The sequence below is a fragment of the Cyanistes caeruleus genome, chromosome 2 (genome assembly GCF_971803275.1).
Source record: "Cyanistes caeruleus chromosome 2, bCyaCae1.hap1.1, whole genome shotgun sequence".
Lineage (NCBI taxonomy): Eukaryota > Metazoa > Chordata > Aves > Passeriformes > Paridae > Cyanistes > Cyanistes caeruleus.
Genome location: NC_141702.1, coordinates 121,001,851 through 121,143,637, shown reverse-complemented (window position 1 = coordinate 121,143,637; position 141,787 = coordinate 121,001,851). Strand labels below are relative to the sequence as shown.

Sequence of the window (141,787 nt, the reverse complement as noted above, 5' to 3'; positions counted from 1 at the left end):
CATTTCAGCTCCCGTGTTACACTCCCATTATTTTGCCCCTATCCATCTTGTTCTCTTTTCAGTCACAGGACCCAGCCCCAACATCCATATCACAGGCCTACAGTGATTCCTGCACACAGATCCTACAGTGGCAATCCCATTAGCAGTCCCTATCCCAGCCCACAGTGATTTCAGCTCTTGCCCTGGAGAGCCCTTTCCCAGCCCCAGTGATTTCAGCTCTTGGCCCACAAGCTTTATTTCACTGCAAGCTCTTCTTCCGGCTCCAGATGCGTGTTTCTTCAGTGCTGCTGGCTGAAACTTCTCCAGGTACAAGGCGCAGGATGTTCCTCCTGTCTCCAGCTCGGCAACATTTCAGCTCCCACCCTAGGTCCTAGAAGCCCACCCCACAGTCAATGTCCCCGCCCCACTGTGAATTCAGCACCAGCGCTACAGTGGCTATCGAAGACGCAGGCAAAATCCCTAACCCGTTTCAGCTCCCCTGTTACGGTCCCATTATTTTGGCCCTACCCATCTTGTTCTCTTTTCAGTCACAAGACCCAGCCCCAACATCCATATCACAGGCCTACAGTGATTCCAGCACACAGATCCTACAGTGGCTTTGACATTGTCAGTCCCTATCCCAGCCCACAGTGATTTCAGCTCTTGCCCTCGAGAGCCCTTTCCCAGCCCCAGTGATTTCAGCTCTTGGCCCACAAGCTTTATTTCACTGCAAGCTCTTCTTCCGGCTCCAGATGCGTGTTTCTTCAATGCTGCTGGCAGAAACTTCTCCAGGTACAAGGCGCAGGATGTTCCTCCTGTCTCCAGCTCGGCAACATTTCAGCTCCCACCCTAGGGCCTAGAAGCCCACCCCACAGTCAATGTCCCCGCCCCATTGTGAATTCAGCGCCAGCGCTACAGTGGCTATCAAAGACGCAGGCAAAACCTTGGCACTGCCAGCATTTCAGCTCCCATGTTATGGTCCCATTATTTTGCCCCTACCCATCTTGTTCTATTTCCAATCACAGGACCCAGCACCAACACCCGTATCACAGGCCTACAGTGATTCCAGCACACAGATCCTACAGTGGCAATCCCATTAGCAGTCCCTATCCCAGCCCCACAGTGAATTCAGCACCAGCCCCACAGTGGCTATCAAAGACGCAGACAAAATCCCTAACCCGAACCCATTTCAGCTCCCGTGTTACACTACCATTATTTTGCCCCTACCCATCTTGTTGTCTTTTCAGTCACAGGACCCAGCCCCAACATCCATATCACAGGCCTACAGTGATTCCTGCACACAGATCCTACAGTGGCAATCCCATTAGCAGTCCCTATCCCAGCCCACAGTGATTTCAGCTCTTGCCCTGGAGAGCCCTTTCCCAGCCCCAGTGATTTCAGCTCTTGGCCCACAAGCTTTATTTCACTGCAAGCTCTTCTTCCGGCTCCAGATGCGTGTTTCTTCAATGCTGCTGGCAGAAAATTCTTCAGGTACAAGGCGCAGGATGTTCCTCCTGTCTCCGGCTCGGCAACATTTCAGCTCCCACCCTAGGGCCTAGAAGCCCACCCCACAGTCAATGTCCCCGCCCCACTGTGAATTCAGCACCAGCGCTACAGCGGCTATCAAAGACGCAGGCAAAATCCCTAACCCGTTTCAGCTCCCATGTTACGGTCCCATTATTTTGGCCCTACCCATCTTGTTCTATTTCCAGTCACAGGACCCAGCTCCAACATCCATATCACAGGCCTACAGTGATTCCTGCACACAGATCCTACAGTGGCTTTGACATTGTCAGTCCCTATCCCAGCCCACAGTGATTTCAGCTCTAGCCCTGGAGAGCCCTTTCCCAGCCCCAGTGATTTCAGCTCTTGGCCCACAAGCTTTATTTCACTGCAAGCTCTTCTTCCGGCTCCAGATGCGTGTTTCTTCAGTGCTGCTGGCTGAAACTTCTCCAGGTACAAGGCGCAGGACCTTCCTCCTGTCTCCAGCTCGGCAACATTTCCGCTCCCACCCTAGGGCCTAGAAGCCCACCCCACAGTCAATGTCCCCGCCCCATTGTGAATTCAGCGCAAGCGCTACAGTGGCTATCAAAGACGCAGGCAAAACCTTGGCACTGCCAGCATTTCAGCTCCCATGTTATGGTCCCATTATTTTGCCCCTACCCATCTTGTTCTATTTCCAGTCACAGGACCCAGCACCAACACCCGTATCATAGGCCTACAGTGATTCCAGCACACAGATCCTACAGTGGCAATCCCATTAGCAGTCCCTATCCCAGCCCCACAGTGAATTCAGCACCAGCCCCACAGTGGCTATCAAAGACGCAGACAAAATCCCTAACCCGAACCCATTTCAGCTCCCGTGTTACACTCCCATTATTTTGCCCCTACCCATCTTGTTCTATTTTCAGTCACAGGACCCAGCCCCAACATCCATATCACAGGCCTACAGTGATTCCTGCACACAGATCCTACAGTGGCTATGACATTGTCAGTCCCTATCCCAGCCCACAGTGATTTCAGCTCTTGCCCTGGAGAGCCCTTTCCCAGCCCCAGTGATTTCAGCTCTTGGCCCACAAGCTTTATTTCACTGCAAGCTCTTCTTCCAGCTCCAGATGCGTGTTTCTTCAGTGCTACTGGCTGAAACTTCTCCAGGTACAAGGCGCAGGATGTTCCTCCTGTCTCCAGCTCGGCAACATTTCAGCTCCCACCCTAGGGCCTAGAAGCCCACCCCAAAGTCAATGTCCCAGCCCCACAGTGAATTCAGCAGCAGCCCTACAGTGGCTATCAAAGACGCAGGCAAAACCTTGGCACTGTCAGCATTTCAGCTCCCATGTTATGGTCCCATTATTTTGCCCCTACCCATCTTGTTCTATTTCCAGTCACAGGACCCAGCACCAACACCCGTATCACAGGCCTACAGTGATTCCAGCACACAGATCCTACAGTGGCAATCCCATTAGCAGTCCCTATCCCAGCCCCACAGTGAATTCAGCACCAGCCCCACAGTGGCTATCAAAGACGCAGACAAAATCCTTAACCCGAACCCATTTCAGCTCCCGTGTTACACTCCCATTATTTTGCCCCTACCCATCTTGTTCTATTTCCAATCACAGGACCCAGCCCCAACATCCATATCACAGGCCTACAGTGATTCCTGCACAAAGATCCTACAGTGGCTTTGACATTGTCAGTCCCTATCCCAGCCCACAGTGATTTCAGCTCTTGCCCTGGAGAGCCCTTTCCCAGCCCCAGTGATTTCAGCTCTTGGCCCACAAGCTTTATTTCACTGCAAACTCTCTTCTTGCAGCTCCACATCTGCTTCTTTTTCCCCCCCTCTCTGCTAGGTGAAGCTGCTCCAGGTTGAGACAAAGGGTCTTTGTTCTTGGTTCCAGCTCTGAGGTTTCACCTCTAGGCTGAGAGATGCCACTCCAACCCCATAGTAATCTTTACTGTGTTTACAGCCTGCCCCGTTGTGTACCATTCTATGCTTGCTTCCCACATGTACAGTCACTATGCCCTCAGAACAGTGTTTGCAGCAGTCCCCATCCCAGCCCCAGTGATTTCAGCTTCAGTCCCACAAGCTTTATTTGACTGCCAGCTCTTGTGCTGCACTTCTGCCTCCTCATCTTCCCAGCATTGCCACATCATGCCGCTTTCTGGCTCTCCAGGCAGGCTTTCTGTTTTAGCTCTAGCTCTGTGGTTTGAGCTTAGCTCTTGAACCCACATTCCAACCCCAACCTGACCATCCTTACTGGAGGAACAGCTCTTAAAGGCCCTATCCCAGCCCTTACACTGATTTCAGCTCCAGCCACGCAGTTTGCATCCCAGCTCCATATTCCTTATCCCAGCCCCACAACAGTTTTACCCTAAACCCTACCATGTTTCTGTCTGCTCCAGCTCTGCTTCCTCACTTCCTGCTCTTCAGCTTCCCACTACTGGTGGCTCAAAGCTGCTCCTGCTTCTCACTGCAACCCAGGGCTGTTGATAAGGCCACAAGTCAGTTATTATTGTCACTTCAATGTCTCTAGATATTGCCCTACCCACCATAATGGGAGCCCAACTTTGGGGACACTTGAGGCCTCTAGCCCAACAGGTACCTTCCCCCTCCCTCTGGGTCTTAGCCCAGCACTTCCCCAAAGGCCCCCCCTCACCCCCCCCAGGCATTACCAGGGGCTGGGAATAGCCATTGGGCCCCTGCTCCCCCATCCCAAAAGGTGCCCTTGGGCTGGTTCTCAGGCCCTGGAGCCCTCCCAGCCCCCAGACCCTCAGACTCTCCTTGGTACCAGCAGACAGGGGCTGCTAATCCCCCAGGCACCTCCTGCAGGCCCTGAGCTGCAGCTCCATCCCCTTCTCCCATGGCATTTATCCAGCTCCAGCCTCAGTATTTCCATTGCCCCACATTGGTTTAGGCATGATTCCAGTGCCAAGGTCTTTATTCCACACCCTGGGGCTTTATGTCTCCACTGGTCCCACAATGGGTGTTTCAGCCCCAGCCCCACAATCTCTACTGAATTAACATCAGCTATCCAGCAAAAAAGCCCCTAAAGTAATTAATTCTAATAATTAATTAATAGCTAATTAACGTTTAATTAATAATAAGAAATAATAATGAACTAATAAATAATTACTCGATATTTAATTAATTAATAATTAACATATATTTAATTAATATTTAATTAATAATCAATTAATAAGAAATATTAGCTAACGAATAAATAATGTTTAATTAATTATTGATAGATAATATTTAATATTTAATAGTATTAAATAATAATTAGTAAATAATAAACTTATAAATAATGAATATTTAATTAAATAATGATTAACAAATAGTATTTAATAATAGTAGATAATATTTAATCATTATTTATTAATACTTAAACTAATACATATAAAGATAACAATATATCTTGCTAAAAGTAATTATAATAAATAATAATTTTATTATTTTAATAGAACGAGCAAAGCTAAGCAATGTAATAAAGAAAACCGTTATTATTTTAAATAAAATCAAACTAAAATAATAAAAACCAAAAAAACCCAGCTTTATTTCCGATATTTTAAACATTATCTTCAATCCAGAAACTACAAAACAGCTCCTCTCTGTTCCGTTGAAGCAGCAGCTCGTCTCCCTGTGCCACTCCAGACCCCGCACCCGCCTCCGGCCGCCCGAAAAGCCCAGGACGTGGCAGAAAGAATTGGCCACGACCGGCCCCGCCGGCCCCCAGATGCTGGCCCCGGCAGACGCGGGCATGGCGCCCGACCTCACCGGCGCAGGGCTTCCGTCCTGGCGCACCGGCGCTCCCTGGATCGCGCCCGCGCAGCTCCCGCTCCCGCCGCCGCCGCCGCCGCCGCATCCTCTCTGCCGCTTGCCGCCGCGCCGCCGAACTAACGCCCGCACCTCTCCAGCTCACGCTATTTATAGCCCACACCGGCCAGCCCAGCCAATCACAGCCCGAGGCAGCGCCGGGCCCGCCAATCCCAGCCCGCCCGTTCCCGCCGCGCTCGCCTCCGCGACCCCCCGCTGTCCCCTCAGGCTCCGCTCCCGCGATCCCGCCCGCTCCCCCCCTTCTCCCCGTTTCTTTGGGCGAAATTACGGCCGGGACCTGAACGGGGAGCCCCCGCGCACCCTTCCCGGGACCCAGCAGCACCTCTCGGGGCTGCGGCAGCTCGGCTCCGCCGGCTCCCAAAGCGACAGCGGCCGGAGCGGCACACCAGCAAAACGGGGGAGCGGGACCGGGCCGCGACTGAGCGGGCTGAGCTTGGCGGGACCGCGCCTGGATTCAAAGGGTGGCCGTGATTGGCCAGAGCGGAGCAAGGCGGGCCGGGATTGGCGGAAGCTTTGAGGCTGCGGCCCATGGGAGCTCGAGGCGCTCAGTTGGGCGGAGCCAGGGGTGCTCGCAGGGTCCGCGGACGCCCTGGGCCCCGCTCGCCAGACTCCCGTCCCCTTCTCCGGCCCTCGCTATTGCCCAGGTCCCGCCTAAAAGGCCCCCGCAGAGCCTCTATCGGAGCGCCCCAGCGGCACTCGGGGCAGGGGGCGGGGAGGGGCGTAGCCGCCAGCTCGCCCAGGTCTGGTGCCAGCTCGCAAAGCTGCGATGGCAGCGCGGAGCAGGGAGCGGCGGTGGGGAAGGCGTGCACAGCTCGCTGCGGGCTCTGAGCGCCTCTTCCCTCGCAGCGGTTCCTCTTCTGCGGGGACTTGGACTGCCCGATTAGGTGCTGGCCGAGGTAAACACCTTAGCAAAATACCTAAGTGCCCGCCCCTCGCCTGCTGCGGGTCTGCTGCTCACCGTCCTTCTCCCCGCAGTCCGTCTGTGAAGCTGAAACTGATCTGCCGCCCGCCACTGCTGTTATTCTTAGCCGCCGGCCTGCACGGCCGCCGCTCCTTTTAGCACAGTGTCCCTGCTCCCAGCCATGTCACTTTACACACTTAACGCTATTTCACCCCTCCCTGCTATTTACAGACACCGCCCCACTCACTCCCTCCCCAGGCTCGGCAGCCGCGGAACTGCCGTAGCTCCCGCTGCCGCCTCCCACCCGTCACCCAGCGGAGCGGGGCAGGGCCCCGCTCGGGGCACAGCGGCAGTACCGCTCTGTGCCCACAAGAGCTCAACATAACATAACTGACTCAAAGGCAGCTCACACAAGAAGGGAAAGAGGAAAGAATAAAACATCTGCGGAGCTCAAAAGCAGAAACTTTGTATCCGTGTGCACTAACATCCATGATTTTTTACATTTCCATTTTTTCTTTACATTTGACTTCATCCCCAACAGTTGTCTAAGAAATAATGTTATTAAATCTTTGTTTCTCTTGGTACACCGTGAGAACTTGGTGTTGCTCTGTATGTGTGGCTTTGGCCACGCTTGTGGACATGTAAAGTCAGTACTTGGAGTCTTCTGGACACATAATGGGCAAAGTGTGTCGGAGGGCCCCAGTGGATAAATTGCTGTTCTGTACATCTGTACTGGTGCTGAGTTTTGCTTTGGTTAAGGAGACCTTAACCACGTTCACTGTGGGGAAAGCTGATGGACTCCTGACTGCAGGGCTGGGGTGATGGTGCTGCCTTCTGCATGCCTTTCCTTTGTGGACACAAACCAGTGGAAAAGCAAGGCCCTGAAGAAACAAGGATCCTCCTGAGAGGGCCACTCCGTTCCAGCAGCAGTGCTGAACACACTCCCCCTCCTCTCCCAGTCCTGGCCAACGCTACAGCATGCAGGGGGAGCTGCCTGGGGAAAATGGAATCTTGGCCCTGCTCCACCAGGTACCAACCTCTTCTTCTGCTAGACAATGTGCCTTCACACAAAAGACGAGTCCCCAAAGGATGGGCCTTGCAGGCTCTTGCCTTGGAGTGGGAGCAGCTCCACCCTGCTTTTATTCTGCTGACTGTGTGAGTGTGCTGCCTCTCCCTGATGAATTAATCTTGATCTGTGGTGTCATAAAATACGCTCTTCTGATTTTATTATATTCATCTAAGGTTGTATTTCTTCTTAACTTTAGATTTCTCGTTAACGTGAGATGAAAGCGGAAATATCTGCTCTGTGTTTTCAGGATGCAGACGGACCCTGTACAGCTCAGTTTGGGTGTGTGGTTTGCCTCATCTTCTCACAAAAACATGTTGAAAGGGCAGGAATAGTGAATGAGTTATAATAAGCAAACTACTCCCTGCTGTGAGAGTAAATTAAAAACTTGCAGTATCTTTGTCTAAATTGCAAACTAACCAGCGAATCTTGTACTTTGGAGACTGGAATTAAGGGCTTTATTCCTCCTGTTATTTAAAATCTGATGATGATTCTGATTTCTCTGCTTTTTCATGTCTGTGAGGGACCAATAAGGCTACCGAGTCACAGACTGAGAAGTAGCTGTATTGATTTAAATGACCTAAACCTAAGGAGAGAGTACTGAAGTGTTCAAAAGAGAACCCAAACCTTTCCAGCTGATGAGCTCTGAGGAAATATTAGCTGATCGTTCCATTGTGGCTCATTTATTTAAATCAGATCCTGGTGTCTTCTGTAGTGTGGCCAGCACTTGTCAGCAGCCATTTAGTGTGATATATTGGTGGCAAACTTCTTGTCAGGATGTTGGTTGACAGCAGTAGTAAAAACTGTTGAACGCAGCAAAGAGATTTAAAAATGCTCAAGTGTTTTTTGTAATGCTTGTCAGGTACCTTTCTGTGGCTGTGTCACACCTAATGGGCTGTAAAGATGTCACTATAAATCAGTGCTGAAAATGGGACTGGGTACTAAATGCAGGGGTATAAGGAAGGGCAGAGAGAAGAGATCCTTGGAAGGTATTTTGGAAAACTGCTGTGAGGCCAGAAGGCCTTCAGTTCATCCCCAGTGATGCCACGGTTGGGTTAGTCCTGCCCAGCAGCGACAATCCAAGTGTTACATGGACAGTTTTTCTCCCAGCTTCTCTGCCCCAGGAGGCCCACTCCCAACAGGAGGAGATGAAAAGAAGCCTGGACTTCTTTTTGAGAAGGAAATTTTAGGAGGCTCTGTGCCAGCTAAATGCCTGGCTCAGCTGAGGGTTCACGGGGCAGCCTGACTTGGATCAGAACCAGCCAAAACCGAGTCCTCATGCCTAAATACGTCCTGCTTCCTGTAGTTTTTCCCTGCCTTGCTCTTTCTGCTGCACATTTCCTCCCTGTTGTTCATTTTCCAGGGACAAGAATTAGTTCCTTCAGCCAGGCAGACTTGGCCTCTGGCAGCATCCAGTACATCCACACCAGTGAGGAGGAAAAGCACACGGATGCCTTCACCTTTTCTGATGAAAAGAAAAGGTCTGATGTCCTGAAAAGTGAAAAAGAAAAAAGAAAAGTGAAAAAGAAAAGAAAAAAGAAAAAGATGAAAAGAAAAGTGTCTGATGGGACAAACGAGGTCAGTCCCAGCCTGACTTTTGCCTGAGTGGGCAGATGTGGCTGTTCCTCCTTCTCCTGCTGTGGGATTTCCCACATCCCTCAGGTCAGGAAGGCAGCAAGGCCTGTGCAGGGAACAGGAACAGGGAACACCTGCCCTGTGGGCTCACCAAGAGCTGAGTGCCTGGTTTTCAGCTGCTTGCCAACTGTTCCTGGAGCTCAGCTTTGATCCAGTGCACTGACAGCATACTGACGACATCCAGCCCCTGGAGAAATGCCTTTTTCCTGTTTTCTGAAAGAGAAGAAGTCTAGCTGCACATAGAGGGAGAGGGGCAAAACTGAGTGAGAGAGGGAGGGAAAGTGGATGTCCATAAATATCACAGAAAGAGGGAGAATTAATGAGTGGGGAGGGATAAAGAAGTGATCTGGGCTTAGCAGCTCAGACAAGGCTGAAATGAAGAGACCCAAACTGGGGATCGCTGTGCTCTTGCGGTGAAGTCACACTCTTGGAAGGCTGAATTCGGCAAGGGAAGCTTTTCTTCCTGTCCCAGGTGAGCCAGACATTTGACATCACCATAAACCCCGTGGATGACTCCTTGCCCATCGTGCAAATCTTTGGGATGACAGTTCAGGAAGGGGTGAGAAAAACCATCATGGAGTTTGAGCTCAAAGCGACAGATGCTGACACAGAGGTAAGGCAGGACCACCCCCAGCCTCCTTGCTCCCCTCTTGTGCTGCACACCTGGGCTTGTGTTTAAAGACTTAACGCTGAATTTACGCTCAGCATGGATGGAAATGGCACTTCCTCTTCTTCCTGGGTCTGGCCAGAGGCTGAGCTGTCTAACACTGGCTCTATCCCACTGCTGTTTCCCCTGCAGCAAGAGATCTGGCTGCCTGAGCCAAAATCCTGCCCCAAAGGTTTTTGCCCTGGCAGAAGTAGCAAGGGACACACTGCCCGGAATGGCTGCAGGACTGGGGGCTGCTCTTGTGTTCGTGGAGCAGGCACAGGGGTGGGTGGGAGCTGTCTCAGACCAGCTGAAGCAGGAATTCGGTGGGATGTGCCTTGTTTTATAGGGAGACACCTACAAAACAAAATCCCTTGGGAGAGGGACAAGGACAGGGCGGGGCTCAGGGGGAACCAGGAATGTTCTGTGCTAACCCTTGTGTTGGGAACACCAACGCAGTGGAGCTGCCTGGCCAGAATCCCTGTCCGGGCCTCCTGAGCTGGAAGGGCAGTGTCCTGAGGTCGTGTCCCCAGCTTTGCCCCTCCATGTCCGGGCACAGGTGGAGTCCCTGACGTTCGGGGCGGTGCAGCTGCCCCGGAACGGGCTGATGGAGCGCAGCGGCCGCGGGCAGCGTCCTCTGCAGGCCACCACCTTCACCACGGATGACATCTACCAGAAGCGCGGCAGCTACAGGCACCGCGGCGGCAGCGCGCTCAGGGACCGCTTCACCCTCACCGTCTCCGACGGCACCAGCCCCCTCTTCGTGGTGCAGGAGGGAGGGAAGAAGGTCAGGGAGGAGAAGGGATGGGAGGGGGCGTTGGGAGCTCACAGGGAGCTGCCTCCTCTCGGGGCAGGGGGGACTGAGATGCTGACTGAACGTTCTCGGTCACATCTTTGCTTCTTCCCCTCCCTGCAAACTCTGCCCTTGGTGCCAGCAGAGCCGAAGGGAGCTGAGCTGGTGACGTGGTGGCTGAGGCTCTGACTCGCACAGTAAGCCCCGTGTCTCTGAACTGTTGTCAGGTGTGGCCCACATCATGTTTAAGGTGGAGATCATGTCCAACGAAGACCGGGAGTGGCACGAGTCCTTTTCTCTGGTGCTGGGCCCAGATGATCCTGTGGAAGCAGGACCTAGGGACCTGCTGATTCAAGGCTGAAGTGAACCTTTAAGAAATGAGGAACAGGTTGAGTATGGAATTATCAGAGCGCAGCACAACTCGCTGCCTGTTGGGGAGGGTGAAACAGGGAAACCTTATGAATGTGATTGTTTGGCAGAACATTCTGAAAAAAGAAGGCTAGAATCGAAGTAGAAATGAAAGCCTGCTTTGAGTCATAAGATACAGAGTACTGGTTACTATATGACCAGAGAACAATAGCCTAGCCAGCTAAAAGAGAATCCCTGCTGATAAAACAATGCCCTTCTGCTGACAGAAAGCCCAAAGGCCAAGAAGCAAGGAAAGAACTTGTAAAGCTTGTAGAGCCTCAAATGCAACACTGTATGTAAAATCTTTAGTGGGTGTATCTCACAGTGATTGGATACTGGGAATTAGAATATTCACTATAGAAAAAGATACATTGGATTGTGACAAGAACTTTGCTCTCTTAGCTTTTCACTCTTAAACCTCTCTCTCTTAACCCCTCTCTTACCTCTTAACCTCTCTCGTACCTCTTGGCTCTTCTCTCTTACCCCTTTACTCCTCTCTCAGCTCCCCTCTCCCCCTCTCTTACTTCTTCCACTCTTGCCCTCTCTTACTCTTACCCTCTTGGTTTTTCCCCTCTTACCCCTTTCTTGTCTCCCCCCTCTCCTAAGCCTCCCTGGTTTCCCCCGCTCTCCCTCTGTTGCTCTTACTCCCTCGCTCCCCATTTCCAACCTCTCCTCCCCTGCTCTCCCTGCTCTCTCCCCTCCCCTGGACCATGTGGATGCCGAGGCTGGTGGTGGACAAAGGTCTCCCCTCTCTTTACCCTTATAATAAATTGCTTATACCTGAACAGCTTGACCCTAGAGAAGTGTCTCACCGCAAGTGAGCATTTTACACAGCAATATCTAAGCAATGATTTCTAAACATTTATCCAAGCTTAAACAGCTTATTCCTAATTATCACCACCTTTATAACCAGTGCTCGCCTGCCCCTGCAATACACAGGCACAGGGAGGGAGCTGCAGTTATTTACACAACAGAACAAGTAACATACCAAATTAAACACCCAGCACTATACCTCACTTTTGGAAACAAAACCTGGGCAGACACTTTAGTGTGCAAAACCCCTGTAAGAATAAAACCTGCTTTAAATATCTTAGGCATCAAGCCACAGACACGCCTATGAAATTCAGTGCAGCAGTGACAAAAAAAGGAATTATTTCCTTAACCTGTGAATAATCACCTCTAAGATTCTGTGATGCAGTTGCCGCTGCACACAGCCACAAGCCGCCTTTTTATTAACAGGCAAAAAAACAAAGACAATCCCAATTTCTCCCTTCTTGTCTGCAAAGAAACAGAGAAGGGAGAGATGCTTCTCAGAGGAGCATGGTAAAAAGACACATGGTGTAGAATATGGAACAGCTGGTGGTTCAGCATCTCTTCCGCTGCAAGATCTAGGGGATATCTGATGCTACCTTGGAGGCAGGAGTCACAAAAACTGCCGGAGAGGGAAGAGAAAGGAGCTCAACCCTATCTGCTCTTAGGTTTTAGCACTGTGACCTTTACCTTAACTTACAGTTATGTGTTTCTGACAGTGTAAATCCCTTTTGTTTTGATTTTAACAGAGTACAAGAATTCAGTGATGAAGTAACAGTGGCATACAGCCTTTAATTTCCCCTGGTCCTCTCACCCAGCAATGAGGTCTCACAACAACAATACAACAATAAATAGTTATAGAAGGTAACTCACTGTGCTGAAGAGTTCTTCAGAAGGATGGGAGCCACAATTGAGGCAGATCCTTGGACAGACAAGCCAGAGGTGTTTAGGCCTCGTGTTTCCTCCTTACCCCAGAACCAGCCTCTAAAGGGGAACACAAAGTTCACAGGCTTGTATTTGGAATTAACGCCATATAAAGAACAAAACATCCTAAAAAAGCTACATATCATACAAATAAACCAGCTACCTTCTTTATGCCGCTTTTCTGTGGAGCCACAACTTCACAGAAGTAGATCTTGTTCTATCAATACAATGTTTTATTATTGATGGGCTTGTTGAAATCAGAGGGAACTCCAAGCACCCAGATATTCACAGCAGGCAAACATCTCTCTGAATACAACTGAAAAGGCCAGAAGGGCTGCTCCATGTTACCTCTGATAGCCACGTTTGTCTCTAGAGTACATCAGATGAGCAATGCACGGCCTTGAAGCTATTTTTTTTCCCCCTGTGTTCCTCCTTTCCATCCTTCTGCGTAGCCTTGTAGCAGATAAATCTGTTCAATAAAGGGCCCAGCTGACTGTGAGCAGAAGGCAAAGCAGAGGATTTGTCAGCATGAAAACCCACACTGCAAAGATGAACGAGCATCAGGGGCAGTTAAAAATCTGCTAGAAATTAGTGCTAATGTCACACTACCCTCTCTTCCCTGTTTTCCATATCCAAAAGGAAAGGAAGTTGTGCGTGAGCCAGAAAAGCTAAAAGGGTCGGGCAATGTGCTCACCTGCCATCCCACACAGCTGGGTGTGACTTAATGCACCAAACACAAGGGAATCGTTTCCAGCTGGGCAATAGACACCACGAAGCACACAGGTTTTCAGTGCTGTCAGCAGCTGCAAGGGGAGGATTGCCTCCAAGAAACATACCAAAACAATGAAAATAAAAAAAAAAACAGATTAGCATCTATTTCCATCACACATGTTTAAATTTATATACTATATTCATTTATATATGACATGCAATATATAAAGTATCAAAATATATTATTTTAACATGTATATGTATGTTATTATATATTAAATATATTTTATACAATTTAATTATATATATTTATTATAAATATAATACATATATTAAAATCAATATATATAATATATATATTAAATACAAATCTGTTTGTATATATTGGCATTACTTATATATCTTTACTTTTCTGGTTGCACATATGTCTATATCTTTATATATTTAATATACATTTCTATGTTTTTTATTTTTGTTGTATTTATTTAAAAGCCCCGAAGCTAACCTAATAAAAACCAAACAGTCCCTTTATATTAAACGGTATTTAAAAATATTTAATACATATTTTTTATCATATTTATATACCTTGTTGATATACATAACACATAACATATCCTAAAATATATCATATTACCATCTATATATACAGAAATCATATTATAGATTATAAATCAATATATATGTATATATTTCTATTACTTATTTTTACGCCTACATATATATATGTCTATATATATATATTTCTCTATACCTTTATATATTCAGTCTTTAAATATTTTATTTATTTTTATTTTTTTTATTTATTTAAAAGCCCTGCCTCTAACTAAATAAAAACCAAGCATCCCCTTTATCTTCAATATTTTTTAATATCTATTTTGTTCATCTTTATACTTACAGGTATATACTCGGTTGATAACCTGCCCCCGCCCCGCCCGCCGCTCTCACCGTTCCGGCACACAGAGCAGCCGCCTCCTCGGGCTGCTTCGGTCCCAGGGCTGGGGAGCGACCATTCGGTCCCGATGCCATTGGGGTTTCCGCCATTTTCCCGGGCCGTGGGGGAGAGAACGGAGCGAGAGCAGCGGCGGCGAGGTACGGGTCGTCGCGAGTGCCAGAAGCCCCAGAACGCGGCCGCGGCAAGGACCCCGGCAGAGAGAGGCGTCTTCACCGCTGCCTGTCGGCGCCCGACCGGCTCGTGCCCGGCCCCGGCGCCGCCGAGCGCACAGCCCGTGTCTGCATGGCCGGAAAAGCCGCAGAAAATTGCGCCGGAGCGGCATCGGTGCCGGAGTGTTTGTCAGGCAGTCAATCGCACGCACCCACCGCCCGGGGTCCTTCCATTTTCCCGCCTTTTTGGCCACCATCCTTGGAAGGTCAAGCCGGCCATGACTGGGGAGCCATCTTGTGCGTGGCGTGACATCACTTCTGCCCTTCCTCGCTGCCATCTTTGTTGTGGCTGAAGCCACTTCCGGTCGAGTGGTCATCTTTGTTATGGCACAATTAAGGCCCCCGCTACTCTCAGCGCGTCTGTCTTACTTGCCTGAACGAAAAACCTGCCGACACCGACCGACTCCAAGCACTCCGCCCGATTTTCCGCCGCCTTTCCCGGGGCGAGGATGATGGTGGCGGGGCTCAGCGGCTCCGTAGCTGGGTGGCGGCTGTGCCTGTGACGGCAGGCATTGGAGTCAACGCCTCTGCCGGGGTCCTCCCGGCCGGCTCCTGCGGGGGTGGGGCGGTCCTGACACAGATCTGTTCGGCTCGGTTCTTTCCGGCCCGCTTCGGCTCAGCTCGGCCCCGTCCGGCCCCGCCCCACCCAGCTCGGAGCACAGCTGCAGTACCGCTCTGTGCCCACAAGGCGGCAGCACTGCTGCAGAGCTCAGCCCAGGGTGGGCGGGGGGTTCCCCTGCACGTGCAGAGAGGCGAGGCAAGAAACCACGTGTGCAACCCCCTTCCAAAAATTCTTCTCTGAGGAACGCCCCAAAAAACGCCCCCATCAAAACTTAGTAAGCCCTGCCTCTAACCAAATAAAAAACAAAATACCCCTTCATTTAAATGTATTTAATATTTATTTCTATCATATTTATCTATATTTATGCACATAGATATAATGCATAATCAATATAAAAATATATTAACATCTATCCATATATTTTTCATATTGAATATTAATCTACTTGTCTAGTTTTAGATTACTTGTATTTATTTGTTTTTATTTCAATTTATATATATATATCTCCCCATATTTATTTCTTTATTATAGATGTGTATATTTTCATTTCTATATTAATCATTTAAAAGCTCTGCCTCTAAGCCTCTAACCAAATAAAAAACAATTAAGCCCTTATTTTAAATGTTTTTAATATCTAGTTCTATAATAATGATCTTCCATATTTATACACACAGATATAATGCATAACAGATATTAAAGTGCATTACCATCTATCTGTATAGCTTTCATACTGATTATTAATTTACTTGTCCAGATTTGGATTACTGGTATTTATATTTTTTTATGGCTCTATCTATCTATCTATCTATCTATCTATCTATCTATCTATCTATCTATCTCCCTATATTTATTTCGTTATTATAGATGTGTATATTTTTATTTCTATAGTATTCGTTTAAATGCCCTGCCTCTAAGCCTCTAACCAAATAAAAAACAAAAAGTCCCTTCATTTAACTCTTTTTAATATCTATTTCTATCATATTGAACTTCTTTGTTTATACACATAGATATAATACGTAACAGATATTAAAATATATTATATTAGCATCTATCCATATAGTTTTCATACTTACTATTAATCTACTTGTCTAGACTTGGATTACTTGTATTTATTTTTTTTTATCTCTCTCTCTCTCTATATATAGATCTATCTAGCTTCCCTACATTTATTTTTACATGTATACATTTATATATTTCTCTTTCTAATGTTCTGCTTTCTGAAATTTGCATTTCTTTCTCTTGGAAACTCTCCCAATTCATTCAGCTAACACGTCAGAATGACAAAAATATAAATCCCTACTCAACCCCAAGTTCAGAATGCGCTCGTCTCTATGGACCTTAGGCACAGAAATTTCTCTCGGTGCATTTTAATACCTCAGGGATGCACAGATGTGTTTTATACACTCCCATTTTACAGGGAAGTAAGAGGTGGAAAGACAAAACCCACTTTCTTAACCCTCAGCCGTTCCTGGCATAACAAAACCCTAACGACGGAGTGCACAGAGAGGGGGTTCCTTTCCAAGGGAATTTAGAGAGGTCAATTCCTGTTCCGTGCCAATACCTACTGTAAAAACCAGAACAACTCTACAGGTTTTTGGATTCTGCACCCAGCCCTCCCAGGGAATTTCCTGGCAGCTCGGGGTCCCCTCTGGGGAAGGGTACCCAGCAAAAGCCCTCCCCATTCCCCGCTCACCTTGCTCCTCCAGCGCAGTGTGTCCCTCCCTCTGGTAGGGACCTCAGCGTGCCCCAAGGGACACGGGAGCCCCCCAGTCTCCACCCTGTCCCCAGCCTTTGCTCCTCACCCCGAAAGAAGGCAGAGAACAACTCCAACTGCCGAGGACAGCAGCACCTTGCTTTATTGGAACTCTTTCTAGGTCTAGACTACAGGGCTGGGGTGATGGTGTTGCCTTCTGCATGCCTTTCCTTTGTGGACGCAAAGCCCTGAAGCAACCAGGATCCTCCTGAGAGGGCCACTCCATTCCAGCAGCAGTGGAATGGTGGTGGTTGTGTTTTTCTGGTTCACATTTGGTGCTGTGCATTTATTTTTAGGTAACTATGGTGGTTCATGTGTATTTCTGGTTCGATATGGTGATCTGCAGATGCATTTTGGGTTGAATATGGTGATGTGCATTTATTTGTGGTTAAAAATGGTTGTGCTCATGCATTTCTGGCCAAACGCGGTGCTGTACATTTGTGTGGTTTCTGGATGCTGTGCCACGTGTGTTTTGGTGGGCCTGTGTGGTGTGGTTTATTTGGAGGGTTGTGTGGGTTGGTTAGTGGATGGTATGGTGCCGTGCATGTGCTGATGAGGTGTGGTTTATTTGGAGGGCTGTGTGGGTTGGTGATTGGATGGTACGGCAGTGTGCATGTGCTGATGAGGTGTGGTTTATTTGGAGGGCTGTGTGGGTTGGTTAGTGGATGGTATGGCAGTGTGCATGTGCTGATGAGGTGTAGTTTATTTGGAGGGCTGTGTGGGTTGGTTAGTGGATGGTACAGCAGTGTGCATGTGCTGATGAGGTGTGGTGGATTTACATGGCTGCCGTGATGTATGTACTATTTATTGGAAATATTGGCAATATGATTTTGGTGAACATGGCAGGGGAGTTGCTGTCATCCGTGACCTTGCAGTAGGGGGTGAAGCAGCATATATAACATATAAGCATATATAACATCTATACATATCTTATTCATATTGAATATTAATCTACATGTCTATGTTTATATTACCTATATTTCTTTTTTATATCTATATCTTAATGTATTTATTATAGATTTGTACATTTTAATTTCTATATTTCTTATTTAAAAGCTCTACCTCTAACCAAATAAACACCAAAGAGCCCCTTTAACTGAAATGGTAATCAAACATTTTTTTAATGTCTATTATTATCAAATTTATATTTATATACTACATTGATATATGTATACTGAACAGTAGATATTTTTCCTGGTTTAGGGTAAATTTGGGAGAAAAGTTTTGAACGGGGTTTTTAATAAAGAAAATTTAAGTAGTTTTTTTATTTTGTTTAATTGGTTTGGGAAGAGATTTCTTTGGAGGAAAATTGAAAAAAATGTTTATTTAATGAGTGAAGTATTTATAATTATAAAAAAATGAATAATAAATAATAAAATTAGTTGTTGTTTGAAGAGATGGTCAATTTAGAAAGTTCTTGTTGTAGTTTTGTTTGTTTAGTTATATATCAGTTTTTTTGGTGTTGCAAAGTGTTGAGGCCCAGACCCCCAAGGGCTGGATGTGTGAGTTTTTGGTCTTTGGGTTTTAGTTTAGAGTACATTAGAATAGAGGAGAAAGAAAATATATATATAGTTTGGACAATTTTTTTTTTTTAGTTTGTTAAAAATTAACTCAAAGTAAGGGAGACTTTTGTTTTGTTGTAGATAATATCGTTTGGAGAAAGATGTGGGGGAATGAATGTTGTTTTTGAAAATAACTTGTGTGGGGTGTTTTGTTTCTTTTAGAGATTAGTTATATATATAGACAGATAAGAGTAGAGATATTGAGTAAAAAGTGAGGCTTACACGTACTTTTTATTTAATGCTTAGATTTTTTTTGAGGTACATATTTTTTGAGGTACATATTGTGTTATTTTTTCGTATTATTTATCATGTGTCATTTGGTTTTTGAGTTAAGACAGTTTTATGGAGTTTTTTCTATTTAACCTGGAATTGATTTTAATTGCTTTTTTAAATACATTTTTTTATTTGTTACTGGGATTTTGGTTTTGTTAATGATATGTCAGGGTTTAGATTGGGTAGGGTTAGTTTGCTTGGTGGAGTTTGGGGTGTTAATGAATTAGGTGGCTTTTGCTAGATGTTTTTTACTATTTGAAAGACTTTTTTATTTAATGTTTTTAAGAAGGTTTTTAATAGTTTTTAGGTTTGGTTTTTTTTTTTGTACTTGGTGCATGGTAGGGGATATGGTATATTTACTGAATATTATGGTTTTTAGTTTAGGTGTTGATAAGGTTGTTTTTGAAATGAGTTTTATGGTTTGATTTAGTTTTTTAGGGGTATTATGTTTTTAAAGGGCTTGTTTTTTGAGGTTAAGGATGATGTTTTGAGTAGCAGTGTGAGGTATAGGGTACGTTTTTATTTATTTAGTGATTTTTTTTATTATTGTGAGTACGTAGTGTTTATTTTGGTGTGTTTGGGGTACAGTAATGTAGCTAATTTGTTAGGTTTCTTATATTTCTATTTGGATTATTGTTTCTTAGAGGGGGTTCATTTGTTTGATTGTAGTATGTTTTAAACTTAGTGATAATGTGAAAAATATTGTTTATGGTTACATTTATTTTTTGGTTTTGTGTTTATTTGGAGATAGTATTTTTATTTTGATGATTCAAGGTATTATGAGATTATTGAGTTAAAACCAAATTTTTCCTGTATGGTTAATTGCAGTTTATTTTTGATCTTTTTTTTTTTTTTTGTAGTTGCATGTGCCTGTTTTTTGCTTTGGTGGTTTTTATTAGTTGTATTTTTGGGGATACGAATATTTATATGATGGATTTTAAAGGTAGTTAGTTTGTGTAGTGATTTCTTATTTTTTTAGTAGTTTAATTTTTTTATTGTTAATGAGGTCTTTATTTTTATAGAGCATGGATTATTATTTATGAATTAGAAGGTAGCAATTTGGTTAGGTTGTTTTCAGTAATGCTTAGGGCTCATTGAATGGTTTTCAGTTTAGTAAGTTGTTGAGGTTTTTTTAAGCAGATTCGGTTGTGTTAGGTTTTATGTAGCTTTTTGTGTTTTGTTTTGCTTTTATGATGTGGTATGAATTATTAGTAAAAAGACTGTAGTGGGATTTTTTAGCTCTTCTTCTAATAAACTGGGTATAATTACTAATACACTTTAAAAACATGTTACTGGGATTGGGATGTAGGATAGGCCAAAGAAACAATAAACTAAAGCTATTTGGTACAAACTTCAGTACTTTTATAAAGTTTTTATCCATCATTATTACTGAGCTTAGCATAACAGCTATTTTAATCTGTGCTCTTTTACTGTGAAAGTTATGTAGTAGTGACAGTATTGGAGTTATTTTTGGACAAGAAAATAAACTTAGGGACAAGAAAGGCATTAAAACCTCAAAAAAGCTCAGAGACTAGAACAACATAAAGGCCTCCACCCTGAGAGACATGAATTAAGTAACACCATTACAAAGTCCTTTATCCCAACACACAGTAAGTACCAATACAACATAATTAGCATAGGTTTTCCTAACTCTTCTGAACCCCACATTGGGCAGCAAATAATAAAATGCTTAAAAAGCTAAGAAAAAACTCAAAGCACTGCAGGATAACTTCACAGCTCCAGACATCTTGTGTTGATCTAGGAATATGTTCTAGACCCCAACTCCACCCTACATCACAAATGTCAAATTACAGGGGCCTGGGACTTGGCCTTTTACACCTACAGCCAGGCTGGGCAGCAGGGCAGAGCACCTCCGGGACAACTACACCCAGACACCCGTGACACACCAGACAACAGACGAGGGGACACAATGGGGAGACAAAACTCTGGGCCACAAGAACGGCCGCAAGGACTGAGAGAATGCGGAACGAGATGAGCCGGGTGAGAATGAAGGCGAGCTGATGAAGCTCACAGAACCCGGGAGGAAGAAGATGCTGACGGAATGACAAACTCCAGGAACCGCCAAGACGGATGCCCAAGAATCTTATGGCAGCAATCCTCTACCTATCTTTGCGTTTCTTCAAGTCCTAAGCCGCAACAATGGATCCTCGCGGCGCACGGCTGTTGACACAGCTCGGAACAAGACATCTAAAAGACATCCGATGGGATGCTTTTCAAAAGAGACGCGATTCCGAGGCCTCTGAGAGCTGCCGAGCCGAGGAGCCCAGAGATTGGAGATGCTATAAGTGTGATGCTGGGGTTTCTGGCAAGCCCCCAGAAGAGATAGGGCAAGGCACGTACAACACAAGAGGCACAAAAGACACAGAAGGCACGACGGACAAGTGACACGACGCGCCCCGAGGCTGCTCTGTCCTGCACACCTCAGCACTGTGAGCAAAAGTGAGGCTCTCCCACCCTGCGGCCTAAGGGGCCACAGCCTGGACCTCCCCGTCCCCAAAGCTGACTCAAAAATCCCAGGTCACATGTCCCGTCCCGGCACCCCGCTTTCATCCCCTCCGCGGGTCGTAGCCTTCGACTCAGCTCTCGCATGCCCGGTGGGGAGGATCCACACGAAGCGCCAAGGAAGGCCGCCTGGCTATCCGGGAAGTTCCTGCCATCGCCAGGCTGTCGTCTCTCCTTCAGCTACAAAAAATCAAACAGAAAATCAGCAGCTGATCTTGCTGCGCAGGGCATCGGCCAAAACCCGACAATTCCGCTACTCACGGTGTCCTGCGAACGGCCGTGTCCTGAGGCCGCACGATACGGCCACGCCGGGACCAGACACCGTTGTCGCAGGGCGCGCCTGTGTTAAGAGAAAAAAAAGTGATGTGGCATTGCTGAAACTTGAACAGGCCCTCGCTGCTCCTCCTCCCGACATCCCCAACTCACGGGAAGCCCTCGGCCCGTTCCTGAAGGCCACCCACACCGCCCCCCTTCACGTGGAAAAGGCTCCGTCACGCGGTCCCTGTAACGCTTCCGCAGGGCTCACGGGAGCGGCGAAGCAGGCGTGCCGGCCGGCTGGTTGACGGGGTCTCGACGAAACACGACTGGACCGCCTAAAGCACACAAACAAGAAGGGACGCTTGGCGTCGCACCAGAAACTGAGAGCCCAGCGATAACAACAGCCTCCCTCCACCGGTCAACGCTCACCTTGCCCGCTTCACCTTGACTGCTGCTGGCCGGCTCTATTTCCTAAAAATAAAGACAAAGAGGAGACCTGTAACACAGTGACCGGTTCCAGTTGCCCTGCAAAGACAAACATTGACTTACCTTCTTGGGGGAACCCCCTTACCCTGGCTGGGGCTCTCGGCCACCGATTTCATCCATCCGCATCTGAAAGAAAGCTGAGACAAAAGTCAAAGTGCTGCAGGGGAACTTCACAGCTCCAGGCATCTTGTGTTGATCTAGGAATATGTTCTAGACCCCAACTCCACCCTACATCACAAATGTCAAATTACAGGGGCCTGGGACTTGGCCTTTTACACCTACAGCCAGGCTGGGCAGCAGGGCAGAGCAGCTCCGGGACAACTACACCCAGACACCCGTGACACACCAGACAACAGACGAGGGGACACAATGGGGAGACAAAACTCTGGGCCACAAGAACGGCTGCAAGGACTGAGAGAATGCGGAACGAGATGAGCCGGGTGAGAATGAAGGCGAGCTGATGAAGCTCACAGAACCCGGGAGGAAGAAGATGCTGACTGAATGACAAACTCCAGGAACCGCCAAGACGGATGCCCAAGAATCTTATGGCAGCAATCCTCTACCTATCTTTGCGTTTCTTCAAGTCCTAAGCCGCAACAATGGATCCTCGCGGCGCACGGCTGTTGACACAGCTCGGAACAAGACATCTAAAAGACATCCGATGGGATGCTTTTCAAAAGAGACGCGATTCCGAGGCCTCTGAGAGCTGCCGAGCCGAGGAGCCCAGAGATTGGAGATGCTATAAGTGTGATGCTGGGGTTTCTGGCAAGCCCCCAGAAGAGATAGGGCAAGGCACGTACAACACAAGAGGCACAAAAGACACAGAAGGCACGACGGACAAGTGACACGACGCGCCCCGAGGCTGCTCTGTCCTGCACACCTCAGCACTGTGAGCAAAAGTGAGGCTCTCCCACCCTGCGGCCTAAGGGGCCACAGCCTGGACCTCCCCGTCCCCAAAGCTGACTCAAAAATCCCAGGTCACATGTCCCGTCCCGGCACCCCGCTTTCATCCCCTCCGCGGGTCATAGCCTTCGACTCAGCTCTCGCATGCCCGGTGGGGAGGATCCACACGAAGCGCCAAGGAAGGCCGCCTGGCTATCTGGGAAGTTCCTGCCATCGCCAGGCTGTCGTCTCTCCTTCAGCTACAAAAAATCAAACAGAAAATCAGCAGCTGATCTTGCTGCGCAGGGCATCGGCCAAAACCCGACAATTCCGCTACTCACGGTGTCCTGCGAACGGCCGTGTCCTGAGGCCGCACGATACGGCCACGCCGGGACCAGACACCGTCGTCGCAGGGCGCGCCTGTGTTAAGAGAAAAAAAAGTGATGTGGCATTGCTGAAACTTGAACAGGCCCTCGCTGCTCCTCCTCCCGACATCCCCAACTCACGGGAAGCCCTCGGCCCGTTCCTGAAGGCCACCCACACCGCCCCCCTTCACGTGGAAAAGGCTCCGTCACGCGGTCCCTGTAACGCTTCCGCAGGGCTCACGGGAGCGGCGAAGCAGGCGTGCCGGCCGGCTGGTTGACGGGGTCTCGACGAAACACGACTGGACCGCCTAAAGCACACAAACAAGAAGGGACGCTTGGCGTCGCACCAGAAACTGAGAGCCCAGCGATAACAACAGCCTCCCTCCACCGGTCAACGCTCACCTTGCCCGCTTCACCTTGACTGCTGCTGGCCGGCTCTATTTCCTAAAAATAAAGACAAAGAGGAGACCTGTAACACAGTGACCGGTTCCAGTTGCCCTGCAAAGACAAACATTGACTTACCTTCTTGGGGGAACCCCCTTACCCTGGCTGGGGCTCTCGGCCACCGATTTCATCCATCCGCATCTGAAAGAAAGCTGAGACAAAAGTCAAAGTGCTGCAGGGGAACTTCACAGCTCCAGGCATCTTGTGTTGATCTAGGAATATGTTCTAGACCCCAACTCCACCCTACATCACAAATGTCAAATTACAGGGGCCTGGGACTTGGCCTTTTACACCTACAGCCAGGCTGGGCAGCAGGGCAGAGCAGCTCCGGGACAACTACACCCAGACACCCGTGACACACCAGACAACAGACGAGGGGACACAATGGGGAGACAAAACTCTGGGCCACAAGAACGGCCGCAAGGACTGAGAGAATGCGGAACGAGATGAGCCGGGTGAGAATGAAGGCGAGCTGATGAAGCTCACAGAACCCGGGAGGAAGAAGATGCTGACGGAATGACAAACTCCAGGAACCGCCAAGACGGATGCCCAAGAATCTTATGGCAGCAATCCTCTACCTATCTTTGCGTTTCTTCAAGTCCTAAGCCGCAACAATGGATCCTCGCGGCGCACGGCTGTTGACACAGCTCGGAACAAGACATCTAAAAGACATCCGATGGGATGCTTTTCAAAAGAGACGCGATTCCGAGGCCTCTGAGAGCTGCCGAGCCGAGGAGCCCAGAGATTGGAGATGCTATAAGTGTGATGCTGGGGTTTCTGGCAAGCCCCCAGAAGAGATAGGGCAAGGCACGTACAACACAAGAGGCACAAAAGACACAGAAGGCACGACGGACAAGTGACACGACGCGCCCCGAGGCTGCTCTGTCCTGCACACCTCAGCACTGTGAGCAAAAGTGAGGCTCTCCCACCCTGTGGCCTAAGGGGCCACAGCCTGGACCTCCCCGTCCCCAAAGCTGACTCAAAAATCCCAGGTCACATGTCCCGTCCCGGCACCCCGCTTTCATCCCCTCCGCGGGTCGTAGCCTTCGACTCAGCTCTCGCATGCCCGGTGGGGAGGATCCACACGAAGCGCCAAGGAAGGCTGCCTGGCTATCCGGGAAGTTCCTGCCATCGCCAGGCTGTCGTCTCTCCGTCAGCTACAACCAAGAAGACCAAATATCAATGCAGGATCTTAGTGGCACATCTGTGAAAATCCAGCACTTACCTTCTCTAGAGAATGCCCAGGTTCATGGGCTGCACAATTCACCCCACAGGTAGGCAGAGGCTTGCTTCACAGCAGTATTGGCTGACACAGCCAAATTACCACCACCTCAAGGAGGGGAGGAAGACTCTCCAGTCAGTGAGGGACAGGGAGCCCAGTGTACCCCAAGGATAGAAACCCCAGCTTATATGACACCAGCAGGCCCTAGCACTCACTATCGCTTCCTGGCTGGCCCTAGCACCAGGAAACTGCCTGCACCTCTCGTGGGTTCTGGCACTCTGCTGCTTTAGGGTTCCTGCCTGCAGCTGTCTCAAGGAAACGGGAGCACTGTTAGGGCTACTGTTTAGGGTTTGAATAGTCCTGTACTCTACCTTATATCCCAACCTGTACCCCTTTTATTTTCACTGTTTGTCTCCAGCCCTCAGGCCCTTGACCTCTGAAGCCCTCCCTCAGCCTCTCTGTGTCACTGCCAAGCTGCCCCACTGAACCCTACAAACTTACAACCCTACGCTTGCAACCGGGGATGCTCCTTATCCATAGGCCCCAAGAGATGTCCCTTAGCCCGGACCAGGCAATCCACAGTTGCTCCCTACCCTACCTAAGTTTGGCCCTGAGACAGGGCAGAGGCTGACAGAGCCGAACTCTTTGCGGAGGCCAGGCACGAAGCCTTACCAACCGCCGCCTCGAGGAGGGGTGGGAGCAATCCCCGGCTGCGGAGGGACAGAGAGCCCAGGGTGGGGCGGGGCAGGAAACCCCCTGTTTCCCCAACCCTGCGGATCGTCCCCCCACTATCGCTTCCTGGCTGGCCCTAGCACCAGGAAACTGCCTGCACCTCTCGTGGGTTCTGGCACTCTGCTGCTTTAGGGTTCCTGCCTGCAGCTGTCTCAAGGAAACGGGAGCACTGTTAGGGCTACTGTTTAGGGTTTGAATAGTCCTGTACTCTACCTTATATCCCAACCTGTACCCCTTTTATTTTCACTGTTTGTCTCCAGCCCTCAGGCCCTTGACCTCTGAAGCCCTCCCTCAGCCTCTCTGTGTCACTGCCAAGCTGCCCCACTGAACCCTACAAACTTACAACCCTACGCTTGCAACCGGGGATGCTCCTTATCCATAGGCCCCAAGAGATGTCCCTTAGCCCGGACCAGGCAATCCACAGTTGCTCCCTACCCTACCTAAGTTTGGCCCTGAGACAGGGCAGAGGCTGACAGAGCCGAACTCTTTGCGGAGGCCAGGCACGAAGCCTTACCAACCGCCGCCTCGAGGAGGGGTGGGAGCAATCCCCAGCTGCGGAGGGACAGAGAGCCCAGGGTGGGGCGGGGCGGGAAACCCCCTGTTTCCCCAACCCTGCGGATCGTCCCCCCACTATCTCTTCCTGGCTGGCCCTAGCACCAGGGAACTGCCTGCACCTCTCAGGGGTTCTGGCACTCTGCTGCTTTAGGGTTCCTGCCTGCAGCTGCCTCAGGGAAACGGGAGCACTGTTAGGGCTGCTGTTTAGGGTTTGGGGTGGGGTACACCTGAACTCCACCTTACCTATACCCCTTCTTTTCACTGTTTGCTCAGCCTTTTTTTCTTGGAATTCATTTGACAGATTGAGGGCACTGGGGAGGGACTGCCACGATGAAATCAAAAGGGAAAAGGACAAAAATCACCCCTGCAAATCCACACTAGCTCAGCTGTTCAGGTGCTGCTTCCTGGCAAAAAGCTTTGTCCATCACCACCTCTTTTAAGCAGTACTCCAAGTCTAAGTGCATCCAGGTGCTCCCCCAGACCCTATGAGATGCTCTCACCGTCACTCCATCAGATGCCACTGGGAGCCCACCAGAAACTCCTCTCCTGCAGCAGTTCCATGCCAACGTTGTTTTGCCACTCGTATTTGGCCCTGTAATAACGGCAAAATTGTTGCCTTCTGTCAGGTACATGTTGTTAGACACAGGTTTTTCCATGGCCATCTTTTCAAGAATGAGGTGCCATCCCTGCTTGATTGCTAAATTATCGGTAAATTCTGGAAAACCTAAATAAGAAAAAAAAATCTAAGACACTGACGCGTTAATATGGGAACCTTTACATCACTAAACTAGTATGTCCTGAAATAAAGTGAATTCTTCCAAGCCTACTACAAAAATCATATTCCTAAAAATAACCAAAAAACAAACAGCATCAAATTCCCACCAGTGTCATCAATAAAATCACAATACCTCCACCAACCAAGGGAAAAAAATCTTAACCCCCTCAAAGACTCAACACTGAAACAGAACTCATCCTAACACTTCAACTAACAATACTAAAATAAATTTTCATAACAAATATTCCCTCTATGCACATCACCAATACTACATAAAACAAAGTACTCTCACCACAGCACCCCTGAATCAAAAACCTAAATTGCCCTAAAATCTTTAAAATAATCACAAATTAACCCCAAAATAAAAACTTTAATCTCACTAACAAAAAAAACCAAAACAGGCAACACAAACAAAACCAACACCATACAACCAACTACCAGCAAAAATGGATGCTAGGCTCTTTCACTAACAGTTCTTATCACATCAGCAAAGTTAGACATAAATAAAAAACAACGCTATTGAACTCCACACAACAAATCACACCAACTATTAAAAAATAATCAGACCAACTCGCTAAACTCAAAACCATTCAACTAACCCTAAACATCAGCAGAAAAAAGCCCCAAAGCCCTACCTTTATGCTAATACCTAAATACTCACCAATACTCTATAAAAAAATTTAATAGCTCATTAAAAACAAAAAACCAATCTAAACTACTAAAAAATTAAAAAGCATCACCCCCAAAAATATACCTATAAAAATCCACCATATAAATGCCTGCCCCCAGAAATGAAACTAAGAAACACAACAGAAAGAAATCCAAACTTATCATCAACACCTAAACTAGAAAACACAACATTAAATAAATAGGACATATACATTATTATACACCAACTACAAACAAAATAAAATGATACAATCAATTACTAAGTCACCTTAAAACCAGTCAATAAAAAACTTTCAAAAATTGAAAACTGCATCTAACAAAAGCCACCTAATTAACACTCAAAACTGAGCTAACCAAACAAACCCTACCCAATCTGAACCCCAACATACAATAAACAAAACCCAGTAATACATATCAAAATCTATTTTAATTGATTCTACCTAAAATACAAACCCATTCATAGAATCATCTTTATTCAAAAAATAAATTTCACATAGTATACAACACAAACAAATCAAACAACACACTGTGTACCACCAAAAAAATCTAATATTGAATAAAAATCACATATAAATATCTCTGCTTACTAAATATTACCGCCACTATTTATATTTACCTGTATCTGCATAAAAGCATATTTAAATTCAATAAACATTAATTTGACCTCTAAGCCAAATATATACAATAAAAAATAAAATGTCCTTAAATTACATTATATTATATCCTCATCATCCGCTTTATGCCCAAACATAAATTCTGTAACTTCAAAACTAAAAAAGAAAAAATTCTTTGAACATACAATCTATATACAATACTAATACAGCCTCACTCAAATTCTCTCTCAACTCTACTGTCTAACACAACAAAAAATGCATTTTTTACTTTTTCAAACTAATTTCTCATTTCTTAGTGAATACAAAATAATTACCAGAACCATAACAACTACTTCTAAAACTATTCAACTTTACTCCAATCCAAAAACCCAAGCTACCACCAAAACACCCCATGGCTCAAAAAGATCAACGCCACAGCCCAACTCCAAAAACATCCAAACCACATGTGCAGAAAACCCTTCTAAAGCTCCTGCTCTTTTCTCCTCAACAAAGAAATTATCTAACATTATTCATCCTTTTTTTTCCTCTTACCTATGCCCTACTTATTAAAATAAACATTTTTTTCACTTTTCCTCAAAAAAAAATTCCTTTAAAATCAATTTAAAAACAGACTGAAACCTGATTTCTATTAAGAAACACATTCATTTTAAAACGTTTTTCTCCCCGTTTGTCTCAAATCTTTCCAAAGTTTGGATCCTGTTCCAGTGCACCTGAACCAAATCAACCTGCTCTGGCTCTGGAAACATCAGCAACACCAAACCCAGAGCACGAAGCACCTCGCTGTCCCTACCCCGCTGTCCCCCGGCCCTGCTCTCTCGCATCCTACGCTGCAGAGCGCTGGGAGCCAGGTTCAGCCCCGAGAATTGTCACATCCATTCCCTCAGACATTCCAGCTTCCACGGGGATATTGAGGGGACCCCCTGCTTTCCATTCTCTAGTACAGCACCAAGACAAAGCTCTCACTCGGCCCGCGTCTCCAGAAAATCGTGTGCAAGGCTTAAATAAACCCCGAGGCTTGAGAAATACAGTCTGCCCAAAAAGCCCAGCTCTGCATCCAGGGGAAATGAACATCACAAACAGATTCACACACCCCAGATGCACGGGACGCTGCCAGCTCGCACCTGCAGTTAACTCGGCAATGGAAAAACCTGAGCTCGAAGCCCTCCTGCGAGGGTGCAAAAGGTATTGGACACAGTTTCTAGAAGGCACCACATCGTTATTTAAAGGCGCAGCTCGGCTAAAGAGCAACACCGACAAAGCCCCGAGACAAAAAGCCCCGAAGGTCGGGCTTTTCCCCCTCCCCTCCTCCCAGTGATTTTTGCAAGCGCACTCTGAAGCTGACAAGCCACAAGTGTTCCCCAGCGGCCCCCGCCGGGACTCGCTCCCGGGCTGGCGCCGCTCCAGGTGCAGGGGGACCGGGGAAACCACGCGAGCCCCGGCAGCGGCGGCACTCGGCACCCGGGGGCGGCCCCGCGCTCCCGGCCGGAAAGCGGCTCCTCCGGCGGGCGGGGGCAGCTCCGGCCCCGGGAGAGCCCGGCCCGCCCAGCGGCACCGGGACCGGCCCGAAGGGGCCCCGGCGGTGCCCGAGCCCTGCGCCCGGAGTGGACAACGAGGCCGGAACACAGCTCCACACCGCGGCTCCCGCCTGCCGGCTCGGCAGAGCCCGCCTCTCCTCCACACAGCTCTGTCGCTCCCTGGCAAGAGGAAATCAAAAAGGAAAAGGAGAAAAGCCCCACTGCAAACTCGCACTGGCTTACTTGCTCCGATGCTGCTTCCAGACACAAAGGTTTCTCCCTCGGCACCTCCTTTAAGCAATGCTCCATGTCCAAACGCAACCAGCTGTTCTCCCAGATCCTATGAGATGGTCTCAGTATCATTCCATGAGGTACCCCCAGGGAAGCCCACCATAAACCCCTCTTCTGCAACTGCTCCGTGCCCAAGCAAAGTGAGACAAACCCTCCCCCTAAAATAGCCCCAGGCAGGACCCACCCATTCTTTACCATAACTGCTCACACCTAGGGCTGCTCTGAGAGCTCATCAACCTCACTGCTCACACCTGGGGCTGCTCTGAGAGCTCATCAACCTCACTGCTCACACCTGGAGCTACTCTGAGCGCTCATCAACGTCACAGTTCAGTTTGTGCTGTTGCCATCCTACGGGTAAGGGGAGGGGCAGAAGGAACTTGTTGCTCATTCCCTGGACAGCTCATTGTCTGCACCTGACACACTGGGGCACCAGGCTTTCCTTGCTATGGATGAGGACACCTCTCCTTCTCCTGGTGCCCAAGGCTGAAAATGGAATTCCACCTCCACAATTCCATGTGTTTGAGTTTCATAATTCCCAATGTAATTCCCCAGGGATCATAAGCTATCACCTCTAATTTTTCCTCTAGAATCACTGCTGACATGCCTTTCTGTGGAAGTGCTTGTGACATGGATGCAGAGTTCAGGGGCTTGTTTATGGCTTATCCTGATGAGCACAAATGAAATCCAAACACCCACAATTACAGGGAAATATGGATAAAGTTTATAAATACTCCTCTTCCCTCCAAATCCCTGGCAACCTCCCATTGACCTTTTACTCTTAACCTCTGAATTTTGACCTTTGTCTCTTGACTTTAGCTCTCTGAAATTTGATTCCCTGATAACTGACTTTGAACCACATAACCTTGGAAAATTAAAACATAACATTGGACCTTGGACCCTTTATTCTTCATCTTTGAACACTGACCATTCACATGTGACCCTTGAAGTTTGAATCCCTGATTTTCAATTTAACCATTGAACCCTGACTTTTGCCCTTGACCTCAACCCTTTGACACTGTCACAACATCAGTATTACTGACCGACAGTGATTTAAGCATATGAATGCTAACATAGTTATCTCACCCAGCCGTGTCAATCCCACTATCAGTCTCTATATCCCAGCCCAACAGTGATTTCAGCTCCAGTCCAAGTGACCCTTTCCCTGCCCCAGTGATTTCAGCTCTTGGCCCACAAGCTTTATTTCACTGCATGCTCTCTTCTTCCAGCTCCAGATACGTACTTCTCAAATGCTGCTGGCTGAAACTTCTCCAGGTACAAGGCGCAGGATCTTCCTCCTTTCTCCAGCTCAGCAACATTTCAGATGCCATCCTAGGGCCTAGAAGCCCACCCCAAAGTCAATATCCCAGCCCCACAGTGGTTTCCTGTCCAGCCCTACAGTGGCTATCACAGACGCAAGCAAAATCCCAGCACTGCCAGAGTTTCAGGTCCCATGTTACAGTCCCATTTTTTTGGCCCTACCCATCTTGTTCTATTTCCAGTCACAGGACCCAGCCCCAACATCCATATCACAGGCCTACAGTGATTCCAGCACACAGATCCTACAGTGGCTATGTCATTGTCAGTCCCTATCCCAGCCCCACAGTGATTTCAGCTCTAGCCCTGGAGAGCCCCTTCCCAGCCCCAGTGATTTCAGCTCTTGGCCCACAAGCTTTATTTCACTGCATGCTCTCTTCTTCCAGCTCCAGATGCGTGTTTCTTCACTGCTGCTGGCTGAAACTTCTCCAGGTTCAAGGCGCATGATCTTCCTCCTGTCTCCAGCTCGGCAACATTTCAGCTCCCACCCTAGGGCCTAGAAGCTCACCCCACAGTCAATGTCCCAGCCCCACAGTGAATTCAGCAGCAGCGCTACAGTGGCTATCAAAGACGCAGGCAAAATCCCGGCACTGCCAGCCATTTCAGCTCCCCTGTTACGGTCCCATTATTTTGCCCCTGCCCATCTTGTTCTATTTCCAGTCACAGGACCCAGCCCCAACATCCATACAACAGGCCTACAGTGATTCCAGCACACAGATCCTACAGTGGCAATCCCAGTAGCAGTCCCTATCCCAGCCCCACAGTGATTTCAGCTCTTGGCCCACAAGCTTTATTTCACTGCAAGCTCTCTTCTTCCAGCTCCAGATGCGTGTTTCTTCAATGCTCCTGGCTGAAACTTCTCCAGGTTCAAGGCGCATGATCTTCCTCCTGTCTCCAGCTCGGCAACATTTCAGGTCCCACCCTAGGGCCTATAAGCTCACCCCACAGTCAATGTCCCAGCCCCACAGTGAATTCAGCAGCAGCCCTACAGTGGCTATCAAAGACGCAGGCAAAATCCCGGCACTGCCAGCCATTTCAGCTCCCCTGTTACGGTCTCATTATTTTGCCCCTGCCCATCTTGTTCTATTTCCAGTCACAGGACCCAGCCCCAACATCCATACAACAGGCCTACAGTGATTCCAGCACAGAGATCCTACAGTAGCAATCGTATTATCAATCCATATCCCAGCCCCACAGTGATTTCAGCACCAGCCCCACAGTGGCTATCACAGACGCAGGCAAAATCCCGGCATTGGCAGCTTTACAGGTCCCCTGTTACAGTGCCCTTTTTTGGCCCTACCCATCTTGTTCCATTGCTAGTCACAGGACCCAGCCACAACATCCATATCACAGGCCTACAGTGATTCCAGCACACAGATCCTACAGTGGCAATCCCATTAGCAGTCCCTACCGCAGCCCCACAGTGATTTCAGCTCTAGCCCTGGAGAGCCCTTCCCAGCCCCAGTGATTTCAGCTCTTGGCCCACAAGCTTTACTTCACTGCAAACTCTCTTCTTCCAGCTCCACATCCGCTTCTTTTTCCCCCTCTCTGGTAGGTGAAGCTGCTCCAGTTTGAGATAAAGGGTCTTTTTTCTTGGTTCCAGCTCTGAGGTTTCACCTCCAGGCTGAAAAATGCCACTCCCACCCCATCCCAACCCCAAAGCAATCTTTACTGTATTTACAGCCTGCCCCGTTGTGTACCATTCTATGCTTGCTTCCCACATGTACAGTCACTATGCCCTCAGAACAGTGTTTGCAGCAGTCCCCATCCCAGCCCCAGTGATTTCAGCTTCAGTCCCACAAGCTTTATTTGACTGCCAGCTCTTGTGCTGCGCTTCTGCCTCCTCATCTTCCCAGCAGTGCCACATCATGCTGCTTTCTGGCTCTCCAGGCAGGATCTCTGTTTTAGCTCTAGCTCTCTGTGGTTTGAGTTTAGCTCTTGAACCCACATTCCAGCCCCAACCTGACCATCCTTACTGCAGGAACAGCTCTGCAAGGCCCTATCCCAGCCCTTACTCTGACTTCAGCTCCAGCCACGCAGTTTGCATCCCAGCTCCATATTCCTTATCCCAGCCCCACAACAGTTTTATTCTAAACCCTACCATGTTTCTGTCTGCTCCAGCTCTGCTTCCTCAGTTCCAGCTCCTCAGCTTCCCACTACTGGTGGCTGAAAGCTGCTCCTGCTTCTCACTGCAACCCAGGGCTGTTGATAAGGCCACAAATCAGTTATTACTATCACTTCAATGTCTCTAGATATTGTCCTACCCACCCTAATGGGAGCCCAACTTTGGGGCCACTTGAGGCCTCAAGCCCAACAGGTACCTTCCCCTTCCCCCTGGGTCTCAGCCCAGCACTTCCCCAAAGGCCCCCCCCTCACCCCCCCCAGGCAGAACCAGGGGCTGGGAATAGCCATTGGGCCCCTGCTCCCCCATCCCAAAAGGTGCCCTTGGGCCCTCCCAGCCCCCAGACCCTCAGACTCTCCTTGGTACCAGCAGACAGGGGCTGCTAATCCCCCAGGCACCTCCTGCAGGCCCTGAGCTGCAGCTCCATCCCCTTCCCCCATGGCATTTATCCAGCTCCAGCCTCAGTATTTCCATTGCCCCACATTGGTTTAGGCATGATTCCAGTGCCAAGGTCTTTATTCCACACCCTGGGGCTTTATGTCTCCACTGGTCCCACAACGGGTGTTTCAGCCCCAGCCCCACAATCTCTACTGAATTAACATCAGCTATCCAGCAAAAAAGCCCCTAAAGTAATTAATTCTAATAATTAATAAATAAATAATATTTAATTAATAATTAAATCATAAATAATAATGAACTAGTAAATAATCAATATTTTATTAATTAATAATTTGCATTTATTTAAGATTTAATTAATAACCAATAAATAATAATTAATATTAGCTAACTAATAAATGATAAATATTTAATTAAATAATTATTAATAAATATTTAATTAATATTTAATAGTATTAAATAATTCGTAAATAATAACAAACTTATAAATAATGAATATTTAATTAAATAATTATTAACAAATAGTATTTAATAATGGTAGATAATATTTAATCATTATTTATTAATACTTAAACTAATACATATAAAGATAACAATATATCTTGTTAAAAGTAATTATAATTAATAATAATTTTATTATTTTAATAAAACGAGCAAAACAAAGCAACGTAATAAAGAAAATCGTTATTATTTTAAATAAAATCAAACTAAAATAATAAAAATGAAAAAAAACCAGCTTTATTCTCGATATTTTCAACATTATCTTCAATCCAGAAACTACAAAACAGCTCCTCTCTGTCCCGCAGAAGCAGCAGCTCGTCTCCCTGTGCCACTCCAGACCCCGCACCCGCCTCCGGCCGCCCGAAAAGACCAGGATGTGGCAGAAAGAATTGGCCACGACCGGCCCCACCGCCCCAGGACACCGCCGGCCCCCAGATGCTGGCCCCAGCAGACGCGGGCATGGCGCCCGACCTCACCGGCGCTCCCCAGTTCAGTGAGCGCAGGGCTCCCGTCCTGGCGCACCGGCGCTCCCTGGATCGCACACGCCACCGCTCGCCGCTGCCGCCGCCCGCCGCCGCCTCTCCGCCGCCGCCTCTCCACGGCTCGCCGCCGAACTAACGCCCGCACCCCTCCAGCTCACGCTATTTATAGCCCACGGCCGGCCAGCCCAGCCAATCACAGCCCGAGGCAGCGCCGGGCCCGCCAATCCCAGCCCGCCCATTCCCGCCGCGCTCGCCTCCGCGACCCCCTGCTGTCCCCTCAGGCCCCGCTCCCGCGATCCCGCCCGCTCCCCCCCTTCTCCCCGTTTCTTTGGGCGAAATTACGGCCGGGACCTGAACGGGGAGCCCCCACCCACCCTTCCCGGGACCCAGCAGCACCTCTCGGGGCTGCGGCAGCTCGGCTCCACCGGCTCCCAAAGCGACAGCGGCCGGAGCGGCACCCCAGCAAAATGGGGGAGCGGGACCGGGCCGCGACTGAGCGGGCTGAGCTTGGCGAGACCGCGCCTGGATGAAAAAGGGCGGCTGTGATTGGCCACCTAGAACCCTGACCTAGAACCATAACCTAGAACCCTGACCTAGAACCCTGACCTAGAACCATAACCTAGAACCCTGATCTAGAACCATTACCTAGAACCCTGACCTAGAGCCCTGACCTAGAACCAATCCACCGGGATTGGCGGAAGCTTTGAGGCTGCGGCCCATGGGAGCGCGAGGTGCTCAGTTGGGCGGAGCCAGGGGTGCTCACAGGGTCCGCGGTCGCCCTGGGCCCCGCTCGCCAGACTCCCGACCCCTTCTCCAGCCCTCTCTATTGCCCTGGTCCCGCCTAAAAGGCCCCCGCAGAGCCTCTATCGGAGCGCCCCAGCGGCACTCGGGGCAGGGGGCGAGGAGGGGCGTAGCCACCAGCTCGCCCGGGTGTGGTGCCAGCTCGCAAAGCTGCGATGGTAGCGCGGAGCAGGGAGCGGCGGTGGGGAGGGCGTGCACAGCTCGCTGCGGGCTCTGAGCGCCTCTTCCCTCGCAGCGGTTCCTCTTCTGTGGGGACTTGGACTGCCCGATTAGGTGCTGGCCGAGGTAAACACCTTAGCAAAATACCTAAGTGCCTGCCCCTCGCCTGCTGCGGGTCCGCTGCTCACCGTCCTTCTCCCCGCAGTCCGTCCGTGAAGCTGAAACTGATCTGCCGCCCGCCACTGCTGCTATTCTTAGCCGCCGGCCTGCACGGCCGCCGCTCCTTTTAGCGCAGTGTCCCTGCTCCCAGCCGTGTCACTTTACACACTTAACGCTATTTCACCCCTCCCTGCTATTTACAGACACCGCCCCGCTCACTCCCTCCCCAGGCTCGGCAGCCGCAGAACTGCCGTAGCTCCCGCTGCCGCCTCCCCGCCGTTACCCAGAGGAGCGGGGCAGGGCCCCGGTCGGGGCACAGTGGCAGTACCGCTCTGTGCCCACAAGAGCTCAACATAACATAACTGACTCAAAGGCAGCTCACACAAGAAGGGAAAGAGGAAAGAAAAAAACATCTGCGGAGCTCAAAAGCAGAAACTTTGTATCCGTGTGCACTAACATCCATGATTTTTTACATTTCCATTTTTTCTTTACATTTGACTTCATCCCCAGCAGTTGTCTAAGAAATAATGTTATTAAATCTTTGTTTCTCTTGGTACACCATGAGAACTTGGTGTTGCTCTGTATGTGTGGCTTTGGCCACGCTTGTGGACATGTAAAGTCAGTACTTGGAGTGTGGCCAAAGATTCCTCCCTAGGTCCAGCCGCAAACATCCATTTTAGAGATAACAATTCTAGCCGGCACCGGGATAACGATCCTAGCCGGTGCCCATCAACCTAAAAGAATAAGCAGGACATGGGCCATCAGGCTGGTCAAAGAAAAAGCCCAGCCGAGATATTCTTCGGCTCCAACACCGGAGCCAACCGCTCCGTCCTGATGGCCCAAACCAAGATGAAATCAAGGAACACCCAAGACCTTTTTACATATGAGGAGACTCTGCCCCACTGTCTATTGATTCAGTTTGCCGGTTCCAGGAAATCCATTCAACTGACTATCAAGACGCTTTGTTGAACAGTGACTGCTCGGAGTTTTGGCCTCAGGGCACAAAACCCCTATAAAAACCCTGGACATTCTACCCTTCGTGTGGATTTGGGTAAATCTGTACCTCTGGGTATAGACTCCTGTCCACCCAGCACTGCGCTGATCTATTTTATTGTGTTTTTTTTCTCCCGTTTGTGATTGAAATTGTTTTATAATAAATCGCTGTCTATATTAATCATATTTTGCCGTTGCATTTATAACAATAATGAAATCATCACATATACACACACCGTAATACTTCTACTAGACACATCTCAATTATATACTTGATTATATAATGGTTTACACAATTCATAAACTATGGGCCAAAAATCATATTCCAAAGATCAATTCTTGTCCCTTGCCAATACCTACCGTAAAAAACAGAACAACTCCACAGGCTTTTGGTTTCTGCACCCAGCCCTCCCAGGGAATTTCCTGGCAGCTCGGGGTCCCCTCTGGGGAAGGGTACCCAGCACAAGCCCTCCCCATTCCCCGCTCACCTTGCTCCTCCAGCGCAGTGTGTGCCTCCCTCTGGCGGGGACCTTGGCGTGCCCCAAGGGACACGGGAGCCCCCCAGTCTCCACCCCGTCCCCCTCAGCCTTTGCTCCTCACCCCCAAAGAAGGCAGAGAACAACTCCAACTGCCCTGGACAGCAGCACCTTGCTTTATTGGAACTCTGTCCAGGTATAGACCCCTCCCAATAAGGAGCTCTGCTGCAAAAAGAAAGGGGGACAGGTCCCAGAAATCCCTCCCCGAAACCCCAGGCACAGGCCAGAGGCAGAAAGAGGGAGTGGTGGCAAAGAGGACACAGGAACGGCTCGGCACGGCAGGGTGCTGCACGGCCCAGCTCGCTTTGGCTCGGCTCGCCCCGGCCCGCTTTGGCTCGGCCCGGCCCGGCCCGCTTCGGCTCGGGTCGGCTCTTCCCGGCCCGCTTCGGCTCGGCCGGACCCGGCCCGGCCGGCCCGCTTCGGGTTGGTTCCGCCCGGCCCGCCCGGCACTCTCGGCTCGGCCCGCCCAGTCCGCCCGGCCCGGCTCCGCTCGGCCCGGCCCGCCCGGCCCGCTTCTGCTCGGTTCTGCCCAGTCCTCTTCGGCTCGGGCCGCCCAGTCCGGCCGGCCCAGCTCAGCCCGGCCCGGCCGGCCCGCTTCGGCTCGGCTCGGTCCGGCCGGCCCGGCCCCGCCCAGCCCGGCCGGCCCGCTTCTGCCCCTCAGCTCGGCCCGGCCCGCTTCGGCCCGGCCCGGCCCGCTTCGTCTCGGCTCACCCCGGCCCACTTTGGCTCAGTTCCGCCTGGCCCACGTTGGCTTGGCCCGCCCGGCCCGCTTCGGCTCAGCCCGGCCTGGCCCGCTTCGGCTCGGCCCGGCCTGCTTCGGCTCGGCCCGGCTCAGCACGGCTCGGCTCGGCTCAGCACCTTCTGGAAGGCGCTCAGCACCATCGGGACGGATCCAGCACCCTCTGGAAGGCTCTCCGCAACTTCTGGAAGGCGCTCAGCACCTTCTGGAAGGCGCTCAGCACCCTTGGGAACAATCCAGGACATTCTGGAAGGTGCTCAGGACCCTCGGGACGCATCCTGCACCCTCTGGAAGGTGCTCAGTACCCACAGGGAGATCTAGAACCTCAGCACCAGGCAGGATAGTCTAGAACCCCTCGGGACGGATCCAGGACCTTCTGGAAGGCGCTCAGCACCCTCGGGACGGATCCAGCATTTTCTGGAAAGCGCTCAGGACCCTCGGGACGGATTCAGGACCTTGTGGAAGGCGCTCAGCCTCTGCCCGGCCCGCTTCGGCTCGACCCGGCCCGGCCCGGCCGGCCCGCTTCGGCTCGGGTCGGTTCCGCCTGGACCTCTTCTGCTCGGCCCGCCCAGTCCGCCTGGCCCGGCTCCGCTCGGCCCGGCCCGCCTGGCCCGCTTCTGCCCGGCCCGCTTTGGCTCGGTTCCGCCCGGCCCGCTTCGGCTCGGGTCGGCTCCGCCCGGCCCGCTTCGGCTCGGGTCGACTCCACCCGGCCCGCCCGGCCCGCTTCGGCTCGGCTCCGCCCCGCCCGTTTCGGCTTGGTTCCGCTCGGCTCGACCGGCACTCTTCGGCTCGGCCCGCCCAGTCCGACCGGCCCAGCTCCGCTCGGCCCGTCCCGCCCGGCCCGCTTCGGCTCCGTTCCGCCCGGCCCGGCCAGCCCGCTTCTGCTCGGTTCCGCCCGGCCCTCTTCGTCTCGGCCCGCCCGGTCCGCCCGGCCCGGTGCCACTTGGCCCGGCTCGGCCCGCCCCGCCCGGCCCGCTTCGGCTCGGCTCGGCCCGGTCCGCCCGGCCCGCTTCTGCCCGGCCCGCTTCGGCTCCGTTCCGCCCGGCCCTCTTCGGTTCGGCCCGCCCGGTCCGCCCGGCCCGCTTCGGCTCGGCTCGGCCCGGCCCGCTTCGGCTTGAGTCGGCTCCGCCCGGCCTGCTTCCGCTCGGCTCGGCTCGGTCCGCCCGGCCCGCTTCGGCTTGGGTCGGCTCCGCCCGGCCTGCTTCGGCTTTTTTCCGCCTGGCCCGCCTGGCCCGGATCGGCTCGGCTCGGCCCGGCCCGCTTCGGCTTGGTTCCGCCCGGCTCGACCGGTACTCTTCGGCTCGACTCAGCCCAGCCGGCCCGCTTCGGCTCGGCTCCGCTTGGCCCGGATCGGGCCCGGCCCGGCCGGCCCGCTTCAGCGTGGTTCTGCCCGGCCCGGCCGGCCCGCTTCGGCCCCTCAGCTCGGCCCGGCCCGGCCCGCTTCGGCTCGCCTCGGTCCGCCCTGCCCCCTTCGGCTCGGCCCGGCCCGGCTCGGCCCGGCCCGGCTCGGCTCGGCACGGCACGGCTCGGCACGGCACGGCACGGCTCGGCTCGGCACGGCTTGGACCGACTCGGCCCACTTCGGCTCGCCTCGGCTAGGGCCGCTTCGGCTCGGCCCGACTCAGCCCACTTCGGCTCGGCCCGGCCCACTTCGGCCCGGCCCGCCCGGCCACTTTGGCTCATCTCGGCTCAGCCAGCTTTGGCTCGGCCCGGCCCGGCCCACTTCGGCCCGCTTAGGCTCGGCCCGCCCGGCCGCTTCGGCTCGCCTCGGCCCGGCCCACTTCGGCTCGGCCCGCCCGGCCACTTCGGCTCATCTCGGCCCGGCCCGCTTTGGCTCGCCTCGGCCCGGCCCACTTCGGCCCGCTTCGGCTCGACCCGCCCGGCCGCTTCGGCTCGCCTCGGCTCGGGGCACAGCTGCAGTACTCCGCCCGGAGCGGACAGAGCGGCCAGGACCGACACAGCTTCGCACCGCGGCTCCCGCCTGCCGGCCCGGCACAGCTCGGCTCGCCTCAGCGCGGCTCTGCCGCTCCTCGGCCGTGCCCGAGCCCCGCGCCCGGAGCGGGCAGAGCGGCCGGGACGGACACAGCTCCGCGCCGCCGCTCCCGCCTGCCGGCCCGGCACAGCTCGCCCCGCCTCCGCACGGCTCTGCCGCTCCCCGGGGGCTGCCCGGCCGCCAAATTCCCGTTGCCCCTCAGCAATTCCCCGGGGAATGCCAGGAGCGCTCCCGTGCGAGACGTTTGGTGCCAGGGGGCAGAAGCGCCCTCAAACGCGGCGGCACAGCCCGATGTCAAGCCGCTGATAAGTGTGTGCTCCACCCTTCAATTTAATCCCCTACAACAGCAGAAAAGGAGGGATTTTCCTCGAATTAAATCGCTCAAATGACGGGAAAAGGGGGATTTTTACCACAATCCAAACCCTTATAAAGGGCAGACAACAGGGCTTCCTCCTCAGTTTAAACCGCAGGATGATGACAATGAGGGAGGTACCCTCAAATCAAAGCCATTATATGGCATCGATATTTTTCCCCTTCCAATTAAAATCGACCAAAGGGATTCCTTGTCAACTGATATACCTACCACTCGGAAAAAGGCAGGTTTTCCTCCTATCTGTACCCTCAAAATCACAGGTGAAAGGGGACTCCCCCCAGTTTAAACACAGACAATAATGGAGGAGCAGTTTCTTCCCTCAATTTTAACTCCTTTTATCCTGATAGCCCCTATTTTTTTTTCTGAGGGGACCAGGGAGAGAATGCCAAAATGAAACCAAAAGGGGGAAGAAGAAAAGTCCCCCCTTGCAAATCCACGCTGGCTCATCTGCTGTTTCTTGGCACAAACATTTGTCCCTTGACACCTCCTTTAAGCAATATTCTTACTGCAGGAACAGCTCTACAAGGCCCTATCCCAGCTCTTACACTGATTTCAGCTCCAGCCATGCAGTTCGCATCCCAGCTCCATATTCCTTATCCCAGCCTGACAACTGTTTTACCCTAAACCCTACCATATCCACCAGCTCTGCTTCCTCAGTTCCAGCTCCTCAGCTTCCCACTGCCGGTGGCTAAAAGCTGCTCCTGCTTCTCACTGCAACCCAGGGCTGTTGATAAGGCCACAAGTCAGTTATTATTGTCACTTCAATGTCTCTAGATATTGTCCTACCCACCCTAATGGGAGCCCAACTTTGGGGACACTTGAAGCCTCTAGCCCAACAGGTACCTTCCCCCTCCCCCTGGGTCTCAGCCCAGCACTTCCCCAAAGGCCCCCCCTCACCCCCCCAGGCATTACCAGGGGCTGGGAATAGCCATTGGGCCCCTGCTCCCCCATCCCAAAAGGTGCCCTTGGGCTGGTTCTCAGGCCCTGGAGCCCTCCCAGCCCCCAGACCCTCAGACTCTCCTTGGTACCAGCCGACAGGGGCTGCTAATCCCCCAGGCACCTCCTGCAGGCCCTGAGCTGCAGCTCCATCCCCTTCCCCCATGGCATTTATCCAGCTCCAGCCTCAGTATTTCCATTGCCCCACATTGGTTTAGGCATGATTCCAGTGCCAAGGTCTTTATTCCACACTCTGGGGCTTTATTTCTCCACTGGTCCCACAATGGGTGTTTCAGCCCCAGCCCCACAATCTCTACTGAATTAACATCAGCTATCCAGCAAAAAAGCCCCTAAAGTAATTAATTTTAAGAATTAATTAATAAATAATATTTAATTAATAATTAAATCATAAATAATAATGAACTAGTAAATAATCAATATTTTATTAATTAATAATTTATATTTATTTAATATTTAATTAATAATCAATAAATAATAATCAATAAATATTAGCTAACTAATAATAAATATTTAATTAAATAATTATTAATAAATATTTATTATTTAATAGTATTAAATAATTAGTAAATAACAAACTAATAAATAATAAATATTGAATTAAATAATGATTAACAAATAGTATTTAATAATAGTAGATAATATTTAATCATTATTTATTAATACTTAGTTAAACTAATACATATAAGGATAACAATATATCTTGTTAAAAGTAATTATAATTAATAATAATTTTATTATTTTAATAAAACAAGCAAAACAAAGCAACGTAATAAAGAAAATCGTTAGTATTTTAAATAAAATCAAACTAAAATAATAAAAACTAAAAAACCCAGCTTTATTCTCGATATTTTAAACATTATCTTCGATCCAGAAACTACAAAACAGATCCTCTCTGTCCCGCAGAAACAGCAGCTCGTCTCCCTGTGCCACTCCAGACCCCGCACCCGCCTCCGGCCGCCCGAAAAGCCCAGGACGTGGCAGAAAGAATTGGCCACGACCGGCCCCGCCGCCCCAAGACACCGCCGGCCCCCAGATGCTGGCCCCGGCAGACGCGGGCATGGCGCCCGACCTCACCGGCGCTCCCCGGATCAGCGAGCGCAGGGCTCCCGTCCTGGCGCACCGGCGCTCCCTGGATCGCTCACGCCGCCGCCCGCCTCTCCACCGCTCGCCGCCGAACTAATGCCCGCACCCCTCCAGCTCACGCTATTTATAGCCCACACCGGCCAGCCCAGCCAATCACAGCCCGAGGCAGCGCCGGGCCCGCCAATCCCAGCCCGCCCGTTCCCGCCGCGCTCGCCTCCGCGACCCCCCGCTGTCCCCTCAGGCCCCGCTCCCGCGATCCCGCCCGCTCCCCCCCTTCTCCCCATTTCTTTGGGCGAAGTTACGGCCGGGACCTGAACGGGGAGCCCCCGCCCACCCTTCCCGGGACCCAGCAGCACCTCTCGGGGCTGCGGCAGCTCGGCTCCGCCGGCTCCCAAAGCGACAGCGGCCGGAGCGGAACCCCAGCAAAACGGCGGAGCGGGAATGGGCCACGACTGAGCGGGCTGAGCTTGGCGAGACCGCGCCTGGATGAAAAAGGGCGGCTGTGATTGGCCACCTAGAACCCTGACCTAGAACCCTGACCTAGAACCCTGACCTAGAACCATAACCTAGAACCCTGACCTAGAACCATGACCTAGAACCCTGACCTAGAACCATAATCTAGAACCCTGACCTAGAACCATAACCTAGAACCCTGACCTAGAACCATAACCTAGAACCCTGACCTAGGACCATAATCTAGAACCCTGACCTAGAACCGTAATCTAGAACCATGACCTAGAACCCTGACCTAGAACCCTGACCTAGAACCGTAATCTAGAACCATGACCTAGAACCCTGACCTAGAAGCGTAATCTAGAACCCTGACCTAGAACCATGACCTAGAACCCTGACCTAGAACCTTAATCTAGAACCATAACCTAGAACCCTGACCTAGAACCATAACCTAGAACCAATCCACCGGGATTGGCGGAAGCTTTGAGGCTGCGGCCCATGGGAGCTCGAGGCGCTCAGTTGGGCGGAGCCAGGGGTGCTCGCAGGGTCCGCGGTCGCCCTGGGCCCCTCTCGCCAGACTCCCGTCCCCTTCTCCAGCCCTCTCTATTGCCCTGGTCCCGCCTAAAAGGCCCCCGCAGAGCCTCTATCGGAGCGCCCCAGCGGCACTCGGGGCAGGGGGCGGGGAGGGGCGTAGCCGCCAGCTCTCCCGGGTCTGGTGCCAGCTCGCAAAGCTGCGATGGCAGCGCGGAGCAGGGAGCGGCGGTGGGGAGGGCGTGCACAGCTCGCTGCGGGCTCTGAGCGCCTCTTCCCTCGCAGCGGTTCCTCTTCTGCGGGGACTTGGACTGCCCGATTAGGTGCTGGCCGAGGTAAACACCTTAGCAAAATACCTAAGTGCCTGCCCCTCGCCTGCTGCGGGTCTGCTGCTCACCGTCCTTCTCCCCGCAGTCCGTCTGTGAAGCTGAAACTGATCTGCCGCCCGCCACTGCTGTTATTCTTAGCCGCCGGCCTGCACGGCCGCCGCTCCTTTTGGCGCAGTGTCCCTGCTCCCAGCCGTGTCACTTTACACACTTAACGCTATTTCACCCCTCCCTGCTATTTACAGACACCGCCCCGCTCACTCCCTCCCCAGGCTCGGCAGCCGCGGAACTGCCGTAGCTCCCGCTGCCGCCTCCCCGCCGTCACCCAGCGGAGCGGGGCAGGGCCCCGCTCGGGGCACAGCGGCAGTACCGCTCTGTGCCCACAAGAGCTCAACATAATATAACTGACTCAAAGGCAGCTCACACAAGAAGGGAAAGAGGAAAGAAAAAAACATCTGTGGAGCTCAAAAGCAGAAACTCTCTATCTGTGTGCACTAACATCCATGATTTTTTACATTTCCATTTTTTCTTTACATTTGACTTCATCCCCAACAGTTGTCTAAGAAATAATGTTATTAAATCTTTGTTTCTCTTGGTACACCTTGAAAACTTGGTGTTGCTCTGTATGTGTGGCTTTGGCCACGCTTGTGGACATGTAAAGTCAGTACTTGGAGTCCTCTGGACACACAATGGGCAAAGTGTGTCGGAGTGGATAAATTGCTGTTCTGTACATCTGTAGTGGTGCTGAGTTTTCCTTTGGTTAAGGAGCCCTTAACCACGTTCACTGTGGGGAAAGCTGATGGACTCCTGACTGCAGGGCTGGGGTGATGGTGCTGCCTTCTGCATGCCTTTCCTTTGTGGACACAAACCAGTGCAAAAGCAAGGTCCTGAAGCAACCGGGATCCTCCTGAGAGGGCCACTCCGTTCCAGCAGCAGTGCTGAACACACTCCCCCTCCTCTCCCAGCCCTGGCCAGCGCTACAGCAGGCAGAGGAGGGAGCTGCCTGGGGAAAATGGAATCTTGGCCCTGCTCCACCAGGTACCAACCTCTTCCTCTGCTAGACAATGTGCCTTCACACAAAAGACGAGTCCCCAAAGGATGGGCCTTGCAGGCTCTTGCCTTGGAGTGGGAGCAGCTCCACCCTGCTTTTATTCTGGTGGCAGCTTGCTTCCTCCCAAGGTAGAGACTGGTGCTCCCAGGGTGAGCAGTCCCGGTGGAATGGCCAGGCCTCCCAGCCCTGCAGTTTAAAAAGGAGCACAGACACACAGAGAGAGAACCATGGACAGGTGAGAAAGAAATGCTCCGTGAGGCGAGGCTGGCTTGAACAGCTGCATCCTGGGCATTGCTTTGTTGTCTCCCATCACCCAGCTCTCCAGCCAAGAGGCCCCTGTGGTCTGTAGCACCCGCTTGGTGCACGTGGGACCGCCCGGGGAAGGCGGCCAGAGCAGGACGTGCTGGGGACCCGGGTGCAGCAGCCACGTAGAAATGCTGTGAGGTCCAGAGACACCGAGCGGTACGGCCAGCCCGGGTCACAGCCACGCTGGAAGGGGAGCAGGAGCTGAGAGTATGGGATGGGGTCATACTTTGTTCCAAGGCAGGTAAATTCCCCATCATTTTTCCTTGTTATTTTGAACTCTAACAGCATCAAACACTTTGTGCTTCTCTGTGTTTAACATACAGTTTTCCACTGAGTTGGCTGCTCACGGTTTTTCTCTGTTTCACCACAAAATTGGTTGTAAGATCTTTTGGATCAAATCCCAACATCTCCCTTTACTCATGGATTAGGAAGGAAAATGTTGAAATATCCCGAATTTCACCCCAAAAGCCTCCCAGGATTTCCTCCCAAAATCCCCCAATTTTCACCCCAAATCCCCAAATTTCAGTGCCAAAATCCCCCAGGGTTTCACCCCAAAATCCATCCTGCGAGTCCAGAGTTTCTGGAACCAGTCCGGTGGTTCTAGACTATTCTGCTGGACCCCGCTCAGTGCTGAGGTTCCAGATCACCCAGGACAGTCCAAAACACCGGGAGAACCTCAGCAGCCTTCAGGACCCCCGGGATGGATCCAGAACCTTCTGGAAGACAATCAGCACCCTCAGGATGGATCTAGGACCTCCTGGAAGATGCCCAGGACCCTCAGGATGGATCCAGCCCCATCTGGAAGGCACTCTGCAACATCGGGACACATCCTGCACCATCGGGTAGGCACGCAGCACAATCGTGACGGATCCAGCACCTTCTGGAAGGCCTCAGCATCCTTGGGACGGATCCAGCACCCTCTGGAAGGCGCTCAGCACCCTCGGGATGGTGCTGAGCACCCTCAACACTCATCCTGCACCCTCGGGACGGTGCTGAGCACCCTTGGCATGGTGCTGAGCACCCTCAGCATGCTCAGCACCATCCCGAGGGTGCTCAGCACCGTCCCGAGGGTGCAGGATGAGTCCCAATGGTGCTCAGCACCATCCCGAGGGTGCAGGATGAGTGTTGAGGGTGCTCAGCACCATCTCGAGGGTGCAGGATGAGTCCCGCGGTTGCAGGATAAGTCCTGAGCGTGCTCAGCACCATACCGTGGGTGCTCAGCGCCGTCTCGAGGGTGCTCAGCACCATCCCGAGGATGCAGGATGAGTACCGAGGGTGCTCAGCACGCTCGGGACTCATCCTGTACCTTCTGGAAGGCGCTCAGCACCCTCGGAACCTTTGATCCTGTTCCCTTTGATCCCATTACCTTTTTTCCCAATTTCCGTTTCTCCCATAATTCCCTTTTTTTTCTTTATTCCTGGTTTGTTGTTTTCTTTCCCGGTTTTTTTTTCTCCCGATTTCCAGTGTTTTTTTCTTTATTCCCGTTTTTTCCCCCCAGTTCCCGATTTTCCCCCAATTCCCGTTTATTTATTGTGCCGGTGTTAGCAGCGGGGCAGAGACAGGCGGGGGCCGTGTGCCGGCGTCGGGCGGCTGCGGTGGTGGACGCGGGGACGTGAAGACGCACGGCGGGGACCGGACAGCGGCTGGGCCGGGCGGTGGCAGAGGCGACGCGGCTGTCAGCAGTTGTAGAGCCTGGGCCCCGTGCCCGTCCTTGCTCTCCCCCCCGCGGCTTGAGAGGCCGGTACGGAGGGCGGTGGAAAAGCTGCGGCTGCGAGCGGGCACGGGGCAGCCGTGGGCGGCGGCAGGAGCATCGGCGATAGAAGCTGTGACTGCGCATGCGTGCATGACGTCAGCGCCGCAGGGCAGCATGGGGGAGTGGTGTGGGACGGCGCGACTTCCGAATGGGCCCCGGCGGCACCGCTGAGAGCGGCGTCGCTGAACGGCGGCGGCGGCGGCGGGAACGGCGACTGCACGGCTGCCGGGAAAGCGGAGCCCGCGGGGCGCCATAGGCGGCGCGGGCGGCACGGAGCGGCTGTAGGGGAGCGGAGCGTGCCGGAACTGGGGTAGGAGTAACGAGGGCCGCGCGGTCGGGGGGCGGGGGCGCGCCGGTCTAAGCGGGCGGGAAGGGACGGACGCCTGTGGGGACAGAGGGAACGGGGGCCGTGAGGGCAGAGCCGGGGGCGGGCAGGGCGGGGATTGCGACACCGGTGACGAGGCTGGGGGGGGTGTGGAACACGGAGTGGGGAGCTCGCCGGTTGCCACGTCGGAGACGGGAGAGGGATGAGGATGGGGAAGGGGAGGGGGCGCCGCGGGATCCGCCGTGGGGTTTGGGGACACAGGAACAGACCGCGAAATCACGGGGGCTGGGGCAGGTGGGGCAGGGAGGCAAGAAGGGGATAACACACTCTTCCATCCCACAGGGGTTTAAGGTTATCCCCATTTGACTGTAACAGAGGTGAACTGCCATGCTAAACATGAGAACCTAGTTCATCCCAGATTTTTCTATCAAACAGACTAATAAAGCACATGGTAAGGGGCCAGGGAGGAGAGAGGCATTGCTTGGTCCTGCTGGATGGTCCAGCCTAAACCAGTCGCTTTGCTGGGCTGGCTGAAGCTGCTGGTGGGGTTTGCTTTCTCTGGTGTAGGCTCCACAACTCGGCTCACGGCTCAGCACCTGAAGGCAGCTGCTGCTCATTCAGGGGGCACAGCCATCAGATTTGTCCTGAGGAGGGACCCCAGCAGGGGCCAGCTGCAGCTGACCACAGCTGGTAGTTCAGTCCAGATCTCTGCCAAAGGACCCCTCCAAAGTTTCACCCAGGCTGATATAAACAAAGGTGAGTGCAGGGTTTGAGGCAGTCACAGCAAGTGTAAAAACAAAGGCTGGTTTAGGTAGTCCCGTGAGGAGTAGGGAGCTGGACCTGATGATCCTTATGGGTCCCTTCCAGTTTGGGATATTCCATGATTCTGTGATTCTTTATGAGAGAGGGAGGGAAAGAAGTAAGATTAGAGCAGAACCCTGTATCATTGAACAGATGTTAAAACAGCTCTCTCAGCAGGAGAAAAAGAATAAAGAGAGAAAGTCGTGAAACCCAAATTCTGGAGCTCTGTCAAGCCCCAGGTGCCTCAGCTGATGGGGTCAGCCTGCTTCCAAAGTAAGAATTAGAAGCTGCAGCCTGTAATGAAGCATCTGTTTTCTGCTGTCCCTCTCTCCAGGGCATGTGGTGAAAATGCCAGCCACAGGAAAGGGATCCTGGTGGAAACTTCCCCTTCACCTTTGATGTGATGGATGCAGATGGCAACAAACTGATGGACTGGGTTTTTTACATCCATGTCATAGGTAAAAGGCAGTTATGCTTTCTTTGCTGCAGCGCTCAGGGCTGCTCCCAGATTCCATCCCACATGTACTGCAAGGCGAAATGTAATTCTTGAGACTCGGTTTTGATGCGCCGTCAATTCCAAGGCCTTTGAAGTGAGGGGCACGGGGAGATTTTGCAGATGTAAGGGTTCATTCTTTGGCTTCTGACAAACTCAGTGAAAAGGTAGAAAAATTCCCCTTAATATCTTTCACATTTTGTTGAGATCGTCTATAAGACATTATAATGTTATCAACCCCGATCAATGGCAAGGCCTAAAGTTCCTGGTTTGGAATTATCAAAACATTTGTGCGTGTGTTTTGTTTTCCTGCCCAAGTACCCACGGGAAGAAGCATCTCCTAACTCAGCTTTGTGTTTAACCCTTCCAGAGGACAGATTTCTCCCCTCCATCATCACTAACGAGGGGCTGGTGTTGGATGAGAACTCGGCAAAGACAATCAGAACCCTCCAGCTCTCGGCCACTGACCAGGACAGCGAAGCCTCCCAGCTCCAGTTGAAGGTCACCTGGCAGCCACAGCTGGGGCATCTGGAGCACGTGGCTTCCCCAGGTGAGCTGGGAGGTGTTGGGCTCTCACAGCAGCAAAATGCTGGAGGCTTTTGAGCCCTAAACATTCATTGCAGGAAAAACATGCCCAGAGGCAGCGACACACAATTCCAGTTCCTGTTAGAAATCAAAGCTAAAATAAATGAGCCCAGAGGGTTGGGGAATAAGGTGAGTGGAGGCAGAGCAGCCCAATAATCCCAGTTTAGGATTTATTCAGCCTCTGGGCCAGTTTCTGGCCCTACTGCTGCTTCTGCAGTAGGTTTTCCTTTTCTCCCAGGAAAACCTTTGGCCTTTGCTGTGAACAGCAAAGAATCCATCCCTTAATGTCCTTGGAAACAGCTCATCTTGGTGCACAGACTGTCCTCCTTGGTGCTTTCTGTCCTCCTCTTGGCCAGTATGTCCCTTGATCCCTAAAGCCCAGCCTGTTTCCCTAAGTTGTGCTATGGAGAGAGGAAGGGAACCGTCTACTGAGTTTAACAGGAAGCGATGTTGGGGTGTGATGGTTGTGCTGGATAATGAACTCTGGTTGTTCAGGGAAGGGGGTTGGTCAGTTCTGCAGATGTGATCTGAATTTCAGAGCTGCCTTTCGTGCCTGCTGACTGTGTCAGTGTGCTGCCTCTCCCTGATGAATTAATCTTGATCTGTGGTGTCATAAAATACGCTCTTCTGATTTTATTATATTCATCTAAGGTTGTATTTCTTCTTAACTTTAGATTTCTCGTTAACGTGAGATGAAAGCGGAAATATCTGCTCTGTGTTTTCAAGATGCAGACAGTCCCTGTACAGCTCAGTTTGGGTGTGTGGTTTGCCTCATCTTCTCACAAAAACATGTTGAAAGGGCAGGAATAGTGAATGAGTTATAATAAGCAAACTACTCCCTGCTGTGAGAGTAAATTAAAAACTTGCAGTATCTTTGTCTAAATTGCAAACTAACCAGCGAATCTTGTACTTTGGAGACTTGAATTAAGGGCTTTATTCCTCCTGTTATTTAAAATCTGATGATGATTCTGATTTCTCTGCTTTTTCATGTCTGTGAGGGACCAATAAGGCTACTGAGTCACAGACTGAGAAGTAGCTGTAATGATTCAAATGACCTAAACCTAAGGAGAGAGTACTGAAGTGTTCAAAAGAGAACCCAAACCTTTCCAGCTGATGAGCTCTGAGGAAATATTAGCTGATCGTTCCATTGTGGCTCATTTATTTAAATCAGATCCTGGTGTCTTCTGTAGTGTGGCCAGCACTTGTCAGCAGCCATTTAGTGTGATATATTGGTGTCAAACTTCTTGTCAGGATGTTGGTTGACAGCAGCAGTAAAAACTGTTGAACGCAGCAAAGAGATTTAAAAATGCTTAAGTGTTTTTTAAAATGCTTGTCAGGTACCTTTCTGTGGCTGTGTCACACCTAATGGGCTGTAAAGATGTCACTATAAATCAGTGCTGAAAATGGGACTGGGTACTAAATGCAGGGGTATAAGGAAGGGCAGAGAGAAGAGATCCTTGGAAGGCATTTTGGAAAACTGCTGTGAGGCCAGGAGGCCTTCGGTTCATCCCCAGTGATGCCACGGTTGGGTTAGTCCTGCCCAGCAGCGACAATCCAAGTGTTACATGGACAGTTTTTCTCCCAGCTTCTCTGCCCCAGGAGGCCCACTCCCAACAGGAGGAGATGAAAAGAAGCCTGGACTTCTTTTTGAGAAGGAAATTTTAGGAGGCTCTGTGCCAGCTAAATCCCTGGCTCAGCTGAGGGTTCACGGGGCAGCCTGGCTTGGATCAGAACCAACCAAAACCGAGTCCTCATGCCTAAATATGTCCTGCTTCCTGTAGTTTTTCCCTGCCTTGCTCTTTCTGCTGCACATTTCCTCCCTGTTGTTCATTTTCCAGGGACAAGAATTAGTTCCTTCAGCCAGGCAGACTTGGCCTCTGGCAGCATCCAGTACATCCACACCAGTGAGGAGGAAAAGCACACGGATGCCTTCACCTTTTCTGTGTCTGATGGGACAAACGAGGTCAGTCCCAGCCTGACTTTTGCCTGAGTGGGCAGATGTGGCTGTTCCTCCTTCTCCTGCTGTGGGATTTCCCACATCGCTCAGGTCAGGGAGGGAGCAAGGCCTGTGCAGGGAACAGGGAGCCACCTGCCCTGTGGGCTCACCAAGAGCTGGGTGCCTGGTTTTCAGCTGCTTGCCAACTGTTCCTGGAGCTCAGCTTTGATCCAGTGCACTGACAGCGTAGTGACGGCAGCCAGCCCCTCCCCAGGACCCCCTCCTCCGGACCGGGGCTGGGGGGGAGGGTGGGTGGGTGGGGCGCAGCAGGAGGGGTCACGTCACTCTGCACAACAATCGCACATTCGTGTCTAACGACAGCACTCCCCCTCCTATTCCCCCCCACCCACCCCGCCCCCCCTCCCCCCCCGGGCCCCGGTCCGGAGGAGGGGGTCCTGGGGAGGGGCCGGGTTGCGGAGCCCCCTCCGGAGGGGAGGGCCCGAAGTGGGAGGGGCTTAGGGGGGCGGAGCCCCCCAGCCCCCCCACCCCGGGCCCCCCCCTCCGGAGGGGGCCCCGCCCCCCGCCCCTCCCCGAGACCCCCTCCTCCGGAGGGGGCCCTCCCTAACCCACCCCCCAACCGGGACCCCCTCCTAACGAGGGGGCCCTTCCCAAACCCCCCCCCACCCCCCCCAGGACCCCCTCCAGAGGAGGGGGCCCACCCTAAACCCCCCCTAACCCTCCCCCCCCACCCGGGACCCCCTCCTAACGAGGGGGCCCTTCCCAAACCCCCCCCCACCCACCCCAGGACCCCCTCCAGAGGAGGGGGCCCACCCTAAACCCCCCCTAACCCTCCCCCCCCACCCGGGACCCCCTCCTAACGAGGGGGCCCTTCCCAAACCCCCCCCAACCCTCGCTACCCCACCCCAGACCCCTCCGGAGGAGGGGGCCCACCCTAAGCCCCTCGGGAGCCCCCAGTGTGATGTGGGGACACCCGGCAGTGTGGGGCCGTGTTGTGCGTGGGGGGACCCGCACCGCGGGCTCCGGCCCCGTGAGGGGATTCCCGCCGGGGGCGCCGGCTCCGGCCCTCGGGGCTTTATTATCCGGCGCCCCGAGCCCCGCGGCTGCGGGGGAAGACAGAAAGGGACAGAGAGAAGGAGGATGAGGAAGAGAGAGGGAAAGGATGAGGAAGAGAGGGAAAGGATAAGGAAGAGAGGGAAAGGATAAGGAAGAGAGGGAAAGGATAAGGACAGAGAGGAAGGATAAGGAAGAGAGGGAAAGGATAAGGACGAGAGAAGGAGGAAGAGGAAGAGAGGGAAAGGATGAGGAAGAGAGGGAAAGGATAAAGACGAGAGAAGGATGAAAAGGAAGAGAGAAGGAGGATGAGGAAGAGAGGAAAAGGATAAGGACGAGAGAGGAAGGAGAAGGGGGACAGGGAGGGTAAGAGCGGGCACAGGCGAGGATAACGGGAGCCTGCAGGGTCGGGACGGGCGGGAGGATGGAGGGAGAAGGAGAAGGAAGAACAGACACAGGAGTCAGGGTTTGTAAAGGAACAGAGCAGGAACAGAGGCGGGGGCAGGGGGGGGCAGGAGGGGGCGGGCGGGGCGAGGGGAGACGGGGGAGAACAGCAGAGAGGGGAGAGAAGGAGACGGGAGAGAGAAGGAGAGGAGAGAAAAACATAAAGGAGAGATAAAAGCAGAGAGGAGAGATAAAAGCAGAGAAAGGAGAGATAAAAGCAGAGAAAGGAAAGATAAAAACAGAGAGGAGAGATAAAAGCAGAAAGGAGAGATAAAAGCGGAGAGGAGAGAGAAAAGCAGAAAGGAGAGATAAAAGCAGAGAGGAGAGAGAAAAGCAGAGAGGAAAAAGAAGCAGAGAGAGGAGAGATAAAAGCGGAGAGGAGAAAGAATCAGAGAAAGGAGAGATAAAAGCAGAGAGGAGAGATAAAAGCAGAGAAAGGAGAGATAAAAGCAGAGAGGAGAGATAAAAGCAGAAAGGAGAGAAAAAAGCAGAAAAGAGAGAAGCGCCTTACCGGAGCGGCCGCAGCCGGCTCCTCCCGGAGAAAATGGCGGCCGCCGCCCTTCCGGTGTTTAAGTGGCCTCGGTCCCCCCCCTCGCACCTGTGCCGGCCCCGCCCCGCACACCTGAGGCGGCCCCGCGCCTCGCACGCGCTCTGCTGTCCCGAGCTGCGCACGCGCTCCGTGCCCCGGCCCCTGTGCCGGCCCCGCCCCTCCTTGGCCTCGCCCCCCTCGTGCCGCTGTCCCGGGGCCGCCGGGGGCGGCGCGCTCGCACCGGGCGCTCCGCGTCCGCCAGAGGGCGCCCTGCGGGGTCCCGGGCCCACACGCGGCGGGAATCGCCGCCGCCATCCCGGACCCGGAACCGATCCCGGACGCGAGGCCGATGCCGCCTCGATGACGGAGAGGCGGCGCCGCCCGGGACCCCCCGGCAGTTCCCAGGCGCGCTCGGGCTGTGCCCCGTGGCCCCGCTCCTCATGCGGCCCCGCCCCCCGTGCCGCCGGCCCGGGACTCTCGCTCGGCGCCGGGCGAGCCCCGGCCCGGGGGCTGCTCCCGGCGGGCTCCGCTCCGAGCCCTGCGCGCTGCGTCGGGGCCGCGGCTCGGGACGGGGTCTGCCGCGGGGCAGAGTCCTGCCGGTGTCCGCCGGCGGAGCGGTGCCGCCTCTCCCCCGGCCGGCCCCGGGTGGCGGGTCTCGGGGGCGGCGGAGCACGGCCGGATTGGGGTTGAGACAAGGCCGGGGGGACTGGGCACTCCCTCGCCGGGACTCGACTCCCCCCTCCTGCCGCGATGCCGGGACGGGGCTGACCGAAAGCGGGTGACGGAGCCCACAGCCGGAGCCGGGATGCGGGGGTTCGGGTCCTGCGGGTGTCCGCCCTGCGGTCCCGGGCGGTGCCGCCTCTCCCCCGTGGGGCGGATCGGGCTCGGTCCCGGGCTCGGCATCGCGGCGGGAGGGCGGCGCCGGCTGCGGGAGCGCTGCGGGTCCCGGTGCGGACGCGGCGCCCCCGCCTGGGCCCGGCCGGTCCCGCAGCCCCGGAGCGCTCCCGGCCCGGGCCCCCCGCTCCGCCGGCCCCGAGGCCGCGGCGGGGCCCGAGGCGAGCTGGGCGCCCGCGTCTCCCTCCTTCCCTTCCCCGGCGCAGCAGCTCCGTGGGGCTCCGGCCCGCCGCGCCCCAGGGGAATGAGGGAGACCGGCGGGGCGGCGCAAGAAGGGACACCCCGATCACAGCGGGTTTTGTATTTTAGCTTTACTCTCTTCCGGAGGCCAAAGAGGAACCCGGCTGCTCCTCGGCTGGCTCACGGGGGTGGCAGATGCCTTCGCCACCCTGCCCAGTTAAGCCCGGGAGAGCTGGAGCAGCACGGAGGAAGGGCGGCGGTGCAGTCGCTAAGACGGGAGCAGGGGGAATTGACAGCTGCCCCTCCTCACCAGACTAAAAAAATACCCGTATGACTTGCAAGTGCACCTGCTTCACTTCCCTGCCCTGGCCCTTGCAGAGGCCGCCGCTGTCCCTCGGTGGATGAAGGTTCCTGACGGTGCAGCAGCGGCCGCCCGCCGCCTTCGGGGCGCCCCGGGGCAGCTCCACCTCGCTGTTCAAGGGGAGCTCCTCGGGAGCACGCACCACCCAGCGAGGTGTCCTGCCTTTGCAATGGCATTAATTCCTTCAGGAACACGAATAAAGTGTTTTTAAAGAGCTTTCTCATGAGTGCCTCAGGGGAAAAAAAAAATGAAATTACGGGACTAACATCCTCATCTTCATTTCTTGTATCAGAGGTGAAGTGTGAAGGCCCAGAGTCTACAATTCACCAAGTGTTCAGGAGGTCCTGGACAGAGAAGTCCATTTTGGGCTACCAAAAGCACTGGGTACTCCATACCTGGTAGAGAGCATCCACCTTGAGAGTAAATCCATCAACTCCGGGCATGCTGCTCACCGAGTGGAACTCGGACAGCTGGGAAGCAAAGTGGGCAGAGTCAAAAGGCACAGCGTGGAAATACTTACCCGTCACTTCTGTCTGGTTTCGGTGCTGGAAAGTCAGAGAAGTGTGGTGAGGGATGCTGTCTGCTTTCCCAAGGGAGGCTGGAAGCCAGAGCCCCACCAAACACCTGTGTCAGGGATCTAGTCCGAATGCCCCATCTCCACACGTACACGTGGGCACAGATTGAGGAACACACTCAAAGGGTGGGGGAAAACTGATCTGGTGTTCACAGCTGGCAGCAGCAGCAGCAGCAGCACAAAACATCCCCCACGGGCTCCCTTCCTCATCCCTTTGCAGCCACCGCCTGCCGGTTGCCAGAGCAAATCCCAAACGGGAAGAAGCAGGAGCAGAGCACTCACCAGGAGGAGGAATCGGTGCTTCAGGTACTTGTGGGGCTGGATGCAGCCGTACTGGGGCCCCTGGTTGTAGACGGTGCCCGTGGGGTCGAAGAGGGGCACGTGGCCAGCCCTGCCTGTGCACAGGTAGACCTTCTCCAGCTGCAGCTTGTAAGCGGCGTTGAGGTTTTGTTCGGGGTGCCAGAGCACGCGCCCGTACAGGATCTGCCCGGGGGAGGTCGGGACAAAGAGGGGCAGGTGAAATTTCCCAAGCAGGAAAACGCTGCCAGAGCCAAGTGTCCGTGTTCAGAACGGTTGGGGTTGTTTGGGAAGGGCTCGGTGTGTGGGAGTGACAAAACGCGGTGCCAGAGCACGCTGTTCTTTCACAGGGCTGTAAGATGTCAATTACTGCTGTAGAAGAGGCAAAGCTACACGTGGGTTCTGCCCTTTCCTCTCCAGGGAATGGAAGCTGTGAAAGCAGAAATGCTGGGCACAGGCAGAAGAGGAGAGGTAAATCCTACCCTTGGATAAAGCCCCCTTGTAATCCATTTCTGCCAGAGACCTTTCCGATTTGGTGGGGTCCATTAGAAAAACCTTCTCGTTGTTACAGAGCTGAAACTCTGTGTTCAGGGAGTAAACAACTGGAAGTGGGCGGTTTGTCTGCCGGAAGGCGATCGGAATCAAAAACCTGCAACTGGGACAAGGAAGGAAACAAAGGGGAGATGAGGTTTGGACGGGTGTGCACCCCAAAGGGGCCGAGCCTGCCCTCCTGCCCTCTTACCGCTCGGGAGCGTGAGCCGTGCAGGGCAGGGCAGGGGCTTGGCTCCAGGCTCTGCCCACGGCGGCGTGGGCTGCACCGTGCAGGGCATCAGGAAGATGGTGTATCCTCCAGAGTAATCCTTCCTGGGAACAGACAGAAGACCCTGCAGCCACCAAGCACAGCTCAAAGCTCTTCACCCAGGGCAGCACCTCTCCCTTGCCCCAGCAATGTCATCCAGCAGTCCCCGAGGGACAAGTGTGACTCTGGGATCAGTCTATCCACAGGCTGCACTGCTGGAAACATTCCTTTCCAAGAGGCTGAGCTGATTTTTCTCGCAGTACAACGGTGCTCCAGCTCTGACCAAGCTCCTGAGCATTCCGTGCTATTGCTGGCGTGGCTGCTGGAGGGGTGCCAGGGAGAACGTGGTGCTGTGGGGGAAGCTGCTGGAGGGGACTGCACCCCCAGCCCTCACCTGTTGTAGGAGCTGGTTGCTCTCCAGAGCTGGTAGGGAGAATCAAAAGTCTGAGCGCTCCACAGCAGCTGCAGGGCAAATTCGATGCCTCCCAGGTGCTCTGCAGTTACCAAAGAGGACCTGACACCTGGCAGGCTGTGGTGCTCCATGACAAACAGCCCTGGGGGAGGACAAGGAGGTGACGGGAGGCAGAGCGCGGAGAGGCCCCACCTCGCAGGGGCAGAGGGGCTCCCGGCGGGGACGGGGACTCGTTCCGCTGCCTGTGCCGTCAGAGCAGAGCTCTGTGTGACCCTGCTCTGTGTCCCTGCCAGGATCGCTGCCCTCACCTCTGAACTTGGCCTGCGTCTTGAACTCGATGACCGGCCGGCCGTCCTCGCGGATGTAGATGGGGATTATCTGCAGGCAGGCCGAGAGCGCGCTGTCCGTCTGGATCCCTGCAAGGACAGCGCCGCTGGGAGCCCACACAGCACCCTCGCTCTCCTCTGCTGGGCTCTGCCAGCCCCAGAAGCGCTTGGGACACCTCCACAAGGCAGGGTTCAGCTGGGATCAGCCTCCAGTGAGCCAGCTGCACGCTCCCTCCGTCAGCCACCGGCTGCCTAAGCCCCCCGCAAGCACAGAGGAAGGCAATATTCCGAGTTCCCCGCTCCCTCAGGACTCTGGGGGCAGTGCAGGAGCTAAGGGGAAAACATGAAGGAACCACTTCTTCCATAGCCCTTGGAGCGCCTCAGGCTCACCTGTCCTCCAGAGAACGGTGTCGTAGAAGAAGGAGAACTCCATCTCGCTGCAGTGCTCCGGGGAAGCCCAGCCCCTCGGTGCCGTCACACAGATGTAGGACACGTAGAGAGGGACGTGGACTGTCAGGAAGGACTGAGCAGAGTCCCTTACCTGGCAATAAAACCCCAGAAAGGGGGTTATGCGCCTTGCAGTGAAGTCAGAGGTGACTCTGGACGTTCTTTACGTGCAGGTACCTCAGACAAACCGGCGTTGTAATCCGGGGGCAGTGCTAAGGCTCCCTGGGACCATGGGACAAAGGAACTCTGGGCACAATTTCACCTCAAAACCCCCCTGATTTCCAAGGCTGTGAATTAAAAATGAGCAATTCTGCTTGTTCAGGCCCCCCAGAGCTCTCCATTTATTATCTGCAGAGTGCAGCTGTACTTTGCAGGCCCTGGAGAATTCGGGGAGATGTTCCAGCCTGGCTGGGGCCAGGCTCCACATGCTCCACTGGGCAGTTTCTCCGGCCAGGCGGCTCCTCTGGGTTTGTGCAAACAATTGGAGCTATAAAAGGAAACTTCATGAACTAGTTCCAGGCTGGCAGGAATTAAGAGAGATGATGCTGGTCCAAGCAATTTAATGGGAGAGCCTGGGGGAGATGGAGTGGGCTGCACGTGGATAACGCAGCCAGGAGAGGACAGTGAGACACCCCAAACAGGGAAAGCCACTCGTTTCTAGAGGAACATTTTTGGCTTCTGGTCTCTTAATTAGGGAATGAGCCAAAATATCCCATGTTGTGGAGCATGGCCTGAGCCGCCTCTGCTCATTTCTATTGGCCGAGAACACAGTCAAACTTATAAAAGAGAGCCCAGCTGAGAACGTTTTGTATTTCCAGTACGGCCCTACATTAAAAGAAACCAGTATTTTCCTGGCACTCTGAAGATTTAGAGAATAAAATAAATGGAAAATGAATGAAATGGAAAATAAATGAAATAAATGCACACAGCACTGTTTTCTTCCAGGTGAGGGTGGGGGGAAAGCCACGCTCCACCTGTGCAGGGCAGAGCAGCAGCTCCACACACGGCAGAGCTGTGCCTGAGAACTGAGAGAGATCTGGGATACCTGGAGAGCTCTGGATGGGCATCTCACCTGGAAGTCAGCGGTGACAGAGCCCCCACAGACATCAGTTAACTCCGTCATGTCGTAATAAGCGTCGAAGGTCCAGATGCAGCTCTTGAGGTTGAGGTGCTGGTACAGCTGGATGCTCTTGGGCTCCCTCACCGCGGGCTCCAGCTGGTAGGGGCGGTCGTAGCCCGGGCCCAGCACGAAGCTGTCCTGGGTCACCTCGTCCAGGAACCCTGCCTCTGAGGGAGAGAAGTCAGGACACTGATCCCTCCCCATTTGAAACAGCCCGAGACCAAGAATGGAGGCCTTGTTTCCTAATTATCACCACCTTTATAACCAGCGCTCGCCTGCCCCTGCAATACACAGGCACAGGGAGGGAGCTGCAGTTATTTACACAACAGAACAAGTAACATACCAAATTAAACACCCAGCACTATACCTCACTTTTGGAAACAAAACCTGGGCAGACACTTTAGTGTGCAAAACCCCTGTAAGAATAAAACCTGCTTTAAATATCTTAGGCATCAAGCCACAGACACGCCTATGAAATTCAGTGCAGCAGTGACAAAAAAAGGAATTATTTCCTTAACCTGTGAATAATCACCTCTAAGATTCTGTGATGCAGTTGCCACTGCACACAGCCACAAGCGGCCTTTTTATTAACAGGCAAAAGAACAAAGGCAATCCCAGTTTCTCCCTTCTTGTCTGCAAAGAAACAGAGACGGGAGAGATGCTTCTCAGAGGAGCATGGTAAAAAGACACATGGTGTAGAATATGGAACAGCTGGTGGTTCAGCATCTCTTCCACTGCAAGATCCAGGGGATATCTGATGATACCTTGGAGGCAGGAGTCACAAAAGCTGCCGGAGAGGGAAGACAAAGGAGCTCAACCCTATCTGCTCTTAGGTTTTAGCACTGTGACCTTTACCTTAACTTACAGTTAAGTGTTTCTGACAGTGTAAATCCCTTTTGTTTTGATTTTAACAGAGTGCAAGAATTCAGTGATGAAGTAACAGTGGCATACAGCCTTTCATTTCCCCTGGTCCTCTCACCCAGCAATGAGGTCTCACAACAACAATACAACAATAAATAGTTATAGAAGGTAACTCACTTGTGCTGAAGAGTCCTTCAGAAGGATGGGAGCCACAACTGAGGCAGATCCTTGGACAGATAAGCCAGAGGTATTTAGGCCTCGTGTTTCCTCCTTACCCCAGAACCAGCCCCAAAAGGGGAACACAAAGTTCACAGGCTTCTCTTTGAAATTAACGCCATATAAAGAACAAAACATCCTAAAAAAGCTACATGTCATACAAATAAACCAGCTACCTTCTCTATGCCTTGAATCTATTTTTTTTCCCCCCTGTGTTCCTCCTTTCCATCCTTCTGCGTAGCCTTGTAGCAGATAAATCTGTTCAATAAAGGGCCCAGCTGACTGTGAGCAGAAGGCAAAGCAGAGGATTTGTCAGCATGAAAACCCACACTGCAAAGATGAACGAGCATCAGGGGCAGTTAAAAATCTGCTAGAAATTAGTGCTAATGTCACACTACCCTCTCTTCCCTGTTTTCCATATCCAAAAGGAAAGGAAGTTGTGCGTGAGCCAGAAAAGCTAAAAGGGTCGGGCAATGTGCTCACCTGCCATCCCACACAGCTCAGTGTGACTTAATGCACCAAACACAAGGGAATCGTTTCCAGCTGGGCAATAGACACCACGAAGCACACAGGTTTTCAGTGCTGTCAGCAGCTGCAAGGGGAGGATTGCCTCCGAGAAACATACCAAAACAATGAAAATAAAAAAAAAATACAAATTAACATCTATTTCCACCACACATGTTTAAATTTATATACTATATTCATTTATATATGACAAGCAATATATAAAGTATCAAAATATAGTATTTTAACATGTATACGTATGTTATTATATATTAAATATATTACATACATTTTAATGATATATATTCATTATGTATATAATACATATATAAAATCAATATATATAACATATATATTAAATATAAATCTGTTTGTATATATTGGCATTACTTCTATTTCTTTACTTTTCTGGTTGAACATACGTCTATATCTTTATATACTTAATATACATTTCTATGTTTTTATTTTTGTAGTATTTATTTAAAAGCCGCGAAGCTAACCTAATAAAAACCAAACAGTCCCTTTATCTTAAACGGTATTTAAAAATATTTTAATATATATTTTTTATCATATTTATATACCTTCTTGATATACAAAACACATAACATGTCCTAAAATATCATATTACCATCTATACGTACAGAAATCATATTATAGATTATAAATCAACATATATGTATATATTTCTATTACTTATTTTTACGCCTACATATATATATATGTAATAAAGAATTAGATGAATAAAAATTCGAAAAAAAAGGTTTAAATAAAGTATATGTAATTGTAAATGATGAAAATATGGAATGAGAAATCCTCCTCCAAGTCGAGGCAGGATTTCTCTTCCAAAGCAACAGATTGCAGCCAAGCACCCAGATAACAATCGCAAGCAGGCACATCAGCCCCGAAAGAATGGGCAGGACACGGGCCATCAAACGAACAAAAGAACGGGCCCGGACGAGATATCGCCGAGCCCGAGCATCTCCGCCCTGACCACCTGTGCTGGAGAAATAGAGAAACTAGACAAAGGAAGAGGAGCCAGCCGAGATAGCCATCGGCTCCAGGATGGGTGCCACCACTCCACCCTAATGGCCCGGACCAAAATGATATCAAAAAGACATCCTGGACCTCTTTACATATGAGGAGCCTCTGCCCAACGTCTATTGACTCTATTCTCCGGTGCCAAGAAATCTATTCTTCGAACAATTAAGAACCTCTTAGCAAAGGGTGCCTGCTTAGAATTTGGCCTCGGGACACAAACTGCCTATAAAAACCCAGGCCAAAAGACTCTCAGGTGTGGATTTGGGAGCATCTATACCTTGCGTATAGACCCTGTCCACCCAGCGCTGCGCTGCTTATTTTATTGTGGTTTTTTCTCTTTGTTCGAATTTATTATTGTTTGATAATAAATTTTCTCTTTTATATAACCCGAAATTGCCTTTGCATTTATAACAGATTGGTGCCGTGACTCGGATAGGAGAAATTGCAGGAGAATCTCGCTACCCAGGACGGGTACCCCCGCTGATTTTAGCGGCCTGGTGAGCCGAGAACCTCCGCAGCACATTCCTATATCCGAACCAAATTTAGGCTAAGGAAAAACCACAATAAAAAGGGAGAAAGGATCCAGAGAGCTCGGGAAGGCGAGGAGCCTTCGAGAAAGCCGCGGCTTGGTAGCTCGTAAAAAGTCATCTGTGCACGAAGACACCCTCGCAGGAAAATAGCTGTAAGTACTGTGAGGTTGAGCTGGTGATTGGGCGATTGTGTGAGACGTGATCTGATCACGAAGCGAGTGCGGACTTCAAGGTCGCGGTTCCATCCTCCCGCGAGGGAATTGGCCGGCCAAGAAGGAAGCGATTCGGTGTGAGAAAGGTCTCTCTTTACACGATTGTAAAAACCTGGGACGAAGGAGGTCCTGGGGGACCGATCACAGGAGGCTGAAAGGGGAAGAGGACGTCCTGTCGAGCTCGGGAATTAGTAAACCCTTTCAGTCAACGGGCCTAGGCAAAGGTCCAAGAGAGAATCGAAGTGCTGAATACAAGAGACTCCAGTACAGCTAACTGCGAGGTGAGTATTAGCAAAGACTTTGATTCATCTGGTAAAGGTGGAACGAACACAACGCAAGAAAGGTAAGATATTTTTCAATATGGGACAAAGAAAAAGTAAGATGCAGAAAAAGGGTAATGAAAAGGGTCCCTCTGAGAGAGAGAAGGGATCACTAGACATCCCACCGGAAAGTCCCTTGGGATGGATGTTAAAATATTGGGAAAATTGCCCTGAGAGAAAAAAAGAAATCTAAGGCAAAAATAATCTGGTATTGTGCCGAGGTCTGGGGAGGGCAAGAACTGAGAAACCACCTCACTTAGCCTGTGGTGGGCACATTTGAAAGGTGGACGTGTAACGAGTATATTTGCAAAGTATAGAGCAGAGAAAAAGTAAGCTACAAAGGAAGAGCACAGGGAAAAATCCCTCCAATCCGGAGGAGAGATCACCAGACATCCCGCTGGAAAGTCCCTTGAAGTAAATGTTAAAACACTGGGAAGATTGTCCCCTGAGGAAAGGGAAATCGAAAGAAAAATTAATACATTATTGTATAGAAGTTTGGGGAAGACAGGAGTTGAGAAGTCACCTTACTTAGCCAGTGTTAGGCACATCTGAAAAAATAGACCTGTAATAAGTTGTTCTCCTATGTGGAGAACAAGGACCCCTCGGACCCCGAGGAGAGAGAATATGCTAAGCTCTGGTTAAACGCCAGAGTAGAGCTGTTCCCAATGAAACAAAAAGAAAAACGTGAGTCAAAAACTGAATCTTGGGAACCCCTTGACCACTTACCTCCCCCGTACCATGGACTGGCTGGGCCGTCGTCCCCAGATCAAGTGGTGCCTTCAGCACCTTCGGGCCCCCGAGACCAACCCACTGAGATGCATGTGTCTCAAGCGGGAGACTCGGTGCTGGCAGCGATGCCGGCAGCCCTTCCCCTTTCCCCGCCTGCAAACACCGTAACCACAGGAGTCTCTTCAGAGGTTTCTCCGGCACAAGGCTGGGGACAGCTCTATCCGTCCTTGCCGGTCCGGCCGCCACAGCCGGGACCCTCACACTTAACTGAAGAGGTCCCTACCGGTAACCGGGTGGCAGGGGAGTTCCCACAATCAACAAAAGGGAAAACCCCCACAAACCTCAGTTCCCCTCCTGCAAGTAGAACTCGTTTGAAAGCAAAAATGATAGGCAAGGAGGGGGGAGAGAATAGTGAGAATGAGCACCGGTTGTTCCCTCTCAGGGAAGTACCGACAGCCCCGGGAGTGATTAGATTTGTGAATGTTCCCCTTAACCCCGGGGATGTGCGAGCCTTTAAAAAGGAGATGGGGCGATTGTTAAACGATCCTTTAGTGTGGCTGAAAAGCTGGATAACTTTTTAGGAAGTAGTATTTACACATACGATGATCTTATGGCCATCCTGAGATCGCCTGTTTAATCAAGAGGAAAGAGAAATGATTAAACAAGCCGGTATCAGAGACTGGGACCGACGCAGTCCACAGGGGACACCAGGTGACCAGAAATGGCCTAGCGTGAGCCCGAGCTGGAATGCCCAGGGAGGAGGGCAGGCAGAGCATGGTAGATTTAAGAAACATGATTGTTCAGGGAATAAGAGAGGCAGTTCCCCGAGGTCAAAACATTAGTAAAGTGTTCGGGGAATGCCAAGGGAGAGAGAAATCGCCCACGGAATGAGTAGAGAGGTTACGGCGAAGTTTTCAGATCTACTCTGGAACTGACCCGAACTCTCCCGTGGGGGAGGTCTTACTAAAAACACAATTTGTTGCCAAATCCTGAGAAGACATTAAGAGGAAATTAGAAAATATTGACAGGTAACAAGATAAAAGCCTCCAAGAGCTTCTGAGGGAAGCTCAAGAAGTATATATGAGAAGGGAGGATGAAAAACAGAGATTGTAAGCTAAGGTTTTAGTAGCTGCGGTCAAAGAAGTCCAAAAGCAAGAACAAACACAAGGTAAGTTTAAAACACTACCTAGAAAACAGAAAAGCACTCACAAGGCAGCCCCTACCCCACAGAAAGAGCTCCCCGAATGTTACTACTGTAAGAAAGTAAGACACATTTAGCAAGATTGCAGGCAAAGAAAAAAAAAAAAAAAAAATGAAAAGATTTTTCAAGAAGATTGGGGCTGTCAGAGGCTCTTTAATTTGGGGACAAGAACATCCAAGGAGCCCTTGATAAAATTAAAAGTGAGTCCCCAATGGCAAGAAGTAAGCTTTTTAGTGGACACTGGAACAGAGAGAGGTACTCTGCAGAAATTGCCAGAGGGGTGTGTGACAAGCAAAGAAAAAGTTTTTGTAATTAGAATCAAGGGGGATCCTTTCAAAGTATCTGTAATAGAGATGTAAGAATAGAATCGAAAAATAAAATTTGTTTAAGAAATTTATTGCTTGTAGAAAAAGCAGATTATAATTTATTAAGAAGAGACATGATTTTGCATTAAGAATTAATATCGTTGTTAAAAACTCTGAATTAGTAGTAAAAATATTCAAACTGACTCCCAAAGACGAAGAAGAAATTAACCCTAGAGTGTGGCACTCAAAAGGAGAAATAGGGAAATTAGATATCAAGCCTATTAAAATAGAAAACGAGGACCCTAAAGACCCTATAAGGATCAAACAATATCGCATCCCGATGAGAGGGAGAAGGGGATTAAAACAAGTAATTGACGACCTCCTTAAAGAGGGTACCCTGAAACCCTGTATGTCTCAGCATAACACCCCCATCCTGGCTGTAAGAAAAACAGATAGCAGTTTACGATTGGTTCAGGACCTCAGAGCTGTAAATGTTAGAACCCGAACCAGATTCCTGGTGGTGGCCAGTCCTTACACTTTACTGAACAGGCTCTCACCTAAAGATGTATGGTATAGTGTAATCGATTTAAAAGATGCTTTTAGACTTGCCCTCTAGATGAAAGGAGTAGAAATTTCTTCGCCTTTCAGTGAGAGGACCCAGACACAAACCGAAAGCAACAGCTGAGATGGACCGTCCTCCCACAGGGGTTTGTAGAATCCCCAAATCTGTTCGGACAGGCTCTGGAACAACTACTCACCCAATTCATTCCAGAAGAGGGGACAAAATTGTTACAATATGTAGATGACTTGTTAATTGCCGGAACGACAGAAGAAAAGGTGAAGAAAAGCACGATTTCTTTACTGAATTTCTTGAGACAGAAGGGGTTAAAAGTATCTAAATCCAAATTGCAATTCACAGAGCCCGAAGTAAAATACCTTGGTCATTAGATATCTCAAGAGAAAAAGAAATTAGACCCTGAGAGAGTAGCAGGGATTCTTGCACTCCCTGCCCCAAAAACAAAAAAGACAGATAAGACAATTTTTGGGGCTCCTGAGATATTACAGACAATGAATTGAAAGATTTAGTAAAAAAAGTAAAATTTCTGTATGAAAGGTTAAACACTGATAAGTTGAAATAGACTGAGCAAAATGAATTTAATTTTCAGAAATTAAAAGATGCACTCATAACTGCCCCCGTACTAACTTTACCGGATACCAATAAGAATTTCAATTATTCGTAGATGTGAATAGACAAGCAGCACAAGGAGTTCTGACCCAAGAGTGGGCAGAAAAAAGAAGCCCATAAGGTTTCTCTCAAAATTTTTAGACCCGGTTAGTTGGGGTTGGCCTACTTGTTTGCAAGCAATTGTGACAGTAGCTTTATTAGTAAGAGAAGAAAAAAAAAAAAAAAAAAAAAAAAAAGAAAAAAAAAAAAAGGGTAACTTTTGGAGCTCCCTTGATAGTCTACATGATGTAAGAAATATCTTACAACAAAAAGCGGAAAAGTGGTTGACTGATTTGAGGCTTCTGAAATATGAAGCCATCTTAATCAGCTCGCCTAGTTTAGAATTAAGAACCACTACTAAGCAGAATCCTGCGCAGTTCCTGTTTAAGGAACCAACAGAGAAACTATTACACAATTGCATTGGAACTGTAGAATTGCAAACTAAAGTTAGACCAGATTTAGAAAATCAAGAGTTAGAAAAAAGAGAAAAGTAGTTTATAGATGGATCCTCGAAAGTTGTTGAGAGAAAAAGAAAGTCAGGATATGCTAGAGTGAATGGCATATCAGGAAGCATTGTGAAATCAGGCCCCCTGAAAGCAAGCTGGTCTGCACAAGCTTGCGAGCTTTATGCTCTCCTGAGAGCCCTCCAGGGGTTGAAAGGAAAGAGGGGGATCATCTATACAAATTCGCGGTATGCTTTTAAGGTAGTACATACTTTTAAAAAAATTTGAGAAAAAGAAGTCTGATAAATACGAAAAGAAAAGAGTTAATCCATAGAGAAATCATTCGACAAATTCTACAGACTGTCAGAGAACCAAAAGAAATATCAGTTGTCCATGTAAAAGGACACCAAACAAGATGGCAGTTCCACACCCGAGGTAACAACCTGGCAGACAAAGAGGCAAAACGAGCGGCTTTGTTAACCAGTCTGCAGAAAAGAGGACTGATTCCCCAAAGCACAACACTGGGATTTGCCATACACCAAATACAGCCTGGAGATAAAGTCCTGATCAAAGCTTAGAAAGAGCTCCCCCTCAACCCTCACTGGGAAGGACCGTTTCTCGTCCTCCTGACCACAGATACAGCTGTCCGGACTGCAGAAAGGAGCTGGACACACTCACCTCGAGTGAAAAAAGTAATGGATTACAACTCCTCCGAGAGGAAAGTCACCACACCTCCGAGAGAACTGAAAATCAAACGCCAGCGTCATCACAAATGACAAGTGACGACCAGATAAGTTGTATTAATCCTGATTGTGATTGTTTTCCATTTATCCACTTCGAGTGTGCTTATTGTAAACAGATTTGGGTAGCCCACTGTTTAAGAGAGTGCAAACCTAAAAGATTGTGCACAAAGTGTCTAGAGAAAGAACAGGAGGAGACTAGCCGTTTCTTAACACTTGCCACCCGGGCGGGGTCCTTGGAACTAAACTCTCCTGAGTAGTTCCTATTGTTCCAAAAGGGGTTAAGAGGCCAGTTAGATTCCAAAGCCAAGGCTTTAGAAATCAAGTGCCGAAAAACAATTAAAGTTTAAAGTACTGTGTAGGACAGACCCAACTAAATCGTCTCGGTGAGCTACTTTCAAAAGAAGGTACGCCTTAAAGACTACCAGGGCCCCTGAAGACAGTCCCTGCTGCCGAGAAGATGGTAATCCCCGCCGTATGTTCCTATACGGGCGAAAGGCAAGGCAGAGAGATGCAATGGTAGGGAATCCTGATAGTCCTGAACCTAGCCGTGTGCTTGGCCGAGGGAATGAGTCCCGAGGTACCTCCGGGGGAGAGTCCCCTGAGGAAGTGTGAGCAGTGTCAGACTGCCACAGAAACCGGACGAAAGATTGACTGTCCTCCAGAACTGCAAAAGGGGATGTGTTTTTCCAACGGCACTCAGTATAAGATCTGTAAATTAAAGGGGGAGGTCTGATGTTACCGCTCAGAGGCAAGTTTTAAAGACGGGCAGTTTCAAACTCCTGAAAGACAAAAGATCAAAACTACCCACTTCAGGTACAAGAGAGAAGTGGGAGAGATTCCTCCGATTTCAATTTATAGTCAATGTAATAAAACCATCTAGATCAGAAAAAAAAGACAATCCACCTTTGTAGCATATTTCAAAATCAATCCTATGTTACAATAAAGCGAACTTGAAAACGTGTACTATAAGTAGAAAAATGTATTAAGAAGATAGAAATTTGAAACATGAAACAAAAGCTTCCTTCAATAATGAACCAATAATTTTAGAGTTGTTAAAAAGTGAAGTTAACCGGGTATGTTTACAATTTGACCAAGTATTCTGTTTCTCCAGAGATGAAGACGAGTTAAATCCTAAAAGCAAAATATCAGACTGAGAGAAAAGTGAATGTAGTTAATCTCACACTCATCCCTCTGTAAGATTGAATAAAATAATACGAATTTTTAATGTAGTCAAATTATTAGGTGGGAGACTGTAATAAAGAATTAGATGAATAAAAATTCGAAAAAAAAGGTTTAAATAAAGTATATGTAATTGTAAATGATGAAAATATGGAATGAGAAATCCTCCTCCAAGTCGAGGCAGGATTTCTCTTCCAAAGCAACAGATTGCAGCCAAGCACCCAGATAACAATCGCAAGCAGGCACATCAGCCCCGAAAGAATGGGCAGGACACGGGCCATCAAACGAACAAAAGAACGGGCCCGGACGAGATATCGCCGAGCCCGAGCATCTCCGCCCTGACCACCTGTGCTGGAGAAATAGAGAAACTAGACAAAGGAAGAGGAGCCAGCCGAGATAGCCATCGGCTCCAGGATGGGTGCCACCACTCCACCCTAATGGCCCGGACCAAAATGATATCAAAAAGACATCCTGGACCTCTTTACATATGAGGAGCCTCTGCCCAACGTCTATTGACTCTATTCTCCGGTGCCAAGAAATCTATTCTTCGAACAATTAAGAACCTCTTAGCAAAGGGTGCCTGCTTAGAATTTGGCCTCGGGACACAAACTGCCTATAAAAACCCAGGCCAAAAGACTCTCAGGTGTGGATTTGGGAGCATCTATACCTTGCGTATAGACCCTGTCCACCCAGCGCTGCGCTGCTTATTTTATTGTGGTTTTTTCTCTTTGTTCGAATTTATTATTGTTTGATAATAAATTTTCTCTTTTATATAACCCGAAATTGCCTTTGCATTTATAACAATATATATATATATATATTTTTTTTTTTATTTTCTCTATACCTTTATATATTCATTCTTTCAATATTTTATTTATTTTTATTTTTCCTATTTATCTAAAAGCCCTGACTCTAACTAAATAAAAACCAAGCAGCCCCTTTATCTTCAATATTTTTTAATATCTATTTTGTTCATCTTTATACTTACAGGTATATACTCGGTTGATAACCTGCCCCCGCCCCGCCCGCCGCTCTCACCGTTCCGGCACACAGAGCAGCCGCCTCCTCGGGCTGCTTCGGTCCCAGGGCTGGGGAGCGACCATTCGGTCCCGATGCCATTGGGGTTTCCGCCATTTTCCCGGGCCGTGGGGGGAGAGAACGGAGCGAGAGGAGCGGCGGCGAGGTACGGGTCGTCGCGAGTGCCAGAAGCCCCAGAACGCGGCCGCGGCAAGGACCCCGGCAGAGAGAGGCGTCTTCACCGCTGCCTGTCGGCGCCCGACCTGCTGGCGCCCGGCCCCGGCGCCGCCGAGCGCACAGCCCGTGTCCGCACGGCCGGAAAAGCCGCGGAAAATTGCGCCGGAGCGGCATCGGTGCCGGGGTGTTTGTCAGGCAGTCGAAATCACGCACCCACCGCCCGGGGTCCTTCCATTTTCCCGCCTTTTTGGCCGCCATCCTTGGGAGGTCAAGCCGGCCACGATCGGGCAGCCATCTTGTGCGTGGCGTGACGACACTTCCGCCCTTCCTCGCCGCCATCTTTGTTGTGGCTGAAGCCACTTCCGGCACAGCGGCCATCTTTGTTGAGGCAGAATTAAGGCCCCCGCTGCTCTCAGCGCGTCTGTCTAACTTACTTGCCTGAACGAAAAACCTGCCGACGCCGACCGACTCCGAGCACTCCGCCCGATTGTCCGCCGCCTTTCCCCGGGCGAGGATGATGGCGGCGGGGCTCAGCGGCTCCGTAGCTGGGTGGCGGCCGCGCCTGCGGCGGCAGGCATTGGAGTCAACGCCTCTGCCGGGGTCCTCCCGGCCGGTTCCGGGGGGGGGGGGGGGGGGCGACTCGGCTCGGCTCGGTTCGGCTCTTTCCGGCCCGCTTCGGCTCGGCTCTTTCCGGCCTGCTGCGGCTCGGTTCGGCCCCCTCCGCTTCGGCTCGGCTCGGCCCTGCTCGGCCCCCGCTCGGCCCGGCCCCGCCCGCCTCGGCGCACAGCTGCAGTACCGCTCTGTGCCCACAAGGCGGCAGCACTGCCGCAGAGCTCAGCCCGGGGCGGGCGGGGGGGCGCCCCTGCACGTGCAGAGAAGCGAGGCAAGAAACCACGTGTGCAACCCCCTTCCAAAAACTCTTCTCCGAGGAACGCCCCAAAACCCACCCCCCATCGAAACTTAGCAAGCCCTGCCTCTAACCAAATAAAAAACAAAATACACCTTCACTTAAATGTAATTAATATTTATTTCTATCATATTGATCTATATTTTTACACATAGATATAATGCATAATCAATATAAAAATATATTGACGTCTATCCATATATTTTTCATATTGAATATTAATCTACTTGTCTAGTTTTAGATTACTTGGTTTTTTTTTGGTTTTTATTTCAATTTATGCATAGATATATCTCCCTATATTTATTTCTTTATTATAGATGTGTATATTTTCATTTCTATATTAATCATTTAAAAGCCCTGCCTCTAAGCCTCTAACCAAATAAAAAATAATTAAACCCTTTTAAATATTTTTAATATCTATTTCTATAATATTGATCTTCTATATTTGTACACAAAGATACAATGCATAACAGATATTAAAGTACATTACCATCTATCCGTATAGTTTTCATACTGATTATTAATTTACCTGTCCAGATTTGGATTACTGTTATTTATTTCTTTTTTATGGCTCTATCTCTCTCTCTCTCTCTCTCTCTCTCTATCTCCCTATCTATCACCCTATATACATTTCTTTATTATAGATGTGTATATTTTCATTCCTATATTATTCATTTAAATGCCATGCCTCTATACAAATAAAAAACAAAAAGCCCCTACATTTAAATATTTGTAATATCTATTTCTATCATATTGATCTTCTTTATCTATACACATAGATATCATACATAACAGATATTAAAATATATTACATTAACATCTATCCATATAGTTTTCATACTGAATATTAATCTACTTGTCTAGACTTTGATTACTTGTATTTCTTTCTTTTTTATGGCTCTCTCTCTCTCTATATAGATCTATCTAGCTTCCCTATATTTATTTTTACATGTATACATTTATATATTTCTTTTTCTAACGTTCTGCTTTTTGAAATTTGCATTTCTTTCTCTTGGAAACTCTCCCAATTCTTTCAGCTAACACGTCAGAATGACAAAAATATAAATTCCTACTCAACCCCGAGTTCAGAACGTGCTCGTCTCTATGGACCTTAGGCACAGAAATTTTTCTCGGTGCATTTTAATACCTCAGGGATGCACACATGTGTTTTATACACTCCCATTTTACAGGGAAGTAAGAGGTGGAAAGACAAAACCCACTTTCTTAACCCTAAGCCGTTCCTGACATAACAAAACCCTAACGACGGAGTGCACAGAGAGGGGGTTCCTTTCCAAGGGGATTTGGAGAGGTCAATTCCTGTCCCTTGCCAATACCTACCGTAAAAACCAGAACAACTCCACAGGTTTTTGGATTCTGCACCCAGCCCTCCCAGGGAATTTCCTGGCAGCTCGGGGTCCCCTCTGGGGAAGGGTACCCAGCACCAGCCCTCCCCATTCCCCGCTCACCTTGCTCCTCCAGCGCAGTGTGTCCCTCCCTCTGGTGGGGACCTCAGCGTGCCCCAAGGGACACGGGAGCCCCCCAGTCTCCACCCCGTCCCCCTCAGCCTTTGCTCTTCCCCCCCAAAGAAGGCACAGAACAACTCCAACTGCCCTGGACAGCAGCACCTTGCTTTATTGGAAGCCCTTCTAGGTCTAGACCCCCTCCCAAAAAGGAGCTGTGCTGCAACAAGAAAAGGGAGGCAGGTTCCAGAAATCCCTCCCCCAAAACCCCAGGCACAGGCCAGAGGCAGAAAGAGGGAGTGGTGGCACAGAGGACACAGGAAGAAAAGAAAGAACAAAAGAATGGGCTGTAGGATGAAATAGAAAAACAAAACAAAACAGAAAAAAAAACCAAACCAAACCAAACCACAAAAAAAAAAACCCACCAAAAACCACCAAAACCAAAAACAACCAAACCACCAAAAACCAAAACCCCCACCCAAACCCAAAACCCAGGATGGGCAGCAAGACGGAGAGGGACTTAAAAAGAACAGAGCCAAGGAAGGGGACGCAAGGATCCACTGGGAAACAAGGGCACGGGGAAGAGCAGAGAGACAGACGGAATTAAACAGGAACACGAGTGCGTTATGGAGAAAGACACAGAAGAAGACGGAGTGCAGAACACACAGCGAGGACAGAGGGATATGAGGAGGGAAACAAGGAGCCAGATAGGAAAGGACCACGGCACGTGGACGTGCAGGGAAGGCGCAGCACAGCAGTGGAGACAGAAAGGCACGGCCGGCAGGACACAGGCTGACCAAGAGAAGGGCACAGTGAGGACCAGTGACAGCAGCTGGTGCACACAGGTACAGGCAAAAGGACAGCGAGAGGGACAAAGAAATACAGTCACTGTGCAGGACAAAGGAAAAAAGGCGAGAAAGAAAGAAGGAAAGATAAAGACGCAGGCACACTGGAAGTCAGAGAGAGACAAAAAAGCAGCACAGAAAGGGATTGAGTGACATTAAATTGAGTATTTCGTATGTCTTGAAAGAAAAACAAGAACAAGAGAGAATGAAGTACTGAAAGGGAATGGGAGGGGGAGTACACAGGAAAAAGGAACAAAAAAGATGGACAGAGAGAAGATAAGGGGATAAAAGTTGGATATGAGTGTGACAGAAATTCAGGAACAAACACAAGGATTTATTAGAGAGTGTGGCTGATGAGCGTGTCAATAAACCACCAGCTCAAAGAGAACTGGCTACTGTCCCAGCTCGGCCATTAATTCACATCTGTCTCCTGGCAGGGCCATAAAACCCCTGATAAAACATGAGGTGAAAGCTGAATGGATGATGTTTGGTGCTGCTCAGCCCTAATCCCAGCCCGTGCCACCAGTGACCGCCCTGATCTCCTCAGGGCAATTTCACCTTTGCCTGTTCTCTTCCCCTCCCGGTATCTCCGTCTGTTTGGAATGAACGTGATGAGAGGCTGAGAAGTGCTTTGCACAGCACAATGAATAAAATGGTATAATTTTCAGAAGACAATTGAGAACATACAGCAAAACTGCCTTGAGGGTACAGAAGTTTCCTAAGAACTCTTCTGGAACAGGGAAAGAAGAGAAACCACACAGACTTTCAATGCAAGACTCTAAAACCAGCAAGAGATTTATTCTTGTGTATTAAATGTTAAAAATCACATGCATAATTATAGAATATTTTATAGTTAAAAAAATATTTCAAAAACCAACCCTGACAGTTTACCTGCAACTGCTATAAAATATCTATTTTTTTATTTTTATATATATATATACATATACATACATATATATATATATATATATATATATATATATATATAGACATGGTGATTTTCTGTAATCAAAAAAATTAGACAAGGATGCAACCATCCAGGTAATGCTGAGTGAAGTGATGCCCTGCATCGGACAGTCTTGTCAACCTCCTGCTGGCGGAACTGAGCTCATCCCGGCCAGTTCACAGACTCATCTTGCACATGGATTCAAATCCAAATGACAGCTGTGGAAACAACGAGTGGAAGAAAATTGTATTTTGCACACTACAGCCAAGACCTGTGAAGGCCCACAGTAGAATATGATGTAGAAGAGCCTGTGGTACAAGAAATGCAGCCTCGTGGGCTGTCTCCCCAGACATGCTGGTGGAATATTCTGCTTAACTGGCCACATGCGCCGTGCGCCTGCGTCCTGTAAGCAATGTCAGAAATGTCAGCATGTGTTTTACCAGGCACTTACGGTTTAAGGCATGTTTTAGCTCCTAAGGAAGGCAGCCAACAAAGATGTTTGTAACAATTACCAAGAAACAGACATAAAAATGACAAGTTGCTGATTTTAAGCAGCCGAGTCGTTGCTGTTCTGAAGGATGGCCCCATATGGGTCACTGTTAATGCGTTTGTAGACAAAGTGAAAGACCTGGGGCTGTGGACGGCTGTGCAACTCTGCCTTGATCTTCTGAGGATAGGTATCCTCTGTCAGTTGTTGCCAGGTGTCATCAACAAAAAGAAACAGCCTGTATTCTTCTGGGTTTGCCACTTTAAACTTCTCAGCACAAAGCTGACATACGTCTTCGGTAGTGATATATGGCCTTACTAGCAAAGTCTTTCCTGTACAGCCACTGGTAACTTCCTGGAATGCAACACGAAGGTAGTTCTGTGGAACAAGACAGCAGACATCAGGAACTCGAAAAAAAAGGTCAGCAACAAAAAGCAAGCCCCTCCCTGCTCCAGCTGTCAAACATACCCTGGTGATCCCTGGACATTACGGTCATTCCATGAGCTGCAGCCTGCTGCAGCCTAACCCAGCTTCACAGGACTGCGTTTCATTTTTTTTACAGGGATTCAGAAAGAAAGTTTACTCTGCAGCACTCGAGTAAATGCACACGATCTTGAGGCAAAAGCTGAATCTTTTCTTCTGTAGAAACCGACACACACCCACAACTCTGCTAACAGGGATACATTCTAAATAGGCCCCACAGGGAAATGCAGTTACACCTGCTTCCTCTTTGTTTTTGTCTTGGAGTGATTTTATGAAAATACTGTATTTCCCCTATTGTCTGCTTTATGCCGAGAAATGTGTCCTGAAGCTTTAAGCTGGGTCTAGGGGAGGGGTGGGAGCCAGGGGAACTCTGGCGTGGGTTGTGTTCAGGCACTCTGCTTTTGGCTACTTTGTTTTTTGTTAGCTGAGGCAAGAAGTTTTCCCAGGACTGCTACAGCAATCCTCCGCTGATTTCTGTGGCTTCCTGTGGAACTGCTCAGCTCAGCTTTGGTCCGAGAACCAGAGCACTGGTGGGAGCCGGACGCTGCGAGCCGGCAGGGAGGCCGCGGGACGCTGCATCCCAGCTCCGGACCTCAGAGAAGGTTGGACCAGCTAAAGAGAGAACTCTCTAAATCCACCAGCTTTCTCTGCAGTGACAAGCTCCAATACCTAACAGGTATTCATTTCTTCCTGTGCTCTGCCGGCACCTTGTTTGATAAATAAGCAGTTTTTCTCACCCTCATCCAAGAAATTCCTTTTGTATTGGTGGGAAGGGAGTGCTGAAACCCATTTTCTTCGGAGAGCTTTTTCTCCTAAAATTGTCTTTAAACTGGAGACAGTTTTAAAAGAAAAAATAGCTGGAATTAAAGACTAAAATGCAGTAAGACTGAAGGAAGTGTAAAAAATTACAGTGAAAAAGAGTTGCTTTTTGACTGAGCTGGCAGTCATGGTTCATATGCTGAATAAATTAAGCATGTGAAACCCCAATGGCAGAAGTTTACATTTCATAGAAACGAGCTGTTAAAAGCTAGGACTGAGAAGAGCCTTCCAATGACTCAAGTTCCAAAAAGCACTCTTGTCCAATCAATTATTTCTTGATACCACGTAGACTGAAACACTAAAGCTCTGCAACAGCATTTTAAAAACTGGGACTGAACCTGACTGAATAGAACGAAGCCATTTTTGTTACCTGGTTTGGAGAACTTGAAGAAAAAAACCCAGTCCTAGATATGGAAGAATACACAAGATTTAATTGTTAATGCAGCTGCCACACACAAGACCTGCTTTGAATCGAATGATGGACAGGATTGCTAGAAGGAAAAGCTGACTTTTTTTACAGATGCCTATAACTCATAGACTAAGTATCAAAATTATTTCCATAGGGATCAGAAAGCTGTATTTTATTATCATCAAAGTACTGCAGTTTTTGCTCTTCCATCCCTTTGGGGAAGGTGGAAAGACACCCTCCAGGGCCCAAGAGCTGGCAAAGCTGTGAGACTGCAGCACAGAAATGCCATGACCACACCCTGCTTCCCTGGGAGAAAGATGACTGGAGCTGCAGGTGTGCTCCATGCTGGTTGTAGGGAAGGTGCTCCATTTCAGGACTGCAAGACGCAGAGAGAGAGGAGAGAAAACTGCCATTCTGAGCAGAGAGCAAAATGCTTGCATTTGTGCCAAGCACATGCTGGGAGTAGTGGGCTCCACTACTCCAAGGCTTTGCTTTGAAAGAGGCAACAGCAGGAGAAGCACTGGATGCCCTCGGTGACAGCTCTTCCTTGCCCCCGGCATCTTCCTGCATCCAAGTGAACATTGAGCCTGGACCGAGTTCATTTGCAGAGAAAGAGAAGATGAAACTTCCTACAAGATCCTGCAGAAAGAATCTTCTGTCCCCAGCAGAAATGCAACATGCTGGATGCTCCTATGGAAAGTGCAGAGCTTTGCCAGAAAGAACAAAGACTCCAGCTGCTGGAATATGACACCTAAGCACAGGTCAGCAGAACAGAACGTGGATCCCAGGGAGATGGACGGGCTTTGGGCACTGGAAGTGCTTGTAATCGCTTCTCCTCTTCCTAACTGCAGACAGCTGAACTCCAAGGAGTAAATCCTCTCTTCCCAATTCCAACACCCTCTCTCTTTCACAAACTGCTGCACCTGAACAGTCAGTCCAAAGCAGATGGAAGAGATGCAGGCCTGGTTTCAGAAGATGAAGTAATAACCACTACTTTGTTATTCTCCAGTTGAAGGTACTGGCCTACTCTGGAAGAGCAGTACAAAACACAGGACAAAAAAACCCACAAACAAACGTGAGGACATCCTGATTACAGAACTCTGCTGCCTGTTTAAACTTCAAAACTGTTGGGGAACATTTCTCCCACCTCTCCTCTCTGCTACCTGCTTTATGTCACCACTGACTACTGGGCAGTTAGGCTGATTTATACCCCTGGAAATCCGGATTTGATCTTTTGAACAATAAAATGTGCAAAAAAGCTGAATCTAAGATGCAATGGAATTTGTCCTCACTTTACATGACTTAAAGGGGAAAGTAAGAAAACTCTATTATTTGATGTTTTCTTCAGACCATCATAATGAAATTGTTTGATAAAAAGTGCAAAGACTTCAAAACCGAGGAAAATTTGCCAGCCGTAATCTCAGCACTGTTTCAATTCTACTTGTGGTCCCAAGGGAATTTGCTACAAATTGTACCTCTTAAATGGGAATTTCCAACAACGCAATCATCCCATTGTCTATATCTAAGCTCTACCTGAAAATCATCAACTGAAGGTACTGTCCTGTTTGTTGTCCTCCTCTTGTGCCACTGTCGGAGAGTATCCCTGGCCTCTGAACTGAGCAGCTGGGCAGCTTGTTCTTCCTGGAAGTTCTTGATGAGTGAAAGTGCTCCATAAGCGCTTGTCAAGTAATAGCCTCCTGTGAAGGACAGAAAGGGAAGAACTTCTTAGAGCGGTCGCAGTCACAAGTACAGGCAGTTTTCTTTGAGATACATAAATTCGCACTGAGAGGCACCCAGCCACACATATAGATATGAAGGTTGCCAGAATATTTACACACAAAAGGAAAACCCTGCCTGGCCTGCACAACACTGGAGGGTGTGGTCTCAGCTGTTTGGAGACAGGCAGGGGTTGCATGTGCTCCATATCATACAGCGCTGTCCATGTCTGCGCCACTCCTGCTGAGGAAAGCTGATTTCTTAAATGACTCATGTTATTCCTTTATTCCTGAGCATTTACTCCTCCAGCTGGAACACCAGCTTTATTCTAAACAATTTTCTATCAGTGCTTTGGTTTCCTCCCAAGCTTCAGAAGTGGGTGAAATAAACGTGGCTGTTGTTTGAAACAAAGTAAGAAACAATCTAACACTGTCCATCAACTTAAAAGCAACCAGCCTCAGTGGCAATAAAGCTGCAACAGCTTGTGAGACTCCTACTCTGGAATCATCCCAAAGAGTTGCCTTTGTTTTTAAAGCCACAACTGATCTGTCAGCTTCTTAGCATTCCCCAGAATGTCCAACTAGTTCAGGAGATGGTGTGAAAAGTCCTGCATGCTCCACCTTTATTACCTGAGTAGAGAACAAATGAAAGCCACAACAGAGTTGCCAATGTACAAAAGAAGATGCAGGTCACAAAGTAAAAAAAAAGAGTCTCAGCCGGAGGTAACAGTCCTCAGCAGTCAGGAGAAACAAACAACACGCTGCATGTCTTTTCTTTTTAAAGTCAACTATTTGGGTGGGAGTGTCCAGCTAAGAGGCAGCACAGTCTATTCAGAGGCATTCAGAGATGCTTTCTATCCCCGTGGTACTAAGTTTTGTGTTACTGACAGAATCCCCTCTCAGCCTTTAGCTTTGCAACAAGATGAACACATAAAGTTCATGCAAGACCCATTAGATAAATTAGACAATACACTGAACTTGAAATGCACAACCCCAAAGCACTACACGTTTTTTTTCTGCACAGCAGAGCTGAGCTAGTACAAGCGACAGGCCCAGTCAATGGACAGACTTCTTTGCTGCATTCAAAGCACCACGACTTAATAGTCCCGTAAACCTTTCTGCTTAATAATCAGTTTCACATCTCAAGTCTTTTCCATGCTAAGATTCCTAACAATGCACCAAGACAGGAATAGACTAGTGCCAAACTGGAGGACTCATGGCATGAATTCTCCCAGGCATACTGACATGAAAGAGGATACGGCAATTTCAGAAACTGGCAGGAACAGGAAACACATATACCTAGACACACAGCTAGGCTTCGCTGCAACAATCTACAAACTTCCTCATAAACCTTTTGGATTCGGGGGCCTAGAAGGGCCTTGCAGAAAACATCTTCATTAAAAATGCTACCATGGAAATAGCAAAGAGGCAGATTTCCTTGCCTCTAGCAGACTTTAGCCCTCATTCAAGAAATGCCTCAGGAAGCATAGTGCTAGGGCTTGTAAAAACACTTTGTGAGAAGCAAATATTGGAAAAAAACAAAGATCACTAAAAGGGGGTGACATTCTCGAAAGCACTTCTGCAAAGAAGTCCCCCAGAAGTCTTCACAAAGCACCTAACTCAAGTCACAATTCGCTGAGTGCTGCTGCCCCACAAATCCTTTCAGGAAATTTTCAGGCACAACAGGCTAAGAGCATCTGGCTCCTGCACAGTGCATGTGTTTGCCTGCTGAGTCAAAATGGGTTGGAGACAACGTATTTGCTCACAAAGCAATACACAGCAGCAGATTTTCAGGCCTTTGGGACTTGTGGTCTGCAAGCTGCCCAGCAGTGGAAACGATGACGAATATTCTCTTGTTACACTATCAACATCACTATCATTGGGTCTCCCCTTAATAGGATTCCTGCTCAAACACAGGGAACAGCAACAGTGCTAAGAGGAAGAACACCCCATTGCTATTCCTTCAGGCAGCTCCAGTAAAAAGGAACAGATTACCTTCTCCATGGAGCAAGGATGGATCCAGCAACTCCATCATGTATTCGATTTCAGTATCCAGCTCCAGCATATCACACTGGGCTAGCACATACGTCAGCACAGGCAAGAAGTCATCAGCTCCGTACAGCCTCCCTGGGTTGAAGGGAACACAGGCAGTGAGAGACAAACCACATTTTTTTACCAGTTTCCATGTTTGAAAAGAAAGCGCTCTTTTGTGCCTTGTCTACCCATCATGTCTGTATTACTCCAGACCCCCTTAAAGTTACCAATGTGCAGCAAAGAGAACATCACCTGACACTCACTGCACAGGAGACCAGGTCAAACCTGTTCTTCAAACAAGCACAAATCTTATGATGCACATCTTGAGGCATGCAAGGGAAATTTAGAGACTGAGCTCACCCTGGCACCAGCTCAACTGGTGAACTGGTAAAAAGCCTGCCACGCCAGTCTGGCCTGACCTTCACCTGCACTGCTACCATTGCCTAAGAGGTGATGAATAGGCATTTTCTTTATAGATCCGGAGATCGCATCTACTTTCTGGAAGCATCTGGACACAAACACCAGTCTGAGTATGAATTCCACAGCAGAGAAGCCTGAATATAAAAGCCTATTAGATTTTACAATAAAACTCATTTCCTTGACAGACAATTGACAAAAACACCAGTGAGCAAGGTCTCCTGTACCTGAAGGGAGCCTACAAGAAGGACAGGGAGAGACTGTAAGGGCCTGGTGTGACAGTGACCCATGAAGACTGTGCTATACCTAGGCCTGCCTGTGCTCCTGGCACTTCTCGTGCATTTTGACTTTCTGATCAGAAATCCCCACGTGGCCAAACCTTTGGGTCTGGCAAAACGGTGTTTACTGCAGAATGGATGCGATGGTCACTCAGAATGGCCCAGAGCAGGAGCCAGCTTGTAACTGGTGAAACTCAGTGACACCAGCTGAGGCACACGGTCCAGCTAACACACTTACTTGCTGGGAGTACAGATACTCAAACAGCTGCTGGCTCAATGCCACCTTTAACAAAATTTATATGACAAAACCAGACAGCACAATGACCACTTGCCACATCTTAGCCCAAGTCTCCCAGTGTGGCACTTAATCAGCAGCAGCCTCTCAGAGTTTTCCTTCTGCATGCTGGAAATACCTTACTCAATGCAATAATGCCACAGTACGAAAGAGGAGTTTACAGAACTTCAGGCCAAGGTCCCTATATCCATTTTTAAAATGCAGAAATTCGAAATGCAATAATAAGCTGGGCAGGAGCTCAATCCTAAATCTTATAAAAGTACCTGGGGAACTTTAACAGCCATGAGCTTTCATTATTCATCTCAAATCTCCAAAGAAAGCAGGTGTCTTGATCTGCACCAGACCCAGCTGCACATGCAGTGCTTCCTTAGAAAGAAAACTGCCAAGACCCTGCAGCAGCTTATACTCATTTAGGGGGAAAAAAAATCTCCCACTACCATAGCTTTGCTACACTTCAGCTCATGACCTGTCACAGCAGTGTGCAAGAGAGAATGTCATCATATGTCATCCAGCACAGCATTTTGGACCACTGACTGCTCAGGAGGTAAAAACTACTGGTCTGCAGTGCCATTTCAGTATTTAGGTTTCAAAGGTGCTTTTGGATTCTTTTTACAGGACAGAAATAGATGTAATTTCTGTTCCAAAAGCATGACAGAAAATGCCCAAATGAGCATACTCAGTGTCACAGAAAGCCAAAAATACTGGATTAGAGGCTGCTTTTCTCCACCCATTAAGACAAAACCCTTGTAGTTGCCATACTGCATACATGCTATTGAATTACAGTAGCTGAATGTATGGTGTTACCTCTACTACAATTTGCAGAAAAATACTCATTTAGAATCAGTGTTAAATTCAAGGCTCACAGGACAGCCTTTCTGCTGGGAAACTTCAAAAGCCTCAAAAAAAAGTTAAGGAAAGCCGGTCTTTTCCAGCTGCTTCACATCTATAGGATGCTCTGCCTGGAATGAGGTAAAACTATGTCCTGTTTTGCAAAGCTATCAGTGGTGAACTAGGAAGGGGTGTCATGCTGCTTTTGGTGTTGAATTATGCTAAATCCAGTCTGACTCATCAACCCCGAAGTTAAACATCCTGACAGAGATGTGCCAAATATAGCTCGTTTTTATATAACTATATCTGGTTTGCCATCCCTAATCCTGTAGGACCAAACTGTACAAAGGTTCAATCACACCTCTACAATTCCTTAGACTTATTAAACCATTGACAAAGTCTGGGCTAAAACTGAATCCAGCTGCACCCAGACTCCTCTCTGAGAAAGAGTTTAAGAAGCAGGAGGGTCCTTCCTGCACCACGAAAGGGGCTTCTCTAATTAACTTTGTCTGAAGCTCCCATTCCACCCATGACAACAACTCTGCTTCAGACTGAGCTTTTGAGATGTGTGGCCAGATAGCTCAGAGACAGCAGGTCGGAAGCAGAGAGGAAGAATTCCCCTCAAAAGGGCAAGGAGAGGCTACAAGAGCTTCAGCAGGAGACCTGTCTACAGAATGAGATGGGCTGATTCCTCTAAAAGACAACATCAGGTATGAAGTATCAGTGAACCTGAGCTGCCAGAAGCACCGTACCTGAGTTATTCTCCATAACAGTGTAAATCAGTTTGCAAACTCTCAGCAGCAGCATGACTTTCTTTTCAGGTGAATACATCTTCTGCATAGTCATGAACTTGACTTTAATCTTTTCAATGTCCACAAAGTCTGGTGTTGGAACAAACACACCCAGTTCCTGAGGATTCCTCTGCCGCACCAGCTGCAGGTTTTCCTTCAGTTGTTTCCAGGAACCATCCGTGGTATGAAACTCTTTCAACATCGCTTCAATGTGACCCTTCAACGGCTTCAGAATGCACTTATGCATGGCCTTCTCCAGCACAACATCTGCAATAGGAAAACACAAATCCAGCTGACTTCCCCCTCTACAGCACAGCCAGCACTAACACAACCATTCCCTAAAGAGACTCTGTACAGCAAAACCTACTTTCTAAGGCCCATTTATTACACAAGCTGAGTTTCCAGATGTCTGTTAATACGAAAAGAGGCAGAGAAGAATCTGTATTCCATTGTCATTTTTGGCACTGTGGTAAATAAAAAAACCTGCACCCACACAGACAGACTATGGACAGCTAAAAGAAAAAAAAAAAAAAAAAGCTGTGGGTCTAGTAAAGTTTTTCTTTCGTTGGTCAGAAGTCTGCAAGTTTTATTTTACTTTAAGTTTAGACTTTAACTCCCAAACTTCATGTAAAACACAGTAAAAATCGTAATTTTTGTCTCTTTTGGCATTAAAACCTGTCCTTTTTGCATAGTTTCCATTGGAAACTATAACTCAACAAAGATTTCCTAAAACTTGGCTCGACTTTGTCAGGATCTTTATGAAGCTGGACAGATTACAGGTTTTAACCTATAAATGAAAACCAAGCTGTGTTTGTCCAGCTTCAGATTTCATCACACAAGCTTATATACAGCTTTGTCATCAAGTTGGAAGCTCTTTGGCAATAGTGTGCACATGGCACAGTAACCACTAACTTCAGGGCTTATTTTTAATTCTTGTTCTGCTCCAGTTTTTCTTTAACCCTCGTTCTCCATTTTCAAAGTATGGACTGCATTAACAGAGAAAGCACTTTGATAAATATTTTCTCTGCAAACCCTTAGTTTAAAACCTGATTGCCTTTCCCAGCATCCTTATGGCAACACAGCTTACATCAGTTATTAGATTACACTGATTATCTGCACCATGGTGAGGAATGTTCCTGTGCCATCCCTGCAGGAGAGTGGGGCAGGACCAGAGCCTAGAGCAGGCAGATGGACCAGAGGAGCAAAAGGACTGAGAGCAGACAGAGGAGAAGCCATGTCACTGCCAGGTCACATGTTTACACAAATTAGCAGGGGACATTCTTATTAGCAACGGTGACTCTTCAAAGTTTTATTAAACCTCGTGCCCAGTTTCATTAAAACTCATGCCCGTCCCAGGTTCTTTGCCTGTACTTCTGCGTTCTTCTTAGTCTACAGCCTCTTTCTTTTCTCCCTACCCATTTTTTTTTTTTTTTTTTTATCACATACTATTTCTAAGGCTTGGGATTGACACCCATACCCACACACTCTCCAAACAAGCATTATTCCGTTTCCTTGCTTTTTTCCCTTCATTTATCTTATCCTTGTATCCAGGCCTTTCTCCTCTTGCGTCTCCATCCCTCTTACCCTTCACACACTCCCCCTCCTCCTGTGGTGCCTTGACTTCATATGTAGCATTTTTTCTGTGTTTTTCAGCAAAGGCACCAGAAAAGGTATGATCAGTCCGAGACATGTTATTGGTGGCCTCACACAGCAGCCAGGGCTGGATCCAGCTTCCCACCAGACCAGAGCCATCAATGAGCAACACTAGCAAGGGGCAACACTTCAAACAACTGATCCTTATCTACTGTACTTGGTAGAGCCACACAATCAGCACTAAACCAGCCACATAAATAGAAGCATCACCCTTCTGCACAGGGACAGAAACTGCCTCTCCCTGCCATCAAAGCAATCCTCAGGGCTCATGGGGCAGAAACAATTGCAAAACTATTTTCCACCAAGAAAAACGCATGTGTCTCACCCATGGATGGGTACGTTGGCTGAATTTCTGGAGTGTACAAATTGTTCCTTGCTATCTTCACTGATGACTATTTTTTTGACAATTCAGCTCACTTTATTTCTACCGCCTGTTTTTTTTTAAATAGGGAGAACACCAACCGCTTTGCTTGTAAGAGGAATACCTCTGCAGTGTGCATTCCCACCACCTGGTCTTGTTATTAAAGTAGTTGGTGCTGCTAAACATCATGCAAAGTGAGAGAGCTCCATCCCCGTGAAAGCTGAACACCCACAGGCTCCCACTGGACGTTCTGCACATGAATACCGAGCATGAGCCATTCTTTGTCTCAATAAAGAGGGGTCAACACCACATTTGCTCCCAGGAGCCTTGGGAAATGCAGTATGTTTCTGTATGTGACTGATCCTCCATAGGAAGAGGAGGCAGAAGCAGTGCCCCCCCAGATCCCACATGAACTGGATGCTGCTGGGAGAGAAAATTCCTCCCTGGAGCCCCAGTCCTTGGCTGGGGCCAGGCTCATCGTCTGTAGGTGAGAAGTGGAAGGCTTAGGGCTTCTGCCCTCAACCCTTCAAAAGGTAGTGCCACTTCCACATATGACCCATGCAGATTTTTACAGCTGCGCAAGCCAGCAAGGAGGTTTCTTTCACATTTGTAGTTTGTCACAGGCTCCAAAAGCTGTGCCTGGAAATTGCTTTGAAATTTACTTGATCACATTCCACAATTTCCACGGAAAATTGAAATAATTTTGAAGCAGCACAGACGAAGGGATGACAACTCCTGGCTGTGCTCAAAGCTCCACAAAGGCACAACAAAACAAAGGAAAACCACAACAAACAAAAAGCCACCAAACCCCACACCAAAAAAAACCCCAAAACAAAAACCCCACAAAAAAACCCCAAAACAGCACATAACCTTTTTTCCTCCTTAATGAAGTCTTGGCACACACATAAGAACCACTGAGTTCTGCCCTCAAATGAAAAAGTGGCAAAATCTAACAAGTTGGTGAGGCCAACAGCAGCAAGATTGATAAGGGCTGGATGGTTTTGTTAGTGGTCAACAGTAATACCCGTATATATCTTAATAAATACAAAGCTTACAAAAAATTTTATTATTATTAAAACCTGGTAGGACAGCACTTCCTGTGATCTGAGTCTTAGAACAATATTCAGTGTCATGGCACCTATGAGCATATTTGGGGCAAGAGCATGCAGCTGGTGACCCTGTCTTCAGCACTGCTGCTTCTGGCTGCTTTCAGATAAAGGTGTTTGTGGGTGAGATCCCACAAACCGGTTCTCAGCCAGCAGCAGTTTTCACTGTTCGACTTCTAATGGCCACAAAAAAGTATATGAGGGTTTCTAAGGCAAATCAGCATCTAAGTTGTGAGTGGAGGACTGATTCTTTACCTTAATATCTGTATATTTTTAAGATCCAAATCAGCAACAAAAATTCTGTTTACTTCAGAGGCATGTTTTCAAATATCCTCTCAGGATGCTTACAACTCCAAAACCAAAACAGACACTCCTCAGATAATTTTTTTTTTTTAAACTGAATATAATGTGAGCTGAACACTGTGTCTCGTTCCTGAAATGATGCTTATAATTAGCCTGTAGCCTCAAAATGGGAACTGGAAGTGCTTTGATAAATGAATTGTAAAGGCCAGCCAGCTAGTTTCGTTGTGACTTGTGAAAACACATCTGTATCCTGTGCTGACATGCTATTTTTGTTTTGCTGCCAAGCACACAAGTTTGCATCTAGACAGGACAACATATTAGTCATTGCCAGTGTCCTTACGCAGCCTCTTTACGACCCGCACTTCCGCAAATTGCAGGCACGCTCTCACCTTTTCCAGGATCTCAGTTTCCCCGCTCCCTACCAACTACTGTTGCTCCACTGAGATGACTGTCATATTCCAGGCCCTGGATTTACACTCGAGCCCTGTTTACCATGGTCAAACTGTTCATCAGGTAAATCATGGGTCAGTAGGAGCCTGAGTGAGCCCGAGAACCCCCACAAAAAGGCACAGTCCCGCACAAGTCACTGCCTAAGAGCTGAAAGCAGAAAGTTGCTTTGCAATACCACAGCATGTCTATGCATGACACCTAACTACACTGCATTTGCTTTATTGTGTATTCTCCTAATACCTTGTAAGTTCATTGACTGGCGTGACCAACACAGATCTATTTTAAGGTAAGTCGTGTCAGGATGGCCAAGCATCCAGTTCTTGGTGGGTGCAGACATGGCAATCTCCTCCACACGAGCAGGACTTGAAAGTAAGACCTCACACAACCCACATTCCTTGCTAATCAGCACATCCCTGAAACCAGAGGTGGGACTGAGGTGTTTGATGTACAGGCAATGGCAGCAGAGATTCAGCAAGTAGGAACGAAAGGTAAGCCTCCCCCATCTGACCTACACAAAAGCACACCAGAGAATCACAAAGCTATCTGTGCTAAGTGTGTTCTGCTTTATCCAGCTGTGGGTTACTTTAAACTCATGCTATAGCTGTGTGGTAAGCACTTGTGTTCTCTTGAAGGAGCAGGAAAGAAAAGAAGCAGGGAAAAAGTCACAAAGGAAATCCAAGGGACGGTCAGAAAAAGAACCTGGTCCCCTGCTTCTGCTCAGTGCTTTTATCTCTGCTTCCTACTTGCCCTGTCCTGTCACTCCTGTGGTAAAAGGAGGTGCACTGAGGGACTTACATTTAGTCATGTAAGACTAAACTCAGCATGAAAAGATGCTACAGTGAAGGACAGGACATCAGAACAAATGTAAAAGCACCTAAGAAGTAACACCGTGGAAAAACCAGCTGGCATGAGTTTTTCAAGCAGAAATAGTGACATATCATTCTAGTTCCTTTAGGAGAATAACTGGATTAGTGAAGAAGAGGGGATCTGGGGCAGGCTGCTGCCTAACCTTTTTAAGGCACATAGGCCTAATTCTGTGCACCTTCCATACAAAACAGACAAGGGGAATACTGTCTGGCCATAGTAACCAAAAGCACGGTGCATCGACAGGTGCATAGAATACTGCACTGAGAACCCAAGTATCCATGGCTGACTGCCAAACAAGACAGACCTTGGAAGAGAGGTACCATGGGGGTCAGTCCTGGGCTTCAGTTAATTAGTATGTCCAGCTCTGTCTGCCTGCAACTCCTCTGTACAGACCGAAGGCCCTGCAACAAGGCAAGGACTGCCAGGAAGGGGCCAACACATCCTCTCCAAGCTTCTTTAGCATTCAGCATTTAAATATCCCTATCATATTAGAAATACCAAAACAAGTATGGTATTGTTTTGGCACGTTCCCACATGATCAGTTAGCCCCTTACTTACACATGGTTTAAACCAGTTATTTCTTGGCCCAGGGCCGGATTCAGGCACTAAGACTGAAGTTGTTCAGACGTCAGATCCCACTCGGCAAAGTGACAACATTCAACTTGACTCTGTTTTGTTCAAAGCCAAGAAAAGACGAAAAGACAAACAAAAACTCCCAAACATAAACTCCCAAACATTTGCTGATCAAGCAGCTCTGGACTATCAGGGTCTCCTTGGACCAGTCCAGGTCTTTATTCTGTGGATACAAATTGAGGTGTGGATGTCTTTTAAAAAAATAAATTGCATTCATCCTTAAACAATAAAGAGCCATGTGCCTTACTCTTGATTCTGTCCCAACACTGGAAGTCTCATTGCTTCAGGGAGGCTTAACAACCTAAAGTGCTACGGTTAGGAGGCATCTGTCAGGACTGATTAGAAACCCTGAAGCCTATTTTCCCAATGGTTTTGCAGAAATTTAACTATTTGATGGGACCCTTATCTGGGAAGCTTAAAAGATCTGCTGCAGAAGTCCTCTGCTTGTGGGAGTTCATGACACAGTACTAGAAGAAAAGCTACGTGATGAAAAATATCATTACGGAGACATGGGAAGACGTTCCAAACACCGAGGGCTTCACTAAGCCTGGGGGTGCTGTTCCAGCACCTAATGAAGTTCAGGGAACAAAAGAGGGTTAAAGCAAAGCCTGAATGACTCAGAAAGGAGGAGTATTGTCCCAGAAGCACACATCCAGCACCAGGCTGACACGTTGGAGGAAAAATCTGCGCCACGGAAGTGTGAACTGACGAGAGAGGATAAATCACTACTCAAAAGGTTAAAATCTGGGCTGCAATTCCGTATTGAAATAGTCAAGGAAAACTGTGGACAACAGGCAGGGCTCCGCTTCATAAAAAGCTGTCCACAGGGATGACTAAATTTTGCTGTCACATTGTTATCTGCTTAGATCAGCAACATCTGATGTTCCTGATCCACTGCAGTTGTTTGCTGGCTCAAGCCAAAGGCAGCAGATGATTCAAAAGCGAGTTCTTTCTTTGTTTAAACCAGCGCACTTTATAAATTAATTGTGTTTAGTCACATGATCAAAACCAGACTTTCTGCCGCTGAAGAAAACCAGGGCAGTTTTAGTTGTTATATTTTTCATACCTTGTGCTACTCCAAAGTCTGAAACATTTAATAGCAGACAACATTTTTTCCAGTCTTGGAACAGTCCTGGGAGACCCACAGACCGATTAAACCACACCCTTGTGAAACAAAAAGTACATAACAAACTAGGCTTTCAGAATATTACAACCAAACTCGATCTGTATTGCTTTGTCAAATATCCAGCACTCTACAGAAAAGCAGGCAAAAATGTGCCACATCCCCTGCTTGATTTGGTGCCTTTTCTTCCATGTAACGCCCACCTAACAGACTTCATTATTCTAGTGAGAATATTACATGTCTCTGAGTCTCAATACTGGGGACACCTTTCACATTTTTGTATTTGCTTTAGCAGTCCTCGTGACTTTTGCTTGACTTTGTGTAAGGAGGTTACGTGAGAATACCTCCTCTTGGTCAAGGACAGAGAGAATGTCAATACAAAATTACCCTCTAGTCTCAGAGAAAGAAGTATCTGCCAGTTTTGCACTGAGCCAACTGTTGAGACACTGGGGTATGGAGAAAAACAAGCAAATTAGAACTGAAGTGAGCTCACAAGGAAAATATTCTGCCCTGAGGCGTGTTTACCTCTTAAATGTGGCTTACAGGCTCTTTCACAAATACTGCTCAGACTCTGCAAGAGAGGCATCAAGATTTATGTAGCAACAGTGATTTCACTTTTTTGGATACACAAATCTCTCTCTCCTGTTAAAAGATATGTTCTAACATACAGCTCATCTATAACCACTTACAAACACATCTAACAGAGAAGTACAGAAAACCAGAGATCAGCAGTCCCTTCTCTTGCACACGTTTGATTTCTAAAACACATATATTTTTATTTCGTTTCCAATGCAGGGATAGTACAGCTTTGCTAGAAGTGACTAAGAATGTCTGTAGGAATCAGATTAATTTCAAAACAAAGTTGCCATAAAATGTCTCTCCGCTCTTAAATGTCACTGGTTTTGAATAAATTCTAGTTCTACAGCTACAATCCATACAGTTAGGTTTGGACCAAACATTGAGATATGTCCACCCAATTCAGAGAAAAATACATGTGTCCCAGCAAATAAAGGATTCTCTATTGTTAACAGTACAGCAGGTAAAAAAGTAATAATTACAGGTAAAAAGTCCACATTGCACCTATTTTAAGGTTCATACTTCTTATGAACAACTTCAAGTAGTGTAATCATTCCAAGCTGACAGGGTGATTTGGGGTGGGAAGGGAAGGGGGAGGTTGTTTTTAAGACTCAAATACTCAGTGGCTCAAGCTCTACTAGCCAAGCTAGCCCCACCTTTTTGAACTTGACAAAGACTATCACTATGAACACAGATTACACATTTTCACCTTCCCCCCAAAACACAGGACAGTGTTTCTTACCTATTTGGTCTTCTGGAATCAGTGATTCAATTGGGGGATCAAGTTCGGAACTTTGGGACAAATAGTTCTTGACTTGGGTCATGAACTGACGAATTGTTTGCAGCATATCAGTACTCGAAACATGGCACTCCTTGTTTTCTTGGAGAAAGCTGACATAGTCCTGTACTAAGCACCCAAAATAGGTGCGTTTGTCCCGGGACATCTCTGCAATTTTCTTAATCATCCTCTTCTCGGGGGTCATGAAGGAACTGAAAACTCCGCTGACTTTCCGTAGCTGAGATTTCACAATCTTGGGGAGAACAAACGAACTGCTTCTTTTCTTCTTGGGCTTCAAAGGGGGTGCCATGCTCTCCTGGTCACTTTCCCCCTCAAAGTCCTCCAGGCTGCTGTTGGTGTCCCCCTCATAGCCGAAGAGTGGCATGCTCCGATCGAAGTCCAGCGAGTCAGACGAGGAGGTGGAAATGCTCATGTCGCTCAGTCTCTGCCGGCCTCCATTCCACGGGATGTGTGACTCAGAGATGGCAGCCGGCGTCTTTCTGGGAGCTGCTGGAGCCGGCTCAGGCAGGGTTTCACCTGGAATGGCAGCTGCCTCGGGCACACGCACGGAGCCAGGCCGGAGCGGCACCGCACTCCTGGAGGCACCGTCTGCCTCGGAGCACACAGCCTGCTTCTTCAGCCGAGGAGGCGGTATTGGGGTGGGCTTGTTCTGCAGCAAATCCAAGCCTCTCTCCTTCTTATGGTTGACTGTTTCTGGCATGCTCGCCTGCTTTATAGTCCTGGAAATCTGTGGGCTCGTGAGGCTGCTATTAATAGCAGGAGGTGGCGGCCGGGGCGGGGGGGAGCGAGGCCTCGCTGTGCCATTCACGTCTGGAGTTCTCGGGCTCTGCCTTTTCAGACTTCCACTGACATCCTGGCTGTGCACTTTCAAGAAGAGGGGATTAATGAAACACAGCGCTCCGTTGGTCTGGCTGCACTCCAGCTCTGAAGGCGTTCTGGTTCGTATAGAATGCACTCCATTTATAAGGCAGAGCTGGCGTGAGTTTTTCTGAGCACTGTCCAAAGGCACAGGCCTACAGGGAGGTGAAGGATCCGGGGGTTTGCTGTTAGCCAGGGAGCTCCAAAAGTCTGAAAATCATCATTGCATTAATGTAAGAATGCAAAACAGCATGCAGATGGCTTTCAGAACATTCAGCTCAACATCAGTTTAAATAAAGTATCAAGAAATTTAGGCAAGATTTTATTAACTCAAAGGGGGAAAAAATCCACGTGAACCTCTTAAAGCACCACACCAAACATAACTGCATGCTACATTCCTGGGGCTGCTGTTACTCATTTATAAATACTATGGCCAATTCATATCTTCCAATCACCCCACTAAACTTAAAATTAAACTGAGAATCAAAGAAATGAATGGAGACTGTAACAGAATACTTTATACGGCTTGAGACTGAAAGTGAGGCTGAATTAAAATTGAGACTTTGAAACACAAACTGCTCACCAGCATCTCACTCAGGAGGAAAAAAGCAAGATTCTCAGCTGGTATTAGTAAGCTCACTTCATTGAAGACAACAGTTACATTTATTCACACCACCTAAAGGCCACTTATGGCACCTCTACAAGTATCTTGGTTTGGTTTCTTTTCACAGCAAACACGTTACACTATACATGAGAAGGCAGCTCACACTTTGCCGTGGTGGGTGCACACATCACCTTTAGCTATGCAGACCGAGCATTCAAGTGTCTATTAAGGGCACTGGCCTGCTGCTCTGCCTTTGCCGTGGGGACAGCTTGCCTGAGAATGCAGACATGCAGCGACACATAAACAGACCCAGGGTGAAGTCCACATCAGCATCATGGAAAACTGATGCTACACCAGCAAGTTGCAGCTGCAGCCTCTGCACTTATCCCAGCAAAGCATCAGCATGTTTGTGCAGCCGAGTCACTGCTGAAGAGCATCGGTTTCTGAAGGTATAAAGATTGAAACCAGATGCCCTTGGAAGGCAGCAATCATGCTGAAATAAGGGAAGAATTGCAGAGGAGCGAGATTTAGCTAAAATTTGCCAATCTTGGTCCTTTTCCCATAGTGTGTCAAGACGGCTCACTGGAGGCCACTGAGCAATGACACCTGGGCCCAAGTGCACAAATGCCAAGCATCCACAACAGGTCCATGGCCAACAACTGTGTCCTGCCTGTGGGGCAGAAGACAGGAAACAGCCCATGGTGACAGGCCATGGCCAGAGAATGTCTATAGGCATAGGCATGTCTCTTTACATAGTCATGCCATGTTGCTGGTGTTCCCAGCTTCATGACTTCACATCCTGCCTGCAGATCTCCCAGGGCCTGTGCCTGGCACGTGGCTTCTGCAAACACATGTGATGTAAGCACTGCTGCAGGTGCTGCTGCAAGGGAGACAGAGAGAATCATATGTTCAGCACACGAAACCTTGCAGGTTGGCAACAGCCTTGAAGTCTATACTGAAAGCTCCTCCTGATGTGGTTTGCTGGGCTACATGCTGTTGACTTGTGTTGTGCAGCTCTGCCTCTGAGACTACTGCACAAGAGAGCTCTGACAGGAGATACAGCCCTGTGTTCACACACCATGGAGTTTTGTGCCTCCATGCTCCTCAAAAATAACTCACATTTAACAGAAAGGGCTGTTGGGAGTTTTTAGGCCTCTCTTGAGTGCACAGCATTGAAAGGCTGACTTTCTGGTGTGCTCCTCTGCACACAGACACCTAAAACTCCATCAAAATCTCAACTTTGTTGCCTCCTTTTAGCTCATGGACACTGTGATTTTAATCTGGTGTATATCAGGTAATTGATCCCAAATACAGCAACCACACAGACACTGATCCATCCATCTCCTCATCAGCTTTCAAACATAGTAGCTAAAGAAAAAAACATACACAATGCAGAGACTGGTCAAGAGCAAGACTAATTCTGCAGCAAGTAGGCCACAGTGCTCTGGGTACTGGTGACAAAGCGTAGTTAGCCTGGAGAAATTGATCAATATTACCATTATCATCCTCTCTGGAGAGACTCACCTCATGTTACTTTAAGGCTTCCATATGTCACTGGCAGACTGTCCTCATTACACTCTATGCCAGTCAGACCTTTTACTTTCTTTTTGCCATCTAAACATTGACCTCAATAGTACATTTGAATCTATTCCCATGATGATCCATAGTTTCACCTGATTACCTAAACTTGCAGACAAGCAGTGCAGAAGAAATTTCTCTCCTCTCTAAAACAAACCCTTTCTTTAATTACATGGCTCCTGCAGCAAACAAAAATGCAAAGCACTGTGACACATCCCGGCTATGGCTTTACTGCAAAGTCCCACCAGACAGTTCAAGAGATCCTCATGCTAACACTGATTTAGAGAGGATCCTTTTCAAAACCAAAGATGATTAAAAAATCTACTGCAACAAAGACTGCTGACAGTCAACCTTCCCTTCCTGGAGAAGGAAATGAGGCCACTCAGCACTTTGCTCAATGTGGAGTTAGTTGCTCAATGATTCATATGGGTGTTGCCCAAGTTTCAAATCCCACCAGTCTTTGCAACCATCTCCTCTGAGCTCAAGGTATGCTTTACAATGAGCCTGTACTCGGCTGCAGCAGCCAAGCGATGCAAGGACATGTCCTTGCATTGTGTTTTGGTATTTTAAAAATTTTGCCTAACCCCTGCCCATGGATACATTCTACATATCCTATATACACACTGCTCATTTTCTAAATATGCCACTTCATTGAGGCACTGATCTCAAAATTCACTATTTTAAGTTTGCATGTCAATCTGAACAGAAGTTTTATTAACAGGGGTCCTCAGTTCCTGCACTCTCCTCACAATAAATTATAAAGCCGGTGCCCGCTATGTGAGCATGCAGACAGTGTTAGGTCTTGGAGCAGAAGCCACATCAACCTCTGTGTGGGGACACTGAGTTTTGCTTTGCCCAAGGGCTGCCCAGAGAGGGGAGAGAAGAAAGAAGAAAGAGGGAGCACTAACAAAAATATCACAGAAAGCACAGAAGAAAGGAAGAGCACCAACCCTTGTCCAGAAGAAGGTCTGGCCTTCCCAAATAAGAGAAACTGCTTTGCTAAACTAAATTTGTATCATCACTAACCAAGACAAACTATTTACTGATATAGCCTATTTTTCCAACGTTACAGGAGTGCTACAGGGAAGGACATCTATGTTGAGAACTACTTACTCAGTCCAAGCTGAGCAATCTCTTCAAGTTCAGCTTCTGTCTTTGCTGCAGCAATTGCATGAGGCAACTTCAGTGTGAATGGAAGGACATCCCTGTTTTGAAAGAGAAAAACCATTATGTTTTCCAGCAACATTCATAGTTTTAAAAGTTGGGGTTTTTCTCAGCACTGGCAGTGGCTGCTCTCTGTCATATTCTATGTATCTGACATTTTTCCATTATGCTCCAAAAATTCTTTTCACCAGCAATTCCAAGAAATGGACTTTGCAAGCTAGCTTATGATTGCTTTTAAATGGGCTACCGAGCACTTAGGAAAGCATCACAGGATATTAGCTAAAGTAAAGTTCAGTTTGGCACCACTTCACAGTTGGGTGGGTAAAATCATAGCAACCTCTCAATAATCAGAATGAAGTAAGACAGAGACACTCACTTCCAAGACTCCCCTGGATTTCTACCATTACCTTCTAAGGCTACCCAGGAATATTTGCAGATTGGCAACATAAATATCATGCTGAGCCACGTCCTCAACACTCATTTTCTGGAGACAGTCTAGCAGATATGACTTGGGGCTCAGCATCATCTTACCTGCTAATACAGTAGAAAGCAATGAGTCTGAACAAATCAGCAAAACTTATCCCAGACCCCTCCAAGGAAAACGCTGCAAAGAAAGTTACAAGAAAGTTACAAGAAAGAATCACATATAAATCCACTGTTTCTTAAAACAGTTTGATAAAACACATCTTAGGTTTTAGCATGAAGTTAATAAGTTTTCACCATCAAGCTAGCTACTATTTGGTTGAGAGAAAATAACTCTGTAGAGGAGTACATATCCCTGCTGAAGGCATTTTCAAGGATCTACTGACAATCTTGGTGGCTGGTTTGCTGTTGTGCTCCAAGCATATGGTCTAATTCCTTGTAAAACAGGTGAAGTGTGATGAGGCCTGCACAATGTTTTGCTAATAGACAACAAATCAATAACTGAGGCTTCGTTTGTCCAGTGTACTAATATGCCTAATTTTAAATCTCTCATTTCCTCTTCTTGAATTCTATTCTACTCGTCCTCACCCTAGGCGTGTAGAGCCAAAAGGGAGATAAATTTTCATTCACTCCAAGAAAACATTTTAACCTGAAAACCACTGAAAAACTCAGACAGTTCTGTTGCATGCCATTGACTTGCACAAAGGGAGAGGAAGGAAGACACGGGCACTGCCTTTCATTTTTCCCCACATGACATCACTGTTTCTTACTGATACAAATGCCTGCTCTCAGTCGTAATGACGATTATTACTCAGGCTCTCTCTGATGGCAGTAGCAAATCTCACCCAATGACTACACAGGATAAGCAGAAGCAGCTCCTAGAGTGAAATGATCCAGATCTTTTGCCTCTGGTCTAAAACCTCAGCTACGACACATGGCTAAAACCACCAGTAAATACTTCCCCCTTGTGGAAGAACGTTGTTCATAAAAGACAGTATATAATTATTTTCTAGATGGGAATTTATTAGTATAACAAGCCTATAAACACAGCCTTAGACCACACTTAGATCAACTATTAATGACAATTTTCTCTTCTCTTTGCCTTGCCTTGCTTGTAAATGGAACTAAAACCAGACACAGAGAATTAACTTTTTGTTCCTGGGTGCAGGGGAGGGAGAGATAAAAAAAGGAAAAAACTCAATATCAGTTTACAAACAGAAATAGAAATTAACTATAGACTCTGTTTCAGGGATGTTTAACTGAAATTGTTGCTAATTTTCTCCCATTTTAAAATTAAAATTAAATAATAAAATGAAAAAAATTAAATATTTGCTCCACTTGCAGTTTCAGCACCACATACACTCACCAGCTGCAGCTTCCTTTTTTCATTCCTAAATCTTAAACTTATTTTTCACACCCTCCCTTCTAAAGATATGAGGGCATAATTGGTTCAAAACAATTTGGAGCGCTAACATTTCTACTAAAAAAAGAAAGAACAAATATAGTTTGAATTAAAAAGAGAAAAAAAATTGATCTTGCAACAGAAACAGTTCTAAAGGGCTAAAATCCATTTAGTTATTACACAAAAAAACAAAACAAAACAAAAACCCAAACAAACCAACAACAAAAACCACCACCAACAAAACCAAACCAAACAACCCATCCCACACCTAAACTGCAGACAGAGAGAGCTCATGACAGAGTTGCTTCCAAGAACAAGGATGAGCACAAGGAAATGCAAAGACATTTCATTGAAAGCAGACAGGATTAAAGACTGTTTCTACAAAAGACATGTAAGTTTCTAAGAGGATAACTACCCATAAAAAGAAATTAATCCTGGATTCAGTAAGGTACACAATGGAAATATTCCACTTGCAGCAACCTTAAGTGTTTCTATATGTCTCCTCTCCTCATGGCAGAATATGCCTGACCCACTCCCAGAGCCCACCTCAGAGAGCAGTACAGGCAGCCCATGACATTACTTGCACGACTTTGGGTACCCTCTGCTGTGTGTTTCAGCAGTGTGAATGCTCCTGCATCCCACAGGGAAAAGGTATCTCACGAACAGCTGAGAAGTAGTATGTAACTCACAACTTACTGTATGTACTTTCTTTTATGGCAAATTCTTTCAGGCAGGCCCCACAGTCACCAGAGAGGCGCAGAGAGATGACTTTCTTCTGCAGCCTTGCGGATTTCCTAACCAGAAATATCTGTTGTGGAGAAGGCAGAAGGACATGATTTTAGCTTCATCACAGATGCCAGAATAAATACAGATCACATACAAAAAGGAACCAGAACAACCTCATGATGTCTGCTCTAAAACATACCATAATTTTACTTGGTCATTACTGTATTGGTTCCAACACCATTGGGTGTAAAATGGCAGCACAACATTTGGGAAAAGCATGTCCTCACAGAAACTGAGATTCTTCTTACCCCAGGAGGCTGTCTCTGCAAAATTTCCATGGCTTCAGTATCACTCAGACCAAGCTGCAGCCACACAGGGTGAGTATGGAGGAGCTTGTCCAATATGCTTAGTTTGTTGGATAGGCTGTCATATCCAGAGTCCCGGGGGCAGCTTTTTACATCATTTTTCTCAGGAGAGACATTATCCATGTCCTTTATAAGACTGTGGAAAATACAGAAAAAAAAATTAGACATGCTAGCCTCCTAGGAACAATCACTCAGATCAGTGAATAGAATTATCACAAAGCTCATGGTACTGCTAACACTCTGGGCTGGTACTTCTCCTACTGAGAATTCTTATATTCAGCAAACACAAAGATTCTCTTTAAAGGTTCACAGTTCAAAGCCAGCTTCAAGATAAGACTTAGCATTCTTCTGTGAGGTGGGAGAAATTCAGCCATCACTTCAGGTACTGTTGTATGTACTGATGTGATTAACTGAACATTTTGCTTGCCTTCTTTGCTGTGCTAACATACAGAAAAACTTCTCTTCAAGGAGACTAATGCAATTCAGACATTTCTACTCCCAGATCGATTGCAAATGCTGCAACCCACAGAAATCTTGCTCTCTCCTGCCTGCCAGAAAAATCTGTTCAATACTCTGACAATGGAGCGACCCACGACCTATTGGTGATCGCTGCACCAGACACAAGAACTTTGTCTGTTTGGAGAGATTATTTTCACAACACAACTCCACAAACCAGCATCACTTCACCTTATGCCCAGACTACCGTCTCTGCTCCAGCAGCTCTGCTGCCTTCACAGCTGCATATCCATCTTTGCTCCCCTCAGCTAAGAGGTCAGAGTGAGAAGTGAGATGAAGTGAAAAAAAGATGAGAAACCCAAAAAAGAAACAAGAAAAAAAATGATAAACTCCCAAATAACCCTCCCTAAGGCACAGCTTCCTTAAAAAATCTAAGTTGCAGTCACTTCTTATTGTACTCCTGCTAAGTTCTGTAAATATTTATATTTTTTCCATTTTGTCATGAAAGGTCCTTACCTTGCATTTTAATACAACACTTCCCAGGATCAGAAACAAGTAAGGAATTGTATATTTACGCTCCAGATTCCTTTGGCTGTGGATTGACTGCTATGTGAGAAATAAAGGCTAAGCAAAGTGTGAATGCTGCAAAGTAATGTAAGGTTAAAATTTATTTGGGGCAGGGCATCTGAAGTTACTTCTACATTCAGCGATGACGTAGAGTTCTTGGAGGCTACAGATTCTTGTTATTAAAAATCCAAATAAACAGAATACTTTGAGAACTCCTTTTGTTATGCAAAGCTTCACCTCCATCCATATAATACAGAACACCCAGTACAAGTGCACGTGTTGCTGACTCAAATTTCTCATTTTTGAGCTAGAAGTACATCCTGTGATTCTCCCCATGCCAGAAATCACTATGGAGCAGCTACTCTGGTAACAGCCTCCTGATGACAAAATTTAGGAACAGACAAAAAGCTCCCTGAGATGTCAGGCAGAGGATGTGTTCCACTTACAGACTTTGCTGTGGCAGGAGAGGCCCTGGGCGGCAGAGGGCAACACAGCTCCACCTCCCCACTGCACACTGTGCATCTCTTCTGAATTCTGTGCTTTTGGACAGGTCCTAAGCATCACTAACAGCATCTACCATCTTCATTAAGCCAGCTACTCTACCCTCAGCAAGTGGGTACAGAGTTCATAAGCACAGGAGCACTGAATACTTAAAAAACAAACAAAAAGCCTCTCTGCCCCCCTGCAAAAAAACACCCACACCAAAGAAAACAAGCCAAACCAAATTAAAACCCATCAACCAAACAACAGAAAAAACCAAAATTACCAAACTGCTTTCTTCTAGCTTGGCTCAGCAACATCTCTGGAGAGGGCAAGCAAGATGGGGAAGAGAACTTTCACCGTATGATCAGATAAGAACAGGCAAAATCATTTGACTTCTCATTACCTGGATCAATTACCACTACCAGCATTTGCCTCTTTCTTTTTTCTTTGTTCTGTTTACTTATTTATGATGTGATGCTTTTCAGATTTCCAAGGCATCTCAAATGCAGATGATTTCCACCACCCCACCACTCCCACCCCCTCAAGCATCAGAAGCTTTTATGAACTGCCAGTACATCTTCAGGGGGCACAAAATACACAGAAACACATTGAGTGCAGGTGGGAAGTATCTTTTACATTAGTCACAACTGGGTCTGAAACTGTCTCAGTAGGAATATTAGGTTCCCTCTTCAACCAGTTCCAGCAGAGACTAGTGTTGCAATGGATGAATCTCCAAAAGTCAGATCATGAACCACAAAAGTGTTTTTCTGAGCTGTACCTCCAGTAAATATTGCTCAGAAATTTCCCACTCATCCTCAGTGCCAGTTAGCTGCACTACAAACCGAAGGGAGCTGTGGCAAAGAGCAAGTTACACAGCAATGCTGGCTACAAGCTTAGACAGATATAAATAATTTCCACTCCCCTTGGCCAGGAGGTGAAAATGAAATATGCTGCAGGGGGAATATGTCCAAGGGGAAAAAGTTTTTTGTCTACTAAAGACAGGTACCTCACCTTCAAAAGAAGGTGTGTGACTGGTACTACATTCTAGCAGTACCTAGAGCTGGAATGCCTAGCATTGCTTGCTACCACAAAACCACCTAAAGCAGGCAAGAGTTTGCACAGGCACGTAGGGTCACAATGTTCCTCTTTGGTATGACTGGTTTCATGTTGTCCCACACCCCCTAGACCACCATAAATCAGCAGACTAATTTGAAAAGGGAGTGATCAGGTTTTTGGAACCTCCAGGTACTTATGTGTGCAATCCCTACCGCATGCTGAGATCCAAGGAGGAAGCTCTCTGACCTACATACATGGGCACCTCCTTGCTGCAGCTACTTCTGCTCCCTCAAGAAATAAGCCAAAGATTATGAATATCTGATCATGATCAGAATTTCTGCCACTCCTAAACACTAATGGTTCAAACAACACCAATGCAATTCAGCTAAATCAGCACCAGAATTAGCTATTGCAATCCATGGTGAGGTACACAGGAATAAGAAACTTTTAAAAAGTTAATTCCTATTCCCAAATAATAAAGAAGGAGGCAGAGAGAAAGATCTATCCTGGTGAACTCTGGAAAAAGCATACCTCGGAAAAACCACACCTGGCAAACCACATACAACCTATGAGAGGCCACTTCCCAAGGCCTGGGAGTAAATGCAGTAAAAAGCCCCACTGGTGTGTTTTGACAGCCTATTTGCAGTGGTCTAGCACTACAGAGCATCATATTCCCAGTTTTCTTTTTTATTCTTAAAATAATTTTAATTAATGATCTGGGCATTAGACATAAAGTCAAGCCCCTGACACATGGGAGTTCTCAAAACTTGTTATGTATTAAGAGTTAGACTAAAATTACTTGGGACTGGGATGAGTGTAACGACTTTGGAAACAATTGCATGGAAAGAATAACCATTTGAATCCATGAGCAACGGACTAACTCAAGTGTACTGAACAAGAACAAGAAGTTGCTGTAACCTAAATGCTAGCAAATTATGTTGTATATTATGCAACAACTAAATCCCTCTCCTGGTTTTACTTTCGTTTGGAGGATGTTTGGTTGCTTGGTTTGCGCTACTTGTTCGGGATTTTGAAAAAAAAAAAAAATATTCCTGATAAAAGACAATCTGACCAGGTCACATTAAATTTAAAATCAAAACACAAATCAGCCTTAATGGATGGTCTGCTTCAATTGAGGGCTGCTACACAGTTCCTCTTCTGTGGGAAAGGTAGGTTTCAACACTACTCACGATGAAACTAAAGAAAACACATGATTCATGCAAGTTTCCTTAGAATTGAGAAAACTCATAAACACGTGGGAAGTACAGAGAGCTAATTGCCAAGATAAACAATGCCGTGCTGCATCCTGATTAGACTCAGCTCACAGTAAAAAAGACAAGTAACAGGCTGAAGCTTGTAACCAGGATGATCCTTGGTCATGGTGTGAACCTTGCTCCAGTCCCACCAAAGCTAACCACCTCACAGTTAACTCAGTTTGACTATCCACTGCAAAAGGTCTGGATTTCTGTAAATCACGAGCTCATAATCACCCCAGCCCAGGCTATACAGTCATACTGAGCATCAGCTGGGAGGGGCAGAGAGCCACCGGTACCCTCCTGCTGTATCCCATTACAACTACAAGAACAAGACAAGGTAGCTGGGAAGAAGTTTTCTGGATACTTGCCTACCAGTCAGCAATAACAGAAGTGGTTCTCTGTGCAGGACAGAAGATGGCTCTGCTGAAGTGAGTAACTGCTGTGGGAAAGACAGTAGCATGAGGGCTGTGCAGTGCAGGACACAAGGCAGGGAGCAAAGCTCTGCCCCTGTTCCTTCCATGGGAAGAGAGCAGGAAGGGAATAAGCTGCTGCAGCTGCCACCACCAGCAAAACATTCCTGAACCATTCCACAGGCACCGAGCACCCCGGGAAGCCTGCAGCTTTACAGCCTTCCCTCCAGAAGGACAGCAGGAAGCATCATCCCCTCACGGACACTCACACAGATGTGCAGGGGGGCTGGGGACTCCTAAAAGATCATCCAGGTGCATCCAGGTGCCACCAGTCCCGTCCCACATGCTCCTGCTGTTGCATGCAGAAGCTCTCTCGTCACTCTTCCAAAGGTCATTGGAACGGCAGGACAGAAATCTGTCCTACAAATTCCATTTTCTGACAACTCTGCTCAATTGCATTATTGAGATAAGTGTCTGGACTGGGAAAAAGGTCAGGCATCAAAAAAATGGGATACTGAAACACTCCCCCTTAAAACACATATTTGCAAGCCTTTTTGGTTTTTTTCCTGGGGTTTTACATACTTACAAGCTAAAGTGGTAAGCCCTTGAATCATTCTTGATATTACTTGGGCCATATATATTAAAAGGAAAGATGAGCCCAAAGTAAAGGAGTATATAAGGTGAGGAGTACAAATCTGAAAGTCACCACATAACCACACAAAAAAACCCACACTACAGTACTAAGGTTGCCACAATTTCATGTCCTTATTTTTCTGAATTCAGCCGAGAGCTCTGCAACTGCTGCCTTTCCAGAACTGCTCAGGGTGTCTGTGGATACCTGCTAAGGTGGAAAAAGAGCGAGGAGAACGGACATTCCATTGAGCTCAAATTTCCCTAGATGCAAATTCAAAGGTCATATCGAGACACCAACTTCCAAACAGCAGAGCATGCAATAAGAGCAGCAAACTACATTAATTGCTGAGTTTTAAATTAACTACAAAGAAATAAAGTTATGACAGTAAACACAGCCTTGTGAGGTGTCTAGTTTAAACAAGAACTCTGGAAAACCTTTGTTGAAATTACTATAATCTTGCTCTGTAGCTCTATATAAAAAGAAAAAGGTGTCAGTGTAAAACTAAATTGCATAATTTACACCAACTTTGATACAACTTCTTCCTTATATAGAAGCATCCAGCTCAGAATTTTGTAGTCACAGCAGGTTTGACTTTAGCTCATTAATTCAGACTTCATATTTCACATTATCATCTCGAAGTGAGAGAAAATAATTCTTTTTGATAACTACTATTACTTTTCATGGAAACTGCATTATTCACTTTTTAATGTTAGCTTTACTTACATATCTAAAACCAAAATATATTTTGCTGTCGAGATTAACAAATTGAGATTAAAAATTCATTCAATAATCAATAAAAAGAAAACTAATGATCTGTAAAATGGGGAGGTTTAGTTTACTGTTTCCAGCTAAGTGCTTCCACCAAGATTTCAGAATCGGTAGGTCTTATCCTTACATGCATATGATGTATTCAAAGATACAAGAAGCCTTTTCTTAACTGAAAAGTAGCTGATGAGCTCTGAAGTTAATTAGCTGAATTCACAAAATGAAGAAAGTATCCTTTCTGCCCCTCTAAAAGAACTGTGTTCTCAAAAGGTTTAAAACTTGAATAAAGTTCAACCAGGGCCATAGCCAAGGACTTTAATTAGTTCAGCTGTCTTACATCCTTTTTTAATACTTGGGCAACAAAGCTGCTGCTTAATGTTTTTGAAAATAATCTACATATGCTTTGTAGTAAATTCTAGCAGATTTCAAGAGAATTCATAGGAAGAAAAAGAAGTAAAAATCTTGAATGTAATTCTAAAAGCAATTTTCCACTTCATTAACTCACTGCTAGAAGAACAAAACTCACCAGCTCCAGGGCTAGCCAAGGCTACGCAGACAGACAAAACACATCTACGTTGGTTGCCTTCCTCTTGCAACAAATATTTCAGGTAAGTATAAAAATGTGTTCTCTTGTTGACAAAATGACTAAAATATTGATTATCATCCAGATGTCAATTTAGCAGATGTTACTGTTCAAGAAAAGCCAAAATGCTGGGGTCTCATTCTGTCCACTTAAAGGTATAATTTCACTTCTTCTATGTGCAGGTTACTCATATATAAATTAACTTAAACACATAAGCCACTTATGCATCAGCTCATAGCCGTCAATATTTTACTTCCCAACCTGAGAGCAGAAACAAATCATGTTATTGTGCCTTGAATCTTCAAAGAGCCACTTGAAGCAATGGACATTTTATCTTTCCAGTGTGAAAGCAAAGCAGTGCCACAGACAATGGTAATAATGTTAGTAGTTTCCTGCTTTAGACAGTCATCATTATCCAAGGTTTTTAACAAGGAAGTAGAAGTGAAGCTCAGTTGCAATTAGAAGACATTAAGGCAAATACACCAAACAACTGAATCTCCTGCACAAAGGCAAATTCCTTGGCTCAAGAGCAAGATTATCTACACCTCCTATGCTGCCAGGGAGCGACCATAAGTGACCCAAGAAGAAAGCAGAGTGAAAACATTCCTGTCGTGGCAGACCCTCCAGAATCATGAAAATAAACATTTTAATCACCTTTGCCAATCAGCAGGTTCATCTTCCACAGTGAGATCTGTCTGCACCATCTCCTGTTTCAGTTCTCCAATTTCTGAGGCAATTGTGTCAATGAGCTGGAAAGGGACAAAAATAGTATGACATCAAGTGAGTGGAAGAGGCGTGGAAAAGAAGCCGGGGCAAGCTTAGTCACCAGAGATTACAAACTTTTTCTTTTTTTTGTAAAATTTGGACTTCCCCTTGCAAAGGAACAAGTAAAGGTTGGGGCCATGTATAAAGGTTCTCAGAGGAAGAGTAATTCCTGTTTTTTGCCAGTACAAAACCTTACAGTTTGGCTGGCCTTCTAATTTAATGGATTAAATTTGCAGCCTCTGTGCATTATACATCATCTTACAAGAACTAAATTATTTAACTGTTCGTAGCATTTACCTTCTCATAAAAAAAAAAAAAAAAAAAAAAAAAAAAAATTAGAAGAATTCCATGTGCAAGACTTTTATTTCAGAAGGGACAGAAGAGACACCAAGCCAGCATTACAATACTGTGGAGGACAAAAAGCAAGGAAGCAAGAAGGGAGTGGGTGGCTGCTTTTCACATTAGGTTTTGGACTCCATTTGAACACAACAATTAAATTAAAAAAAGAATTGCCCTGCAACCCTTCAGCTCAGGTAGAACACCAACCTAATCCTGGGTACGAGGGCAAAAACTCATTTTAAGGTGGGCAAGATTAGCACTAAGGTTGTACCTCGAGAAACGCAGAATTTGCTATAGCAAGACTTCAGCAAAACACTTTGTTGAGCAGAAGCCAGCCATGAAATTTGCAAAGCCTGTTTTCTTGAACACTTTGTGGCCAAAGTTTGTTTGTCACACCACACCATGACAGCCTATAAACCCTAGCAGGGTTCCCTCTCTCCGGCTGGGAGGGAACCTAATGAAAGGTGTGCAGTGATGTAGTGATCTCTACTACCACCCCTACACACCATAGCAAACAAAAACCCTGGCACAAGAAGCAAAAACAGCTTTGGGGTCCAAGTCAGAACAGTCTTCACAGCTGCCCTGAAGGAATGAGCCCAAGTCCCACTCAGGGCAGGCAACTCAGTACAGCAGCACTTTCAAAGGATTGTAGGCATTATTTTCCTTGTAAATTCTTACACTGGAAGTTTTCCTCCACCTCCAAGATTTTCAGCGCTCTCCCTTTTGCTGAGCAGCATTATTCCAATCAATTCAAAAGTAGTTTTAGTCTCTACTTACAACTGACCAACTCCAATAAATACACCTTATGTAAGAACAAATTACTATTACCCATGTCCTAAGGGCTTTTTTCTGTCCAAGTCATAGCTCCCAGTGTTGGAAATTATACGAAGTTCAACATTTTTTAATATAAATTTAGTCAGGGGTTTTGTTTGCCTTTGCCCAGGGGAAAAGGAACTGAAGTTTCTTTTCAAAGAACTATTCCACAACTGAGGTCTGATGAGCTTAACATCTCAGCAGACTGGGATCAGCATGGAAGATACACAAAAGATAACAACCATTAAGGAAAATCAATTCCAAACATCAGCCCTGGCATGGTAGAGACTCCTGGTCTGGGAAGAGATAGATAAGAGAATGAAGACTGGGAAACTAATTAACATTAGAGGTGAATGGATCAATAACCAATAGGAAACCAAATACTAAGACCTTGGGACCAGTGAACATTGATCCAGTTAATTTCTCTGGGTTTTTTGACTGAATGCGAAAAATCTAATAAAGACTTGTGTGAGGGAATGATTTCCTCTGCACAACCAGGGCAATCAATGTGTGGATGACCTGGTTTCTGTTGAACATCCTGGCCAGAATAAACCCATGCCTTAATTCTCTAGCACTAAAGGTTGTTGTTGGAGAGTTTTTGTTTTGCCCGTAGTTTCGGTGACACCAGCCATGTGTACCACTGACCCCGCAAAGACGTTCCACCTGCTGATTCCCGAACACCCCTGAGTCACTGCAGCCAGATGCGAGCACTGCCTCCCTGGCTGTTCAGGGAGCATCTGGAGGAACCCAGGCCAGCCTCAGGGAGCAGCCAGAGTGGGGTGAATTTAAGGATTGCCAGCAAAGCACCTGTGCAAAGCTGCTTCAGCTGCATGACTGCATGAAAGCTGAGCTGCTACTCCCCATCAATCAATCAATCAGCTCTGTTCAAGGAGCTCCTCTTCATGGGCAGCATCACCTCAAGTCTGTGGCCATAAGGAGCCATCACACACAGCGGTGTGTCCTGTTCTCTGACACGTCTACAGAGACTGTGTCTCTCAGGCCAATAGTCTCCACGACAAAGGAGCTTCTCAGCACCTCTCCTTGCAAAGTACAATGTATGAGCTCTCCACAGAAGCGTCCATGTGTTTTCAGCCACCTCCTCCACACCTGCCTTGCTGGCAACTGAGTTAACTGTGTTAGTGGGCTTTGACCAGGGCTGTGACAAAACCCACCTCCCTCCCAGAAAACAGAATCTTGGGGCTAAAACTACAGCAAAGAACTCTCATCCAAAATGTAATAACAGTGAAGTAATTCTAATGCTTTTGAATTTGTATGCCTGCCCCAAAGAGAACTTTGCAGAAATTATCATTCCTGAGAGGAATTCTTCCATGTTTAGCAATTTTGCTTCTTTTTCTAAAGAGGACTTAAACAAAATGGCAAATCTCAAGCAACCTTATGCTCACATTCTGTTCTACAGACTAAATTTCTTGGGTGTACTACATAGCCTCCATGACAAGTCAGCCTTAGTCTCTGAGAAGTCAATACACTCTGGCCAAGGAAACCAGGTAAGTGTGGCATCAAACCCCAAACTGATCTGTGAAGTTCCCCAGGACAGAACACACACCACAACCCAACAAAGACTAATCACCTACCACCATGTACTCCACCTGAACTAAAACACTGACCTCTAGGAGGAAGCCTCTCATTTTTTTCTAGAACAAACCACTGATATTTTATGCAATTTCAAACTAATTTTCCTTAAAGTCTCTTTAATTGCTCTTCTCTTGATTTAAGAAAAGAAAGTCTTATGGAGTTGTATCATTTGTGCATCCTTGCAATTAACTGACACAAACTGTTACAATAGCATTTTTCTATCAAATAATATAAGGTGCACTCATGATTTTAAGGTGCAGCATTTCCCAATGTTTAGCATCAATTACACTTCTGATGATTACACAGCGCACGCAATGCACACATGACTAGCATCATACAAGATGAGCTGTTAATAACATGTTTCTACAAAACACAGGAAGGATCCTGGCTATGTACTATTACTAACTCCAGCCCTGGGAAAACATGCAGCAGCAGAAGGCTCTGCCTTTTTGGTGCAAGGCTAAGAATATTGGAATTCTTCAAAGAGACTTCTCTATTTGCAAGAAGTGTGGTAGCTCTTTGGCTGGAAATAATGGGAAAACTCACCCTTTTGTTTCAGTGGACTTAAAATCAACGTGGTAATTAGAAACTTCCAAAGGAAAATACAACTGAAGTGGATGTATACATTTGTCAGAGGCCACTGTTGGTGTAAAACAGCATACATAAGCCCAAAGACTTAAAAAGTAATCAGAAAAAATCTGTTGTGGGCTGTCTAGGTCTGTGAAATAGATATTACCCTGCTATGCTATAGAAAGAGGAGGTTTACCTGAAAAATGCATTGGGAAGCATGACATCTTCTCAGGTGGTTAATTAATCAGCATCTCTTAAAAATCAAAATTAAAATGAGATCTTATATAACATGATAAAATAGCTATTTTTTTTTTGTAATTATTTTCCTTTGTAATTTATTTCTGTTTACAATAAATATAAATTCATTGGGAATTTATTTCTCTATTTATATATAAAGCTCCGTTCTGTTAATTCAAAAGACACTACAGTATAACCACTGTAAACCCAAGTAATAATTATGACTCAGGCAACATGAATTCACATAGCAGCCCCATACAGTATTGCCCAACCAAATCAATCCTAAACATTAGATTGCCAAATACTCATGTACTAACTGTTTACATTCCTAACATCTATGAATGAAATAATGAAATGCAAACATCTTAAACTACAGTATTTCCTTTCATAACGCACCACAGTCTGCTTATTGTCAATTGATTCTGAGCTCAACAAGACTGAGCTCAGCTTTTGGGGACTGGCAAGGGTGACAGTGAAACTCCTACATACAGGCCACAAACATGGCGCCTCAGCACCCCGTCATTCTCTCACCACAACATCTACTTTTGCTTTGCATCATTCAGGATGTTGTACAAGCAGCAAAAATCAGAGCCAGTGTGTTCAGCAGAAGCAACTCACTCCTAAGGGGCTCCAGTCGCATTTGTGAAGCTGCTCTGTTGACACTCACATTACTGTCATGCATCAGGAAAAGCACGTGCCCAGTACCAGATATAGACAGTGCCTCTCCCAGAAGCCCAGCATAACTACAGCTCTTATTACTCACTTGACTTGAAGAGTTTCCTGTTCCCAAGAAGAAGACAGGTGGCTTTGATTTGATGTCTGTTCCCATTTTTAGAAAAAACCGTGTGACAACTGAATTCCTGCTTTTTGTGTTGAAATGTAAATAAGAGAATTAACGAAACTGCCCTCATTCTGAAAGCGCACTGAAAGAGTCAGCCAAGATGACCACTGCAGAATGTTTCCAAGCCCTGAGATTTACAAGAGCTCAAGAGGAAACAGTAAGATGGGTGCTTCTAATCTGGCAAGCGGACATAGGCTGAAGACAGCAAGATCAGTATCAGACTGGACAAATGAGCCTCAGCGCTTACCACTCCCCCTTCCTGCCAGCATCTCATTTTTCATTCTTTCTGGAGACCTGCATCCTCTTTGGCATCACATCTTTTCCTTCCTGTTTTGATAAGCAGAATGTAGCAACCCTCACAGAGGGCCCTGTGTGATGAGGTGGCCAAATGCCAGAGACAAGCCCGACCAGAACACTGCTTCTGGACTCGTGCAAGCCTCTGAACACAATCCAATATTTTGAGATACGGCTGCAGATTCTGGTTATTTTGCACAGTGAGCTATGAATTTGCAGGGCCACTGACATTGTTCAGCATCTTAGTCATTAGAAACAAAGTTATACCTGATGCTTGGTTTTGTAACAGAAAAGCTTTACTGGTGTAAAATCTCTGATGCCAGCTCAGTAAACACTGGAACATTTTGATGAGAAGGAGGATAATTCAGTAAAGAGGACATTTGTCAGAGACATATATTCAGCCCCTTGCCTTACCACAGATTCTCTCTGTAACCACTGGCAAGCTATTCAGTCCCAGAATTATCCAAGACTAGCCCCATTTTTCTTCATTCTTACTACTTGCTGGCTCTGAGCATTCAGCAATGACACGGTGTAGAGTGCACAGAATTTAGCCTCTAAAACTAGACTTCTGCTCTGTCTAAAAGGGGACAATACCGTTTTCCTTGTGTACTAACAGTCAAAAGAATGGCTGTGAAAAAAACTAAGAGATGGTCAGAAGCTGTAGCAATGAGAACTGCTGCAAGAGCCAGAAGAAAAAAAAAATATGAAGTTGGAATTTCCCACTGGTATTTTTGTCAGCGATTTTTCTGGCAAATGTTGCTGAGAATGGTAAGATACTCCCTTAAGAAGATTTAAGCACCCTGAGAATGTGCATGTGTGGTAAAGGTTTCTTAGGCAACTGCAACTTAACAAGCACAACATGAGAGCCATATGCAAGTACAGAGCACAGTCTGTGCATGGGGGAGAGCACTCTGAAGAACAGATCAGCAGGGATAAAAAGCCATATCTTGATTACTAGGTCTCAAACACAGACAGACAGGCAAATTAAAATAATTCAAACCAAAAAATCTGGTGTGCCAAGTATTTTGCTCGCTCACCAGCTCAGCTGTAGCAAACAAATATAACTGTTGTCACAATTCTACTGACATGGAGGAGGGAAGGGAAAAAAAATGTTATTTCACTGTACACACACAAGGTATCAGGTGCACTGCAAGCAGGCTGGGCACACTGATGGCCTGCAGCTTCCAATCCCACACTCTGTGCTCAGAATAATGGTCCAGTAGTGCAACTTCCCAGAGATGGTGAGAGGTCCAGAAAAGTAGCTCAGAGGAATCTTTTTCCCTGCCAGCATATCCTTAAGAAAATTTAGGACCTTAGTTTTCTAACTGACAATTGTGGAGGAAGGTCAATCCTCTGAAAGGCTTCGTCCTCGGAGATCTGCTCCCTAAGATAAAACAAAACTACTCAGTCATGGTGACTAAGCTGTGCACCCCTTCCTGCTTCAGGACCCCATGTTATCCCCCTGTAAACTATTGGTCATTTCACCCCAGTCTTAAAACATTGGTCCTTTCCCAGTTCTCCCCTTCCCTGTAAAAACCCCAGCTTTTGCCCAGTTCAGTGGATGTGACCGTCAGCGGCTCCCTTCTCTGAAGCCCGCCAGTAAAGGATTCTGTGGAATGCTACACAGCCTCTCATCCCTGGTCTACACGTCGGCTGGGGTGTCCCATGAGCTGATCTAAGCTGAGCACAAGAGCTGAAATCACATCTAAAAGAGCTGATCACTTGAAGCCTCAAGCCGAGCTCATAGGGGTTACCCCTGGCTGGAAACTGCCTGAGGGCCCTGGACAGCTATTGCCCACAGGACCCATACCCAGGAGGTCTGTGGTGGCAGCCAGGGGTCAGACAGACCCCCAGAACCAGCTGCCAACAGACAATGTTTCTTGAAATTGCCTGGGCAGACTGCAGACTGCATTTCTAATCATTTAGAGTAACCACAAGCCCATCATCATGAACAAAACTGCTGTTCCAGCATCTATTTTCTACATAAGAATTACACAAGGAGATCCCAGAGGACTACAGAAAATGACTGGGTGCTTGCTTACAGTCCCATCAGGAGTCCATCAGCATACATGCAAGAGACAACCTAAAGATATTTCTTAGAACTGAGACAGTTCCTTGCTGTGATTTGAAAAATAGGGCTATTCTCCCTATTTGGATGCAGAGTGCTATCAATAAGGCTGATGTTTGCTCCTGAGTTATGAGAAGTAGTTCAATTGTGTTGCAGAACTGAGAGGCAGTTCCTGTCACTGGATGACCCTGGTAATTGCTGGACAATGTCACTGCCCTGATCGTTCATTTCCTAAAGATTGCCCTATAGGAAACTTCTGCCCCAGAGGGAGAAGGAATGGGAAGAGCAACCCCAAGATGGCAGCATTAGCATCTTTCACTGGAAGAGGCTACAGCAAGTGATGAATATTCTAAGGGATGTGATCACGGTAATTTAGTGCTCAGAAGCACTTGTAAATTTTGATGGCTCCCTAGGGCAAAACCCTGCCCAGCAAGGCAGCCGCTGTGACACTGACACATAGTTAACAGGACTCAGTCATCTTTTGAAAACTGCACTGCAGCCTGGCTTTTTAGGATGCCAATTGTTCTCAAATTAGGCAAGGAAGTGAAACCAATTTTCAGTCCAGTAATGGAAATCATAAACCTGTATGACAACTTTAAGTGACACAAATCCAGTTTATGAAGGCTTCAATAATTTTATGCCTGTGCATAATAAAGCTTATATTCTCAGCACTAGTGGCAAAGAAAGCCATGACCTATTTTATACCAAATATTCTATTCCATGTACAGAAAAAAATATACAAGTGAAATAACTGGGGGGGGGGGGTAATCTAGCCACAAATCTGCCTCTAAAAAGAAATGCTCAGGAAGTACTTTCTGTTTTACAGAAAAGGCTTACTATGTATCACAGAGAGTACTGCACATTCTGCAGCACTCATTTCACATAAACCCACATACTTTATGTTCTGTATAAATATCCCCTTTACCTTAAAGAAACTTCCTCTTTTGTCCACACAACGGGTTTTCATTGTCAAAGACGACATCTTCCCTGAGAAGACTCCACTGTATGCCTTGATCTCCTAAAAGGAGACACACATTTGTAATGGTTAGTCCAGTCTGTAGGAAATTCCTCTGCAATTCTAAGCCACAGAAACAGTCACAACAAGCCTTCTGCCAAACCCTTTCTGTCAACAACATTGTGCCATTTATTTCCTACCAGAGTCCTCACATATCCCTTCAGTTCATTATTTTTCCATAAATTGCTTCAAAAATACAGTGCTACTCAGAGTTCTCTATCTCTCCCTTCTTTTCACAGCTGATCCTGTAGCTGTGACTAGATTTTAATGTGCTCATTAAAAAGGAATTCTAAAACATAATGATTGCTTTCTTTGTTTACTTGACCTCAGTCTGCAGTACAAACAGAGCAAAATGTTAAGATGTCATTACAATGCACTTTCAAATGTTACAGAATTAGCAGGACTTATCTGGAGGGGAAAAACCAGTTCAAAATCACCCACAAGGGAGGAAACACTCTACCAATAAAGTAAAAACCAACAAACAACAACAACAAAAAGACCAAACACCCCTCAAAAAATGCTGCTTCAGGTTTCTAAAATGCAATTGAGTCATATTCAAGTCAGGAACTGAAGATGAAGTTAGGAAGAAGTTGCATTTTCTGCTTTCAGAAAAAGTGAAGCCCAGGACAATACACTAATGCATCCATCATGTGAGGAATATCAATTACCATCTGAAAGTAGAGAAGCAGAGTTCCTCTAAAGTCACAACCAAATCACACCAGTAATTTGTCAATCAGCTTCTGAACTAAGGAGTCAGTTCCATGGCTAAAAAGTCCTCCTAAGTTTTTTACTGGTGAGCTGTAATCGTATTTAAACAGCCTAATTTATCTCCTTGCCTACACATTTTCCAAACACATAGCAGGGAGTTATGTTGAAAGTTTCAGCTACCAAAGGGCAAATAATGCAACTGCAAAACACTACAGAGCAGAGACAGAGACACAGCTTTTGATTTTATACAAGCAAAAATTAAAAAAAAAAAAAAAAAAAAAAAAAAGCTGTCAGCAGCAGTGAAAAACACAAGTTCAGTGGTGTGGCTGGAGAGGGAGATGGAGCAGAACAAAGCAGCTGGGACAGAGAATGCTGACAGGTAAAAACCCACATTTGACACATACCCCACACCAAACACACACAAGCTTCTGCTTCCCTCTAATGCCTTATGAAAAAGAATTGACACGGGTAAGGAAGACCAAGGCAGAAGGAGCTTAAATGAAAAAAAGGGTTAAATGAAAAACCCTGGCAAACAAAAGTACATGAGAAAACTGAGAGATACAAGCAGGAGAAAAGAAACATTTTAGTTTTAACATGTAGCAAGAAGCTTTAAATAGTTCGCCTTGTTTCCAGAGGTCCTACCACAACAGCACTAGAAAAGGTTACATTTTTCCACTTGGATTCTGGCTAAAAAGCAGCCATACCAGAAAGCTCAGGAACCTGTTTTCCAGGCAGGATTTGCAGACTTTGAAGGCTGAAACAAAAATCTTGAATTCTGCATTACTGTGCAAAACTACACACTAGGGGATGTGCAAGAGAAGAAAAAAAAATTGCTGGGAAAAAAAAATTAAAAATCCGCAACTTTCTTTCTAAATCAGTATATTTAAAGGATACACTCCCTGCGAAGCTCTGAAGAACTGTGAACCGTGTTTCTTTGCCTAGAAGTGCGCCTAAAAAACTTGACTACATTAATCCCCTAAGAGATGATGTTCAGGCAAGTAGGTGGTTTGCAGGTTAAATGAGTTAAGCTCCATCTCCACATTTACCACATACACAAGGGTACAGAGCAGTTGTTACCCTCTGGGGAGCATAAGAAATTATATTTTTTTTTAAAAAAAAGAGATCTTTACATAAATTCTGGAAAGAAAATTTGCACCTGAGAGTGTTACAGTGGAGGGAGACCCAAAAAACCTAAAAAAGAATTAGAAAAAAACCTCAAATTTCCAAGTTGATCCTATTCCCTTAATGAGAACACCAAATTAAATGACACAGAAAAAAACCCAGAGATTTTAAAGGAGTTACATTAGAGGGTTATGAGCAAGACCCTGCAGTTGTCTGTACATCTCTAGTCTCAGTCATTAATCACTCCATTTGCAAACAACAACCCCTTCGCACGAAATCTCACGGGTTTAATTTTTTTTTTTTTCAATTTAACCACAAGGATGTCTGCATGCAATCCTATTACCAAAATAAGACCATGCTGGGACTTTTCCATTCTCCACTCAAATGTCCAGAGGAAGGAAAACACACAAATATACAATTTTTGCCTTTCAAAGAGCGGTATGACTCCAGTCAGAAGAAAGCCTCAAACAAAACCACTGCTTATTTAACTTGTAAGAGGTTCTGGAACTCTAAACCTCTTCATAACTTCTATTACTGTCACTATTTATGCAGCATTACTGCTATCTGTAGGACCTTAACTCTGAGCCTCAGCTGGGCTCCTCTCAGCTTCACACAGCCAGTGAATCAATCCCCACCACCTTTTGTGGTTAACAATGTAATTTCACACTAATTTAGGGTAACCTAAATAATGTTTCATGTTTGAGTGGGTTTCAGTGTTTCTGACTAAAATCAGCACAATGGGAAACTCTGCTGGGGTTTTATGTATTTGTTGGGAAGGGTTCTTTTGATGCAGATACCTCTTTTTCACCATCCGAAACACCAGAAGACACTAGGGCTTGCTGGTAAAATTGATGGCCAGGCTGAGTGAAAACCTGGGGATGGGCTTCTACTTTGGAGCTGATAGGTACCTCCATATCGTGCAGAAAAAACTGCATAAAAACAAACCTTCTGTCAGAATGTTTCATTTCTCTAAACAGCTGTGCACATCTGATTCTTACTCATATCCAACAGGCTGGAAAACCACTGCTCTGAGGTCGTCCTTGTTGAGTTTGGACCGTATGAGGCTGTCAGAAGCAAAAAAATCTTCCTCCTCTAATCTCTCTCCTGATTAGGAAGCTAGGTGGAGAAAGTCTGCAAAACATGTAATCTCCTGTACCTGCTGGAGAGAAGTCTTTTCTCCTCCTCCTGTGTTCCAGGCACTGAGGCAGAGAGCCCAGGCAGATTCACCCAGACACTGCCCAGGTGCTGCCTGCTCAGAAACCCACCTGGAAATGTCACCAGGCTGCAGGAGCCAGCTCACTGTGTAATTCCCATGGCCTTTTGCCTGGCCATCTGGAGAGAAGCCTTCTCTGCGTCCCAGTGCTTTGTCCCAGCTCTCTGTAGGCAGCAGATGCCAGACAGTTCCTACCCACAGCACTGCCTTCCTGCAGCTCCCCACACCCAGGACAGAGATCCTGTGTGTGACTGACAAGACAGGGCAGGGAGAAGGGCAAGATCTGTCTGCTTGGCAAATTTCCCTCAAGTTCAGTGCCATTGCATGGATGCTCACGCCCATGCAAGCCGTATGTTGCAAAAAGAAAGGAGTCTTTCTTCCATTCCCTTCTCCTGCTGTTTTCCTTCACATAGGCATGCCAGAGCACCTTTCACATGCTTGTATGCAACCTGACTTCTGACTCATCAAAACAGCTCCTACTTTATTCCCTCTGCTGCAATTTTATTTGGGTTTTTTTGTATGTTCTTATACTTAACTATATTAAAGCTAATGACCACCTCACCGGACTTTTCAGGATCCTTCCCTTTAATCTTCTCATTCCAATCCTACTTCTATGAAGCAAAACATCCCTTTTTTTTTTTTAGCTGGAAGTCCTAGCAAAGACAGACAGTCTGTCTGTATGCCCCTCCTGAGCTCAGCCACAGCAATCTGAGGAACGTATGAAGACCCTGCCCCTCCTTAACCCATCTTTGCTCAACTTCCTAAGCAACCAAGGCTATCCAACTGCACCAGCTTCCTGTTCCTTAGGTCCTGACTAGGCTTTTTGATCCTTTGGACAACCTAACAAGACCTGACTGACAAAACACAAACAAAAAGATAGCAGGAAGAGAGTCCACGTATGCCACCAGTGAAGGAAGAGACCTGCAGCCTTCCTTTTGCTGGCTGACCCACAGAACTATAAACTTTTTTCCCCTGTATTTTAAATATAAGTTATCGCACTGAAGAAACTCAGTCTGCCCTCTTTCATTCTCCATCTGTAAAGGCTGTGCAATCACTGAGCATAGATTGTCACAAACACTACCTCAGGTAAATTAAGAAAGGGTTTTACTGTTCTGCAGCCAAGAAGACACAGGAGAAAATATCAGTCCAGACCTTATGTATAAGCTGGCAACGGTCAGCTGATGTCAGAGGCTAATGCCGATTGCTACGTGTCAGTGCATTCCCTTGGCCAACAGTGGGGTACAGCTGGAATACAATCCCTACTGCCCCATGACAGAAAAGCATGGAAGCTAGGCAGAAGCCACTGCAGGTCTATTTGTAAAACCTATGGTGAATTAGTGTCATATTACAATCAATTTTTACAGCAATCTATAAATACATACTATTGAAACAACTAAAATTCATTCGGTGAACCCATTTTCTGTTGGGTTAAAGTGGAAACCAGAAACAGGAAGGATAAATACATTTTACGTAATTTTAAAAAGTAAAAATACCCCACCCTGCTCAATTGCAACTTTACACTTGACAATATGCCAAGAAATATACATAGTACTTCAGATTTTCATCAAATGTAATCATCCTCATGCACTTCATTTTCCTGTTCTCCTCGTGCATTTGTCAGTCCCAGGGAGCAGGCTGTGCTCATCTCTAACCTACAAAGCTCTGGTTTGTCCAATTACTCTGACCTTATCTGAATCTTGGCAAAATTAAACTTTTCCTTTTTGAAAGTATTTCCTCTGAGAAGCTGACTGCAAGCCTCCTTCCAAGAACATAGATACAACTGAGCACAGTATCACTTTGAAAATCTATCAAATAAGACCTTCAGTCTGCAAACTATCACTGGTGCCAGGATCTGGAAGACCTCTCAACTCAAATGTCGCATTGTGTTAACACAGCTGTATCCACAAGCAAAATGCGAGAGGATTATGTAAAAAGAAATTCTAATTTCCATCATTCTTCTGGCTGCAGAAAGGGTTTACAGTCTTTTTTCTTTTCTTTTTTTTTTTAAATTCAAGTAATGCAAGGGCACATTACTTGTAGAAAACAAGTAAGAAAAACAGCAAAAATGGCAAGTCAGCCTTTACACTGGTGGATTTTTGTATTTTGCCATTTTATTGAAAGAGTTTAAAAAACCTTGGAAGTAACAAGAATTCCCTCACCCTCCTTTTCCTCCAAGCACTCTTTATACTTTTATCTTTGCTACCTGAACATAATGTGTTTGTGTGAGACGCTCCCCTGAGGAAAGCCACCAGTATGTCAGTGAGTACTTAAGTCAGTATTTCTGTCCTCAAAAGATCTTACAAAGATAGACATTCCCTACACCTGTAGGCAGAAGGGCCATGACGGACTGTTTGCAATCCTTTCCAGGAAACAATACTGTCTTCATAAACTGCAAAGGAAACATAAATATGCAACACTCCGACCTTTTCAAAGGCAAAGAGGGGGTCACAGGTAAACTGTATCAATGCTGCTCATCTCGCTTACCATAACAATGCTCTTAAATTACAACCATCTCTCCAAGGAAACTCCACCTCACCATGCATTAAGCCACCAAGTACTAGCTAGTGCTTAAGAAAGTGCCAGGTGGACAGAATGATCTTCAGGGACTGTGACAAGAAACTCACCCAGACAGATCGATTTTCAGGAGCTGTGATCCAGCCTATGTGTCAGTCATGACATATTTATCATCATCATCATCGGAGTCAGCCTGAAGTGGGAACTTCACTACCAGACTTATCCACTGATCTTTCTACATCTGTTTTCAGCCAGTCATCACTCCTGCCTCAACCAATCTTTTGCCTGCAGGCTTATTTTTTCGCCTTGATTCCAGATCCTATTTGCTGGCAGCCTTTTATGAGACTAAAGGAGAAAGAGGAGTTATTACTTTGATCTTGTTTTAGCACAGCACTTTCAGGAGAGGCTTTAAGTCCCATCAGATTTTGGGCAGATCCACTGTCTCACTCTCAGCTGTCTACCCACTTCCTTTATCTATGAAGCCATAAATTCAAAAATGAAAGCATCTGAAACTCCCATCTGAAAAGGGCAGAAGAATTGGCCTGGCTCTGCTCCCACCAACATGAGCAGACATGGCATCACTCTTTCCAGCAGGAGCATATGCAAACCCCGGATGCCTCAGAACAGCCAATCCTCAAGCTTTGCAGAGCATGCTACCGGGAGAGTTCTGTTTGCTGCTAGTGCTGTCTCTCTGTGCCCCTTCCCAAGTTTCTTCTTCCTCTCTTCCACTAAACAACCTCTTCCTGCTAGCTGCCATGGCATACTTTCCACATTACTGAAAAGGAATAAAACCCCAAGTCATTTCCTCTGGCACAGCATTTAGTCATGGAGGATACTACTAAATCTCTTATAAGAGAATAATTGTTTGTTGATACATCCACGTCTTGTTTTGCCTCTGGTAATGTCAGAGAAATACATTTAGGAAGAGACTGACTTTGATTTGGATAACCTTTCAGAAAGTTTCTATTCTTCCCAAATTCCCTGGCCTAGATACTTCACAAAAACTAGCATTTCTTGTGGTATTTCTGTAATTTCCACTTACTAACCCTACCAAAACCACTGAATAATAAAAATAAAAACATTCACAAGTGTTTTCAAACATCTTAAAAAAGTTTATCATAGAGCTGCACTTCCTGGAAGAAGCAAGAAAAAGTAATTGCTTGAATTACAATATTAGCTTTCTAGAGAAACTCCAGAATTCATAGCAACACTTTCATGCAAAAGGACACGGGGTACAGCACCTGCATCTAGATGGACACGCAGAAGACAACTATCTGGTGGGCTTGACCACGGCTTATTTTAGGCACCTGGGAAAAGCATCTCTCCCCTGTACCATGAAAGCCAGAGCAGGATGAGGGTTTCAGTGCTCAAATCCTAACTCTTATCTCCTGGCCCAAAAGAGGCATCAAAACAAAGCTCTGTCCACTCCACTGCCAGATTGACAATCCTCCATGCAGCAAGAGGGAAGAAGAGACCTGACTTCCGATGGTTCAGAGAGCCTGAACACTTCCATCTACTCGCAGATTTCCATGATCACGGAATTGCAGCATGGCTTGGGTTGGAGACCTAAGAGGGTCTTGTTCTACTCCCCTGCGGTGGGCAGGGACACTTTCCACTATCCCAGGTCCCATCAAGCCTTGTCCAACCTAGGGCATTTCCAGGGATGGGGCAGTCACAGGTTCTCTGGGCACCCTCACAGGGAAGAATTCCTTCCTAATATCCAATCTAACCTAGCCTCCGTCAGCCTTTGAAGCCACTCCCCCTTGCCCCAGCTTAAAACATTTCTCCTGTGTGGCAGAGCATTATGTACATCAAAGTTTGTGCTCATTTTGCTCAGTGCTTCCAGAAAAAATTCAGCTGATGTCCAGTAAGAGCAATTCTCTTTTCAGAGCTAAGGGAACACAAATTCTTTTGATAAATTCTTCTTCACATAACTCATTGAAAAGGATTGTATTTGTTTACCCAAAGCAACACACAAATGGAAAAATAAGGCAGACAGATTTAAAAGTTGTTTGACCTTAAAAGCAAATATGATACATGGATTGTGAGACAGAAAAGTGATCTTAGAAGAACTGCAAAAGCTGTGATTTTGTTTTAAACCCTAAATATCTTTTAGGCTCTTTACTACTTAAAAAAAAAAGAAAAGAAAAAAAAAAAAAGAAGCAAAGGTTAAATAGTTTGTACACCATGAACAATGACAAAATATAGCTTCTTTTAATCCTAATGCAATAGCATTTTCTAGCTGTGTTTGTTGCATGACCAATATACTTAATAGGTATTCCCTTGTAAGAAAATAACTCCTTATAGTAGCAAGCAATGGTTTCATTAATTTCAATTATTCCCTATGAAACGTTTTGCAAAGTAAACTGCTGTTCAGGAAGCAGCCAATGCCAAAGAAACTCCATCCTTCATTTCATAGAACTAACAGAAAGATTTCCATTGATGGCTGTAATTACTGGAATGAGCTCAGCACAGCACACTAAAAGGTGTGCAAGAAGAATCTGTAACATCAGGAGCCCCTCAGGCTGTTATCCCAAGCTCCATTTAAAAGCTTGTGCTGTGCACCTCAGCTTCAGCACAGGCAGAGGCATCAGGGCAATGATTAACCAGGGAACAAACACCCCTCTCTTTATTCTGGTGGTGACCTTATGCTCATCCTCATGACACATTCGAAAGATAATATGTAAATTGTGCCACTAAACTAATGGTTTAGCTAGTAACTGAGGAACCAGATAGACGCTAGGCACCTTGTTTTTTTGAAAGCTCCCCATCACAGGCTGCTCCTCCTCTGAGCCAAGTACAACAAGTTAAATATAGAGTACTTTATTTCAGCCAAGTCCATGGTAAAGGCTAATATTTGAATTCCTTAATCAAAACTGTTGAGACACAATCACCTGTGATACTTCTCAGTTTAGCCCTTAGCATTAGTTAAGAACAATTTCTTTATCCACACTTTTAGCATATTACATGCAAGAGTAATTTTGTGGACCACAAAAACTCAGGCTTTCTACCAAATGCTATGTTCACAAGTATTTATCACATCTAAATTGTGTGGCATCATCTTTAAGAGAAAGATGTTTTAGGATTTCAAGGAAGCACATGTGCCATCTTTGGCCTATGCACGGTGCAGAAGTACCAGCAGTTAATGCACCCTCCTGATTTAAGAAATGGGCCTCACATCTGGTGAGAAGCTTGATGTGTAATTAGTTTTCGTTCCCCATGAAAATTGAGAACAGTACTGCCCTACATCAGAGGGTTTTCTCAAGGAGTGAACCACTCAGCAGTGACAATTCCAGACACTGCACTGATGGGGGTGATCCACAGGAACCCCTCACTGTCACTAGGACATGTGAAGAGGAAAGAAAGGTGTGACCAGAGGAAGGGGACAAGGTCCCGAGCTCCTGATAAGCCTGGAGGGAGGGCTGGACTAGCCAAAGTCTGCAAGCCCCTCTGGTTTTTACAAAGACGTCACAAAGTGGGAAGGAACAGGGAACTGTGTGTCGGGGAGGTTGAGTATTATTTTTGGTGGGGTTTTGGCTTTTTTTTTTGCTTTTTTTTTTTCTTCTTTTGCAATGCCAAGATATCAGAGGAAAAGCATGAATTTTTTTTTACTCAGTTTCACACAGGGGTGGAAGCCCTCCACCGCTCCAAAATCCTTTTTTTACATTTCATCACACATGAATTGCTAAATTCCCATAACCCAAAAGGAAGCACTAAGTCAAAAAGCATAATGTCAGCTTAAATAATTAATAAATCAGACTTTTAACTTTGTACTTATTAGCAAATGACAAACACCTGAGCACACACACAAGCACAAACCGGGTGAAAAAACATCTAAACTTGGAGCAAACAAATTAATGTACTGTTGGAGTTACATATCAACAGGAGGAATAAAAATTTTGATGTATGTTTTTTACAGGGATAACATGACTAAACAAACGACAGCTATTATTTATCCACTGGAAAATGTTTAAAAATACCCTGGGCAGTGCACTTAGTAAGAGATATGCAAACATTTATCCAAGTTTAAACAAATGGGGAAAAATTGCAGTGATTGAATCTGATTTTTTGTCTCCGAAAGCAAGTACACTGAGTGTTGTGAGTCAGGTAGTGTGAAGGCACTGAAATTCTTGGCCCTTGAAAGGATCCATTTTCAAGCTGCCTATTTAAGAATGCAGAGCATCCCACATCCTGAACCACACCAGGTCAGCACCAAGTGACTAACCTGAGGGCATTCCAGCTGCAGGCATGGACTTGCTTTCTGTTCAATAACGATTTTATTTGCGTGTCATTAGTTATATTTGCACTAGTGCTTTCTGACCAAGAGGTTAACGTAATCCAACAGACTGTATGAGGAAGATCACAAGTGAGCTTTTGTGGTTGCACTGTCTATTTTAAACGGCTGGACATCAGATATGACGGACAGTTTGCTTCTTTATTCACTCAGCACTCACTACTAATTTTTGAAGAATGCTGTTGATTGCTTTAAGAAGCACTTCTTGTAGCATACTTCCAGTGTGGTTCCCCAGCCTCGAGGGTGCACAAACACAGCAAACCATGAGGCTGAGTACCAAGCAGAAGATTTATTTCTCAATGAACAAAAGAAAATATTTTCACTAGAAAAACTTAAGAAGAACAGTGCTGATGTCTTGACGCATTTATTTTGGTTTATGCACGGAAGAGACTCCAAGAAAATCTTACATTAAGTAAACCAAGGTCACTGCTCTCTACACAAGGATGATCCATGTAACACTTCTGAGTGTAGCAGAGTTTTCACTGTCCTAACCTAGCTCAGATCCACTGGCAATGAACACATAAGCTGCTTACTGTAGAAAGCTTGCATCATTGCTTGTCTTGGCTGTGGAGACAAGCTTGGGAACTGGGTTAGCCCCATGAGGGACTTGACACCTTCTGCACCAGCACAGTGCAGCACTGCTAACCTGTATTATGTAGAGGGAAAGCCACCAGCAGGCTCAGAATGTGTCATTTGTTCCTGAACCACACTCGGACTATACAGACAGGAAAAAGCAGACTGAGCCACGAATGTGTGCCAGCTCACTGCTGCACAAGTGTGCCAGCACAGCAAGCAGGATACACCCAAAGAACACATTCTCACTGTCCTATCAGCTGTGCCATATACACATCATAGGAGATGGAATGCCTAGACAAAATGCCTATGCTTATTTTGTGTTACTAGGAGGTTAAAAACCAAAACAAAACCACAAATCAAATCCTGGAGAGAAAAACTCTATTTGCACAGTATTTATTTCTTGCCTGCTAGAGGATCTGGTTGGGGGCAGAGGGGAGGCATGAATAGGGCAAAATAACAGTTCTTCAGAACAAAGTCTGCAGATCGCATAATGCATGGTATTGGCCATACCTGACCTATCTGTAAAAATCTGGAGGTAATTTTAAATTCTCAAAATAATTTCAGACACTTGTATATTCCTTATAATGATCAGGTCTATAAAACTGGTTATAAAGAATGACTGTTCTATAAAATCCATGCACAACTTTGGCCAACTATGCTCTGAAATATTTTATTTCTTTTCACACAACTACTGAACTACTGCTTATCTGAGGGACTGAGGAGGTGGAGAGATTCACCTTGGAGATGTTTTCTTTTTGAGGGACAAGGGAGTTCCAAACATTCAAATATTTGGAATCTGCATTTAATTTCTAAATATATATTTACCAAACAAAAGAGAAAAGTCAATCACAGTACATGACTCTGATAAATAGTCTTAAATGTTTCTTCTTCTATCCTATTTCTTAATGGAAAAGAAATATTAAATAGTGAAAACAAGGTTATGACACAGAGCAATGAAACCCAGGAAATTCAAAACTGATGGCTGTTGAAATATCTGTCTCAAGTCAATTCCACTCCTCTTCCTGTTTTCTATATGTGCACTATGGGACTGTCCATGTTAGCCTTAACCAAACTTCCTGGCTCCAGTCCCAACCTGTGTAACTTCGAAGTCATGTAAGCACAGGTCACCCTTCCTGTCCTCATGGTGCTCTTCTTGATCCTCCTTCCGAGGGCAATTGTTCCCTCAGACTTCTCCCTGCAGCTCTTCCCTCTGATAACCCCATCACCTTCTGTCACGCCTGACTCGCAAATTCATCAGCAGTGCAAAGGTTACTGCTGCTTTGCCAACCCTCTTCCCTTTTCCCATCAGGCTGTTCATCACTAGGATCATCCTCTTTCTCTGCTGATCCTGAGCAGCCCCAGACTCCCCTAGCACAGCCCCTACACCCAGCTTGCTTTCACTCTCGCAGCTGAGCCCCTGAGGATGAAGTCTCAGGACTTTGCCAGCTTCCTTCCCTGAATCTGTAAGGTTTCCATACACCAACCCAATCCTCCTGCTTTTCAGTTTTCACGGTTTTCTACTTCCTACTAAAGCTCCTCTCCTTCTCTACCCCTTTTTCCCAAGCCACCTGCATACGGTCCCAGACAGGTGGGATTTCATAATCATAGAATCATAGAACAGTCTAGGTTGGAAGGGGCCCTAAAGGTCATCTAGCTCCAACACCCCTGCCATGGGCAGGGACACCTTCCACAACACCTTCACTTCATGCAGGTTTGAGCAGCCTTCTCTCATCCCTTCCCCTTCTTCCATCACATTTGTATTTAAGAAGGTGGACCAAGATCAACACACCCTAGTCACTCCCCATCTGCTTCTTTACTCCAATCCCTCAAAAGGCCAGGATACATACAGCCCACAGATAAAGAGGGAGGAACTGATGCCACAGCTGGCTCTAACAGCAAGGAGAACAGCTTAAAGCCTCTCCTAGGCTGTCTTCTTCCAGACTAGGAGGAATGAAGGTCCTCCCCAGCTTTTGGGATGAGCACTTTTCCCTCCTCTAACTTCTTTTTGATCCCCCAGTTGAATAAGGGATAGCATCAAAACCAAACTTTCCTTCCTCAGCAGCAATCAGCAGTCACATCAAGACCCATTTGATTAGAACTAAAAGGATTCTCCTTACTCACTGGATTAATGAGTTCATAGAAACTCCTAGCAGGGGAACTCCTGAAGAAAGAAGCATTGGTGTTTACTTTTTCTCTGTTACTTTGCTTATGTAAACAATTTGTTTTCTCTCTCCTGGGACAGTGTGTTTTGAAACAGACTTTTTAGAAGGCACTAAACCTCGTTTGTTGAAATGGTGAAACTGGGTCCAAGCACTGCCAAAAGCAGAGCATCCCAAACACATTGGTGACTCCATGTATTTACTGTACTGGGGGGTTACGTTATGCAGAGTCTGTTGGTGTCACTTCTCTTCTTTTGGATCGGAACCAAATGCAGTCAAACCCAGAAAGTAAGGCAGCAGTCAGGTGACAGGCTGTTTCCTAGGTTTAATTCTTGATGACACACTGGTACCAAAAGATTCCCATGACTGCCAGCAACAAACATCGGCAGTCATTGTGTATGGGGAAATCAGACTAAGCGTAGTGAGATAGAGGTTTACTTAGTCCTCTTAAAAATGAAAAATTAAATTGTTTAACAGCTAGTAAATTCCATCACTCTTGTTCTGCAGACAATAAAGAGGAAGCTGTCAATAGGTGAAAATACTTCTTAGGTTACATAGCACAGTTTCAAGACTTAACATGGAATTAGTTTATTGCTTCTACATCCGGTGCCAGTTATTTTTATACAGCTTCTTTGTATAAATTCAACAACATGGAAAAAAACCCTTCCAGGTCTTTCAACTGCTCTTAAAATAAACACCAACAAGTCCATCTCTGTCTTCTGTACCTCTGCTATGACATATCCCCTGCACAAACACGAAGCCATGTCCCTGGGGAGTCACAAATCTCGCGAGTAACTTGACCTGCTGTGACTGAGCTAGAGGAACTCAATCCAGCCTTAAAATTAATCCTTTTGTTCCCAGTCAGTCATCCTTTATTCCAAAACCACAGCAGCAAAGGGCAAATCAAGGAGAAAACAAACATCTTCCACAGTTTGTGGACCATGACCTCAAGTGGCCAGGACTGCTGTCCTGCATCTCTTCCTACTTTGCGAAGTTCCATTCCTGCCTACTGGAGGAGGTGAACATGAACAATGCCCAGCTTCCCTCTCTCCTCTGTCCATCCTGCCAACGATGTCTTAGCCTAAGTTTCCTAACACTGTTTCTGTGTACAACCAACACCAGCTATCCCATGCTACCAGCACTGTAGAATTCTGCAGCAGGAGCTTCTTGTTTGAAACCTGCATGTTCAGTGAATTTCTGGCCATTTCTGCTTGTTAATCTCTTGATCAGAAATGGATTCCAAGCCCAGCAGCACCTTCAAACAGCTGTCATGCCTCTTAGCACCTTGCCACACAAAAGCACCTCTCTCTGATCTAAAATACAGCAAATCCACACAGAAACATTGCACCACATTTCACACCTACACATGAATTACTATCATACTCAGGCCTGGAAAAGTAACTGTTCAATTTGCCACTCTATGGCCATTCTATGCATTCTAAGGCTGCAATGTAAAAAACTCCCTCTAAGAAATTATAATTTTGCCAACTGCCCCAGACATTTACAGGCATCCTTGGAAGATCTGACCTTTAAGTGATGAGCATCCTATGTGCAGTTTGGAGTTACCCTACACTTTCACACCACAGGCTCAAGGACTCAATGGCGCAGGTGCTTTGCTGAAATGGATCTGTAAGAGGAAGATCGAAGCCTTGCTGTGGTGAATGACTATCTGAAAGGCAGGGAAAAGACCATAGCCTAGAAATGGATTTAAGTTGCCAAGCAAATAACCATGTTGCCTTCAGTTAAAAGGTGGCCAGCTTCAGACAAAAGCCTTTCAATTCACAACCAGGTTTCTGCGCTAGCCACCAGAGCATGGATTAACAGATGGAAAGGATTCCATAAAATGCTGAAAGACTCACCCTGCAGGCATCATGCGCCATCAACTTTGCCAAAACTTTACATGAGCTACTCTACTTTGGAGTTTGTACATTCAGACTAAAAGGTGTGCACTATAGATGTCAGAGACCATGTATATAACCTGTGAGTGACAAGGCCTGGTATTTTATCTTGGTCTGGACCTGTCTAGTTTCCAGAGTTAAACATGATCTGTTGGCCTGAATTAGGGCTACTTTAAGAAAATGCACCAACTAGGAAAAGCATGAACAGAGAAAAAACGATGGCCCATTCAAGGCTAAAATTACATACATGGCATATAAACACTTTGTTGGATCGAAAGCTTACTGACAAATGACCTGAACCTACAATTCACCTTTCTTAAAATTCTTGTCCTTCTAATGCACCAGATTTCAGTGAAATGCTTCAAAGGAAGGTTTCCACTAGCAATATCAAGGCTGTCTTGCCATTCTGCTGCATACCTTGCCTCAATACAGGGCAAATGCCTGTAGCCATCATTACAATCCGATCCTGTGCAGCAAAGGATATATCCCCGCGGACAGAACTGTGCAGGGAACACAGCATCCACCTGCAGGTGGCAGCTGGAAGGCCCAAAACCAAAAACCCCAAGAGTCTTCTCATCCTGACTCATACATTGCCTCCTAGCAACAGTTTTAACCGAACTTAGGAACACAGGCCTTTGTGAAGGAAAAGGTGGTACGAAACAACGTCTTGATATCACAACTACTTTATTAAATTCACTGGTCCAAGTTAGGGTCTCAGTCCAGCAATCCTCAGTTAAACATATTACCCAGCTAACCCCAAGGCCCCCTTAGTTTTACATTCTGTACTCTGGTGATGCAACCAAAAGCCATTATTGAGATTATGTGAGCTAACATTCCTCTAGTCACGATTAGAAAATTGATAGTAACTACTGAAAAACAACTCTCACCCACTGTATGTTCTTTGAACACATAAAAACAATTAAAAGAAACACACAGAACATCAGTGGAACTGCCACAGTATTATGCACTCCTTGCCCTGAAATAAACCTTAATTAAAAGGTTGAATTTAGACATAGCTCTCAGGGTGCCATACTGAAGAGGACAAAAAAAGCAGCTGCCCCCTCCAGCTCACTGTGGAGTAGTAAAAACCATGGTTCTCTGGGACATGGCAAACAGAAGGCCACCAGCAGCATGGGAAGGCGCCTGGTGTGTCTGCCAAGAGAGTACACGGCTCCAGCAAGGATCAAATCACACAGGATCCGGCTAAAACATTTATCTGGCTTCCAGAGCTGTTGTAAACCATGTGGAAATACACCATAGCTACCACGATGTATCACCAAAAGTGATAGCTAACATATGCCCAGACATTCATGAAAAAAGGATGAAAAATATTTTTCATATAAACATCAAAAAATGAACCTGCACTGTAATAAACCAAATATTTACTTTGGCAGATCATATCTTCTAGCAAAAAAATATTGCAATAAAGTTAAACATTTAAAGAGACATACTGCAAAACAGATGCTGAAAATATCTTTGAAGGGCTTCCTGCCAAAGTGTAGGAGCTGTGCCTCTATCAGTGTAACAAACATGAACCAAGAATTTTTATGGAACCACTAAACAGAAACTTTGTACTTCGAAAGGAAAGGAAAGATGGCTGCTCAATTAATGGTGAACTCATTTTTCCTTCTGCTAAAAATTCCAAGCAATACAGTTTGCAGAGGATATACTACATAAATGAAGAACACCAATGTAAGTTAGAACTGAGCCTTTCTACCTAACTCCTCAAAGATCATTTCCTAAAGTTTCATGTCTGGGTGCAACACTGGTGGCTTGGTTCTTTTTCCCAGGACCAAGACTGACAAGAGAGAGAGAGATTTGTTTTCCTGTTCAGGCTCAGTTGTTTATTTTTCCTTATCTATATTAGATATTTACAGCGTACAAGGAGCTATATACACTAGGCTAACAAAGTGCAAAATGGCTGAAGAAGTACCTCTTCAAGGTGTTTTAAGTGTCAACCCATCCAATAGTGAAATGCCAAGTAACTTATTTTCATTACTAACCCAACAATTAGACATCCGCATCTCACAATACACATTCTTTCATCCGATCCCCTAATATTACCCAAAAACCCTAGAAGAAGGAGAAGAAGGAGAAAAGGACAACGCCCCAAACCCTCCATGTTGTCTCTTATTCACTAATACAACTTAAACCCTCAACTCTAAATTTCTCACCCAGTGACTTAATATAATTCTAACTTACACACTCACATTCTCAGTTTCTCTACTTAGATCTAAAAGTCTTTTTCTCCATGGTTTTAAGTTAAACTCAGTGTTCTCTTGAGAGTCAGAGCTTGCCAGCACAGATCAGGGGATATCCTCTGTGCCTCTGACTCCAACAGTTCCAGTTACTTAAAAGCAGTTTACAAAGACTTCAGCAGCAATTCCCAGCTATAGCACACATTCAGAGAAAAGGTTCAGGATGAGTTTTACTGCACCTACTACTTCAGTCAATCAAGTTCAAGTTACCAGCACATTTTCTACTTCCACCTCCCAAAACTGAATTATCATAAACTTCCAAAACAACCTTCATTTTAACAGCTGTATCTAGATAGATCTAGTAAAACCAAAGTAAAAATTTAGGGATACGCTGTGGCACAGGTGTATACACAACTTAAATAACCTAGTGCACCCTAAAGGTTCTCAATCATGCATCCAGACAGTTGTGGTCCTTAGCAAACGCACCATGAGAACCCTGCTTCCTTCTCCCAAGCTATTCAGTATGTCCGAAGTCTGATTTTTATTCTTGCACTAACTACCAAGAATGCTGAGAGTAAATAATTGCCTTTTAAATCCCCAGCTGTAGCTAAAACAACTTACTACAACATTTACTGAGGGCTGACATTTCATAGTTGCCAATATCTAACTGCTTTCCTAAGAAATTACAGTCTCAGCAAGTTATACAGCATAAAGCATGCCAAGGCCCCAGCTGGCACAAGGATTCATGTTTATTTCTGTGAAGGTTATGGTTTTGGTTTGTGGCTACATTTAAAAAAAACCCAAAAAACAGTTTAAAAACCTAACTTCTTTGCAAAAGACAGTGAGGAGTTTCCCACACAAGCAGACCCAAAACAGGCAGCAGGCATCCCCAGGCCTCAATACAGGCCTTTTTTAATTCCCAAGTTAAAATTATCACAAGGCTCACTTACAGAGCCAGCACAAAGCTGGAGTACATGGCAACACCTTGCCACAGTAGCTCAGGCACGCAGGTTGGGCTGGAACACAACAGCTGGGAATTCCGTCGACCGCTCCACACAGGAGAAAGCCCCTGTGCCACAGCATCTGGCTTTTGCACTGAGCACCTGACCAGGCACCTGCAGGGCAGCGAGATAAAAGAGGGTGCTTGTAAACAGCATATCTCTGGGCACTGGCTCCCTGTGCTGCTCTGACCACTCACTCAGATCTGCCTTCTGCCATCCCCACACGCTCCATGGCTCCAAGTCCCCACCTGAACCAGGGAGCCAAATCAGTGCTCCCCTTGTTTTCCACACATTCACTCTCAAGTGCATTAAGAGACACGTCTTGGCATGGCACAAATCATCATCCGTTAGGAGAAAATACTAAGCAAAGGATTTAGAGGAAGACAAGGCTACAGATCCACAGTCAAGTTAAGAAGGGCATGTCAGCATATACAATACACACCATTCATGAAAGCAAAACCAGTAATGTTTTGGGTTATACTCATGTTGCAAGTATGTACGTTTCAACAAAGTCAGAACTGAGAAGCCCTGGAGTTATTGCCTGGAAAGTACAGATTTGTATTTAGCAAATATAAAGCAGAAGCCAAAAGCATCATTTTTGATATAAAAAAAGTGCAAAAGAACCATTTAAAAGTCAAAAAAGTATCTGGCTATTGTGGTTCTTTTCTTCTCCCATACAAGTCACTTGTAGGACCTTGTTTAGAGCACTGTATTTAGTCCTGGGCATCTGGCCAGATGACATTCACATTCTGGAGCTGGTGGAGTGCAGAAAAAGAATAGTTTTAGGGCTTTTTTTTTTTTTTGAGAAAAGTCCCTCAGAAAAGAATTGTGTCTGCCTCTAAGCATGTATACATGAGGCTGGGGAGGTGACTTAACATCTCTCACCAGAGTCAATCTGCAGTGCTCTGCTGGTTGTAATGGAGCAACAGCAATTTGCAGCAAAAGATTTGTCCTTTAGTTTCTGAATGCCATACAAACGATCCAGTGCTTTCAGACTTTTCAGGACCCAGAAAGACAACACCTGCTTATGTGCAAAGCAGGGCTTTTACTCTTCAAAGACAAGTTATAGATAAGACATCTTCCATGAACATTAATTTACAAGGCTGTCTTGAAAACCCTGTTCCAAGATCAGGAGGAAAATGCACTTCCCTTTTCTTATCCTACCCTCTCATTATACAGTGCTCACAGACCAGAATCCTCCCTGGTGCAGCATCGTTACCTGTTTTCTCACACAACACCCAACACAAATGGGTACACTAATTCCAAACAGTAGATGACGATTACATACCACAAAATACTGTTATTCCTGCCAGAGGACTCCAGGAACTTCCTTTTGCTACTTTCACTTTACCGTGCTGAGATCTTCATACCCATCTCCCATTTTGCTGATGGCAAAATCCTTGCCAGCTCCAAAGGGAACAGTACAGCATTAATGCAAACCATTTTCAACTGAACTAATTGTTTAGATCAAAATTTCCAAATGAAACCAGAATGAACCTAATGACAGAACATGACTGCAGCTCCACAATTTCTTTTCCTTTATGTGTAGTTTTGCTCTGCTGATCTTAAGGCAGAAATATGGCTTTAGCTATTCTGCAAAATTTTCAATTTTACTTAAAAAACAATGAGTTCTATGTGTGCAGGCTTATAAAACCTACACAAGGCAACCAAAGTTACATGGATAAAGCCAAGCTCTTGGGCCTGATTCAGCCTTGACAACAGCATAAATTTAGAAGCAATTCCCCTGAAGTCAATAAAGCATAAAACATACTGTCAACAGAGAACTAGGCCCACCCTCCTTTGACTAAAGAATGATCCTCATAAAGAATGGACTTCACAAGCATGGGAGAACCTGAGAATGCTATGCTACATTATTATGCTTTTTATTTTGCCTGAAAACTTTAAGCAGCAACCCTCAGCTGAAACAGGCATCTACAAACACTACCATGCAGAGACTCCTGCCCTGCCTGCTCGGGCACAGAGCAGCAGCATGCACTTTACCCACATTTTTCCCAGCAGCACAACGCCTGAATGAGAAAAGGACCTGTGCTTCCACACTGCACAAATCTCTGCCTCTTGTCTTGCCAGTCACATCATCAGATGAGACAGACGATGCTTTTTGGGGCAGAATGTCCAGCGTGGAGGCAGCCATGGACTGCTGCAGGACATCTGGCAGGTCCTTCACCACCTTTCATTTCTGCAGCAGCCTTGTAGAACAAGGAGGCAGAGAAAGGACTCTGTGTGTTTGCCTTGGTCTACCTACAAAAATGTCCTTAAAGCCAAATTAACACAGGTTGAGTTATAGTGCAGCGTGTCTACCCTGCCAGGTAAGGATCACACAGGGCCTGGACCAAAAGCAAGATCAGACCACGTACACACTTCAGACTCTACAGCCAAGAATGTGAAGCAGCAACAGCTGACATTCCACAAACAAACCATGTCATGGCTCAGAGCAGCTGAGACAAAGAAAATTCCATGTCCCTGCCAGCTCTTTTTCCTTGTCCTGTTCTAGCTGCAAATGCTCAGGACTCCTGAACACGTATGGCAAGGTGAACCAGAGCACCTCAGCACTGGATAACTGCAGGTGGTAGAATACCAGGCACCAGTAATGTCCACAGTAGTCTTACTCATGAAAGCTAAGAAGCATGCGTGACCACCTTTCTAGCTGCTCCACGAGAAGACACGGGATAACTGTATCGCATTAAGTGTCTCGATGTAGCATTTCATGTGTCAGGAGAAAGTTATTTCCAGTGTTCTGAAGTAAGACATGTATTGGAAAACTAGAGCTCATATCCATCCAATTCATACTACAACATCTCCGCTTTGCTACACAATGATTCAATGTAACACAGGGTACCCAATATTCAGTTACACTTCCAACCCCTCTCCTGACAGGCATTACCAACTGAATGGTATGTGACCCAAACAAAAAAAAAAGTGACTGGAACGCTTGACTCTACCTAGCAATTGTCTCCACAGCAACTCTTCACTGAGGAATTTTAGAGGGGTTTTTTGAGACACATCTTGAGAAATCTCCAATTGCATATTAGAAGTATGTAAAGCCTCTTACTCTCTTACTCTCGAGATCTGTGTGGTATGCCAAGTATTTATTACAGCCACAGGCAAGAGCTACGCAACCACAGAGCCTGCAATACATTTGACCACAGAACCAGCTTTCTGCGTGTTGCTCCACCGATGTCTGAAGTCACCATGTCTGCAAGGTAAGAGCATGATTTTGCTGTTGATCCCCTTTCTCCTCCTGATACAGAGACTCTTGGTGATCCTACTGGAACAATAAACTGTGGCTATGGTTTAGTGAGATGTTAAGAAAACACCCAAGTCCATATCTACTTGATACTCTATCAATCTCCTGCTGTTGATGGGAGATTAATTACCTCACTTATCACTATGATATGACAGCCACATTATCCTCATACACAACAGCAGCTCTTTAACTGCTATAGTAACAGTGCTGTTCTTTTCTTTTTTAAAGGCAGTAGGTCCCTTCTGAAAAAAAAATCAGTCACCCTTCTGTTCATTCATTCTCTCAGTAACCACTGTTTGAACTAGCTTTAAAAACAACTGAAAAATACCCCAATAGTTAAGTAGAAGAGCTAGTCTTCTTCTAGACCAAGAGAAACAGTAGCCACCCCTCTTGGTCCTGTCAGCTACACACCAGAACACCTTTCCAGGTGCCCACTCACCAAATGCTTCAGCAAGGAGGGGACACTGGTGCAGACACCAGACACAGACACCATAACCATTTTCCTAGAGGCCAAGTGAGAGACACTGAGCTGGCTGGGAGTGCAACAAGGGTGACAGAGCGATCTACCGCGGTCACTCACAAGAGCCCCCCAAGATACTGTATCCAGCTGTGCCAGCAGCACGGGCTGCAAACAGACCCCTAGCCAGCCTCATCCCACTTCCTCCTACTGATCTAATTAAATTGTCAAGTCCTAAGGAATCAATTAGTATTTTTGGAGCTAAACAGAGCTGAAACTAATGCACCTTAATATAGATCTGTCCTGATGATCTCGGTTGCATGGCTATACTGGCATGCTTTTACCACAACAAAACACAGAATTACTCATGGAACCAGTGCAGACACAGGTGAATTGAACACACAGCTGCTGTGGAGAAGCAGAGTCACAGCTGTTGAGCCCTTGCCTTTCCAAGCACTGGTCCATCAGCCTTCCAGCCCCCACCTAGCAAACACACACCTCTGCAGGTACCAGTACTCCACTCACCTGACCAGTTCCTCACCTGTTACCTCAAGCTATCCTCTGAGGGAGTAAGGGCTCCGGCCAGCACTGTCCTGTTCACCCCCAGGGCTTCTGCTGTCACGCAAATACCTGGCGGAAATTCTGTTCTGCGCACTCCTCATCCAATCAGCTGCGCTGGCAAAGGCACATAAAGAAGTAATTATTATTTTTTATTATTATTATTTAATAGAGCTTAAGAGTTACACTTTGGGAAATCGGCAAATAAAACAAATGAGAAGTGAGTAGCCTGGAAAGATGAGAAGATGACCTCACAGAGGAAAATACAGCGTCTGCTTTTCTACATCTACCACACCACACCTGCGTGAGCTAAAAGAAACTTTTGACATATTTACAAGGAAACATTGTAAACAACGCAGCCAGACACACACCGAGGCCCCAGGAGCCCCCGTTTCAGCCAGCAAAGGAGGGGGCCGCCCGGACTGAGGATTCCTCGTGGAGCAGGGGCTGGACTCCTGCCTACGGCGGGCGCTGCCGCGGCAGTGCCAGGGCCCGGGCCGCGCTAAGGGCTCGCACCGCGCTCCCCTCACGCGAGTCCGGGACACCCCAAGGGACAGGGAGCCGGCGGGACGGACACCAGTAGGGTCCCCGGCCCGGGGCCCGCGGGGACCGGCCCAACTCGGCCGCCCTTGGCTGGGAAAGGGGCAGAGCTTACTCTAGTAAGAGTAGGGCGAGGACAACGCTTCCCCGCGGCACCGGCGGCTGGGGCTCGGCTGGGCCCGGCCCTCCCGCTCTCGCGGGGACGGTTTCCATGGAACCGCACGAGCCGCACCGACCGCCGCCGCGACCCCACACGGCCCGGCGCCCCTCCCTCACCCCGCTTCGCCTCACCTCGCCTCGCCTCCCGCGCGTCGGCGGCAGCGCCGGGCAGAGCAGTCGGAGCCGCCCCGGCCGGCCGGGCCGGGCGGAGGCGCGGGGAGGGGCCGGCTCTGCGCCGCCGTCCGCAGCCCACGGGCCCGGCCCCTACGCATGCGCCGCTCCCGCGGCGCGCGCCGCCTCCCTCAGGGAACCGGGGACAGCCCGAGCACGGGGCGGGCCGGGCAGAGCCCCTCAGGGCATCGGGGACAGCTCGGGCCGGGCAGAGCCCCTCAGGACACCGGGGACACCCACGGAGCCGGGCAGAGCCCCTCAGGGCACCGGGGACAGCTCGGGCCGGGCAGAGCCCCTCAGGGCATCGGGGACAGCTCGGGCCGGGCAGAGCCCCTCAGGGCACCGGGGACAGCTCGGGCCGGGCAGGGCCCCTCAGGGCACCGGGGACAGCTCAGGCCGGGCAGAGCCCCTCAGGGCACCGGGGACAGCTCGGGCCGGGCAGGGCCCCTCAGGACACCGAGGACACCCACGGAGCCGGGCGGGCTCCGCGTCTCAGCGTGCCGGCACCTGCTCGTGGGGCGGCGTGGGCTCACAGATGTCTCCAAGTCACCAAGGACCCGTGCGATGTGCGCGGTTCTCCGACTTGGGCCAAATAACCTGGTTAAGATCATTCACAGCCTCGATGCTGTTAGGCTGTGTATTTTCCACAGCTCGTTCCAGGATGTATTTCCGTGCAAGTTATCTCAGTAACAAAACAATGAGAGCAACATTTCCCTTCCATTCCGGCAGCTGGCAGCAGTGCCCACTAAGAATGCCAGTGACCACACTGAGGAGCAGCTGCCGTGTCAAGCCCGGTTACCAACGTGTTCAATTGACACACCACAGTGGCAGAATCTGCTGAAAGGGCGTATAAATAATTCCAAAATTGAGACCATTAAAATGAAAAGTGGATGCTTACCTAGCTTTGAAGAGGCAGGACAAAGGAATGCTGTCTCATGTCCAAGAAGGTGATTTTTATATTAATCCATGTCGTCCATGAAAGTTCCCATTTATCTACAGGCTCAAGAGCCCTGGTTGGCCCCGCTGAGCAGCTCCTGTTGCTGCAGCTTCCACGCAATCTATAGCTGCCTTTTTAGAGCGGGGTGAACTCTGGCACGAGCTGAAGCAGTCCTGTTTGCCGATTGTGGCAGCAGTGATGAACTCTACAAGGCGTCTCCAGGGCCTCTGGCAATGGCTGCATCTGCATGAATATCACACAGAACTGGGACATTAAAATGCATTTAATACAAGCTATATCGTGACTAACGTCTCAGTCCAATGTGAGCTGCTGGTATTTCTTCAGGAGCCTAGAAGACGGAACTGAAGTCCAGCTTTGCAGTGCCTGGTTTGGTAGAGCCATCAGAGCCCTCAGCTACCCTTTTACAGAGGGAGGGGAAGACACTTCTGCTCCCCTCACCCAGCCAAACATTTGAGAGCAGTGAGATGAACTGCCAGCCACAGAGGAAAACAAGAGAAGAAAAGGGGGTAAACAAGAGGCAGGTTAGGACATAGCCAGCCCTGTCAAACTAGAGCGGAACTGAGCTATCAGGACTGGAAAAAATTCACTGGAAAAGCCTTTGCCTTTGAAGAATCTGAGGTATGGCATCAAGTTTCATGGCTTGTGTTTCGTATATATCCCTGAGATCGCTCACCTCAATCCAGCTGTGAGATAGCCTTGGCATGGTTTCCTATATGTACAGTAAGCCTGCAGAACAGCAGGGTTTTTATCCAAGCCCTCAGCAGCTGGGCTGTGTTTCTCATCATATGGGTGTAGGCCAGAGACCAATGTGCAGGCAGAATAATTTAAGGTTGGATGCCCCTGAGCACCTGACTAGTCTGGACAAGACTGGCATAGAGCCTTCCCCGAGCTGCTGCTCTGTTGTGTTATAAACCATGGAGAGGTGAGGGAAGCTTTCCCATGGAATGTGGGGTTGGCTGGGCCAGGGCAGTATGTACTTTAGCTATAAAAATCACCTCCCAGGTACCAAGGAAAAGCATAGTACCGGGACAGATCTCCAGTGTCCTGAGCAGATACCACAGGGATAGAACATAGACTTGCTTATCTATTGTCACACTGTGGCAGCTGCAGCAAGGAGCAGAAACTGTTAATTCCTTTGGCTAGCTTCTCCCATGGCAGCCAAGATTCCTGCGTCGAGACACTTTCCTCTTGCTCTGGCTCCTGCCCTAGACGCCTGTCACACTGCTGTGAGCTCTATGGGAGTGAGAAGAGAAACTGCAGCACAGGAAAAGACAGAGCTGAGTCGCTTGGATCTCCCTCCTGAGAGCTGAACACGCTGCTGCTGCTGCTGCTGCACTACAGGAACAGCTGTGCCATCTCCCAGCCATGGAAGTGCATCCACCCCAGCCTCCACAACCAGGTCATGGCCACCAGTGACTTCAGAGTGACCTTTTCTCACCTGAAAACATAATGCCTGTTTCATTTTGTAGCATGTGATGGCGATTACTTCAGTGCATTCCAAATCTTACCCTTGGCAGCATGATGTGTATTGTACTTCTGGCTTCAGGCTGGGTTTCTTGTTCTGATTTGCACTCAGCTGTTCCTTATAGCAAGGGAGAAGAGAGATGGGAATCAAACTGCATGAGGGAGGCACAGCAAAAACTGCTTAAGAGCAAAATAGACCGAGATGTTTTGTTTACTTTTCCCGATTACTTTTTCATACAGTGTGAACATATCAGAGGGAACATAATTACACACATACAAAGAAAATAAACCACCAAAAAACCCCGCTAACCAACAAGTGAACAAAACCCCACGGAACTGAGCCACCTAGTTTTTCTGCAAGACTAGTTTTTTGTAGCTAGGCTAGAATAGGGATCCTGAGTTGTTCTTTGTCCTGTTCTGTTGCCCCACAACATAGAGTGAGGCAGGATCTCTCCTTGTTCCACCTCTTCCCTTTCTCTCAGCCTTGTCCAGTGAAGGTAGATCTAGCCAACAGCTTTCCAACACTCCCTCACCTCAACACAGATCTCCATGGTGGGGTTCTGATGAGAGAGCTAACAACAGCTAAACTTCCTGACCAGACAGGAAATTAAAAAGTGGAAAAGCTGCATAACTGTATTTCCAGCTCAGTATCACTTACCTTTTACCTTCCTTCTCTTTTTAATTTGAGATTTTTTGGACAACAGTATTTAAACAGAATGTGTACTTATACGGGGATGTGCAAACACTTGGGACATCTCAGCTCCGAAAGAAGGCGTGCAGCAGAAGCCCAAGTTTCTCAGAAAGCCCCTGCAGAGTCAGAGCAACAGAGAACCACCACACATGTCTTGCCCTCTCTGAGCACCGTGTAAGGAAGATGTGAGGGCCATGGCCTCTCATCCATCTCCTCCTCACCAGCAGCCTCACTAGCTCAGGGAGCAAGAAGGGAGGTGCAATAATGAGCCTCCAGCTGCCAATGAAAGCTCATTCCAGCTGTGTATATGCCAAAAGCTATTCCTTTCTCTACAGTCCAAGCCAAAGTAACATGGCAGTAGCGATGAGATCTCTGTCAAGGGAGATGATGACTGCCTGACACCAGCTGTGAATAATCCTCAGGAACTTGGGAGTGATCAGAGCCATATTCTGATCCTGCTGCTGAACACGTATCTTTTTTTTAGGTGGCACTGTGTGGGTAGGAGAGAAGCAGTGGTAGGAGCTGTGTTTCGGTAAGGAATTTCCCCAGTGCACCCGAGTTCAGCATCCCTGCTGCTGCCTCTGACACACCACTGAAGCACAGCAAATTGAGTTGATCCAAGTTTGGACTTGGAAGTACCAGCTACTGAGTAAACCAGCCTCTGCCTTCACTATGGTGGATGGAGACCTGGCAGAAACCAGCATGCTGTCACCACATTCGAAAAATACCAGGGTGGTATTTCCAGTCTTTCTCTCACAGCTGTCTTAACTTGCAGGAAAGTAATGACTGTGATTCATCCTTTTATCTTTAGACTGAAGAGGGAAAAACACAGTGTTTGTAGCCTGGCTTTAAAATTATTTTCTAAATAAAGTCATCTGTGCTCCAGATCTCCAGTTACGGTGAGGAGTAACATACACCATACCAATTTATGGGACAACAGATCATTAGGGAGAACTGTGATGAGCCAATTATTTGTTACTTCAGCATCAAGTCTGGACAGTGTGCTGTTTAACTAGACCCTACAAAAATTCAGTTACTAATGTACTTTATGCTTCTCCATTATAACCATTCCCCAGACTTGGAGTGCCCACAGACAATGCTGTTCTAAGGCGGCAGCAGGCATTTGCTTTGTTACCTCTTGGCAGCCAAACCAGACCACTACAAACCTGGAGGAGAATCAGGCCCCCTCTATGCTCAGATAGAAACAAGAATGCCATTATTCCAGTGGGGGGAAAAGAATTCCTGCAGCTACATTAAAAGCTCTTGTGTTTATTAGTGGAAGTACTAACATTTCCTAGTATGATTTCAAATTGTAGTCAAATTTTTTGCCTTTGGTTTGGAGCTGCTTGTAAAAACAATGAAGTCATGCAAGACCAATAACTTGAGGATGATCAGCTGCAAATGTAACTCTCACAGAAGCAGGCAGAAGCTGGCTGGTCTAGAACCTGGTGTATGGCCTTGGGAGTTTGAAGAATGTCCTGAGATTGGTTCGAGAGCTAAAGCACCTGCTCTTCCCTAATGGGAAGCAAACTCATGTATATAGAACAAAACCCACTTCAGAGACAAACGGTATTTGTCTAAAGTGCCACTAAATATTGCTCCCATTCCCTGGAAAGGCCAAGCATTATGAATTCAAATGGCAGGAGGCAAGAGGAAGAGATGGTACCTAAAATGTAGTGCCCATGAGTCCAGGTTCATAAGTCATTACTGCCACAGTCCTCCACCAAACACAGCAGATTGTTACCTTGTGTTTGGCACTTCAGCCTGGAGAGAGCTGCATTAGCCAGGAGTGAGGACAGGCTGTGACCAGGCCAGGTTCTTGGAGTGTGTTCAGCTAACACAGACCAGCACTCTAAAGCTTGGTTTGAAGACGAGAGCCTCAACCACACAGAAAGTAGCTTTGAGTGAGGATGACAAGATCTGGCCTGTTTGGTTTAATATTTTAATCTACTGCCCAAGTGGACTGCAGCTCTAACCACAGCCAAGGCAGATTCTTTGAGTAGCTGAAGATTAGAGAGACCATCAATAAACCCTGCTGAGCTGCACGCATGAAAGCTACCAAGAGGATTTAAGGAGGAAATAAGGCATATCCAGAAATTCATTATGTTCCAGTTGTGACAAAACAACCCACTGATACCTGACACTGAGCATAATCCAGAAAACTGGAAGCAGATATTGAAAACAAACAAATTTCAACAGATCTAATGCAGATGTGATGAACCAATTATAAATATTCAGTCCAGGAACCTCTGTCACCAAGGATGGATAGCATTCCTGTTGGTAACTGTAAGGCCCTATGCCCTAGATGGCATTGCTCTGCAACATTAGAAAATACACTTCCAAAATCCAAGCTCTCCCGGCAGTCAGCACAAAAGAATTTCAGGCAGGACAAGTGTTGATTTAAGTTCACACACAAAGCAGAGTTCTCTTTTTAAAATGTTACTTGTTTGAGACATTTGCACTGCAGCTGATACATTAATTATGCCACTTTTTCTTTTCCCCGGTCATTTTTCAAAGGCTCACTTGTAAAATCTTTTGTGCACAGTTTGAAGTGGTCTCACTGCACCTGCTCTCTCCAGGCTGTGGCATTCAATTGTTTTTGTTTATTCTGTGCTACTCTTCTCCAGCAATTCGCTTGGCACTGTAAAGAGAGCGCTGTTTGTTCCCCACAGCCAGAGGCTGAAGGTCAGCCTCCTCCTCCTCTCTGAATGCTGCAGCCTGCTCAAGGCAGCTGGAGGGGAAGCGGGCAGATGCTCAGCTGTGCCCAGAGGGCTGATCACCGCTGCGGCAGGGAGGAAAACCACGCAGAACCAACATACCTGCAGCTCATGCCAAGTCCCGTGTCTCCACACTGCTGTCCCAAGACCCGGCTACATGCTGCCCCTGCTTCAGCTTCCCAGCAAGCACAGTCTGCTGGGAGCACCGGTGTGCATCCACCTCCCAGTGGATGCGAGGAGCCGTGCAGCCCAGCAGCAACCCACAGGCCGCCCAGGTTTAGGCAGCAGAACAATTTGATTCTGGCACGAAAAGCTCTAACGATTAAGCCCCGGTTTCCCAGGGCGTGGTTAGCATGCCTACGATGTCCGCGTCCTGGCATGCCCGTGATGGCACGGGGAGAAGCCTCAGGTGGGAAGTCTCGCTTGGAGCCGGGAGGTTTGCACGGAAACCTCCTGTACGGAAATGCCCCAGCCTTCCCGCAGCGCAAATCCCCATGGCCTTGGCGTGCCAAGCAGCCCCGCCACCTGCTCAGCATGCACACACTCTTTCTGTTGAAATAAACAGGTCAAAATCAAGTGGGCAGAGCCGGGAGGGAGATTTTTATCTGCAATTTACAGAGAATTGATCTCTTTTCTCTGCAAGTATTATTTCAAAGCAAGTAACTCCTGAGGTGGCAAAGATACAAATCAGGCCTCTGTAAAGCAAGCTAGAAGTGACTTCCAAAGAGGGGGAAAACCACCAGGATTTGTGCTCTAGTTTTGGATATTTAAGGTAGTCATGTGGGAGAGGAGGGTGTGTTTTCTTTTAATCAGTTTGTACTTTTGCTCTGATACTTTTATTTTGTTGCTGTTGTTTGGGGTTTTTTTTTTGTTTGTTTGTTTCTTAGAATTCACATCTTTGCTTAGTCAGGTTTTATGATGGTTGAAGAATAACTGTGAAGGCAACACAGGACAGCTTCTAAAAAACCAAAAAAACCAAAAGTGAATACATGAATATGAATACATATTCATCCATATCTACTCCCCTGAAAGCAATGATGACTTGCCTTCACGCTCTGATTTTCCTAATTTTAATGAAAGTGGTTAGAAATTCAATTACTTGCCCAATGTCTGAAAACCAGTTTCTAACTTTCCAGGCTGTAAGCTACAATAAAAATTTTCTAAAGTGAAGCAATCACAAGGCAGAATCCTACCCATGGCAGAGGGCAGGAAGTGGGACTATCTTCAGAGACCAGCAGCCAACTGGAGCTGCAGCAAATTGTGACAAGAAGCAAGGTTATCTTTGAACCAGAAAACCAGTCATGGGGAAATAGCTACAGAGATGGAGCATCTGTATGGATTCCAACATATGCTTTGGGTTGCAAGCACACAGCGATGGTAAGCAAACAATCACACCAATGGAAAATATTTTTAAGACAACCGCTGGGCTGGCACTGATCAAAGACATTTTCTGTGTTAACATCAAAAGCTGCACCTCATCCCTGTGTTGGTGCACAGAGGCACAGG

At 47.2% G+C, this 141,787-nt stretch overlaps 4 protein-coding genes and 3 long non-coding RNA genes across 38 annotated transcripts; 2 read left to right on the top strand and 5 right to left on the bottom strand.

Annotated features, from left to right (window-relative positions):
* Positions 1 to 6,662: 6,662 nt before the first annotated feature.
* On the bottom strand, positions 6,663 to 9,080 carry LOC147655201 (uncharacterized). Its single transcript, XR_015283934.1, has 2 exons — positions 9,005 to 9,080; positions 6,663 to 8,769 (listed from the first exon to the last, which is right to left on the bottom strand). It is a non-coding gene; the product is annotated as an uncharacterized LOC147655201 (long non-coding RNA).
* A 1,086-nt stretch (positions 9,081 to 10,166) lies between these two features.
* LOC147655200 (extracellular matrix organizing protein FRAS1-like) lies at positions 10,167 to 10,702 on the top strand. The gene is made up of 2 exons (XM_086879433.1): positions 10,167 to 10,346; positions 10,580 to 10,702. Exons 1-2 carry the CDS (start codon positions 10,167 to 10,169, stop codon positions 10,700 to 10,702), a joined length of 303 nt encoding a protein of 100 aa, XP_086735559.1.
* A 9,154-nt stretch (positions 10,703 to 19,856) lies between these two features.
* LOC147655199 (uncharacterized) lies at positions 19,857 to 30,125 on the bottom strand. 2 transcript variants are annotated; one of them, XR_015283932.1, is made up of 12 exons: positions 30,057 to 30,125; positions 29,799 to 29,895; positions 26,484 to 26,575; positions 23,553 to 24,631; positions 23,433 to 23,474; positions 23,172 to 23,338; positions 23,007 to 23,085; positions 21,847 to 22,925; positions 21,727 to 21,768; positions 21,466 to 21,632; positions 21,301 to 21,379; positions 19,857 to 21,219 (listed from the first exon to the last, which is right to left on the bottom strand). It is a non-coding gene; the product is annotated as an uncharacterized LOC147655199 (long non-coding RNA). The 2 variants fall into 2 exon arrangements; XR_015283931.1 differs by lacking the exon at positions 30,057 to 30,125 and having other exon boundaries at positions 21,727 to 21,793; positions 23,433 to 23,499; positions 29,799 to 29,983.
* Positions 30,126 to 47,715: 17,590 nt separating this feature from the next.
* On the top strand, positions 47,716 to 51,253 carry LOC147655198 (uncharacterized). 4 transcript variants are annotated; one of them, XR_015283930.1, is made up of 5 exons: positions 47,716 to 47,955; positions 48,335 to 49,043; positions 49,117 to 49,207; positions 49,317 to 49,433; positions 49,753 to 51,253. It is a non-coding gene; the product is annotated as an uncharacterized LOC147655198 (long non-coding RNA). The 4 variants fall into 4 exon arrangements; XR_015283927.1 differs by having other exon boundaries at positions 49,117 to 49,433; XR_015283928.1 differs by lacking the exon at positions 47,716 to 47,955 and adding an exon at positions 48,066 to 48,239 and having other exon boundaries at positions 49,117 to 49,433.
* Positions 51,254 to 54,248: 2,995 nt separating this feature from the next.
* Positions 54,249 to 69,180, bottom strand: LOC147655196 (extracellular matrix organizing protein FRAS1-like). 4 transcript variants are annotated; one of them, XM_086879432.1, is made up of 8 exons: positions 69,013 to 69,180; positions 60,029 to 60,155; positions 58,421 to 58,635; positions 57,292 to 57,442; positions 56,884 to 56,991; positions 56,558 to 56,717; positions 56,107 to 56,228; positions 54,249 to 56,019 (listed from the first exon to the last, which is right to left on the bottom strand). In XM_086879432.1, exons 1-8 carry the CDS (start codon positions 69,106 to 69,108, stop codon positions 56,006 to 56,008), a joined length of 993 nt encoding a protein of 330 aa, XP_086735558.1. In that variant the 5' UTR covers positions 69,109 to 69,180; the 3' UTR covers positions 54,249 to 56,005. The 4 variants fall into 4 exon arrangements, 3 of the variants coding, with proteins under 3 accessions (XP_086735558.1, XP_086735557.1, XP_086735556.1); XM_086879431.1 differs by having other exon boundaries at positions 58,421 to 58,884; positions 59,001 to 60,155; positions 68,963 to 69,175; XM_086879430.1 differs by having other exon boundaries at positions 60,029 to 60,137; positions 69,013 to 69,170.
* LOC147655197 (extracellular matrix organizing protein FRAS1-like) lies at positions 54,696 to 55,874 on the bottom strand. Its single transcript, XM_086875221.1, has 3 exons — positions 55,758 to 55,874; positions 55,350 to 55,550; positions 54,696 to 54,963 (listed from the first exon to the last, which is right to left on the bottom strand). The coding sequence occupies exons 1-3, from the start codon at positions 55,872 to 55,874 to the stop codon at positions 54,862 to 54,864; spliced, it is 420 nt and encodes a 139-aa protein (XP_086731347.1). The 3' UTR covers positions 54,696 to 54,861.
* A 3,963-nt stretch (positions 69,181 to 73,143) lies between the features above and the next one.
* On the bottom strand, positions 73,144 to 136,991 carry RIN2 (Ras and Rab interactor 2). 25 transcript variants are annotated; one of them, XM_086879415.1, is made up of 15 exons: positions 134,237 to 134,376; positions 133,565 to 133,698; positions 129,251 to 129,415; positions 111,529 to 111,621; positions 107,360 to 107,416; positions 103,738 to 103,832; positions 96,817 to 97,009; positions 96,479 to 96,590; positions 94,489 to 94,561; positions 93,907 to 93,998; positions 89,697 to 90,821; positions 81,844 to 82,149; positions 79,235 to 79,366; positions 77,058 to 77,221; positions 73,546 to 74,191 (listed from the first exon to the last, which is right to left on the bottom strand). In XM_086879415.1, exons 6-15 carry the CDS (start codon positions 103,785 to 103,787, stop codon positions 73,874 to 73,876), a joined length of 2,565 nt encoding a protein of 854 aa, XP_086735541.1. In that variant the 5' UTR covers positions 103,788 to 103,832; positions 107,360 to 107,416; positions 111,529 to 111,621; positions 129,251 to 129,415; positions 133,565 to 133,698; positions 134,237 to 134,376; the 3' UTR covers positions 73,546 to 73,873. The 25 variants fall into 25 exon arrangements, with proteins under 25 accessions (XP_086735528.1, XP_086735530.1, XP_023778795.1 ...); XM_086879414.1 differs by lacking the exon at positions 107,360 to 107,416 and adding an exon at positions 109,666 to 109,919 and having other exon boundaries at positions 133,565 to 133,693; positions 134,237 to 134,325; XM_086879402.1 differs by lacking the exons at positions 107,360 to 107,416; positions 134,237 to 134,376 and adding an exon at positions 134,413 to 134,531 and having other exon boundaries at positions 73,144 to 74,191.
* Positions 136,992 to 141,787: the final 4,796 nt, after the last annotated feature.

What these genes read in the sequence shown, in the direction of transcription:
- RIN2 (XM_023923026.2), bottom strand. Translation starts at nt 108,229, where the DNA reads ATGGGAACAGACATCAAATCAAAGCCACCTGTCTTCTTCTTGGGAACA. An exon ending in GATTGCTCAGCTTGGACTGA is followed by an intron (nt 90,822 to 93,906) that starts GTAAGTAGTTCT and finishes GATGATTTTCAG; the next exon opens with ACTTTTGGAGCTCCCTGGCT. An exon ending in TGTTATGGAGAATAACTCAG is followed by an intron (nt 79,367 to 81,843) that starts GTACGGTGCTTC and finishes CCTTCAACCCAG; the next exon opens with GGAGGCTGTACGGAGCTGAT.
- LOC147655196 (XM_086879432.1), bottom strand. Translation starts at nt 69,108, where the DNA reads ATGGCGGAAACCCCAATGGCATCGGGACCGAATGGTCGCTCCCCAGCC. An exon ending in TGAGCTGTGTGGGATGGCAG is followed by an intron (nt 58,636 to 60,028) that starts GTGAGCACATTG and finishes TCTCTCCCTCAG; the next exon opens with AGGCAGGGTTCCTGGACGAG. An exon ending in CACCGTTCTCTGGAGGACAG is followed by an intron (nt 56,992 to 57,291) that starts GTGAGCCTGAGG and finishes CTGTCCTTGCAG; the next exon opens with GGATCCAGACGGACAGCGCG.
- LOC147655200 (XM_086879433.1), top strand. Translation starts at nt 10,167, where the DNA reads ATGGAGCGCAGCGGCCGCGGGCAGCGTCCTCTGCAGGCCACCACCTTC. An exon ending in TGCAGGAGGGAGGGAAGAAG is followed by an intron (nt 10,347 to 10,579) that starts GTCAGGGAGGAG and finishes AACTGTTGTCAG; the next exon opens with GTGTGGCCCACATCATGTTT.
- LOC147655197 (XM_086875221.1), bottom strand. Translation starts at nt 55,874, where the DNA reads ATGGATTACAAGGGGGCTTTATCCAAGGGTAGGATTTACCTCTCCTCT. An exon ending in GGAAAGGGCAGAACCCACGT is followed by an intron (nt 55,551 to 55,757) that starts GTAGCTTTGCCT and finishes TCCCCCGGGCAG; the next exon opens with ATCCTGTACGGGCGCGTGCT. An exon ending in AGCACCGATTCCTCCTCCTG is followed by an intron (nt 54,964 to 55,349) that starts GTGAGTGCTCTG and finishes TTTGCTTCCCAG; the next exon opens with CTGTCCGAGTTCCACTCGGT.